At 38.8% G+C, this 135,005-nt stretch overlaps 8 protein-coding genes and 1 long non-coding RNA gene across 11 annotated transcripts in view; 3 read left to right on the top strand and 6 right to left on the bottom strand.

Moving 5' to 3' along the window:
• Positions 1 to 5,784: 5,784 nt before the first annotated feature.
• On the top strand, positions 5,785 to 34,064 carry LOC134797502 (homogentisate 1,2-dioxygenase). The gene is made up of 10 exons (XM_063769745.1): positions 5,785 to 5,866; positions 6,277 to 6,449; positions 6,968 to 7,064; positions 17,206 to 17,383; positions 25,960 to 26,080; positions 27,928 to 28,058; positions 28,474 to 28,628; positions 31,917 to 32,043; positions 32,584 to 32,765; positions 32,991 to 34,064. Exons 1-10 carry the CDS (start codon positions 5,852 to 5,854, stop codon positions 33,123 to 33,125), a joined length of 1,314 nt encoding a protein of 437 aa, XP_063625815.1. The 5' UTR covers positions 5,785 to 5,851; the 3' UTR covers positions 33,126 to 34,064.
• LOC134797245 (uncharacterized) lies at positions 19,043 to 21,792 on the bottom strand. Its single transcript, XR_010145058.1, has 3 exons — positions 21,647 to 21,792; positions 20,698 to 20,916; positions 19,043 to 19,294 (listed from the first exon to the last, which is right to left on the bottom strand). It is a non-coding gene; the product is annotated as an uncharacterized LOC134797245 (long non-coding RNA).
• A 5,211-nt stretch (positions 34,065 to 39,275) lies between the features above and the next one.
• On the bottom strand, positions 39,276 to 49,090 carry LOC134797501 (chromatin assembly factor 1 p55 subunit). Of its 2 annotated transcripts, none has more exons than XM_063769742.1 (10): positions 48,919 to 49,090; positions 48,621 to 48,798; positions 48,343 to 48,458; positions 47,319 to 47,523; positions 46,501 to 46,575; positions 45,953 to 46,141; positions 44,874 to 44,991; positions 44,076 to 44,206; positions 40,731 to 40,908; positions 39,276 to 40,310 (listed from the first exon to the last, which is right to left on the bottom strand). In XM_063769742.1, the coding sequence occupies exons 1-10, from the start codon at positions 48,938 to 48,940 to the stop codon at positions 40,218 to 40,220; spliced, it is 1,305 nt and encodes a 434-aa protein (XP_063625812.1). In that variant the 5' UTR covers positions 48,941 to 49,090; the 3' UTR covers positions 39,276 to 40,217. The 2 variants fall into 2 exon arrangements, with proteins under 2 accessions (XP_063625812.1, XP_063625813.1); XM_063769743.1 differs by having other exon boundaries at positions 39,915 to 40,310; positions 45,959 to 46,141; positions 48,919 to 49,089.
• Positions 49,091 to 49,465: 375 nt separating this feature from the next.
• On the top strand, positions 49,466 to 51,560 carry LOC134797500 (uncharacterized). The gene is made up of 2 exons (XM_063769741.1): positions 49,466 to 49,610; positions 49,693 to 51,560. The coding sequence occupies exons 1-2, from the start codon at positions 49,499 to 49,501 to the stop codon at positions 50,283 to 50,285; spliced, it is 705 nt and encodes a 234-aa protein (XP_063625811.1). The 5' UTR covers positions 49,466 to 49,498; the 3' UTR covers positions 50,286 to 51,560.
• Positions 50,554 to 55,765, bottom strand: LOC134797498 (transcription factor A, mitochondrial). 2 transcript variants are annotated; one of them, XR_010145089.1, is made up of 6 exons: positions 55,609 to 55,765; positions 55,275 to 55,485; positions 54,747 to 54,905; positions 54,189 to 54,382; positions 53,399 to 53,748; positions 50,554 to 51,653 (listed from the first exon to the last, which is right to left on the bottom strand). XR_010145089.1 is itself a non-coding variant. In XM_063769739.1 (5 exons), exons 1-5 carry the CDS (start codon positions 55,680 to 55,682, stop codon positions 53,637 to 53,639), a joined length of 750 nt encoding a protein of 249 aa, XP_063625809.1. In that variant the 5' UTR covers positions 55,683 to 55,765; the 3' UTR covers positions 53,167 to 53,636. The 2 variants fall into 2 exon arrangements, 1 of the variants encoding a protein (XP_063625809.1); XM_063769739.1 differs by lacking the exon at positions 50,554 to 51,653 and having other exon boundaries at positions 53,167 to 53,748.
• Positions 55,766 to 58,753: 2,988 nt separating this feature from the next.
• LOC134797535 (frizzled-4) lies at positions 58,754 to 107,713 on the bottom strand. The gene is made up of 3 exons (XM_063769809.1): positions 106,632 to 107,713; positions 62,557 to 62,723; positions 58,754 to 59,626 (listed from the first exon to the last, which is right to left on the bottom strand). The coding sequence occupies exons 1-3, from the start codon at positions 107,537 to 107,539 to the stop codon at positions 58,989 to 58,991; spliced, it is 1,713 nt and encodes a 570-aa protein (XP_063625879.1). The 5' UTR covers positions 107,540 to 107,713; the 3' UTR covers positions 58,754 to 58,988.
• A 6,200-nt stretch (positions 107,714 to 113,913) lies between these two features.
• LOC134797497 (ralBP1-associated Eps domain-containing protein 1) lies at positions 113,914 to 121,910 on the bottom strand. Its single transcript, XM_063769738.1, has 5 exons — positions 121,560 to 121,910; positions 121,064 to 121,474; positions 119,321 to 119,477; positions 117,242 to 117,413; positions 113,914 to 116,114 (listed from the first exon to the last, which is right to left on the bottom strand). Exons 1-5 carry the CDS (start codon positions 121,707 to 121,709, stop codon positions 114,866 to 114,868), a joined length of 2,139 nt encoding a protein of 712 aa, XP_063625808.1. The 5' UTR covers positions 121,710 to 121,910; the 3' UTR covers positions 113,914 to 114,865.
• A 2,827-nt stretch (positions 121,911 to 124,737) lies between these two features.
• LOC134797496 (glyceraldehyde-3-phosphate dehydrogenase 2-like) lies at positions 124,738 to 129,635 on the bottom strand. The gene is made up of 2 exons (XM_063769737.1): positions 129,480 to 129,635; positions 124,738 to 125,954 (listed from the first exon to the last, which is right to left on the bottom strand). Exon 2 carries the CDS (start codon positions 125,950 to 125,952, stop codon positions 124,954 to 124,956), a length of 999 nt encoding a protein of 332 aa, XP_063625807.1. The 5' UTR covers positions 125,953 to 125,954; positions 129,480 to 129,635; the 3' UTR covers positions 124,738 to 124,953.
• A 1,506-nt stretch (positions 129,636 to 131,141) lies between these two features.
• LOC134797329 (uncharacterized) overlaps positions 131,142 to 135,005 on the top strand; it is a 7,928-nt gene continuing 4,064 nt past the window's right edge. The window contains exons 1-4 of the mRNA XM_063769551.1: positions 131,142 to 131,294; positions 131,826 to 131,949; positions 133,855 to 133,970; positions 134,819 to 134,921. Coding sequence (XP_063625621.1) covers positions 131,211 to 131,294; positions 131,826 to 131,949; positions 133,855 to 133,970; positions 134,819 to 134,921 — 427 coding nt within the window. The 5' untranslated portion in view covers positions 131,142 to 131,210. The remainder of the gene's footprint in view (positions 131,295 to 131,825; positions 131,950 to 133,854; positions 133,971 to 134,818; positions 134,922 to 135,005) is intronic.

Genomic DNA, 135,005 nt, shown 5'->3' with positions numbered 1-135,005 from the left:
AAAACTCCATAATAAGGCGCTCATTGTACCGATTTGTCTTATTTGACTATAATTAGATTCTAAATTGCTTGTCAGACAAAAAAGTGTCCTAACTTCAGACAAAAAAGTGTGCTAACTCAATTTACGAGTTTTGATGAGAAATATCATCTTAAAACTTCGTTGATATTGACATGAGACCTTAGAGCATTTAGTAACTGGAGATGGCATCGCTGTCATTTTCTTTACGAAACAGTATGCCGATTTTTGCGGGGGAGGGGACGTCGAACGTATTGCTATTTCTACATGATTTGTACGTAACGTACAAATAGCCATGTCAGTCCATAGAAACCTTTGCACAATTGTGCAAGTTTTTCGGCATAGGGATAAGCTCTTAAAGGCGACTCCAGTTATTAAATGCTCTAAGCATGAGACATGAAACAGTAACAGTGTAGTAAAGTTATGTGTTATATATTATTAACTCTATGTCTCTCTATAATTGGATATAATATATGTACTTAGATACTCATATTAAAATATTTAAAATCCTAACCTACACATGACGAACAGACCTATTACAAACTTGTAATATTATTAGACTGAGAAATTATTATTATCATTGAGTATCAGCTTGTATTCTATAAAATTAAATTAAAATTCTCTGCTAACGAATATGTCATACTATAAGAGATTCCAGTACCTATCGAATAATATTAAAACTAAAACTGGCTGAGATATCTTAGGTTGATATTCCACCTGTCCAATATCTTGGTCCAATGTGCATTGCGTCTCACTCTCTCACTAAGCAAAATGTGAGACGCAAATACACATTGGACATAGAAATTGGACATGTGAATACCACCCTTAGGCAAAAACATGACATTAAATTTATTCAGTTTGTAGTTTCAAATGTATACGTCTGTCAAACAGAACCACTCCAGCGGCGGTAGCACGGTCGCATTTTTTTTTATCGCTTGTCACCATGCCTGTCACGTTCTAACAAGTATGTGAGTGCGAAAGTGACGGGCATAGCGATAGGCAATAAAAATGGAACCGTGCTGCGCCCGCAGTTAGCACAATGGCAATATTCAACACATTTATGCTTCCTCGCTAATAGTCTGGCTAATTAATGAAAGTTGAACCATACAATTCAATAAATGCGACAAAATCATTGATCAAATTGTTCTATGCGTAGTGTTGTCCAGTAAAATAGGCGTAAATTTTCCTTAGCCAGACTATTTTTATTATAGTCGTCCAGTGTAGTAAATACTCAAGTGTGTAATATAATATAACTTCATAAAGAAGCATACGTAGTCGTATGCAAAATGTAGTTGGTTATCCGTAACTGTTCGTAGCTATTAAGACACCATAGATACACAATATTCTTAGAGCATTTCGTCAGGTGACAAGCAAAACTCACTAATTGATACCACAAGTTCATAGCCATAGTGAACCATATTAGTACTAAAAGAAGGTCGATTTTTGTTTAAATTTTTTTTAGTAATTAGTGCCTTTTGCTTGTCACCTGACGACTTAGTAACTGGAGACGTCTTGTCTGTCATTTTCTGTACAAAAAAGTTTGTCTATTTTTGCACAATTGTGCAAGGTTTTCGGCAGAGGGGTAAGCTCATAAAGGCGACTCCAGTTATTAAATGCTCTAAGACAATATTATATACAAATTATAATCGATTAGTCCAATCCTTATACCTAATATGTATAATATAACAAGCATTTCTTTAGAAAAGGAATAGTGTTTTTGGTATTCTCAGACGAGAAAGGATATGTAGTTTTTCGTGGTCGGTTTACGCGGCTTATTATATCGAATATATAACTGCATATCTACAAGATATATCCCAAGTGAAAACGTTTATTTTTCAAATGTATTAAGGTAATAATGTAATGTTTACATTTGATTATTTTTGTATGTCGGAAGTATTTGTAGATGGCTTAGGCAGAGTTTTGTGAACGCGGTATTCTGAGACTTGTGTTTTGATGAGTCGTTCAGATGAGATCTTACCCCCTAAAACTGCAACATACTTCAGCTATATTATATATGATGTCTTACAAAGTGATTCATTATTTATATGTAAATATTTTTACAGTCTATCGTACTCTGAACTTTTTTGCCAGATTTATTAGTTGAATTCAAATTAAATTACCTACTCAGAAACATAGGATTTAATTTTCTTAACCCATGTGAATTAAACTAAGTATTTTATATTCACGGTAGAACATCTTAAGATTATTTTAGTATTTCGTCACCACTTTGAAAAAATCTCATATCTCACACTACTACTCAAAGTTGAAAGCCAGTAACTATGTATGTATCCCATACATAGACACCACATTTTTCTTATGATTGACAGAACAAGATACAAGTTTGTTTTCAAAGTAGTGCCGATTTGACATTGTGTAATTTGGAATATGTCTGATCGCCTACAAATAGTTCTTTATGAACTATTTGTAGAGTAGGTAAGGAGGGGGTAGGAGGGGAAAGACACAAGTTTACAGAATAAGGCAGCTTGGCGTGACGCTGTTGGCTAAAGTAGATTTTATACCTGAACAGTTTTATATCACGATCCTTTTGTAGCTTTATCATTTTAAAGCTAATTTTAATGGTTTCGTTTTATTTATAATTCTCTTTCGAAAATATTTTTGGCTAGGATTGATAACGATGGATATTCGTATATTACCTACTCCTATTGTTAGATATTTGAGGCAAAGCAAATGCCTTCTTACGGTTAAGGTTAATTTTTTCGTGCCTTATTTTGTAAATACAATTTTAACCTCAAATTACATCCCAAAAGTAAACATCTTAGCAAGTTGCAACTAAATCTTTTAGCAATGTTACTAAACAAATTTGACATTCTGGCATTAGATTATTTTTCAAAGTTATAATTTGAGGTTAGAATCTTGTTTACCAAAATGGCACAAGTAAAAATCAACAGTCTAGATCTAGAACATTATCCCAAGTGGTTGTCTTTGCTATTTCCAATGTTACCAAATATCAATGTATGATATCAGTACGTGTATGTATAAGGCCACTGTAAGGCCGTGTGATATTAATGTACGTAGGGTAGGTTCTAATAGTGAATCAAAAGATATTATTATAATATTATCCAATACATTTATTTGAAGAATCAATTTTCTTATGAATTAAGTTATATTTTTGTAGTCATTGTTTAGTTCATTACAGGAACAAAATATTAATTGTATGTTTTTTATTATTGGTCTAGTTTTAATTTTTGTATGTTTTAATGATATAAAAATACTTTTATAAATATAATAATTGAAGTGAAGCGCTTATTGTGTTTGTATGTATGCGCTTTCCACTTACGTAACTGTGATTTGTGTTGTTCACTATTAAGTTTCATTGTTAATGCATAATATTTTAATATTAAGATCGATGTTTTAGCCTCATTATTATGGTAATGTATTGTTCATTCGATGAATGTTATTTATTGCTATATTAGCACGCGATGTTTTTGTCCAAATATTTTTGCTTGATTTGTAGAAATGAATTAAAATTAAGTATATTTATGACAATATCTTCCTTTGGTGTGATTGTATGAACACACTTGAAACTTTAACTTAAAGGTCTGTCCTAATTGGTACAAGATATATTCTAAAACCATTACTTACCCTACTTGAACAACTTGACAATTTTCATCTGACACTGTAAATTTTTGGGTTGATGAAAGACAGTTGTTTGGCCTTGAAAGTGTCATGATTGGCCTACTTTTCTATTTTAATGGGAAAGTAACCACTGCTGTAAGATAAGATTAAAACGGCCAATCATTGAAAGCCTGCCACATTTTAGCATTTCTACGTGTGTTTTCCGACTTGTCATTGTCAGAAAAAAATTGTCAAGTTAGTAAAAAAAAGGCAAACGCGACATTTTGGTCAGACCTCTACGTTGTCAGTCTCGCAAATTGGTAGCTATAAAGTATTAATACGAACAATAATAATATTAAAGTCATGCTATAAGTAAAGTAGTTACAATTTTGAAATTTACTATTGAAATTGTAAAATCATTTCTGTATCAAATCCTGTAATCGCTAATGAATCTTCAACTACTTAAGGCCCTACCTGACTTGCCAATAAGGAATCGTTGCGTCATCAATACTGCTACCTGATTGGCTAAGATGCGGGGGTGCGCCTCGCCGCGCTTTCATCCAATTAGGAAGCGTTGCTGCTGACTGTAATGTCATTTAGGAAAAGCGCCTAACTCTTGCCTGTGTAAACTTCTTGCTTGTTTATGTATTTGTTTGTATATAGTAGTTGGAGAATCATTCTTCACCATTGTAGTATAGCTCATTAAACTGTCATGAATTGTACTCGAATACAAGAACATTCGGATCGCTTAACATTTGTTCATATAAACGAAATAAATATCTTTGCGAAAGTATTTTGTCTGTTATTTCTCGCTCATATCAAAGCATTTTTCACGTTCGATCATGATTTGAGACCCTTATATAAAGCATGAAGGAAGTATCACAACTCAGTGGTACAGGTCCAATAATCAAGCATCAAGAAACCTTGTGAACATTGTGACATGGGGGATTCTCATTGAAAACAACATAGAAGTATGAAATACTAAATCTGACCCGACTACGGTAAAAAGAACGGTTACGAGTTAGGCAGTATACAAGTATGTTAGTGACATGTGCCCGGATCGGCAACAGCTTTAACTTTTTATCTTAGGGTAGTATGCCATCTATCCAATATCTTGGTCCTATGTCAATAACATCTTACTCTCTCATTAAGCAAAATGTGAGACAAAATACATAATGGATAAAGGAATTGGACAGGTGGAATACAACCCTTACTTCTAAAAAACACCGTATAGTGTTTAAAACGTTTAACTTTATTTGGTCAATCAAATAATATAACGGCTGCCATACCCCGAGATATGTTGACCGACGTAAGAATCACGCCTCCCTCATTTAAATATGAATGTCGTAAGGAACTTAAACCTGTTCTTATTGATGATAGCAACTTGCTTGGGAGATATAAATAAATGCCCACTGCATTCTAAGGATATCTATAACTACAATTCAAATTGTTGTTATCAACATTTGAGATTTTCTGAAATATGGTATTTTCTCAACAATATTTGTTGGATACCCGATAAATCAATTTTTACACTGTCAAATAATTTTGTTACACCATATTACACAACAAATTGCAACTCCCGTTCTCATCTATCCAGTTTTACCATAAGTATTTATTATACTATCAATATCATCGGACCGTTATTTTTAGAACTTTAAAGTAGGTAATGAGTACAGGTACATATGTATATTTAGCCATCATTAAAATTATCTGGACATGACAATTGTTACCAGACCATTGTTAGTCTGTCAATACGGCCATCTGTAGATGACCGGATCGTATACCTAGATCAAGGGGCTATTTTTAAGCTTATATTGGTACTTGTAACGAAAATTATCGGGTTTCTAAGGGAATCCCTAGATTTGCAGGCCTCCATTGGTAACGGTAACCGCTTACCATCAGACGTAAATAATTGTTAGTCACCAGCTTCTTTATAAGCTTCTTTAGAAAGACAGGCCTTAAGGCACTACAATGTGAAATTGGGAATATAATGATAAGAAACATGTTTATGTAAACACGCTTACGAAGTAGGTATGTATCATTTTGTCAATTTAACTCAAAGAGGTGTGTTTATATAAATTTCGCTGTTACAATCTTCTGTTTACCAGCCCAACGTTGTTTTCGAGATTGCTCTAAGTTATCTCAATAAACCGGGCGTATTAGCATACTCGTAGAAATTATATAGCCCGGCTGGTAAACAACTTGGATACTTAGTGTCGTGCGTTGGATCGTGTAGCGCGGGATTTGTTTTTGAAGAAAAATGTCTGAGTTGAAGGTAAGCTTGCTTTTTCATTTAATTAAATACTGTGCGTGTGTAGTATTTAAGCAACGGCGGCCGTTTATCGTTTTTTTTTTATTACCTACCTGATGATGCTCATACCTATACTGGTTATGACGGAAATAGGTTTATTCTAAAATAATACCCTAAAAGAATAAATATATTGTGAAAGTATGTTTTTTAAATGTAAAAATCAAGAATTATGTAAAAAATAAAGTCTAAGAAAAATCGGGCCCTATAGTTTTATATGGCTTGTGATCGCTGGTTTGTCGAACGTCAACCTTTGTCAACCAAACTCACCGCATAATGGGACCGTGTAAAGCTATCTATGTCAGCTGTCACGCATTTTTCTTAGACTACTTTTATTTATTTAATAAAATCAATAATTTTTGTTATTGTTTTGTCAGTATCTGTCAGGCTTCGCCTCTGAGTTCTCATCGGAGGACCCTCGGCGGCCGGGCGCCCTGCCGGCGGGGCGGAACTCCCCGCAGCGCTGCGCTTACGGCCTCTACGCGGAGCAGCTCTCGGGCTCCGCCTTCACCGCGCCGAGGAACGAGAACAGACGCACCTGGTTTTACAGGTAGGCTAACTCGTAGGCTAAAGTTAACAATGTTAAAATAAATAATTATACGATGGATGGCGCTATTCCGTTAAAGCTGAAATCCTAAATCGCACTATCATAGTTTTTCATTTGATTTCACAACGAAGTTAAGTAGTGAAGAAATTGCACTTTTGATGGCGTTATTGAATTGAAACTAAATATTTTGGAATTATTATTGATATTGGAAATTATAAGCTGAGGTTTATACGTTTGTTTTAGGTTTTCCTCGCCTTCCCATCCCATTTACTAACGGAGATTGTATATACAGTTTTAAGTATTGCACATTTGTACCTTCTTATTATTATTATTCAGAGCCCACTGTGTCCCACTGCTGGGCAAAGGCCTCCCCCCTCTTCCACTCCTCTCCGTTTGGTGCTATATCTGGCCAGTCTCTCAAGAAGAAGTCCAAGTTATCTCGCCATCGCCGACCATTCCTATCTCTATTTTCGATTGTACCAATACCCACTTTTAACTTTACTATACGATTTATATTTCAGGATCCGACCATCTGTAGTGCACAAACCCTTCAAGCGTCTAGATGTCGCAAAACATCTCACCCACAACTGGGACGGACAGGAGCCTGACCCTAATCAGGTACCTTTTTCTAAGCCGTTGTAATGATAACATTGCCAGTACCAGTATACATAATCCTACTAGTCAAATTAGTTACTTTTTTAGAACTGTCAAAACGATTTGCTAATATCATAGAAGGTAGCATCCTATAGAAGTGGTATACGCGTGCCTCCGTGAGGGACAAAACATACGCAATGCGACAATACGTTTTATCATGACGTATCACGTTTGATTTCATGCATGGTGTAATAGTACATTGTGCAACATGGGGCGTAAGTAGAATATTGCAAACGAGAGTAAGTTAAATCGCGACGGCTTGCCGGAGCGATTTATAGACTCGAGTTTGCAATATTATTACGCCCCGAGTTACACACAATGTTTTTCATCACACTTGCGATACAAAAATTGAGTATAAAGACAAAAAACTGTTAATTTTGGCACTAGAAACTTCATAACTCCCTAGGGAGAACGCTTTTTCTATAACTCCCGCTAAACCTGCGTGCAATTCCACATTTACTGAGCGAGTGTGATGTAAAATAATTTATTTTATATACAGTTTAATACCTACCCTATTACATAAATGTCATAATAATTATTGATATACCTAACAGTTTTCACGAGTAACATGACTATTACTGTGCAAGCAAGAGGAAGGCGTTAGAGCAGCGAGTGATTTTAAGAAATCATATTGTGGCGTTTTCAACCAAAAGGTACCACATTGTCGGTTGATTTCAAATTGAAGCTATATGCAAATAGCGCCTTATTGACAACCGACAATAAGTATGTAACTACTGTTTTCGTTGAGAATGGCACAATTATAGACTTTTTTATGATGAAATCCAACGGCTCAAGAGCGTTTGTTTTTTAATTTTTTGCCATTTTTATATATATTGACCTTTTTTGCCACTACACAAATGTGGCTTTCAGTGAATTTCTACTCAGAATCACGAGCTCTTTCGATCCTGATGGGATAAAAAAATGTCCCAGAGTTTTTTCCTATTGTGTTACCATTTCCCCATATACTTTGTATGGCGGTAACAAAACGGAAAGTTTGAAAAATGTATGGAAATTTTAGGACACTTTTTTTTTCTCCCATAAGGATGAAAAGGGCTCGCGATCCTGACTAGAAACAGAAAGTATATAGGGTAATAGAGGACGAAAGTCAAAGTAACTTTTGTAGCTGTCAATTTAATTTGCTCCGAGTTCACTAGATAACCCTAGTAGTTCTTTTTTGTGGAGTTACGTCCTTTTGGGTTTGCGTTTTGCGTTTAGAATTCACATGCGTTCACCACGTTACCACAGAATAAATAATAGTACTATCGTACAGAAAGGAAACTTCCTACAAAACCGAAGTTTGACAGCGGTTCAGGGTCGAATCTTGCTATCCCTTTCTAATATATGGCACTATCCCTTTCGGCTATTTAGGGTTGTCAAAATTCAAGTGATTATCTTATCTGTGGTCGTGCACGCAAAAGGAAGTCAAGTGGTGCCAACCCTAATAATTGCTCGGAGCAATGCTGAGCCGAGCGGAGCCGAGTTTGGCCGATCTCAGGAGTTTCGCACCCCTGACGTTACGGTAGCTTTTTACCCAGCCAATTATTGACAATGACTTTTGTCAGATGGCGCTAAGTTTAAGATGTGACCAATTTCATAGATAGTAAAATAAATGATTTGTTAAATTTGACGTTAGGTACCAAGACATTAAGTGTCATTGTCACATTTTGCGAAAATCTCATCGAAATGTGCGTACCTATATAAATTGCAAAAATAACCAAATTATACAGTCTGAAGTTGTAAGAACGCACTGCTACCGGCGGCCCCGAAAGCACGGTTTGCTGTGCTAACTTTATTTAACACCAATTCTAGCAATTAGGTAACTACCGCATACTTGAAGCTCTGTAATCACTCCTATGCATACATATGCTATTGTGCTTGTAAAGCATAGAAAAATACAGGAAACATTCGATACGAGTATTAACAGTGACCCATATCGTCAGTCTGTCCGTCTGTCTGTCTAATGTCTTTCTATAGTTCGTTTTTACCAAGCTTTTATTAGGTCGACCTGTATGTAATTATGTAATGGAATCTAAGGTAACTAATTTAACCAACTTCCAAGGATCGTAGCGTCATGAAAATTGGCAGCTGTATGTAGTTCTGATGACAATACAATAATATGGTACCGTCGAACTGATCTGATGATGGAGACAGGAGGTGGCCATAGGAACTCTGTGATGAAACAACGATGAGTATTAGTTGTCTGTCGTAAGAAAAGTACATTCAGCGATAAAAGCTTGTACCAAAACTGCAATTTTTGCCAAAAAACTTATTTTAGCATTAGAAAGAAGGTCTTGCGGAAGGAAAAGCGATCTTGAAAAAAATGTGCTATATGTGTTTGTGTGTTTCAATGTCTGCCCCAACTAGCAAATCTATGTGCTATAAAAGTTGAGAGCACGTTTTTATTTTCGCTTTTTGGTGCTATAAAAGGTGTAAAAACAGTCGAATAAAAGTCCTGTAAGCGTTTACTCAACGCGAAAAGGCGCACTTATACAGACTAAAAGTGTTATAAAAATCGAGTAAGCGCTGTATACGAAGCAAATCGATGCTGCAAGAGTTGAGTAAAAGTGGATAAAAGCGCTTCTAGTGTTTTAATAGCAACGATAGTGCTTTTATTCGACTATTTGTTCTATAATCATTAGCAATTTACTATTACTCAGTGAAAGTGTTCTATAAAAGCAGCCGCACTGCTTTTTCTCAGCAAAAATGTTTCGTAAAAGTAGCCGAATTGCTTTTACTCGGCATTTTAAATGTGTAAGAGTGCAGTAAATGCTTTTATTCAACTAATATGTGCTAAAAACGATCTCAGGTAAGCGATTATATTACAATTATTTTATTATGTTTGAGGCCTAATCGTCTTCACGTGTCTAATAAAACAAAAAGGTACTTAAGTATTTTTTTACTGCTGTCATCCATGACATTTATTTTTACCGTGATTGTGTACATAAGTTTTTACTGTCTGTAAGTACACGTAATACAGTAAAACCTAGCGCGAAAAATACTTTATTGATAAAACCAAAGGCACTGGTTCATATATATTCATGGGCCGTCTATTTTCTTAAATTTCAATAAAAAAATATTAATTAAAATAAGTAAAAATTTGCTTACACGATCTAGTTTCTCTTATATCTCATTAATTCGACTATAAGTCGAGTAACTGCGTTTACTGATACACTTATAGCACATGATGTCGCCATGTTTATGGATTTATAGTCCGGTGGCCGACTGCATGAAACCCTACCTGATAAAAAAATAGAAAAATCCTACTCTGTAGGGGTAGCTGACTTTTAACAGCTTCAACTGCTCTTGGACGGCCGTGGCTTAACTTGGCAAATTTTGCGCAAGTGGCAAAAAAGTGGTACAAATATTCATCAAAAAACAAAAGTGGTCAGCTACATCCTGTGTTGGCTGGTTCCTGTGTCCGACCGAATTTGTGGTACCAAGTGAGCTACAATTTACCTCATCGAAAAATAGAATGTCACTTGTATGGTAGGATAGCTGCCATTGACTTTTTTTTTAATGCGGACGGACTGCAAAAGCTGCCAGGCTAAGGTGAGACCGACCAAGACATACGTCAACAAATTTAATGTAGGTATTACAATCAGTTTTTTTCATTCTATTTTTCGATGAGGTAAATTGTAGCTGTCACGTTGTACCACAAATTCGGTAGGACACAGGAACCTGCCAACACAGGATGTAGCTGACCACTTTTGTTTTGTTGTCCTCAATTCTATTATACGATGGGGTTTTTTTTGATGAATTTTTGTGCCACTATTATGCCATTTGCGCAAAATTTGCCAAATTAAGCCGCGGCCGACCAAGAGCAGTTGATGCTACTAAAAGTCAGCTACCCCTACAGAGTAGGATTTTTCTATTTTTTTATCAGGTAGGGTTTCATGCAGTTGGCCACCGGACTATATTGAAACGACAACATGGCTGACTTGTGCTGTTAATGTAGTTCAAAACTCTTTAAAAGTACTCTAAGCTGAATACATTTTGAATAAAACCTGTAAATACACTTCAGCTCCTATAACAGCGGTTTGAACCCCATTACCCGAATTATGATATAAGCGCGCTGTTACAGCAGCATTGTTGCCAAATGGTTATTGGATTGCTTTTAATAAGCTTTTATAGCAACAGAGAAGAGAATTGAGTAACAGTTGTATTAAAGCGCCTTATTCAGACAATTAGCAATTCTATAGCTGTTATATGATTTTAATAGAACAATTATGCTGAATAAGAGTGATTTAGTAGCGCTAACTCAGCATTTATTAAAAGGTGGAATAAAAGTGCTAAAAGATAGTGCTATAAACGTTTATACGACATGATTATAGCACTAATTAGCGAAAATTGCTAAATAGTCGAGTTAACCGCTATTATACGATATATTGGTGTTTCAACAACCGTAACTCGGCTGTTATACGATTACAGGCTGAGTAAATCAATTCTTATACGACTATTTTGCTAGTTGGGGCATTAGTATGCTATTACGCTTGAAGAACATAGAAAAATACAGGAAACATTTGATATTAACAGTGCCCCCACCGTCCGTCTGTCCGTCTATCTGTCACTTATCTATCCATACTAATTATAAAGGCGAAAGTGTGTCTGTCTGTCCGTCTGTTACCTCTTTACGCTTAAGCCGCTGAACCGATTGAGTTGAAATTTGGTATAGAGATAGTCCAGGGAAGGACGTAGGATAGTTTTAATGTCGAAAATCATCCCTGAAGAGAGTGCAAAGGGGGGTCGAATTGAAAGAGTTAATGAATTGCCTAATAGTTGAAGTAAGCAATGCGCGAATTGAATGATTGCTATTAGCATTATCCAAGCCAAGCGCTATACTTACTTTAGCCGCTGTCACTAATTCCACGCAGACGAAGTCGCGGGCAAAAGCTAGTTATATATATATATATATATATGTTTGATGTGTGTATGCATTGAGATAGGTACTAATGTACTTTACTTGCAGGAAGCTTGGTAGCTTGCTTTGTAGAAAAATACAGAAAGCATTCCATATTAACAGCGACTCGTACCGGCCGTCTGTCTGTCTATATATCTATATGTGTTTGTCTGTATGTATGCATTGCGATGCTAATGTACTTACAGATGTAGAAAAATACAGGAAGAATTCGATAATAACAGCGACCCATCCCGTCCGTCTGTCTATCTATATGAATGTTTGTATGTATGCATCGAGATACTAATGTAGGTACTTGCGGATGGAGAAAAACACAGGAATCATTCGATATTAAGTAATAGTGACCCATCCCGTCCGTCTGACAGGCCCTACTATACTTACATTACCTAGTCGTAGATGATTTTAATGACTGGAATTGTTTTGTGAAGGTCCTAACATTTTAAAGAAATGCATGGTAGTTTGGTTGCATTTTTTATACAACGTCGGTGGCAAACAAGCATACGGCCCGCCTGATGGATGTATTTTGTCTCGAAAACCACCTATTTTGATGAAGTGGGTCTGATGATGAAGACATAATATATGATATACGTACCCAATATATGAATCTTGCCTTATACATATCATATATCACCTTTAAACGAGCAATTCTTGTATATATATTTATTTATTAAAGTGTCATTTTTATTCTAGAGTCAGTCCATGAAAAGTCTGCAGCGGATTTGATAGCCCACGCAGTGCACGTGTTATTTTAAAACTCAAACTTCTATGAAATGATTACGTATAAATGACACTTGCACTGCGTGGGCTATCAAATCCGCTGCAGACTATTCTTGGTCCGACTCTATCGCCCCAAATTTTTTGGGCTGTTTTTAGCATGTCGCGTTGCAGAAGAAGTTGTTTAACATCATTTAATTTTACATTTAAGAACATAACGGATCCAATACTTAACTCATTAATTAAGGCTGATATTTGCTTGTAATTTCATACACAATGGAGATCGTCGATTTTGGGCCCGGAGTAAACCATCACGAATATGGTATAGACTATTACAGTAATTATATATGCATTTTATTAATGAAATAAATATAATATTGGGTAAAAATAAAACGGGAATTAGAAATACCTACATAATTAAAAGATATTATATTATTCATTTTCGTAAATCAATGTAAAAGCCTTGCTGTCGTCAACATCTTTATTAGCATTGACATAAAGCTCAACTTACACAAACCGTGAGGTTTTTTCACTAAGGAGTTATAAAATCTCATTGCATTAAACTATGTATACGGTGTATTTATTAACCTTAAATACGGTAGGGCCAGTGGCGGATTTGCAGTCTTTGCCGCCCTAGGCCCCAGGCCTTGTAGCCGCCCCTTTCTCAGCATCAGCATCCATCATATTGACTACATTTAGGTCAGGCAACGAAAAGGTATACCTAGAGGGAAATGCTTGGGACACATTTTTAACTTAGTAACTTTATTTGGACTCGTTAGGAGGTGAACATATCAAAAGTCCCCTTGAGCGGGGGTAGGGGGGTTTGGTTTGAAGGTCACATTTTTCGGTTTTTCGCTTATTATATCTCAGAAACTATACGTCCTGTGACATGATCATAGGAACATAGGTTTTACGAAAAAAATAAGCAAATACTTATTCATTTTAATTAAGTGACAGTTTTACCAATAACATTGACTTTTTATGTACCTACAAAAACATTCAAAATGGTCATTGTTTTGCCTATTTTCTTGAATAACTGCTAAACTATTTATCCTAAAATTAAAAAAAAAATGGAGATTCTTACAATTGATTTGATATGTAACACGATATAGTTTGAAAATGTTTATTTTTTAATGTTCTCATTTACCCCCCAAAAATGGCCTCCATATTTCAAATTCATTTATTTACGTTACACGTCCATCTTTGGGTCACAATCTTACATACATATGTGTGCCAAATTTCAACTTAATTGATCCAATAGTTAAATAGGCTGTGACAGACGGACAGCCAGACGCACGAGTGATCCTATAAGGGATCCGTTTTTTCCTTTTGAGGTACGGAACCCTAAAAACAGGGAACAAGGCGCGAAGGCGTCAACAATCTGCGAAATCGACGCCACACTCGCGTTCGCGGCTTCGCGCTGCGATTCGCGCACAAGTGTGGTGGGCCCTCAAGATATCGAAAAACTTGTAGCTTGTAGCAAATTTAACCAGCTCTCATTTTGTCTAATGATCATGTCGTTAGAATGCATAGTTAAGCGAAAAACCGAAAAATGTGACCTTCAAACCCCTCTCTTCCCCCGGCTCAAGCGCTATACGGCTGGGGACTTTTGATATGTTCACCTCCTAGATAGTCCAAATAAAGTTAGGTAGGTACGAAGTCAAAAATTATGTTTCAAGCATTTCCCTCTATAGGTACCTTTTTTTTGAGAATTCGTTGCCTGGCCTAATTTTGAGTTATTTTTTTGTTATCATCAGCGAATTTTTTGTCACAATTTGCCGCCCCTAATATCTCGCCGCCCTAGGCCCGGGCCTACTGTGCCTTATGGGAAATCCGCCACTGGGTAGGGCTTCTGTCAAATTCAAATAGAATCAGTCAAAATACATAAAGATGCATAAAGATATGTACGTTAGTAAAATTCAACTTTAATTCTAGTAGTTAGAGTTCATAATGTTTTGTCATTATTCTTTATGTGTATCTGGAATATTAAAGAACATTGGCTACTTAGATTGTAATGTGAATAGCAAATATTCATCGTGGCAGTTGTAACTTAGCAACTGTTGTTTCTACGTACTGTCACGCAAAAGTAAATGTCGTAAACAGAGATACTTTATTATCTATTCATTTTAAAGTGTAACCGAATAAAAATAGAGCAAGCATTAAACACGAGGATTATTCAAATAGGGAAATTAGTATCCCAATATTATAACACTGGTGGCTTAAAATTTTAGTAGTGTAGTGCTCGAGGCAATTTTAATTTTGTTCACGACAACCATGTCCGATGACATTATGCAAAGAATCTTGCGATTTGTTTTCGCTAAAGATGTATGGGAGGAACGAGAGCGCATCTATGGAAAATGGATGGACCCGTATAATGACATCATTACTCATGTGTTAAATTTAAAGAATATCTGGAGCAAACTGTGTACGGAGTCAAAGCTACAGAGCGTCGACTTTTTCATCGCAGTGCGCGCAGTGAATTTTCTGCGATATATTACAGCGCGATTCTAAAATTGTGTCGCAAAAATTAAAATCGTGGTGCGCGCTTGGCCTAAGGCAATCCAACGTACATCCTTATCGAATCGCAACAAAATCATGGTATGCTTCAAAATTTGGCACGGCACCGACTTCAAACATATCAGTTGGTAACGCATAGACTTAAAAAACCGGGCAAGTGCGAGTCGGAATCGCGCACGAAGGGTTCCGTACCATAATGCAAAAAACGGCAAAAAAAAAAAAGAAGGTCACCCATCCAAGTACTGACCCTGCCCGACGTTGCTTAACTTCTGTTGTATGGGAGCCCCACTTAAATCTTTATTTTATTCTGTTTTTAGTATTTGTTGTTATAGCGGCAACAGAAATACATCATCTGTGAAAATTTCAACTGTCTAGCTATCACGATTCGTGAGATACAGCCTGGTGACAGACGGACGGACGGACGGACAGCGGAGTCTTAGTAATAGGGTCCCGTTTTACCCTTTGGGTACGGAACCCTAAAAAGGATAAAATTTTATTTCACCATTTTTGAAGTCGGTTTTCTTTTTTTTGTAAAAAGTTTTAATTAAGAGGTTGTTTTGTGAAATAAATGGTATGTTAGATCCCTTTTAATTTTAACACAAATTGTAAAATGACTCTCTGACAAAAACTATTGCAAGTAGGTTATTTATTTTATTTTAAATAAACTATTCTAAAATAAAATAAAACTAAACTAAACTACATCTAAAAAAGGCAAGAGGCTCTGGCCGCGTTACCCCGCTGAACTGCCAGACTGAAGCGTTAAGCGAGGTAACTGCCAGGTCATGTTATTTTTATTTATTGTTTTTTTACTTGTTTTTTGTACCATATATATGATTGAATGGAGTTGAAGTAAAGCTTTTAAATAAATTGTTAACGCAATAGAGTATTCTTCGGTGTATAATGTTTTATTTAACCTGTTCGCCTTACCTACATTTTGTGCCCCATATTCCACGACATGATACTACATATATGGGTTATTTACGTGCATTTTGTTGCTTGGCGTTGATTACAATTTTCAAGGTAACATGAATAAGGGCATTAGTAACCGTCTACCTAGTCCTAAAAACAAGTATTATAGAAATATGTATGTAGAGAAGATAAGGTAATAATAATATACTCGGTCAAACAAATCTTATCAGTAGAAAAAGGCGCGAAATTCAAATTTTCTATGGGACGATAACTCTTCGCGCCTACAATTTTTAAATTTGCTGCCTTTTTCTACTAACAAGATTTGCTTGACCGATTATAATACGAAGTTCGAACTTTCAATAGGAGAAGCAGAGACAGCGCTATTATCATTTGTCCTTAGTCTCAGGTTTCATACTCTCAACACTCAGATACAGCTTGGCAAAAAAGATTAGAAATTAAAAAGTGGCAACACTGGAGTGTCGTCCCTTTCAAACCAATTTATGTAAGAAAACGGGACGACACTACAGTGTTGCCACTTTTGAATTTCTAATACTCTTTTTTGCCAAGCTGTAGTTCGGTTACCATTAACTCGCTACTATTAAGCTAAAAACCTTTTTTCCTGTTTTCATAGTTTTAAAACGAAACGATATAAAAATAGGTTATATATTCATTTACACGACTAATTGAATTAATTGCCATCTATCGACGCTTCAATCATTACGATGACATTTTCAAATTTACTGCCATCTTTCGATACAGACCTAAAACATTAAGAATGCCTTGTGACTAAATTGAACCCATGTTCTTTCACTGAAATGTGTTAAGTATCACCTAGGTCGCCATCTAGTCGAGAATAGGCTAAAGGTACTAGCGCCATCTGAGCGAGTGTCAATTTTACTTGTAGTTTACGAGGCACGTTTGTTTCTTAAACTTTCCACATCTTATACGGAGTTATATATATCTTTGCTAGAAATAACACAAAAGTGTCACAATAATAAAATTGGCAAAAAATAAAAGAAACACTCTCAAAATGTCAATCTATTGTTTCAGTCCCGCTGGTTGCCCTTCGACTTGCCAACCACCCCAGTGGACTTCGTATCGGGCCTGCATACAGTGTGCGGCGCGGGCGACCCGCGGGCACGCAACGGACTCGCCATACACGTCTACCTGTGCAACAAGTCTATGGAGCGCAGCGCCTTCTATAGCAGCGATGGAGACCTCCTCATAGGTATGTCCTAATATACAACACTAGCTGGTCACAAGATGACAATCGTACCTAGATATATACCTCATACACCATACAAAGAGAAAAAATGTATTGGGGTGACTGATGCTACGAAAAATCACGTCAAGTCACATCAAGTTTCGATTAGCGTATTCTATCAACATTGTCATCTTGACTAGGTCCCCAGTGGACTTCGTGTCAGACCTGGGGGGCTACCGCGAAAACCGAAATTCGTACATTGCGGGGATCTTTCTCTTTTACTCCAATGAAGGCTTAATTAATTAGAGTGACGGAGAAAGATGCCCGCAATTTGCGAACTTCGATTTTCACGGTTACAGCCCAGGACACATTGCAGCGCGGGAGACCGCGTACTTACTTGTCCTAACATACTCTTATCTACAGAAGACAAATAAATCGTAATAAATCTGTCTAACCTAACGTACATAACGTACCTATACACAGGTGCATAAAACGGTTTGAATAGAATGACAACATTAAATATTTAAATAGAAAAATATCGGGAGTCGACGGTAACTAAGGTTAAGTCCCTACGAAAAACATGTACATACATGTGTAATGTAACTAATGTACCAACTATATTGTATTTTCGTATTCGTATTTAGTTAGAATCGCACATGAGTATGTTCAGGTAGTGGTTTATGGAAAATAAAACACATTTTAAGTATAGTAAAACTTATAATTATTTTCGAAATTCAGAATTGTCTTTTTGTTGTTAAGTGCAAACGATTATTACAAACTAAACATAGCTTATAGGTATTGAATGTCGCTTTCACAAACGAAAGTAGGAGTCATACATGACTATCTCATAAATGTGTATCTAAAACTGACCCTAATATCTAAATTAAACTAGGTACAAACAAAGAATTAACGAGACAAATTATAAAAAAAATCTAAGTGAAAAAAGAAGTTTATAATTTTAAAAATACAAACCGCCTAAACATAGAAAGAAAACAAAACAATTTCCTTATTTCTATTTTTTGAACAATATCAAAAACTTATGTATAAAACTATAGATATTAATACCAATGTCTATGGCAAATAGCAAAATCAAGTACAAAAAGATAAAAGGTGTAATCGGGTAAACTCCAAATCACTTCCGAATGGTGGGTAAGTAATTGCAAAATCGTCCATAATTTTACAAGAAGGAGTCCATTTTCGGAATTACCCGACATCCGGAAGTTATTCGGTAGTACCCGAATACACTGCACTTAAGTGTTAACTTAGGACATATGTGTCGTTCTCAATCAAAAGGTACCACTTTGTCACTTACCGTAAAGACGAATTTTGCTTGTAGGTACCATAAAAATAGATATAAAGATAGATAGGTATAAAGATACCTTACCTATATCTTTATACGAATAACCTATCAGAGCGTTCTTATGGTAAGCGACAAAGTGGTACCTTTTGATTAAGAACGTCACATATTGTTTCGCACAGTCATCATTAGATATATCAAAGCAGATAGAGTCAGACCGAGAAAAGTCTGCAGCGATTTTGATGGCCCACGCAGTGCAAAGTGTAATTTTAAACGTCAAACTTCTATGAAATTATGATGTGTAAATAACACTTGTACTGCGTGGGCCATCAAAATCGCTGCAGACTTTTCTTGGTGTAACTATATATCATTTTGACTAGATATCTGATGGTGACTAGGTATACGGATCCCACCGACACTTTACGTCAACGTCAGCAACAAAAGAAGTGGCACGAACAGTACAACGGCCCGCGGTCCTTGTCTTGTAGCCCAGTTGCACAAATCGCCCGCGCAGGCGTCGCAGGTTTCTATGTTTCCCCCTGTTGTACTTGCAGGGTCGGAACCCATGCAAGAAGTCTCAGTGAGGTTGGGAAACCCTGACGCGCATGTCCGCATCACCCACTTTGCTTTTCCTAAAACTGTCGACCAAAAAACTTAAGAATCGACTTAACAAACCATTGAGCCAGCATTTCTAGTCTTCATCAGCAGGTCCACTGCGCAAAATATTGGTTTCCGAGAGCAAATGCCATAAGCTTCTAAAAATGATTATAGGCATGCCATCCAAGTGTTGCCTTGATTTCTCCAGGATCGCGTCGTTTACGTCGTTAGATCCTGACTTTTTTTTTAATAAGTATGTTTGAATATGTGACTGCTACATAATGATACTCGCTTTCAGCTCGTTTCATAAACCCACATTCGTACTTCAATACCTAATACGTTCTTAAAAACAAATCAGAAGCTCTGTTTCCTAAGTAGGTTACCCTGTATTTTAGGATAAACAGTGCCCCTCCCCTTGAACAGTATTACAAGTTGTAAATTCATGGAAAACAGAAATAAAGTTATAGTAAAGTAAAAACGAAATTAAATTTAAATCAGAGATAAAAAATAAAATTGGAACAGTACGTAATTATACTATACAGTTAGTACATATACACTGCTTTATCTAAATACACACATATTTGACCGGAGCGTAGCGAAGGTCTACGTTTCGACTGGAGCATTTTGCTTTTGTATGTCCGGATGTTCTCCTCTACAGGTCGCAATTCTTAACCGAATCTCGTGAAATTTTGTGACTGGATTCTATGTCTAAATAAAAAATTGTTGTCCGTCCGGTTTTTAGAATTTTTTGAAAATGGCGGAGTCGTGATAGCTCGCGCCTAAACAAATAGTGGTATCGGTACCATACGAGTGTTTTCTTTTTGAGATATGTTTATAGATTAAATGGCCAAAAATTCAGAAAATTTATTTCGCTGGTTTCGGAGGTATTGAGATATTTAATTTTAACTAATTTTAATTTGAGAAGGAGTAGCTAAATTTCGTCAACCCATCTAAGAACTATTTGGCTCAGTTTGTAAACGTTCGCTTTTTCCGTTTGCACAGAGGGTCTGGGTTCGATCCCCAGTAATTGTATGGGATATTATAACTTTTTGTATTTTTTTACACATAAATATCGTATTGTTTTTTTTTTAATTACTATATTTAAAGCTCTTAGCAACATGTTATTTAAAGCTCTGCTCGCGAGGTCTACAGCTCACAGAGCCACTAGTTTAAGTTCAGAGGTTACTTGGGCCATGCAGAAGACAACGTATCAATACCACAGAATAAATAATAGTACTAGGTACAGAAGACTCTCTAACAAAACGTGTCTGTTACGATGGACAGATATGGCCGCTAGGTGGCGACAGCGCCACGCGCGGCTTATGGCCAGCCACCAAAATTGGTGAAAAGCGACGAAATCGCGGAGTGAGCCACGCCTGTCAATACTATCAATACATGTAGATATTATGGATCCGTCTCCATTGACATTATGATAAATACTTACCTTTTCCAGTCAGTTTTAGGCAGAAAAGTTCCAATCCAGGGCCCAGTTCATTTGCGTGTTTAGTTCCATTAGGCAGTATTTGTATTAGAAAGGGTGGACCATTGCAATCCCTCGTGAATACCCTATAGTCATATCTTACGTCAGCGGATCCGAGAAAAGGGTCGGTGCATCCGTCGCCAACAGCATTGGAGTTACACATCCAACATCTTAACGATTCCCCTGGAAATATAGAGAAGATTTCGTTACTTAGGGTTAGGTTGTATTTAACTAGGCAAGTATTAGAGAAGCCCCGAAGAATAGGCAACTATTCTGTATTCGACCAATACAAACAAATCTAGCGTAGCGTAGCCTATGATAAAAATAATTTGCTACCAATGTTTGCAAACAATAAATGGTCATAAAAGTTCTTCACTATTACAATTTTCTAATGATGTATAACTATATAATGTATTATATAGTGTACCTTTAATGTAATGGAATGTGCGTCCCTTAACTTCAAACTCGGGTAAATCCATCTGTCAGATTATGCGATTTTGGTAGGTATTATGAAAAGGTAATAGGGTAGATATTTGCTGAGAGGGTCGAATGGATTTACCAGAGTTTGAAGTTAAGCGACAGATGTGTGATACATACTAATATTATTTATTTTTGTAAATACCTAACTGGTGTTATTGGTCTTTATAAGAAGGTATAATAGGTATTCGATATTCAAATAACTATTACACCTACCGAATACTTTTAAAAAAGGCCGAATAAGCCGAATATTCGTGGTATCTCCAGAAATTTAATATAGTCTGTTCGGAAAGGGAAGAGTATTGGAATGTATTGGGCCCCATACAGACTCTTTCCGCACAGACTCTAACCCTTGACCTGCAAAGACTACGTCCAGTCATTCTACTAAAATAAATGAGTTGATCTAAAGCTGTAGTGTTAGTAAATAGTCACTTACCATTCTGCACTATTAGTACAGCAATTATTAAAACTAGCAAGACGCGCAAAGAATCCATAACTGTATATAATAACAAAATAAGTACAGGCAAATATAAATCGCTTAGATACGCGACGCGTCCTTTCGAATAGGTACCTATTCTACTAATAAAGATATGTTCTCACTCAAGTTTTCAAGTGGCTATCCCAAACCAAAGTGCGTGTTTCTTGCTGCGTAAGTAAGTTGAAGCGAGGATAACTCCGTCTCTTTCTTTCTTTATTATATAAGTAAACAATAGAACCCATACATTCCGCATACAGGCGATAAAGATTGTTGTGTATAAGTATATATGAATAGGTGTGAGGTACGACTACCACATTTGTTATTTTTAATTCTTAAAGGACCTTTTGTTCCTTAAAGAATCTTGAAATATAGTCACGTTTTGAAAGCCGAATCGACCCAAATTTCACGTGAGGGCAGGCAGGTCTCGACAAATATCGCGTATTTATTTTTTTCTGTTAGTACTTATGTGAGCCCAGTTTCGATGTTGCCAGATTTCATGTACTTCCCCGAGTACCTATGATGTTATTACACGGCCCGCATTCTGAGTAATGAATGACATTCGACGCTGACGGAAATGCGATAGGTAATTCGGAGTCAGGTTAATAGGTAGGTATGTAAGGTACGTTTAATCTCCTTGACTGCATACATGTAGGAAGCATTAGGCAATGATATATTATAATTATAGATAAGTTATACGCGCTCCAGAATTGATCCCTTGTGATGATTGTACAGTTTGCTCTTAATCGTACAAGTGACAAAATACTTACAAACATATATTAGTCGTCTCCTTTTTACCATAGGAATTATTTTAATTATATCGTCTCTTACGCCTTTTGCGTATATAAGTGTACTACTATGTAAACAATAAAGATGTGAGTGTAAGATTGCTGCCGTGGCAGTAGAGGATTCTTTTTACGCTTGTTATGGTTAGGGTTAGGTACTTATACCATATCTCTAGTTATAATACCATTGGTATTAGTAGGTATTAGGTATTCTCCAGTTAACCAGCAACGGTTTCGGGCAAGAATTATGCTTAGATTGTTTATCTATTTATACAAAAGGTTTTACGTTATTTAATTTTAATTAAACTAATATAATTTTACTTTGAATAATAAAACAAATATTATTTTAATTATAGTTTTATGGACATATCTATTATCATTCTAATAATTTGGTATTCATTGAACATAATATTTTTAAACGAATAAGACAGGTTTTAATCATACAATTAACACAAAAAATAACCAAATGCCTAAGTACTTACACAATGGCTTATCAACTATCAATAAAAAACACAGGACCTAAACGAATCAATTTCTTAAATAAAACTTTTATGAGTAGGGCCAAGCCAACTCTGCAGACTTTTCTAAACTGTTATAGTGGCACTCCACACTTTGTCACTTTAGTCTGTGCAGATTTACCTCAGACGGACTCTTCACAAAAATAAAACACATTAATAGAACATTCATGAGGTTAAACATATATATGGCACATAAATCAAACGAAATTAGACATTATCACTTTACCAAAAGAGCGTGTTTACAATGAGGCAACTGCCCCATTCGCCAGTCAACATCGCCACGCATTTATTACCTAACTGCGCGACGCAAAGGAGAGTAATGCGTTGGAATACATTGCAGGTGAAACGAATTCAATCTATCGATAAACTCGCACGCGTTTTGATGTGAGTGGAGTCCTTTACTAACTATTCTTACCTACAGGAGTTATTTCCTGTTGCAGGACACTTTCTGCTATCTTGCTGCTAAGAGCTACAGGGACAAGGAAACAACAAACCTATACCACTCTCTGTCCTTCTCAGCAGAAAGTGACCTGAAACTTATTACTAACTATTCTTACCTACAGGAGTTATTTCCTGTCGCAGGACACTTTCTGCTATAATCTTGCTGCTAAGAGCTACAGGGACGAGGAAACAACATACCTATACCACTCTCTGTCCTTCTCAGCAGAAAGTGTCCTGAAACTTATTACTAACTATTCTTACCTACAGGAGTTATTTCCTGTTGCAGGACACTTTCTGCTATAATCTTGCTGCTAAGAGCTACAGGGACAAGGAAACAACATACCTATACCACTCTCTGTCCTTATCAGCAGAAACTGTCCTGAAAGATAGATATGTTACCTAACAAACCCTCCTGTGACTATACTTAACCTAATAGTACTTAAGTACGTAAATTAAGTATTAAACAAAGCAAACAAAGATGTTAATATAATATCTAAGAAGATATTTTTTTTTACTTCAACAATAACAGAAGTGGCACCAGCAGTACAGCGGTTGTGCCCAATACGACGGCCCCGTTGCATAAGTCGCCTGCACATGTATCACATGTTTCAATCGTTCCTCCAAGCCTTTCTTGAACCCGGGAGCCAATAAGATTCGGAACACAAGAGCTCCTTGTGATGTTCGGGAAACCCTTCGCGAACTGACGAACTACATATTTTTCCCCCAGAACTGCAAAGAAACATATCAACTTTATTTTTTTAATCTTTGAATATTCCATTCCAAAAAGCTTTAGCTTTTAGAATAGAAAAAATATACTATACTATATGTACTATAATGTATCCTAAAACTTACGTTTTCCAGTTATTTTGACACAGAAAATTTCTAATCCATTATCAACAGTTTGTGTTGTAAATATAGTCTCATTAGGAAGAATCTGTATGTGAACTTGATTTGATTCCGATGTTAAGTCCTTGACGAAAGGATTGTCTTCTTTTACATCAGGAGATCCTAGGAATGGATCAGAGCATCCTCCCAAATGCATGCTGCTGGTGTCACACACCCAGCACTTAAGACTTTCTCCTGAAAATAAATATAAGTATATTAATGTGAGTAGTCACTGGCTGATAATATTTTATAACTCAGCTTTACGAGTATATTCATAGATTACACTTTCTCTAGCCTAGCCAAAAGTGAACCGACTAAAGTTGTGGGTCAAAGATCCCTAAATGAAATTTTCGTAAACATTAATAATCTAGATACTTACTGTAATAAAAACTAAATATTACTTTTTCTTACCTTTGTGCACAAAAAGTACAGCCATGGCTAAAATCAGCAGGAAACGCATAGAGCCCATTATGATGGTTGATCGCTAACACACGAGCACTCGAAATAATTAAAATCTTGAGTTAAATCTTGAGCGCCCGCTTCTTTCGATACCAAGACGCGTAATATTTTTTATATTTTCCAAGAAGTGAATCTGAATACCGAAAAACAACTTTGACCTCGAAAAACATAGGTACAACTTGTGGCCCGATTCGAACAATGCTTCTAAGAAGTCACAGCGATACGATACCGATCTGTCAGTGTCATAAGTGTCGTTTTTGGTTCAAGAAATAAGAAATAAATGTAACTTTTAGATTGGTATTGTATCGCTGTGACTTATAATAAGCATTGTTCGAATCGGGCCGTTCAAGTTCAAACCGTTGACAGTTGAAGTAAAACGAGTGTTACCAAAGAGAATTAATTATTGTCTTTGGTGTTACCATGAGTAGAGTGACAGGTGGCGCTGTTACGGAATGCGATACAGAAGAAATAGTAGATTGTACAACAAGGGCATAAAGTGACCCATATTTACCCGAGGCAATTTTTTGGTCTGAGCGAAGCGAAGACCAAAATAGTAGACGAGGGTAAAAATTGACATTTATGCCCTTGTTGTACACTCTGCTTTTCACTTCGATTGCGAGGAAAATATACAAAAAATCAAATATTTTAGGTTATTTTAACGTATTTATTCAAGACTAAAGAAAATTGTAATAGATGATTTTACTTTATGCTCTAGAGCATAAAATGCGATTTTATGTCGTCTACGCACGACATAAAGGTGCACGTTTTGAGCATGAGAAGTGAAAATTTAATAATAGTACTACCGTACAGAAAGGACACTTCCTACAAACCCGAAGTTTGACAGCGGTTCAGGGTCGAATCATGCTATCCCTTTCTAATATGTGGCACTATCCCTTTCGGCAATTTAGGGTTGTCAAAATTCAAGTGATTATCTTATCTGTGGTCGTGCACGCAAAAGGAAGTCAAGTGGTGCCAACCCTAATAATTGCTCGGAGCAATGCTGAGCCGAACGGAGCCGAGTTCGACCGAAGTCAGGAGTGTCTCCCCACTGCATGCGGTAGTGGCACCGAAAACAAAAAAGTTTTTCCGTGGTCAGTAAAGAAACCTAGCAGTAGCAGTAGAAAAGTCGAGCCTCTGTGCCTACATTTTTACAACAATTTTATTTAAAAAATCTTATTTGTTCCAGTGCCCCAACAAGGCACGCTGCGGATTACGACGGAGTTCGGCATTATGGAGGTGGCTCCCAACGAGATCGCTGTAGTTCAGCTGGGCATGAGGTTTGCTGTCGCCGTGGATGGGCCATCAAGGTAATAATTACTCATTTAAAAACATTCTTAACGTCAAACTTCTATGAAATTATGACGTACCTATAAATAACACTTGCACTGCGTAGATACCTATCAAAAGCTATAAAAATCGCTAAGTACAGACTTTTCTTGGTCTAATTCCTTCGAGCAACACGGAAGGGAGGCGGCATTCGCACTATTTCCCCTCTGCCGAGGTACAAGATTAGCGCGTCAATCTAATCTAGCGCGGGTAATAAAACTAGTTGCACTTGGATTTTTCACTAGACCGAGTCCAGACGCGCGCGTGAACACTGCTGCACAAAAATGCCTGTTTGCTCGGTTTTTTGTTATAAAAAGAGGTCGGGGACATCAAATTTACAAAAAGAAAGTGTTACATTTCACTTGTAATATTTTTTTTTACATATCATACGTTTAATTACATTCAAACACAATTATTATATTTTAGTCTCATGTAATTGTTGGATTTATCGATTTTGCTCGCTCAGTACAAATTGCGGATCGGTCGAGCGACAAATCCGACTTCTCATCTCTCAGAATACAATAACATACTTCAACAAAAATGTGTTAGTGTGCGTGTTGTGACACTTGTCACTCGTCCGTACACAAAAAGAGATCGAGGTTTGCAAGATTTGTCTTTGACGTGTGTCATTTTCTATGTATTTGTGTCGTCATTACAGATTGGATTTTGTATGTAAGTGTGTGAGAAGTGCGACTGTGTGCACCTTTCCCCCCGCGAAAAATGGCAGAAAGATTTGTACGGTGAGATATCGCTTGGGCCCCTCCCTTCCGATGTGTCGGAAGCCGGTGTTGCTCGAAGTCTAATTCTATTAGTTATTGTTTAATTTATTAAAGTACATCCACATCAATCTGTGTTCACTTCTAAATCTTGTAATAAAATAAACATTGGGTATAGTAGAGATAAACTGAGGTGACTTTCCGAGTTTAGGTACCCTAATATGTGGCTTCCTGTCACAGGTTCCTTGTGCATATGCACTTATTGGTTCATAAGGATTATTCCCACTAGTTACCACCAAGTTTCTACCAGTGGTAACTACTGGGAATAAAAATTCCCAGGAGTTACCACCAACTCGGGTTAGTGGTAACTACTGGGAATTTTTATTCCCAATAGTTACCACCAAAACTTTGTTAGTGTTAAATACTAATAAAAACAGTAGGTATGAATAGTATAAATAGAGTTATTTTGAATTACCTAATAAAATCACTTGAAAAATCATCTAAATGGATTATTAAATTTATCCTTAAGTACATATATCATAGTTTTTGTACTAGTACCGGTTAAACTGTTTCAATATTATTGGTCACTTTTAAGGGAGTTCACTAAAACACTAATCGACTTATAATTATTTATTAAATTACTCTATATATTTATACTACACTATTTATAGTGTTTTTATTAGTATTTAACTCTACCAAAATTTTGGTGGTAACTACTGGGAATAAAAATTCCCAGTAGTTACCACTAAACCGAGTTGGTGGTAACTAGTGGGAATAACCCGTTCATAAGGACACCCTTTTGGCATGGAACGCCCCATAATGTTAAAGGTGGAATCATAGTCCTGAGTTTCTTAACAGCTGTTGCTTACCTGCTTAGTTTTTCTCCGAAATAGCTATTATTGTATGGTTTTTGGTCCACTTAAAAGCAAAGTTTCTTTCTTTTCTTTCATTTAGTAGGTACAGGTGACAGTATTTCGGTAGTAGGTATATAACCACTCGCATTGCCCTACAAATTAATATACTGAGCCGAAAAACTCACCCGACTTTATCTCTACTATTGTTCTAAGCTACTTTAGTAGTTTGTACCCACATTTTAATTGTTTTTCGACCAGGGGCTATATCCTAGAGGTGTTCGACGGGCACTTCAAGCTGCCAGATCTGGGTCCAATCGGAGCCAACGGCCTGGCCAACCCGCGGGACTTCCTCACACCCGTCGCTAAATATCACGACGAGGACAATATCGGTAAGCATTGACATAGATATCTAGGGACTGGCTTTACGGGCAATAATAATGAGGCACGACAGGGGCCAGTACAGCGGTGTGGAACCGCTACAACGCGATTGGTTGATGAGTTCGCATCACGCGCGCGATTGGTTGACGAGTTCGCATTACGCGCGCTCTTGGTCGCAACTAGTTGCGTTAGACTGCACGATTGGCTGGAATTCGTGAGTAACACCGCTGAACTAGTACCATTTTTAGTGTCCCATTAGCCTGTCCTTAGATATTATACGTCAATGGGTAAGCGTAGGATGTGTGGGCATGGCCAAAAATGTAATTTCTGACCATAAATTAATTTCTTTTATTGATGATTTCTCACTAATACGTTAGAATCGGCTTATCAAATAGAAAATTTACATGACAAATTTTATATTCTCAGATTTCACAATAATCAGCAAATATCAAGGTGCGTTGTTCGCGGCACAGCAGCGCCACTCGCCGTTCGACGTAGTGGCGTGGCACGGCAACTACGTGCCCTACAAGTACAACCTCGCCAACTTCATGGTAATCAACTCCGTGTCCTTCGACCACTGCGTAAGTCACTTCACTTTGTAGCTACCACAGTTATGTATGAATACGAAGGCGCATTGTTCGCTGCACAGCAGCGCCACTCGCCGTTCGAAGTGGTGGCGTGGCACGGCAACTACGTGCCCTACAAGTACAACCTCGCCAACTTCATGGTTATCAACTCCGTGTCCTTCGACCACTGCGTAAGTCAATTCACTTTGTAGCTACCACAGTTATGTATGAATACCGAGGCGCATTGCAGGGACCGGACAACCCTTTCCGCGATAAAAGCCTTTCAATGGGCGTCCCTTAAACAAGGCTAACACATTGTAAAGGCTTTCCCATTTGAACTGCAAGCCCATTAAGAGCCAACGGGAGTGGTCATTTCTCCATACAAACGTACTCCTCGTTTTCCTCCGTGGTTTTTGAAGCTAGAGCAATGATTTTTTCAACACAGATTAATATTATCAATATCTGTGTCGGACCGTTTTGCTTTTTTGATATTTTTGTTTTTTAAGGCGCTAGAGCCCTTCAAAAATGGCCAAAATGGCCTAATTGACTATGCCGCAAAGAGAGGCGTGGCATTCAAAACTGATATCAATTAGCCAAAAAAGCAAAACGGTCCGACACAGATAATTTCATAATCATTTAGATTTCCAAATTTGGTTACGATTGGTTAAGTTTTGGAGGAGGAAACAGAGGAGTACGAAACCTCGATTTTTGAGATTTTTACGCAGGATTTTTCGCCTTGTCCTTATCGCACTACTTTTAGGTGCCGCTTCCGTTAGCGAGACGGGTATATTTACCTAAAATATTTAAAACTCAGCTCCTGTTTCGTCTTAATTCGGCTAGCCCTTACCGAAAAGCTTAGCCAGACATAAGGCTAGCCCTTTGCAATTGCTTACTGCTAGCCTATACGCCTTGCAATCCCTTATTAAGGGTTACCCTTATCATTAAGCGCTTTTTATAAAGCTTTCCCTTTAGTATTGTCGTAGTTCAGCCTTGCGTGAAAGAGACAGTATTAGTAAATTCCATCATTTGGAAGTTGGAAGCGCGCAAACATGAAACGAACGCCGCCGCCGACGATCGCTCGGATTCGAAGTAATGTGTGCTTTATGAAGAAGACAGACGATTTAAATTAGCACATTTATATGCTAAAAGGGAAGCCCTTATATAAGGGTATAAGGGTGACCCTTATAAGCCATATGGCTTATGCGCAGCGGATGATAAGGGTTTTGTAAGGGTAATATTGGGCTACCAATTACTCAAATGGGCTAGCGCTATATAAGGGCTTTAAAAGCAAAATGAAAGGGTTTCGTCTGGCAAAGGGTATGGTGAGTTAAGCCTTATGCAAAACCCTCTATAAGGGATAGCGGGCCGGTTCCTGGCGCATTGTTCGCTGCACAGCAGCGCCACTCGTCGTCCGACGTGGTGGCGTGGCACGGCAACTACGTGCCCTACAAGTACAACCTCGCCAACTTCATGGTCATTAACTCCGTGTCCTTCGACCACTGCGTAAGTCACTTCACTTTGTAGCTACCACAGTTATGTATGAATACCGAGGCGCATTGTTCGCTGCACAGCAGCGCCACTCGCCGTTCGACGTGGTGGCGTGGCACGGCAACTACGTGCCCTACAAGTACAACCTCGCCAACTTCATGGTCATTAACTCCGTGTCCTTCGACCACTGCGTAAGTCACTTCACTTTGTAGCTACCACAGTTATTATGTATGAATACCGAGGCGCATTGTTCGCTGCACAGCAGCGCCACTCGCCGTTCGACGTGGTGGCGTGGCACGGCAACTACGTGCCCTACAAGTACAACCTCGCCAACTTCATGGTCATTAACTCCGTGTCCTTCGACCACTGCGTAAAGTCACTTCACTTTGTAGCTACCACAGTTATGTATGAATACCGAGGCGCATTGTTCGCTGCACAGCAGCGCCACTCGCCGTTCGACGTGGTGGCGTGGCACGGCAACTACGTGCCCTACAAGTACAACCTCGCCAACTTCATGGTCATTAACTCCGTGTCCTTCGACCACTGCGTAAAGTCACTTCACTTTGTAGCTACCACAGTTATGTATGAATACCGAGGCGCATTGTTCGCTGCACAGCAGCGCCACTCGCCGTTCGACGTGGTGGCGTGGCACGGCAACTACGTGCCCTACAAGTACAACCTCGCCAACTTCATGGTCATTAACTCCGTGTCCTTCGACCACTGCGTAAGTCACTTCACTTTGTAGCTACCACAGTTATGACGTGGTGGCGTGGCACGGCAACTACGTGCCCTACACGGTCATCAACTCCATGTCGTTCGACTACTGGGTAAGTCACTTCGTTCCTACCAGAGTTATTGATTTTTTGAAGAGAAAACTTCTTTAGCGGCGCTGTGCACTTTTTGTGATGGGGTAAAAATGTTAAACTCGCGACAGGTCACGTGACCGTAAGATTCGTAAGACGTAAGACGGACACGTGACCTGATCGAAAAACTGTTACAATGTCATTGAGTTTTCACTTCTGCCGGCACTCCCGGAATGCAACCTGTTTTTTTAGGGTTCCGTACCCAAAGGGTAAAACGGGACCCTATTACTAAGACTTCGCTGTCCGTCCGTCCGTCCGTCCGTCCGTCTGTCTGTCACCAGGCTGTATCTCACGAACCGTGATAGCTAGACAGTTGAAATTTTCACAGATGATGTATTTCTGTTGCCGCTATAACAACAAATACTAAAAACAGAATAAAATAAAGATTTAAATGGGGCTCCCATACAACAAACGTGATTTTTGACCAAAGTTAAGCAACGTCGGGAGTGGTCAGTACTTGGATGGGTGACCGTTTTGTTTTTGCTTTTTTTTTTCTTTTTTTTTTGCATTATGATACGGAACCCTTCGTGCGCGAGTCCGACTCGCACTTGCCCGGTTTTTTTTATTGTATAAGATATGTAAAGTGTAAGAAAAAACCGTACCCCCGAATTAGACAGCTAAAGAAGAGGGCGCATTGTGAAATGGCGACATTTGACAACGAAACGGTCACCGCATAAAATATACGGAGCCGTACAGCGCCATCTGTATTAGCTATAAATTTAGAGGCACAGGCGGGGCAGCTGCCTCATAATTTCGGCTTTGCCTCTACGTAAAGATTGTATAACCTAATGGGCCTGCTTAGTTGGTCAAGCAGATCTTGTCAGTAGAAAAAGGCAGCAAATTTGAAAAATGTAGGCGTGAAGGGATATCGTCTCATAGAAAATTTGAATTTCGCGCCTTTTCCTAGTGACAAGATTCGCTTGATCATCTATATTGATCACATTGTCTCCAGGACCCTTCAATATTCACGGTGTTGACGTGTCCGTCGACGAAGCCCGGGGTTGCCATTGCCGACTTCGTCATCTTCCCGCCGCGCTGGTCCGTGCAGGAGGATACTTTCCGGCCACCATATTATCATAGTAAGTTTACTAATATACCTACTACTTTACAGTACACTCAGAAACAGTGGCTAATTCAGAATAAGGTGCCCAAAATAAATATGTAGCTGTTTTAAAAAGTCTTCACAACGGCCACAAGACCTATTCGAACTATACTGCAAAACGTAATTCAAGACCAAAAAAAGTAAGACAATGTTGCCACTTTTTACTAGCGCGTCTTGTATTTATGTAGAAATAAGTAAATAAACACGACTTGTGCTGAATACCGCTCCTCGTGTTCTACTTGCATTTGACGGTTCCCTTACGCTCATGACCATAGGGTTACTGTGTTGGCTTGTGATTCGCTTCATTCTTATACTCTTGCCTATTAATTAGCCCAATGTTGGCATTGCTGCATTTAGTGTTGCCCGTAGTGTTTTAATTTATAAAGGAATCGACTCTATTTTTTTTTTATTGGCCTATAGGAGTGTCCCACTGCTGGGCAAAGGCCTCCCCTCTTTCCCGCCATTTGCTGGTCCTATCCGAATTGACTCTATCAATGTGAACAATTTATTATCCCAGGGAACTGCATGAGCGAGTTCATGGGGCTGATCCTAGGCGCTTACGAAGCCAAGGAGGGAGGGTTCCTGCCGGGCGGCGCCTCGCTTCACTCCATGATGACGCCGCACGGGCCGGACGCTCAGTGTTTCAATGCTGCCTCGCGAGCGGAGCTCACACCGCAGAAGATAGCTGTAGGGACTCAGGTACGAGGCTAAGGAGGATTTCTGCTTAAGTCATGGAAGCCATACTCAATTATCAAAGTACACGCACCATTTCTGCGGAGAATATGTGCTGAGTTGCTGACTCCCATGCGACTCCTCACAGCTCAGACATCTAAAAATTGCTTTGATTTGATACCATTTTCTGCCGCTGAATCATTCTCAGATATGTACATAACTTGATTTCAATGTTATTTTTAATTCCAACAGGCCTTCATGTTCGAGTCGTCACTAAGCATGGCCATAACCAAGTGGGGAGCAGAGACGTGTCAGAAACTAGACGCCAAGTATCACGAGTGCTGGCAGGCGCTTCCTAAACTCTTCTCGGATAAGATCAACATTTAGAATAAAGTTTCGCATAATAGTTGATAATGAAATGAGGTAGATGATTGAGCTGATGAAATGCATCCATCTTTATCTTAAGCACTGATGGGACGGTTATCGCGTGATAATGGCATGATAGACGAAACAACTTTTTCACAACCGCGATAGAAATAGACACGTTAAAAGATCCTGTCATTATCATTGTCACGCGTCCGTAATGAAAATATGATATTATTTATTATGTCATGATCATGATGTTATTATTGTTTTTATGTGTTACGTGTACAAACAGCAACACTCTTAACTGTCCATCGGTGCACCTTATGCCTTTTTAATAAGGTTTACAAACTGTCAGTTAACAGTGTGGGCGATGGTACGAGTACTACAATAATAATAATAAATTGGATCAAGGGTCAGATGCAGAAGGCGGTGATCTTGGACACGGCGCGGATAGTACGTCGGTTCCTCTCGCTGCAGCCCTGACCACCGGTAGCTTGGGCTTTGCCCCGCTGCTGGCGGTTAAGTTTTTTATAATGTGTTTATATGTATTTTTATTGTTTTGTAAGTGTTTTTATATTTTACTTTTATATTCATATTATAAAAACCCTAGCCTAAGAAGGATAAATAATATAAATCATATATAGTACTACAATGTAATAAAATATTATTAGCTATTTTATTTTTGAAACTTATATGACTTTGTAAAAAATATAATAAGAATAATATTGTTGTGTTTTCAATTAGTATTTATAGGTTAAATAATTAAGAAAAACTGTAGGAATTTTTTTCTTGGTACTGGCCCGCTTCTCATGAGAATATGACATTATTTATTATGTCATGGACGTCATGATGTTATTAGTTATTACTTATTACGTGTACTACAATGTAATAAGTACACATCGGTAACTCGTGGCATTTAGGTAGCACTTAAAAGATTAGTGATGAGCACACATCGGTAACTCGTGGCATTTAGGTAGCAGGCACAGACTAGTGATGTGACAATGTTCTTCCTATACGAGTCGAGAAAAAGAAACCACTAAAAAACGGAAATTAATTAAACTAATCTTTTAAGTGCTACCTAAATGCCACGAGTTACCGATGTATAGTAATAAGATGTTGTTAGCAATTTTTTTATGAAACTTACATAACTTTGTAAAAAAATATAAGGGGAATAATTTTGTTCTATTTTCAATTAGTATTTATAAGTTAAATAATTAAGAAAAACTGTAGGCATTTTTTTCTTGGTACTGTGCTTCTTGATCTTACTTGTGTACATTTTAATTGAGAGAGAAACACTGAGAAATGTCAATATCAAATCAAATTGAGATCACATTTAGTTCGAATGCCTCTCCTGCACTTAATGTTTGTCATAGGAATATAAAGGTGTTGTAAATTATGTAAAATAAAATCCAGTTACATATTACTTACTTTTATTCGTAATAATAGCGGAACTTAAAATTATCATCCATTACTGCATTCTGCATTAACATTATAAAATACCCTCATTCACTTGCGTCACCCAAGAAATGTACAGAAAACACAAATCTGAAGGAATCCTCCTCGTACGGATTAGTTAATAAATAAAATGAGATTTCGTGACGCGGTATCTTGGCGACGGTTTCATTTGTGTCTCCCAGGACTATATATGTATATATTCCCTGATAGTATATTACAAAAAAAAACAGGAAGAAAACGAATGCGTGACTACATGACTAGTGTTATACATGGTTGGCCGCTAAAACATGGCTTAGTAACATCAGTCCTGCCAGGAATATAGTGCCGTTTTAATAGCGGGGAGATAAAACAATTATGGCAATTATTTCTTCTCAGGCATTTGTGGTAATGTACTATTATTAATTTTCTTTAGTTACAAGATTTAATGAACCACATTAAAACTTTTTTAGACCTTAGAGATTCCTTAGAATTCTGCGGAATTGGCGCCTTCCTCTGATTCATCTTTTTTTTTCAGAATTGCCAGATTATTCAATGATAAGTAAGTTTCTATTAAAACTAACGCTAACATGGATATTGCAGGTTAACTATGTGTACGTATTGTAAATGTACTGTTTGATGTTTACGACGAATTAACACAACACACTGGTTTACGTCCATTTAAGGAGTAATAGCCTGTTCAGATACAACAAAAATTGAAATGAGTCGAAATGAGCAACAGCTCAACAGCCAGTGTTGGCCGAAAGTTAATGCGAATTGAAAATGTTGGCCATTAACCATTATAAATTAAACCTTAAAACGTAACGGACGATTACAGATTATGGTTCAATTTATAATGGTTAATGGCCAGTTTTCAATTTGGATTAACTTTCGGCCAACACTGTCAACAGCATGCATGAAGAACAAGTACAAGAAAAATCTTTACACCTGACAAAATTCTAAAAACGTAACATGAAAAAATATGGTTGTCTGTAAAGTCGGTTTACGGACGATAATTGTGCGTGATAACGTCATAATAAAACATTGATGAAAAATTGCATACTTTGGCCGTAATGTTACCATGGAGATCTGTCCACAACGTTACCATGGAAATTTGTCAACAACGTGACTCTTTTTCGTGCATGCTACCGGTGTTCATCGACTTATAAGACGTTATCACGTCAAAAATTAAATACGCTTAATATTTTAAACATGTACCAATTACACTGCTAACATTTAACCATGCGCTACATTTTGCAAAAAAACAACGTGAGATATACATGTCAATCGATAGTGGTATAACAACTTCTGTTACATTTTGAACTTTCTAGCTAAGACATTTAAATTTATTTTCAATTCTTCTTTTTACCATTCAAAATTAAATTTATTTGATTTCTTGACTAACCGATACCAACACAACCAACTTGCAAGCCGTTGCTAATATTAACTAGCTAACTAAACGAACTCTATTAGTTTCTAGTTCTTCGAACTCATTAATTTGGAACAGATTGTATGTGACTAAACCAAAAGGAATCGAGAGACGTTTACGTCATTCGGATTAAATGTAGGGACAATGTTAATCCTTTTAATTCCGCTCGTCATATAAATATATAATAATGTGCGTCCTTTTGAATTCATTAAGAAAAATGGTTAGGCCCTTAATTTTCATAAAAATGCATGTTTATTTGGATGATTGCTTGGTCCTGTGAGCACTGGCCACACGTGACGGCTAGTCAACCTAAGCATTAAAACTTATAAAGTTTCCTTTTGTTTCAGCCACAAAAAATTAACTTATAGCCTGAATCCCGACGCACAAACGGATATAAATAAATAATTACATCGTTACACACAACAAATATGTTTTTTTCTCATTTTTTAAATACCCTAACATCTCATTTTAAAGATAACTAACATCTGACATTACGCGTTTCGCAAATTCATGTACATTCTTTTGATCAAACATTCAATTTTTTTGTCAATTTTTGACCTCAAGTTGTAGTGCAGTTTTGCATATATATTTTGCCCTCAACACACTTCGCCATATTTGGGGAAATATAAGGCTTTTCTCGCATTTGTAATCACAGTGGCTACATTTAAATGGCTTCACCCCAGTATGTATCCTCAAGTGTCCTTGTAAGTGTGACTTTTGGCTGCATTTGTAATCACAGTGGCTACACTGAAATGGCTTCGCCCCAGTATGTATCCTCAGGTGTCTTTGTAAGTCTGACTTCTGACTGAATTTGTAATCACAGTGGCTACACTGAAATGGCTTCGCCCGAGTACAGTAGCGATCAAAAGTATTTTGACAAACGAACTTCTTTCAATATGTTTATGAATAGGGTATATATTTAATCATTACGTCACGATTATATTTTATTCACCCTTCATTTGTTACATTTCCACTTAGATTACTAAATCTAAACAACAGACTTAGAATTAAAACTGATAATTTGCACTACAGGTAGATCAAAAGTATTCTGACACTTTAATGAAATGCTTTTGCTGAACTGGCAAGACGGTTAAAAAAAAACATTTCATTAATATTTAATGGCATATCCTCTGGCTTTCCTCACAGCAGTAAATCGAGACGGCATAGAGTCCCCTAACTTCTGTATATGATCATATAGTATGTGCGCCCATTCTGACTGAAGACCTTGGAAAAAAACCCCATTGTTTGAATTATTTCTGCACCTCACACTGGACGATCCAACGCTTTCTATAAAAGCTCTATAGCATTAAGATCAGTACCTTGACTAGGCCACTCAAAAACCTAGATTTTTTTGCATTAAAGAAGCCTTTACATGACCGGATTTGTGTTTGAGGTCGTTATCATGCTGAAAAACCCAGCGAAGTGGCATATTGTTTTGTATATTTTTAGTTAATTTTTAATTGTTACTGTACGCTTCCATGGGTGTTCTACTGAAATCTTTTTTATTACACGATCAGTTGTAGAAGTCGTTTTTCGAGGACAACCGCTTCTATGCTTATTTGTGATGCAGTTTCGAGCCTTGAACTGCTTATTTCAGACAGAAATCAGATGTAGTGATACACCAAAAGTCCGCGAAACCTCGGCTTGCTACTTATTTTTCTAAAGTGCAGCCGCACCAGCTTGCTTGAAATCGTTCGAATATGCTTTATGTTTGGCATATTAAGAGAAGTATTCAGATGTAATTACTTCCAAAATATTTAAATTCTGAGGCTCTGTTCTCAAAAAAATTGTAAAAAAGAACCGTGTCAAAATACTTTTGAACCCGTAAATTGTCATTTTTTGTTGCCAAGTTTATAGTTTCATTCGATGAAACTAAGCTTTTTACGTGTTTCAAGAAGCTTTTAAGCCATTGATTAAATTATCAAAAATTCACTTGAAAAAAACTAATATGTTTCATACAATACCAAAGTTATTATGATTGTCAAAATACTTTTGGTCGCTACTGTATGTATCGTCAGGTGTATTTGTAACTGTGCACAGACAAGACATCCTCCAGACTGAGCATAGTAGGTCTACCCCCTCTGCCACAAATACGGTAGTTTTACTCCATTTTCGAGTCGAAAGTGACTTTGTGTGACGTCCGTGTCTTTGAACGGACCATTCACGGCACGGGACCTCGCTCACCTCGTCCCCCGCACCCCCGTATTTTAGGCAGCATCGGTTTCATGAAATAATTGCTCTAAACTCCGTCTATAGGATTCCTAGTCTATGTAACTGTGACTTCTGACTGCATTTGTAATCACAGTGGCTACCCCGAAATGGCTACGCCCCAGTATGCATCATCAGGTGTCGCTGTAAGTGTGACTTCTGACTGAATTTGTAATCACAGTGGCTACACTGAAATGGCTTCGCCCCAGTATGTATCCTCAGGTGTCTTTGTAAGTCTGACTTCTGACTAAATTTGTAATCACAGTGGCTACACTGAAATGGCTTCGCCCCAGTATGTATCGTCAGGTGTATTTGTGACTTCTGACTGCATTTGTAATCACAGTGGCTACCCCGAAATGGCTACGCCCCAGTATGCATCATCAGGTGTCGCTGTAAGTGTGACTTCTGACTGAATTTGTAATCGCAGTGGCTAAACTGAAATGGCTACGCCCCAGTATGCATCATCAGGTGTCGCTGTAAGTGTGACTTCTGACTAAATTTGTAATCACAGTGGCTACACTGAAATGGCTTCGCCCCAGTATGTATCGTCAGGTGTATTTGTGACTTCTGACTGCATTTGTAATCACAGTGGCTACCCCGAAATGGCTACGCCCCAGTATGCATCATCAGGTGTCGCTGTAAGTGTGACTTCTGACTGAATTTGTAATCGCAGTGGCTACACTGAAATGGCTACGCCCCAGTATGCATCATCAGGTGTCGCTGTAAGTGTGACTTCTGACTGAATTTGTAATCACAGTGGCTACACTGAAATGGCTTCGCCCCAGTATGTATCCTCAGGTGTCTTTGTAAGTCTGACTTCTGACTAAATTTGTAATCACAGTGGCTACCCCGAAATGGCTACGCCCCAGTATGCATCATCAGGTGTCGCTGTAAGTGTGACTTCTGACTGAATTTGTAATCGCAGTGGCTACACTGAAATGGCTTCGCCCTAGTATGTATCCTCAGGTGTCTTTGTAAGTCTGACTTCTGACTAAATTTGTAATCACAGTGGCTACACTGAAATGGCTTCGCCCTAGTATGTATCCTCAGGTGTCTTTGTAAGTCTGACTTCTGACTAAATTTGTAATCACAGTGGCTACACTGAAATGGCTTCACCCCAGTATGTATCGTCAGGTGTATTTGTGACTTCTGACTGCATTTGTAATCACAGTGGCTACACCGAATTGGCTTCGCCCCAGTATGTATCATCGGGTGTCATTGTAAGTGTGACTTCTGACTGAATTTGTAATCACAGTAGCTACACTGAAAAGGCTTTTCGCCAGTATGTGTCCTTTCATGTCTTCGTAACATAGAACTAGCACTGCACTTATAGTTTCTTTTCTTTTGTTAATACCGCAAACGAAATGAGACATTAGCGTACAATAGCGAAGTATGTTGCGGGCTTTTAAGTTTGCTAGCACGACGTTGTGAACTATTTGCTTGTCCCTTCTCGACAGCAAATTATTTTATTGAAACAAGAAAATTAAACTTTCAGTATCAACAGAACAACTTGGCATAAAAAGTGACAATGGAGATGCCACTGGTCAAATATTTAACCAACTATCTTATCCAAAATTATACTTCCATCAGTCTCACACACTATCTCTCCTTACTTATCATCATCCTCTGACCATTTGTTTTCAAACATGTAGAACTAAATGTACAGTGGCGTAGGTACTAGGTGCACTGGCGTTCAAAAGTGCATGGAGATGTTTCAATCGTAATATTAAGGCATTACGGTCGACATGTATCCATGTACTTTTGAACGCCACTGTACATCCAAAATCTGTTGTATAACGATTTCCAACTTATAATACTAGAATTTTCCTTGTATTATGAATTGTTAATGTTTATGTAACAGGCCGCTGGGCATTTTCTACTACGCATGACGGCAGTCAGTGCAACACGCAATTTTCTATTGACAAATGACAGTTTGAGTGGTCCAGTAGGTTCACAAAGTCGCGCCGCAGAAGACACATTGAAACCAAAAATGTACCTTATCTGGTTGCGATAAGGTACACATCGCGACTAGTGGGACGTGTAGATTATCCGTGGTTGACGTTGACGCCGGACTCGAGCTCGGAGGCGGGCGTCTCCGGCTCCTCGTCGTTGTAGATGTTCTCCGCCATCTGCCATACCTGTACAATATACCAACATTTAAACTTTTGCTCGCCATTGTCATATAGATGTATCGCCGCACACGCTGATGCAATTGGCGTTACATTAACTATAGTAACCTTTGGTCACGACAGGCCGTTAGGCGTATTTAGTGTTAAAAAAAGATACATAAGATACATTTAAAAAATGTTGCCATTTTTCTGCAAGATTGTGGCACTTGGGGAAATGGGGAGAAAGTGTTATCAGCCAAACTTTTTACAATAATTTGACTTATTACATTTACACAAAACACTATTCAAAACCAAAATTAAAGTTTTGAACAATAAAAAGTAGATCTAAAGATATGGAACCCCTAAAAAGAAGTGTTGAAAATACCACTGAACTCGTTTGTATTTCCGAAGGCTTGTTTCCTTAACACAAACAGAACCCGCTGGGCTCACCTGCATGATGTTGTCCTCGGACACGGAGCAGATGACCCAGGGCTCGTTGGGGTTCCAGGAGAAGTCGGAGATCTTGGCGGTGTGGCCGCCGTGGATGAACAGCAGCTCGGGCGGCCCGTCCTCCGCGTCGTCTGCCGTCTGCTCCTCGCCGATCTTCGACAGGTCCCATACGTGCAGCCTGTAAAATGTTTTTATTTAACTTTTTGAACGCCACAGACGGCAATTGACGTCAACGCAATATCGTGACAACGACGCCAAAGACGGCATTTGACGTTGATAGTTTTTGGATGAATATCTACTGAAAAACACCCCACTATTTATTAATCTCTTTATTTATTTTTCGTCTTAAGTTAGGTTTGTTATAATATGAATATAAAAGTAAAATATAAAAAAACACTTACAAAACAATAAAAAATACATATAAACACATTATAAAAAACCTAACCTAGGGTGCCGCCGGCAGCGGAGCTTGGCCCAAGCTGCCGGTGGTCAGGGCCGCAGAGTGAGGAACCGACGTACTATACGCGCCGTGTCCAATATTACCGCCTTCTGCATCTGACCCTTGATCCAACCACCCAGCGAGAGTCTCTCTAGGTGTTGGTCGAGACTCTTCGCTATGAGACCGTTCGCTGACACAACTATCGGAACAATGATCGTCGAGTCAACATCCCACATGGCGGTAATCTCGTGAGCTAAGTCTAGGTACTTGCTGGACTTGTCCTTCTCGGCCTTCACGAGATTCTCATCATGGGGGATGGTGACGTCGGCGAGCACGGCCCGGCGCTGCGATCGGTCTATCAGCACGATGTCAGGCTTATTGGCGACAATAGTCCTGTCAGTGATGATAGATCGATCCCAATAGAGCGTGGCACGACCATTCTCGAGAACAGGCGCAGGTAAGTACTTGTAGTACGGTACTTCGCGGTCCACAAGGCCGTATAGAAGAGCAAGTTGCTGGTGAATAATCCTGGCTACGAGATTATGTCTGTGCAAGTACTCACCGTTAGCAAGATGAGAACAACCGGAAATGATATGCCTGAGTGACTCTCCGGGACGGCGGCATGCCCGACAAATGTCGACCGTACCGTCCTTCAGGATATATTTCCGATAGTTGTTCGTCATCATCACTTCGTCCGCAATTGCACAGGCAAAACCCTCGGTTTCTCCGAAGAGGTCCCCGAATCGTAACCAGTTCACCGACGCGAGCAGGTCCACATCGGGTCCCGTGAGGGCCTTGTAGAACCGCCCGTGTAGCGCCTTACTCTCCCATGCCGCCTTGCGATCCGCAGTACTTAGTACCACAGGTTTGCGCCAGTTCTCGTTTGCCAAGGAGAGCGGCGTGAGGTTCCTGTCTACTGCCACCACATCACGATGCATCCCACACTCGTTGTTAAGGAAATAATTCCTGAGATTGTACACCTCGCGGTTGTGGAGATCCTTGGCGTTTAGGAAGCCTCGGCCTCCACACTTCCGTGGGATGTACAATCTCATAACTGACGAGCGTGGGTGTAGCATGCGATGTGTGGTGAGCAGTGATCGGACCCTCCGATCCAGGGCGTCCAGCTCGGTCTGAGTCCACCTTAGTATGCCAAAGGAGTATGTGAGAAGAGGCATTACCCAGGCGTTGAAGGCGCGCACTTTGTTGCCTCCTGACAAAAGACTGTTAAGGACTTTTGTGAGCCGACTGAAAAAGCGCTCCTTCACCGACCGTCTAATACCCTCGTCCTCAATACCCAACGACTGTGACATACCAAGGTATTTATAGGTCTCTGATTCAGAGATAGACCTGAAAGACATTGTCTCAGAAAGTTGTAAATTTGTTGAATTTACAACCTTCCCCCGCTGTACATGCATAACCGCACATTTATCGACACCAAACTCCATGTTGATGGCACTACTGAAGACTTCGGTGGTTTTCAGTAGCTCCAACAAGCCTTGGGTATTTGGTGCAAATAATTTGAGGTCATCCATGTACAGAAGGTGAGAAATAACTTCACCCTCTCTCCGAAGCCGGCAACCTAGTCCCAAATCCTTCAGCAAGGTGCTGAGGGGATTCAGAGCTAGGCAGAACCATAGCGGACTCAGACTGTCGCCCTGAAATATTCCTCGCTCAATCCTTATAAAATCCTGTGGGCCAGGTCGGTCATCCCCGCCTCCTGGTTGACGAAGGACTGTGGTCCACTGCCCCATACACGCGCTTAGGAAGGCTCTCAAAGCTGCATCAACTTTGTACAGCTCTAAGACCCTCCCCAGCCATGAATGAGGCACCGAATCATAGGCCTTCTTGTAGTCAATCCAAGCGGCTGAGAGGGCCCCCTTGGTCCGCCGGATTTGTTGGCAGATGGTCATGTCTATGAGGAGGAGCTCTTTAGTACCACGGGACCCAACCCTACATCCATTTTGAGCAGAGGCCAAAATATTGTTTGCGACAATGTGCGCGTTGATTTTTGCTCTCAAAATGGATGTAAGGAGCTTGTAGAGTGTAGGCAAGCATGTGATGGGTCTGTAGTTCTTCGCTTCCGTGGTACTACCGGACTTATAGAGCAGGAAGGTGACACCAGTTGTTAAGGAAGGTGGGAGAGAACCAAGTTCGAGGGCTTGTTATAGATTATTATTACAGGTGGTTGGCATTATTTATTCACAAAACTAAATTGTAATGCGCAAGCGACGCGCGTCATTAGGCGGATCCACTCAGAGCGAGCCGCTCGCAACTCTCGCGAGGAATTGCCGCACGAAGCACGGGCTAGCTAAATTTCACTGACAGCTAAAGCTCTTCAATCACAAAGACTCATTTGAACTAATCTCACAGACCATGCCCGTCATTTTACATGTACAGCGAGTTCCAACATAGCCTGGACACATTATGAACTACCTTCAAAAAGTGGCCATGCAACTTTGCAGCTGGATGTACCTTTGAAATATTGACGAATGGATTAACTACAAAAAAGTAAAACACACAACACTAAAGTACACTATGTGTTTACTAATGTTCAGCAGTGTTGCACTGGAGCACTGGAGGCACAGCACTGGAGGCGACGATGGTCTCGTTGTGCGGCGACCACTGCACCTGGAAGATCTCGTCCTTGTGTGACGCGAACGAGGGCAGCTCCACCTAATCTCTACACCTTATCGCAACGAGATAAGGTCTACTAATGGTCAGCAGTGTTGCCGTTCGTACCTGCGATCGGTGCCGCTGGAGGCGAGGATGGTCTCGTTGTGCGGCGACCACTGCACCTGGAAGATCTCATCCTTGTGCGACGGGAACGAAGGTAGCTCCACCTAATTTTTACACCTTATTTCAACGCGATAAGGTCTACTAATGGTCAGCAGTGTTACTGTTCGTACCTGCGATCGGTGCCGCTGGAGGCGAGGATGGTCTCGTTGTGCGGCGACCACTGCACCTGGAAGATCTCGTCCTTGTGCGACTCAAACGAGTGCAGCTTGAGTTTCAGGTTACGGAGGTCCCACAACGCCACCTGCGGATGAACGACGATTACAATACGGTTCAAATTTGTGATATAAGGACAATGTGGAGTGGACTGGCATATAAAATGTATCCGAAGAACGTCATGGGTGGAGAACTCTCGTAATTGTATACGTACGTCGCTCAGACAGTCAGAAAGGAAGAGCTTCACTCCTGCTCCACCGACCTTCTGTAGTGGAGTATGTGTACAAATGTAGAAGTTAAAAGCGACGAAAAATCTTCTAGACAGTCTTCCTTTATAGATAGATTTCTCTTCATTGACCTTATTCACTGTACGCTATTACATAATATTGAAAAAAGATAGGAAAAACTTTTGAGTGTCCTATGCACAACATGAAAAACATGTTGTGCGTGTTAGAATTCTATTAATTAAAAATTCTCACTAAGATTACAGTAAAATAACACGCAAATACCAAGACATAGAGAACATTAATTAATAAGCTTCACACGCGGTGTGCGTGTTTAACTCTCGACGCTCGTGAAGCAATTGTGTAAGTGGCTGTGAATCCAATAGCTAGAGATGATTTAAAAGTATGGAGCTTAAAGAGACACCCCACACCAGCGTCTTCTGAGCGACAGCGTCTAATCAGCACTAGTTGACTAGACGCTGACGCTCGGGAAAGCTAGTCTGGTGGGTCTGCAATGGCGATAGAAATTACCGTTTTGTCAGCGCTGCCGGTGGCCAGGATGAACTCTGAGTAGGGGTTGAAGCTGAGACAGTTCACCTCGGCCGTGTGCGCGTCCACCGTGTGCGAGGGCTTCGACGTGTTGTTCGATCTGTGAGACACGAGCTTGATTAGCACGTCTTACGATGGGTTGTGAAGTGGCTAGCAGATCCGTGCTGTGACTCATTGTCATGCAGATATCACATTATTAGGTACATTGGCGTTCAAAAGTGCATGGATAGATGTCGACCGTTATGCCTTAAAATTACGGTTGAAACATCTCCATGCACTTTTGAACGCCAGTGTACATTGGCGCCGTTACTGATTTACCCCTTCATAAACGCGCTATAAACCTCAATTAGCTAATAACCGTTTGCCCTTATCTGTCATTTAGACTTATGTAATTGTAAGAAAGGGATAAAACATAATTTAATTATCAGGTCCGTAAAGTTTTACGAATAAGAGGGTTAGTCTGTAACATTTTATACTCCTGAATGTTAATTAATCATTTCTATCAGTCTAAGTATGCTTTAAAGCTAATAATGTGGCAGATAAGTAAGACACAAACAACTGGTCATGCTAACCTTGTTAATGGTGTTAAATGACAAAATGACAAGGATGAAAGTGGATTTATTTGTTATATGAGAACGAAATGATAATATGGTAAGTTAGACACTTAAATTGTTAAAAAAATATCTAAAACATCATGCATTGAAATTGCTTACATGTACACACCAAAGTTAATATAGACATATTATAACGGATTTGTGCAATTTTAGCATGTAAAAAGCTAGTTTTCATGACATTTTTTTATCAACTTGGATGCATATTTTCAGCAATATAAAAAATTGTACAACACACAAAACAAATGAAATGTTGATGTAGTAAACTTGGTAAGCGAAAGTGTTAACAAATCCAGTCGTGTTCCAACATATTAGATATTTACAGGAGACTGCGACCGCGCCAAACCAAATGAACACGCGGTTAAAATTTGAAATATAAAGCTATGCTATGCGGACGCACAGCGTCAAATTTTCTCCACCAACTCAATGTAGTGATACAACATTCATTACAATAACCTGGTGTCCCAAATCATGAGCTTCTGGTCGTCGGCGACGGAGCCGAACAGTGACTCGTGCAGCAGGTGCCACGCCACGTCCTCCACCACGGCCGTGTGCCCGGTGAACACGGACTTGGCCTCGATCACGCGCCCCTCCTTCGGGGTGGCGTTGATGTCCCACAGGCAGATTGTGTGGTCGTCACTGCAAACATTTATGTATTGTTTATGCTTATAAACACAATCTTGTACATAAAACAGCAACATGTCAACCTGAAGCAGACAATTATCAAAATAGGCCTAACTTTCTCATAACATTAGGGTAGCGTTTGCACGACGGGTATGGGAAGATCCGCGGATCCGGATCCAGATCCGGATAATTTCATACATTTCGGATCCGGATTGCAAACCCTAATATAGGGTATCTGTGAGTGACACTGCGTAAGCAAAAAGATGATGATACAAGTACCAAGGAAAAGCCTACCTTCTATAATGGATAATTATTATTCTGCAGTTAATAATTTTATAGTAGTAATAGTTTTTGATAAATTTAATTGTTTGTACCTAGCAGAGAGGAGATATCCATTAAGTATAGGGTTCCATGACAATCCATAGCCTTCTTTTTGGTGCCCGCGCAATCTGAAAGCACAAATATACATTAGCCTCAGAACTCTTAGTTCCACATTTTTCATAACCAGAGCTCAGACAGATCATTGAAAGATAGTTAAAACTTGGAAATATCCCAAGGTAAATTAAAATCTCATCTTGTTATACCATAGATATTTATTTTTCCGATAACTTGTTTAAGCTCTATTCATTACAATCTCAAAAACAGGAAAATGTTAAAGATGAGGAACTTTACAACCTTATAAATTAAGTTAAAATAAAAACAAATAATGTGCAACTTGTGCAAGATAGCAGCAACCACAGATTAATAATTACATAATATCGTCGGGTGACAAGCAAAAGTCACTAACTAACACCATTGAAATTATTGGAGAATAAACCGTGTTACAAGTGTAATAAAGTGCATTGTTACTTTAATTTTTTGATAGTAATTAGTGACTTTTTCTTGTCACCCGACGATATGGTAAATATTATCATCCTATATTTTAGATAAAAAATGTTATAGACATTGTAAACATAGATCAGCTGGAGTTACTGGATAGGTTATCAGTGGCGGAGCGTCCATAAAACTCGATTCCCATCGGCTTGTCTGATAGTCTGCTTGTCAGGCTCTTGGGCCATTTTCTTTAAACTTATGAAGAAAAGGAAGGGCATCTCAGCTACGGCTTGCCTACGAACAATCTAGACGCGCCGCTACTGTAGGTTATACACATACAAGACCGAGTAAGAACAAAAATCAAGTGAGTAATAATCACCTAAGGTCTGGATGGCATTCTCCTGAAGGTTCAGGCTTGGAGGGGTGCTTGGTGTAGTCAAACACCAGCACGTCAGAGGACGGGGTCTTGGTGGCTATCACGCAGGGGTTCTGGGGCATGTAGCGCGCCCTGTTCACCTCACCCTCGTGGTTGATCTTGATTTCTATGTCTATTTTACCTGATACTGAACCAAAGCCTCCAAATTCTGGAAAAGAGAAAGAAGTTAACTCCCTTTATGAAAACTTCTTTCTTAGTATGTAATTCAGTTATATAGGGTAATTCGCCAGTAACTGGCCACCCTAAACTAAAAATTAATTCTATTCAGCTATAAACATAATTAATTTTAGTATAAGGTGGCTAGTTATTGAAGGCTGGGCAGTTATTGAAACCTTATACTAAAATGAATTCTGTTTATAGGTGAATAGATTATTGGCCGGTGGCTAGTTAGGTAGAGGCAGAGAGTCTTATCATGTGCATGACATGTCATGGACGTCATGGTGCATATTATGTGTTTTGGGTACAAGTAATTAAAAGACCCAATTAGTCATATTATTAGCCTCAACTTAACTGACAACCATAATACACACAGTACTTAACCCCTTACTGGATGTCATAAAAAATGTTTGTTCAAATTATAATTTGAATAGCTGTGAATAGAGTTGAATATTAGAACTGCCATATAAGGCTGCATATGCGATAAAGGGTTAAGTGTACAGCTGCTTGTGAGATAATTCATCGGATAATGAATTCAAAATTTTGAACAAAACAGCTGCTTCATGGCTGTAAAGCAGCGGTCGGCAACAGGCGGCAGCGAACCTCTCAATTGCGGCCCGCGAGCCCCCTGGCTATTCTGTATGTAAATTGACAAACGACAATGTCTGATAAAGTCACACACACACAAAGTGCGGCCCGCATCAACTTTGTTAACGACTATGTGGCCCTTCGCTGCTAAAAGGTTGCCGAACGCTGCTGTAAAGTATAGTGAGTATGTGAGGTTGATGAACATCTTGTTAAGGGCACTTACCTCCTTTATCATTATCATAGTGACTGGCGTCAAACTGAGCATCTTCGTTGGGGAGCTGAACACTTGCTATGAGGAGATGGTTCTGTTCATCTGATGTGTGTGTACCAAGGATTAATCTGAAAAATATGGTTATTTATATCTTGTCACTATTAATTATTATTGTATAGTATCAAGGAAGGCCTCCGTTTTCAACGCGTCAACATTTTAGGGGGGAAAGTGAACAAAGGAACGTCAATAACCTTTAGCGTGATATGAGGACGTAAGTCAAGTAAAGATACCTGTGCACCGAGTAGTCTTTGCCCTCCGGCCGGGTCACGTCCGGCAGCCACTGAGCGGTCAGCGACGGCCACTCCAGAGCGTGTGTCATCACCAGGTCGTACAGGAACGGTGTGTTCTTCTTCCAAATCTTGTACTCCTCGTTGATGACGCGCTCCTCCACCGCATCGTCGAACGTTTCTATGAACGAACACCGATTACACTCACATAAAGCACTTTCGATAACCAACAAATTGAAAGAAAGCTGTCAGACACAACGGCCACAAGAACATCTCGGGATAGTGAGTGCATAACAATTACCTCCGTCGCCTTTATCTCCCATTTTACGATTTTGGTCTTCAATTTTTCACTTTTAAGTTGCAGCAACGATTTTAACGCAATTTTTCAGAAAATACCGGCCTCGCAAAGGCGCCAAACAACAATCCTTGGCGTTGTTCTGTTCGGAAGACAGCACACAAACTTCCGGAGTCAGGTAGCACAAAAAAATATTTTTTATTTAATATTTAAAAATTACAACATTTTATCACTAGTTAGTAAAAGTAAATAGTTTTAATTTTGTTTAAGTTTATATTTTATTAATAATTATTATTTGTATGAGGTAAATAAACAATAAAAAATTGCATGACCGGAAGCGCATTGTATAATTTGTTGCCATCATCAAAAGCTTACCTAAAACCTTAAATTTATATAAATTACCAACACATATGTAATTATGAATTTCATTTTTAATATAAATTATACTTATAATCACGCAAAATTTTCGAAATTATTATATATAAACGCTAATGTGATATATTAATATCGTATACTTGTAATGACAGTTACATTCATGTTACATTACACAGCATGGCAACAATTTTTGAACTGTCAAATTGTGAACATGGCTGATGCAGCAGCAGCCCGTAGGGAAGCCCGGAGAAGGAAAATATTAGAAAATTCTCATAACAGGCTTCAACGTATATCTGGAAAATGCGAAGAACCGATTCCAAAAGGTACTAGTTTCTAGTATAACATTATTAGTTTTAGTGCGTAATTAAAAATGACAATGTAATGCCTATTATTGTTTTGTTGCAGAATCATCTTTTCAGACCATACTTCCAGACGTAAATTACGAAGTTTCAGCAATATCTAGCAGTGCCACAACTACTAGGAGCAACAGTTCTCTCAATAATGGTGTCGTGGTTCAGGCACCACCAGTGGCGGTGTCGTCACTGAGTCCTATTCATGAAGCGGACGCGGCAGGCGACAGTTTAACCGACGTAGCCAATGACTTGGCAGCTTTAATGTCGCCAGGATCACAACCAGCAAACACTCAACAAGTGTCTCTTTTGGAAAAACTAGTACTGTATAAGTATGATGTAGTGCTAGTGTCTTTGCTTGTCCAACTTCTGTACGGTTTATCATTGTTGACATTTGATGAGACATATTTTTTCTTGCCCTTGGTGGTTTACGTCGTTACTAAGATGATATGGTTTCCAGCACCAAGCAGTTCCAACTTTGCTAACGCTTTACTTCTCTTAAATGGAATATCAGTGCAAAGAGTGGAACGAATTATGTCCGTAATGCGCTGGGTGAGCATGTTTTCTCAGGATGTCTGTGTGTACCTTTTTACCATGATTTGTATGCAGGCCCTAAGTCACACTATCACAGATTCTTTAATCACATAGTAGATATTGACATTTATAATTTTCCTGTTAAATTTTGGGCATATTATTGACTGAACAGTTCTAACATTAGCTATATAGCATTTAATAAATAGAAATGTTCCAGAATTTTGATTGCTTGTGCCTTTATACATAAGTGAGAATTTGTGACATGTGTGCGTTTTAGTCACATATTGCCATTTTAGTTTAATTAGGACAATATTGTACATAGTAAATGACAAACATTCTTGTTACCTTATTTGTAAATTTCATTTTGCTCAATTATTTTCGCTTTTTGTGTCTACACTACACTAATGCATTTAAAATATTGTATTTTTTATACTTATTATAATTACGATTATATTCTGATATATTTATTATAAACATACCTATGAATTACTAATGTGTGGAGGCCAAATTAGCAACTTGTACTGCAAATCACATCTAGGCTAGTATACCCTCTCATGTCATTTCATAACATTCAAATTTCATCTTTGTCATGTCAATGAGCTTGGTTATACTAGCTTTCCAATATCATAAACTATTTTCATATCTTGAATGCAGAGGTGAAAAAATTTGTAAATAATTAAGTTCGGCCTGAATTGATTGATGGCCTTAAATGTTATCAATTGTAATTGCTAGTTTTTTTCCAATTTTGATGTATGTAACACTAGACTATTTGGAAATAGCAATAATAATTAATTTGGAAATATTTAATATGATGGCAGTTTGTGACTTGTTAAAATGTTAAATTGTAGTGGGAATGGGACATAAAACATGCAACTATAGCAACAGAAAGTTCATTATAACTTACTGGTTACTTTCTGTCTGTGCAATGTCAATGTAGTTTTGTTGGTGTTTCTAATAACCGCTTATTAATACTACTACATTTACTATCTAACTTCAGGATCAAAAATTACTATTTGATACCTAATTTACTAGTATAGAAGGTTTAACAACAAAGAATTAAGCTGAACTTTTAATGTACAAATTAAAAAGTAAAGGAAGTTACAGAAACCCTGTAATTTATACAATTATAATTAATTTTACAATGCCTTTTTATTACTTGACACTTCAAAAAACCAATATTAGCATTTAGCAGTATATTTTGATAGCCTGTAATTGGTATGTAATACTATTACTGCATTTCTTATATTAATATTATACATTACATTAAGAAAAACTTAATATTCCACCGGTCAGCTTAATTCAAGTTGTACTAAAAAGGTCAAACAATAGAAAAGTATTTATTTTAATATTTTGTAATGCATCTTTTAAAATAAAATATTTGTAATATTTCGATTGCATTTTTACTTGAAAGGGCAGGGTATTCCAATCCATATTCACCAATTTTCAATCATTTCCAGGCTCTTATGGTCACCCAGAGTGCAGCTGAAAGAGACAAGTGTTATTGTAGCAATAGGGCAAATCGCTAATAACAGACCAGCATAACTAAGATAACTGAATTAGGTATAGTAACTGTTTCCAACAGTTTCCAATCAATTGCAAATATATTAGGATATTAAGAGCGCTCTTACAAGAAAAGTCGAAATAATGCAAAATTGATGATACTAGTCGACGAAATTCAGGACTTTGTGCTCATTATTAGAAACAATGAGTACTTGTTCCAGTAAAAGCGTCTTCTTATCTTTATAAATATCGTTGTAAATATTAGAAAAAGGACTTATTAAATTAGAAATGATTTTTTTTCTGATGGTCGTTTCCGAAAAACCCCGTGAAGCACTGAATGGCGAGCTCTTATTTGGAAATGTTGAGAATTTTACTCTGCTAAACCTGGCTATTTTGTATTACTAATACCCTGTACTTTAGGCATATCAAACTATATTTTTCCTACATACCTTTGAGAAAGAGAAAATCAAAGTAAAACGAACTCGATTTTCTCTCCGAAACAAGTGTCAATTCCTACGAAAATCTACTTAATATCGAAGTCATTTTCATACTCAAGCAATCTGCAACGTTTGCTTATACTGTTCGTACTTACCAAATAACAGTTTTAGAACTTTAAAAGTTAAGTACAGTTAGTGTTGTTATGGTTGATTTCAATATGCTTCGCGAAGGATCAAGAATGTTTAATCCATCATTGTAGTGCGAGTGTGGTAGAAGGGATCGGCATACTGAGCTCGCACGGCCTGCCGCAGCGCGTAAAATACCTAAACTCGCTCAACGCCGAAATGTAATAGCGCTCTTAATCCGTCGAACGCCCACCATACAACAAATTGATGCAAAGCAAATTGATCTGTAGTAAGTGTAGTAATACACGTCTGATAATGAGTCGCTACGATTAGTATCACGTGTGATATTAGGGCGCTTCACGGGTTAGGGGTCATCCATTAATTACGTCACACGAATTTCTAGGTTTTTTGACCCCTCCCCCCTCCTTGTCACATTTGGCAAACCCCTCCCCCCCTAGTGTGACGTCACATTTTTTCAACGCAATCGGCTAATCGAATTAAGTACCTATTATTAATATTTTATCAAAATATTTTTGAAAAAAGATATATTAGTAATTTTATAACCCAAAACTGAGTGGAAAAAAATATTAAACGAATAAAAACGATTATCATTCCTAAAACTTGCTATTTAACTGTACAGCGATAATATAAATAAATTTTCGGTTGCTGATGACGTTAAAGTGACATCACAAAGTTTGTGACTCCCCCCTCCCCCTTGTCACAACATGTCACATTATCTTACCCTCTCCCTCCCCCTAAACGTGTGATGTAATTAATGGATGACCCCTTAATGCTATTATTCTTTCTTATGGCTGTTTCTTTTACCTATATTTATATTCTTGTTATAGCTACGTGTATTATTGTTAAGGTTTAAATACTATTTTTTATCTGCTTAAAATGTAACAAAGTGTAATGAAAAAAAAATACGAAAGAAACTATATACACATATATTTATGAAAACAACATACAGATGATGAAGGTAATCTACAATGAGAAAACAATATGAATGCTAACTTAATCAACACTACTGGTCTAAGATCCGGTATATATGTTACCATATATACCGGATCTCCTACTATACATTAGGAAAAAATCATAAAACATGATTAGGACTAGGCAACTAAAATTTAAAGAAGTTCTTAATGCTACCCATGATAGTCTTACTTGGCTCCTTGTCCTTGCTATCAGGCTTATTTTGATTAGAATGTATGTGGCTGTCACCCGTGCTCCGTAACTCTTCTGACTCTGGCTTGTTAATACTTTTCTGTTCCATTTTCGATACTGGAGTTGACTCTATTATAAGTGGTTTTTTATGTTGTGTATCTGATTTACTTTCTTCACTTATGACATCTATTTTTTCTGTGAAATTCAAGTCAGTCAAGTTATCGGAGCACCCGAGTTCCTATTGTGATTTCTTGGCATTTGCTGGCTTCTTTTCTCGTACAGGCTTGGTACGCACAAGGTCTGAGCGTCCTTGGGAAATCATCTTCAACTCCCATGCTTCCAAGTCTTTTCTGAAAATTAAGTTAGCAATTTTCAAGCTATTAAAAAAAATATGTCAGTATATTTGTCATTATTCCTATTGAATCTTCTTTGTACTACTACTTATTTGTACCCAAAAAAGAATGAGTGAAAGAAGTCTAACAAAGAGAGTGTATAAGGGAGGAGTAGAAGTGGGAGTTGGAAGGGGTAGACCTCGGCGGACTTTCTCTGATCAGAGTGGGGAAATCCTGAAGAAAGGCCAGGTCATGAGCACCCTAAACCGGCGGGCGTGTATGAGGAATGTTATGAAAGTGAAGGAAGCAAAAGAGGTATGTCAGCAAGTGGAAATCCATGGTCTCTGCCTACCCCTCCGGGAAATAGGCGTGATTATATGTATGTATGTATGTTATTTCTACCCAAAATTTAGGGATACTAGCACTCATCGTTTAGAATATAATTAAAGAAAAATCACCTGTATTTATTCATAAGTTCCGCTGCTTGCTTTTCAAACTTAGCCTTTTCACTTTCTTGCAATTTCTGCCAGTCAACTTTTGCTTTCTCTTGATATTCCTTCATTTGTTTGCCCTTGAATGAATCTTTTCTAGACTGGATGTATAGAAAATAGGAAGACATTGGTTTCTTTGGCTTTCCTAGTTCTTTGTATTCCTGAAAAATATCCACATAAACACCAAATAAAGCTGGATACAAAGACACAAGTAGCATACTTGTAGAAGTTGTAGAGCGAGTTCCAAAACACCTCCTTAATTAAAACAAAACAGATGGTATTTTTAATTTCTTTAAATAAGTGTTCATTCTATTTCAACTTCCACTGTTCTTGCTCCACTACACACTACTGCCAACTTATGTGTATGTAACTTTGGTGTAAGGGCGGTATATACCTATACCTGTCCAATGTGTATTTGCGTCTCACATTTGCTTAGTGAGAGAGTGAGACGCAAATCACATTAGACCAAGAAGCTGGACAGGTGGAATACCAACCTAACATAGATTGAACGAGTTATTAACTTACAGCTTTCAATTTCCTCTTTTCCTTGGCAGCTGCCATTTCCTCCTTGACCCGCTGGATGTCAGCTTTCTGCTCGTCAGTCAATGAAGACTCGTACATAGCTTTTATCTTCTTATAATCTTCCAAGTCTTTCTCATATTCTTTTGTCATTTGAGCCTTAGTCTGTAAATTAAGGAAATTTATAGTTTTAAATACACATCATTGTACAATGCTGCTGGTCAGTTGACAATAACCATTCAGACTTTCTTGGTTATACTACATATACTGTGGTAGTTTGTTCGGAAAGAGAAGAGTCCTGGAATGTATTGGGCCACATACATGCCACAACTCTTATATTTCCGCACAGACTACTGGTAACCAAAGATTTCTTTATTTTTGAACACAAATTACAACAGTTTTAACCAATATCTTAGATATAAGAGCGCCAAAGAAAGTCGCCAGTAGCCCTATCTAGCATACGAGACAACCTCCCAAGGTTAAATAAGAGATTTTGCACTTGAAGATTAGTTGCAATCTTAAAGTACTAGTTACCTCTAAATCTAACTGTTGCCAGTGCTTGGAGCTCCATGCGATTGCTTCCTTGGAAGTAATACCGGGGTTCTTGGCTAGCAGCGCCGGTCTCATTTGTGTCATAAACTTGAAAAATGGAGTTAGAGGCCGTTTTGGTCTCTCTATGCCTAGTTTTTGTTCTGCTGACTTCTTCGTGTAGTTGCATATTTGCACTTTATTAACCCAACTAGTTCTGAAATAATAGAAGGGCAATGTAACATTGGCACGTAATTTACAGATTTAACTCACAAATTGAACAGAAAAACTAAATAAATAAAGACGAGTCTTGGAAGCGTCATAACCTCTCCTCACTTACCTTCCTTGCAGAACACATTTGTAACTGCTTATTGTTAAATTACTCAAACGACATAGTTGAGTTATTGAAGACATCTTATAATTAATAAGAGAAGCTTTTTATTCTTAATTATCATAAAACAATGTAGTTTAGAAACGCGCCAGGCCCTTTTGCGATTCAAAATGTCAAACAAAACAAACCATAGACATTTTCTGTTTCATTCGTTGATAAAGCTTTTGGGGCAAAGGAGGAGGCACAGGCAGCCAATTTGACCATAGACAACCCAAATTTGTTACATTTCTCTCTGTTTGCCTCTCTTTCTAACTATATTGCTTTGAAAGGGAAAGAGACATTTAATACAGGCCTTTCATAAAATGTATCCACCGCTTTTTGTTCTATGCAATTTTTGTTTAGTTTACGAATCGCTCGCAAGATGGCACTGATTTGTAAATTTATATTATTTTTAATTTTAAATTTATACTTGGTCAAGCAGATCTGTCAGTAGAAAAAGGCGCCAAATTTGAAAAATGTAGGTGGGAAGGGATATCGTCCCATAGAAAATTTGAATTTCGCGCCTTTTTTTACTGACAAGATTTGCTTGACCGGCTATATAATGTAATTTTTGACGATCATGATGAGAAGATAAACATAATTTTGACGAATGTAGCAAATTTATAGCGTAATTTTCATCTTGAAATAAAGAAATCTAATCTAATCTATAAATCGCACTATCAAGATTTTTCTTAGAATAATAAGCCTAGTCCAGCCCCTAGTCTATTCTAGATAGAGTTAGAACAAGAAAAGTCTGCAGCGATTTTGATAGCCCACGCAGTGCAAGAGTTATTTAATACGTCATAATTTCATAGACGTTGACCACAGACCTAGTCTGTGCGTTTGACGTAAAATAACACTTGCACTGCGTGGGCTATCAAAATCGCTGCAGACTTTTCTTGGTCCAACTCTATGACATTTGCTTAAAATCATACTTTCCCCGTAGCGCATTTTGCCATTGAATTTTTCCTATTCGTGTGTAAGGTAATAATTGATTACCGTTTTTTTTAAATACATTACTTATAATGAACTCCATGTTAGTCCATCGCGGAGGCCAAATTGTACCAGAATCGGTTCAGTAATTAACCCGTGATATTGAAAGATCTGCCGGCGTATTATGGACGGCTTTATCCATCTTTATGCACGTGATAAAATAACTGTCACTACTGAACACCGCGGGATAGAAAGTGACGGACACCGTTTTATCACGCTGTCACGTAGACAAGAACGACCATCATATCCGTACAGAGCTTAAAATTTACCGAAAAATAGATTCGACAGAGAAGTTTTATTTATTTTGATTGATTGAATAAATCGTCAGGTGACAAGCAAGTCACTAAGTACTGAGTAAGTACCACCACAAGTTCATAGCCCTAGTGAACCATATTAGTACTTAAAGAAGGTCGATTTTTGTTTAATTTTTTTTTAGTAATTAGTGACTTGCTTGTCACCTGACGAAATACAGGCAGCAAAGATTGAACTATAATCGAAATGAAAACTTCCTAGGTTCACTAGGATCCTAAGCGTTCCATAGATCTTAATACACTATATATAGTCTGACAAACCAAATTTGACAGTAAATAACAACAAAAAACTATAATCATCCTTTTCTTTTGGGTGCTAGTACTAGTGTAAGACAAAGATAGTATGATTCTCTCTGTCTATGTTTGAAATGAGACAGTCCGTATTTACATACAAACCATATTTCGGTTGGTTGCGGTCAAATTAATGTTATAAGTTTATTTGTTGTTGTATAAATATTTTTTGAATTTTAATATTATTATGTAATATACCACATAAGTGCTTTGGTGTCATACTGTTAATTTATGTGTAAAGTTTAATAAATAAATAAATAAAATTGAAGATTTTATGAATTAAAAAAAATGTTTCATTCATATAATTTTATTAAGTCGTTTGTCTTTAGATACAATTAAGTACTTAAGATTAGGTATTTGAAGTATTTACAATATCGATAGGTATTTATTTAATCTTATACATATACTTTTAGTCTTAAAATTTTATGTAGGTAGGTAATTTAATACCTTAGTGTGGAAAAATGAATTGTGCTATCTCAACGATGCACATTATTTCCTTGAGGGTCCAATAAATTCTTCCTCTTCCACCCTGTATATTTTTGTATAAGGCCCGCTTAACATTTGCCATGACAAAGTGTGGCGATGTTATCATTAATGTTAAGCTTCTATGAATTACGTTTATAATGACACTGCCTCACTTGGTCCTGTTTAATGGCAGCGCACGCACACGTACACGTCACGCACACGCAGCCGGTGTGCACAGGCTTTAAGTCGGCGCAAAGTTAGGTAACTTAGACGGACTCTACCTAGCTTTCAAACTCCGACCCGGGGGACCCATTTGACTCGTCGGAATATCAGGCCGTAACGTGGCCAATGGCCGTATTAATTACTAGTGTAAATACATTTCAGTTGTAACGTTAACTAACTTCACGCACTAATTTTCAAAGTACTGATGTAAACTGTCACGATTTACACACATTATGAATAATTTTCAAAGTGACAAGTTTAATTAGGTAGGTATTCTGAGTTTGTTAGTAATACAAATACCTATTCGGTGGGCATATTATATTTTATTCATGGCAAATGGAATTGAAAATGACATGATTCAGAAAGTAAGGATAAGTTCAGGAAATATATCAGTTACCTAGCTTAATTAGTGTCTTATTTTATTTACATGTTTTACAGCCTTCTAAGTATAACCAGAGACGAGTAAAATAAGCGATATTCAAAGCGCTATTATAGGTATATTCATAATTTTTATTGGCCACTGATGCTTCGCAAATTTGTAGTCTTTGAGTTTGCTCGTCTCTGGCAAAACTTTAGCGCATTCTTAATCTAAACCACTGTACAATTTGAATAAGTTTATATTTACATCTACTTACATATTTAATTATAATTGCTTACATATGTATGTACATATCATATAATAATGTATGTATAAAACAGATATTACAGCTTTGTAATTAAAAAAAAAAAACAATTAGTAATATAATGCGAGATGCGAGGCACTTATTTCCTTCGAAACTTTATTTAAAAATAAATTAAATTTGTCATTAACAATTTTAATCGGAATCAAGAAGTTAGTACTGATGTTTGTTGACCTTATTTATATTATTTTTTAATTATAAATATTATGCATTAAGATTAAGCTTCAATGGCACTTATGAATTTTACAGACCTATCGCTTACCTAGGTACATATTAACCTATAGGTACTTTATTCCTCGTATCTATCTATCTACACTTATAACAGTAAATGCATACGAAAGGCACCCTTAATAACAAGTAACGTCCAAAATCGTTCACATTTCCGCGGTCAAAGAATCGTTTCACCCGCCGAGTAGTGGTAGTGCCGCGGTTTCCTGTAGGAGTGCTGCTGCGGCGGGCGATACGTGGCATACTTGTGCGTGTGCCGCGGCAGCGTGTGTGCGTGCGCCGCGTAGCAGTGCAGCGTCATCGGCGTCGGCGGCGGCCCCGGCGGGCACTTGCTCGCCGCCGGCTTCTGCGGCCCGCTAAGCCGCCGCCACAGCGCCTTCAGCCGCGGGGTCGCTATCCACACCGCAACCATCACCCCTAGTATCTGCGTCGCGAAAATACGGAACAGAAACACCCAGAACGCCGGCCGCGCGTGCGTCGACGGCTCCGAAGACGGCATCGGCGTGGAGAGCCACTCGTCCCTCCATGCGTACTCGTACACCCATGTAGCGAGTATACAAGCCGATGGCACTGCGTATAGCGCTGCGAACGCTCCAAGTCTTAACACACTCTGGTCCGTATGCGGCTGAGGAGGCGCATTCAGCAGAGCAGATGGAGCGGGCACCGGCGCCGGTCGTCGCAGCACCGCACGAAGTCCCGACGACAGAAAAACGCATCCCAGAAGCAGGCAGATCGCCTCCGGGATGATCACCAGCGCCAATAGCGATTTACTCGACTGGTTCCCAACGAAACAAGTACCTGAAAAAGAAGAAAAAAATGCGTTACGCCAAACAATGATGTGACTCTTTATTTTGCGCCTTAGCGGATACGGAGTCTCCCGTCTGAATGCTCTTTATCGCACTGAATAACATTCCAATTTCCAGAAACAGCTCTCAAAACGAACACCTACATAAATATACGGCGAGAAAAAGGCTTGCATTAATAAGGCAGCGGTTAAAAAGAGCCGATTTAAATTGAAATACGAGCGTGCGAGGAGGAAAGGTGTCGTATTTAACGGCTCGAATAATGGTCGCGTATTTCTTTCGTTCGCCATAATGGAAGTGGGTAAAATAAAAAATAAAACACAACACTCGTGGCATGATTGAAACTGCAATATGCCTGTGAATCGACTCGGCACTCTGCTCGCACTTCTGTGTGATGATAAAATAAAATGTAAAGAGCGTTTACAAGCGGAGGCAATAAGACAAACGAAACATGCCGACATGGCTCCGTGAACGTTTGTTTAAGGACGAAATAACAATTTCACCAGAATCTGTTTATAATTAGAGCTTTTAAAATTTTAATTCCGGTAACGCCCCGGTTCTCGTTAACAAAAACGTATATATCGGGACAGTAACGAGCCGATACGGGCTCTTGTGGAGATCATTATCGGAAACCGGACTGTAGGATCGTGCGCGCTCCAACCTTAGGAAAAAAGTACCACGCGACGATGCAATTTAAAGAGAGACTTATTTAAATAAAACTTCGATGCATTTCCATTCACGAACAGCGACAACGTGTTATTTGCATGATGCAGTAAATCCAGCAGTTTTTTGTCGATGCTGAAATTTATAGCTGCTGGTACAAAGACGGATGAGGTTCCAATATCCTGACTTATGGATTTCAGTTTGTAAAGTGGCAGCTGGCAGTAAAATATTATTATGGACGCATCGACACACAGCATATCTCAGCGCGATAACCCAAGTTGTTCTTGTGTATTTTGCAAAAGGTTCAATTCGGTAATGCTGTACTGAAGTACCTATAAGTTTTTTTTTTATGTGATTGTCAGCAGACGAGCCGCCTGATGTTAAGCGGTTACCGGCACTCATGGACATCAGTGGAGCCATTTAAGAGCGTTGTACTCAATATTAATGTACATTATATATTTCGAAAGCTTCAAACTGCTCCGTCTTTGGATATAATATTGTATGTACCTACGCTCAAGTAGCTTCTAACCTACAGCTATACTACAGCTATATACCAATAACCTAGTACCTATTATTATTATTTTAGAGGCGGCATATAATTATTTACAAAGTCCGCCGGTAGCACACTTATCAACACTTACACTTGTGGGTGTTTTGTCAGGGTAAACCCAACAAGGACCTAGCCTTTAGTTTCCAAGCCGCTCGTCTTAGTAATCTGGACACTAATTCCTTGTTATTAATTAGACTATTTAAGCACATTATCAGCGCGGTCTTCTTGAAACTGACGCCGTTATGTTTAATCTACCTTAGCTTATTTGATAAGGAGCTTTGTACGATAAATATATACGTCGACACAGCATGCCGCTTTGTTATTTATAGAATTACTTAAATTAACATTAGGTAAGTACATTCCTCTTTTTTTTAAAAACGATAACTTTTCAAAACAAAACATATCATGGTTGCAGTACTTGTTGTTTCGGATTTACGATCGTCATTTGCCAACGTCTTTCCAATAATCCCTTATATTTCCCTAGCCTCACATATGTCTTAATGAGTTCGTTGCGACTACAATGAGGCGGTATACTTCATACAAACACTGAATGCCATTATAGTATGAATGCGTGCTCCTGCGCTCTCGTACCAGATTTAATCGCTTTGTGCGCACCGCCGATCAAACATAATAAGAAAGGACTCTGAGAATTGCCATTCTCGCATTGTGGTGTTTCGATACGGATATGTATTAGAACATATTGATTCGGAAACCGAAAACAATAGGTCAATTCAATTGGAAATCCCAGGTCTCTTTGTTTCTTCAAGTGCCTACGCACGTTTAGTTCGTCCTGCCTATTAATTATCCTTATAAAGGTGCCTAATGGGTTGTCTTATCCAGGCACGTATATCGACTTATAGCAAAAAAGACCGATGGAATTTTAATAAAAAGCTGTTACATAAATAGTTCTTTATTAAAATACCACATTTCATATGTATTCATGGGCCAACATCAGTAGCGTCTACTGTAAATGGCAGCTCCTTATAATGTTATGAACCTCTTCCCGATAAAGATGATCAAGGTACATACATATATGACAAGTTCTTGTGATGAATTGCCTCTTTGAGGCAAGTTAATGACCAGCCGGAGAAATGGGAATGAGGATTGAGGACTCGGTTGTAAAAACGAAAATACCTCGATAGATTGCCTGCCGATGTAGGAGCGGTCGCCGCGCCGTGTTTGTAATGTTAACTATGGGCCGTTTCTTGTGTAAGAAAGTCATGTTATAGACAGTATCGAAGGGCTAGGCTATGCTCGTAAGCTTTATTAAAAGGTTTCTTGCTAGATAGCGCCAATGGCGAACTAAAGAAAAATGCGTAGGTCTTGTCCGGTCCTAATAAATATATTCCTCTATCCTTGTAGGTAAGTGGTAGTTACTTAGCTATCTTGTAAGTGGTTATAAACTTTATCTTTAGACTAATAGGTACAGTCAGCCAATAAAGTGGTCTACCACTTTTCGACTCTATCATCTGATTGATTAGAGTCGAAAAGTGATAGACCACTTTCTTGGCTGACTGTACAAAAGTGGTACAACTTAAAAGGATATCTGAGGATGGGAGCAACTTTACTCATTTTCATAAACATTCCCGTATTATTTTAATATGTAATAGGTTTCGCCAGTCCCTTGGCGTTAGTTTAAATTCCCCGATGCTTAATGTTTTCCTAAAACAGCTCTGTTTTAGTGTTACTTCTATAATGGAAAGTATCCTTACCAGTGAGTTCATCAGCGTCGACGTCCCTGGTGACGAGCACGGCGGCGGCCAGGGCCGCGGGCACGCCCCACGCCGCCAGTTGCAGCAGCGACGAGTGGTCGCCGCGGCCCGTGCCGGTCGGCGGGCGCAGCACGCTTGCGCGCCACGCGCCGGCTACCACTACCCACCTGGAAGAAAAATAAACGAAAGTTAGTAAGATAAATCGTGGGTAGATGGCACTATTGGCACTGAAACAATCAAGAATTCTGCAACGCGCTCTCATTGTTTTTAGATGTAGTATCTTTAATAACTATATTTACTTAAACAGATTATCTCTGAGCGTTTAATTCCTCAATCCACAAGTTGCATATACTTATATATCTTTGGCTTCAGAGTCAGACCTCGGCGTCTCAGATCTATACAAATGTAAAACTTTTATTGTGACTGAATATCGTTTATATTTTTTTTATACCACATCGGTGGCAAACAAGCATACGGCCCGCCTGATGGTAAGCAGTCACCGTAGCCTATGGACGCCTGCAACTCCAGAGGTGTTACATGCGCGTTGCCGACCTTTTAAAAACCTGTACACTCCTTTTTTGAAGAACCCCATACTGTAGACCCTCGGGAAAATCTCGGAAGGAAGCTCATTCCACAGCCGAAGCGTCCGCGGGAGGAAATTCCTCTTAAATCGCACAGTACTCGACTATTCACTAGCTATGAACATATGAAACAGATTCTTATTGTATGTTCACACTTGGACACGTTTTCCCAGCACGTTAAAGTAGATAAAGTGGCATTTGCACACAGCCAACTAACACACATATACGGCAGGGCAAGGTATAGTGAAGATATAGGTAATAACATTGAATTGGGTATTTTCTTGTCTTATCCATATTGTAGTCTATCACAAATTGGCTTGGCTACACCTAACCATTTAATAAGCTCTCGAGTTTTGACTGAAAAACTAATAATCAACATCTGCAGAAAGTGAACAATCATTCCATCAGTAATTCTTGTTGTAAGGAATACTTATTAGCAATAGCAACCCATGCCTAATCAATACGATATTTTGAAATCGATATATGTAACTGCCATTTGCGTATAGTCATAATTCTTCAACTATCACGCTAAGGTCAATTTGCCAGCGACACCAACTTTAATTTCAACTCGTCACGAACCATAAAGAATAAAATACGACTACCCATGGGCTGATGGCTTCTTGTTAACGCAATTAAACACTGAATAAATGAGTACCTTGCAAACAATCAGCTGTAAAGGCAGGTGTACTTACGAAATTGCTAGCTTTACCCTACCCAGGTATCAAGACTTAATTGGGGGGCATAGTCTACGTTTATCCACACGGCAAATGGCAAGAGAATCATTCACAAATTGTTATTGTAGATACTAGATATGGTCTATTTGCGTAAATAAAAACGTCTATGAGACAGTAGCGCATGATAACGATCGTCCGGTCTTTTATGTTCCGCAATAAATTACACTGATCGCCGGTGTTAACTACTTAGTTTGATTGCCTCGGCCAGGTTCTTGCACCAGCGTCGGCTTTAAATTGATCCCCGTAAAACCTTGTTCAACTTGGCTGCGTAAATTATAGCCCATGTCACCCCTTACTTAGCTTGTTAAAAGTTAAAACCTCTGACAGGTAAATCCAGCCCACGAATAAGAAAGGTGTCGGCCTAGACAAGACCAGCATAAGACAAGCCCGCCGCGATCAGAATCGCTAAGTCCAATGTATACTATCGGTTGGTTTCAAAGGATGCGCAGGGACCTTAGAAAGCCGGTACCAAGCTCCGCAGTGGCGTGAAGGTACACTTGAACAAACAAGGGGCCCTATTTGAACAGAACCGAAAGTGGCGATAGTCCAAACACGACTGTTTGCTCGGCCGCTCGCATGTTTGATCCGGCCTCCGCCACTAACACATGTTGGCCAACATTTTACTAATGTTTGTACGATTTGCATTGTGATAATTAGGTGCTGGTTCTTCGAAGGAGACGCAATTATGTGTGGAGAGGAGAGGTGAGAGCGTGTGATTCGTAACCATAATTTGAAAGGCAAATGACTTTCATAGATTTTAGGAAACGGTACTTTAGGGTCGAGTTTCTGGAAACATGTGACTTGAGAATGACGAAATAAACGCCTTCTTACAGTAGTTACTGCAGGAAATAGCCATGAACACTACTATGCTATTAGGAAACCAAATTAGTTTAATCATAAGACCGGTAAATGCAAATGTTATTGCGGTCGAGGCGTGAACAGACAGACGCTTTTAAAACGCTTTTATTTTCCTTTTAAAGTGGCAACATGTCGAGGATCAAGTGGCCATTAAACGATAACGCTATCTTGTGGAGAATAATGATCGGTTTCGCATTCTACATCAACACTCTGGGAAACCAAAACATATCTATTTATAGCTCATTTCAGATCAATGAAATATTCCATTTAATCTCACTGAGTGGCTATTATATTTCAAGTGATTTACTTAACCCACATTTGGATATACAAACATATCATTATCATTTGCATTTAATTACAAACAAAGTCCTCACTGAATAGACAAGACATTGCCTTGGGCTCAATGCACTGGTACGAGTATCTAGTTACCGCGCCCATTACACAATCTATCTATGGTATCATGATTGAAAGGAGTTCTTAGGGCCATGTCCATGTAGGTAAAGACGTATTCATAATTCGCGAACATAGAGACAGGCCGGAAGACAAACAGGGATTTCGTCGACTCGAATTCAAAACATGTGCCCGAAAAACATTCTTGACTCATGCTAACCCCAAAGACACCTAAATAAAAAAAATCAACAAGATGTGTCTAAACTTTTTCACGCTAAAAGTGGCTGGTTGATGGGCCCACACACACAGCCATTACAATCGTCTTCTTATTTCAAATGCGGCTCGTAAACGTCAACATGCAGCCCCAAGCTCGCACCTCCGACCTTTTGCGCTGTCAGCTGCGAAGATAATCCACGGAAGATTAACTCCAACTATGCCCGTAATGTTCGGCCGGTATAATTATATTTACAATCGTTTTACTGCTTCTTGCAAATTACTTTTCGCTAAGTTTGTGCCTGCATTTATGGCGTTCAACTGTCATTTGTTAACTTAACGCGGTTAGGTCGCTTGGATACTCGTATTTGGGGGTTGTTCAGGAAACGCAAAATTACCAGGTACTTAAAAGGATTGAAAATGGCCACTGTTAGCAAAATTAGGGAGTGTAGCTCGTTGCCTCCAATCGAAACAATAAAACCTAACTCCCCTGAACTATTTAGGTGAATGCACCCATTTATTGCCTTACACGGACGCTATTCTGGTCCCGCCTTAAATGTCTGCGCGCCAGAATATATTTTATGTCCTGGAGTAAATTCGAATGCGTAAAATACGTTCGTGTTGTAGGAAGTGTATTCCAGATTATTCAGCATATGATACATGGTTGCTGGATCGCTTCCGCTACGTAGTGATCGGTGCAGTTTTTCATTATAATGCATCCTGTTATAAATACCACGATACAAGCTATAATAATCGTAAAATATTTTGATGTTATCCGGTATAAATCTATGTTACCGTAAAACGGGGTGAGTAGGTTTCGCGGGGAGAGGTGGATTATGAATGGGGAGAGAAGGTTTGAGAGGGGGGTGAGAAGGGATTTTAAGGCTACTCCTACAAAAATAATGTATTCCAATTTAAAATGGAGCTATATAGTAATACGCATAATAAAAAAAATCGATCCAACAATCTTCCAAAATCACCTTTGTATGAAAACCCCTCTCACCCCAAATACGAGGCACTACGGGGTGAGGTGGGTTTTCCTCTTTATCGTCAAAGTTATGAAAAACTACCCAAAATAAAATAAAAACTAAAATACAAACGTCCGGAACACTTATTATACCTATACACCATTCAGTTTTCATATGTAAAAATAAAATGTTATCGAGGTTTGAATTTCAGTTTTGACCCTACTCACCCCATTTTACGGTACTTCTTACTTATAAATAAGTTATTATAATTATAAGTAAAAAAATATATGTATAGAAAACATGTTGTCATTACACTATGGCTAAATGGACGAGGATTCCAGGAGAAAAATTTAATTTTGGATAAAAGGCTGTCAGAGTTGTCAGTCAGTATCAAGTCTTTGCTTGCCCGGTCCTTTAATCCTATTGTACAACTCGTACAAGCATTCGACTAAAGCGAACTAATGTACCTAAGTGAGATTTCTGAAGCATAGTTATTCTTCATCACAATTAAACTGGCACCTACTATGCCTGAAGCGTACCCCTACGCTTGCTTAGCGATTAGAATACGATTCATGCGTTGGCAGTGTTATCATTTTGCGGACGCGGACAATTTAGTTCTCGGGATAACCAGTTTAACATGACCTGGTGATCCCTAAACTGTAAATGATCGTAGAGTGCATTATATATTAGTTATTCTGAGATTTCAACTCTTGGTCTCTCGTACACGGTAAGCAGTATTCACTGCTAAGTCCATGCGTGTGCGCGCGCCGATGATGCATGCTGCCGAAGGGACGGCTATTTCGGGAGCTCGTAAAATCGATTATCCATCCGAATCGTGTACGACGCTTGACGACATACAGGCTGGTTTCCACCGTCACGAATTTTTGTTTAAAAAACTCTATTTACTTAATAATTAACAAAGATGAGAGAGCCAGACTACACGCTTTTGTGGATAAGCAAATTGATGTATATTCTCTAAACATAAAAAAGGTTTTATGACACGATAGATTCACTAAGTACACCTTAGTAACAAAACTTTACAAAACTGAGTACCTAGGCAGCAAAGTTTTTGCAGGATTTTTTTAGTCTTGCGAATTGCTATATCTTCCTATGGAATGGCATTAAGTAGATCCACCATTACTATACATACATACGCAAGTATAGTAAGTAGATATACCTACCTACTCGTAATCCCATGCCAGTCTCACCCTATATTAGGAGTAAGTACTTGCGCGCACGCATCGGACGAAACAGGATGCACTATTTCTGTTATGCGCCGCTCTGACAGAGATCTGTGTTTGTTATTAATGTGCCGATTCTAATATTATATTAGACATAGACACACGTATGACTAGGCGTAAATACAGCGCAATATTTGACCGAAGCGAAGCGAAGGTCTACGTTTTGACTCGGGCATTTTGCTTTCGTATGTCCGGATGTTCTCCTCTACAGGTCGCAATTCTTAACCGATTCTCGTGAAATTTTGTGACCGAATTTTATGACTAAATAAAATTTTTTTGTCAATCCGGTTTTTGGAAATTTTTAAAAATGGCGGAGTCGTGATACCTGGCGCCTAAACAAATAGTCGTATCGATATCATAAGACTTTTTTCTTTTTGAAACATGTTTACAGAGTTAATAGCAAAAAATGCAGAAAAAAATTATCGCTGGTTTAGGCGGTATTTAGATATTTAATTTTAACTAATTTTAATTTGAGAAGGAGTAGCTAAATTTCGTCAACCCATCTAAGAACTATTTGGCTCAGTTTGTAAACGTTCGCTTTTTCTGTTTGCACAGAGGGTCTGGGTTCGATCCCCAGTAATTGTATGCTGGGATATTATAACTTTTTGTATTTTTTTACACATAAATTTCGTATTGTTTTTCTTTAATTTACTATACACCGTGTTTTTATTGAATTCCGTTAACTTCGGGGTATAGTTAAGTACGTTTATAAGAACTAAATGGCATAGTTAATTTTCAAAAAAAAAATTTTTTTTAAAAAAGTAATTAAATGTAGCATATAGCGTTGTTGTAACACGGGCATTACATTTAACTCAACCAAACAATTGAAATCTGTGACATATCAATGTCATTTCGTACATCAATCGACCGAGATTGTACTTAAGTTTAGTAGCAAATGTATGAACTCATTCTAAACACTAATCAATATGTAAGCCGGCCCTAAGGCAAGTGTACACGCTTGTAGAGGCCTTATAGTAAAAAAATAAATTATGGATTATCTCCGAAATGGACTTAATTAGAACATCGGTGTCTTTGAGAAAGTTACTTGATTTAAGCTCAGGAATGCACCCTTGAAATTAACGGAAATCAAAAAAAACACGGTGTATTTAAAGCTCTTAGCACCATGATATTTCAAGCTCTGCTCGCGAGGTCTACAGCTCACAGAGCCACTAGTTTACATGGTGACTGAAATTAAAATGTAAAGCCCGTCCACGCAAATTTCGATAATAAAATGATCATGATGTTATGTGACATGGACATGAGGACATCGTAAGTATTTTGTCTTATAGGGCTTTAGTTATGACAAGTTTAATTAGGTAATAACTGCAGCATCGTTAAATACTCGCGCGTCTCTTTAAACATCGCTTTTGGGCTAAGTACGTCTACTTACATAAATTGCGAGAAATATCGCAACCAACTGTCTTTACCAATTTGGAAAATACAAAGTAGGAACGCTTCTGCAGTTGCGTCACATATTTCTGATTTTACATTTTGGGCTGTTTTAATTATCGATTTATCATCGGGACATCGTTCGGGGACTTAAAGAGTAGTTCTCAGATGAACTAAGAAACGTGCAATCAGAGGTCAAACATATCTGGTTCCCTTGAAGTGATTGTTACCAGAGTTATGAGAATAACAGGGTGAACAGGCTCAGTAGAAGAAAAGATTGATGTGGTGCCGAAGCTCAAGATTGGACGTGTTACATGTTGTATCGTCGGTCAGTTCGGTCAGCTCACGTAACGGATGATGCGAAGGGAATGAATGATTGGAAGCCGACGTTTAAATAAAACTTGTTTAACGAACTGCATTAATAAACGTACGGTTTTGAAATATTCCTTAATATTGAGGTGCCTATTTTAGGAGCTAACGAGCCGAGGCATAAGGCATAAATAATAAATGCTTGTGTATTTTAAAAATAGATTACCTACCTACAAGTATAAATTATACGCCCTTCTATTTACAGTTGAGTTCCAGTTAAAAATAGCAAAGCATTCGTTCTGTATCGTTAAGTCATCAGTAAGTTAACCGAATTAATTGTCCGCCTCATTGTGTTTCCTTTGAACTGATAAATATTGATCGATCGATACTGGGAAGCGGCTAGTGCATGGAACCAGTTGCAGAACGCGTTCCAGTAGCTGTTCGAGCAGTTGCACCATAACGACCAGTTTTTATGTGACCAGAAGATACATCCATCCACCATGACTATATCTACATAGAGTGTTGGAGTTGGTTTATTGTGGTTTTCGCAAATTATTAGATTAGTTTTAAGGACGGTTTCCATGCAATTTCTCAGCTTCAGCTGAGGATGCAACCGGGACAAATAAATGCTAAGATGAGATTTTTTTTGGGCTTGGAAAGAAGCAATTCTTTGGTACATCTCCCAGTCTATTGGAGGATTTGTAGGTATTCGTAGGATTTATATAGCTACCACATCTCGACTACAAATTCTACAACGCGCTGCCCTAACTACTATTTTTTTATTGCGTTGTCCGAGGCAAACGGTCGCTTGTGGTCGTTATCGAACGCTATAAGTGCTATAACACCGGCTCGTTATAGCAACTTACAGCGTCTTTTATGGATAGCTGCGGTGGGAGTGGAATGGGTCGGGCTGGTTTATTTTGTGCTGGCAAATTGCGAACACTCTGGGGTGCAATCATCTTGCGTTACAAACGACTTGAGCATGCTCAGTGGTATGGTATGGTGGACGTTTTTCAATCGCCTTCAAATAGGATGGAGATTTTAAAAATTGGTGCCTAGGAATGCGCTTGTTGGTAGTAAATACCTACTGAAGCTTAAAAAAAAACCTAAAGCAATCTGTAACGTAATGTAACTTGTAACAATCTTATAATTATATCAAAATGATTATTATACAGTGTATACGATACACCGTGTTTTGAACAAATCTGTACGGATATAATGGTCGTTCTTGTCTACGTGACAGCGTGATAAAACGGTGTCCGTCACTTTCTATCCCACGGTGTTAATCAGTGACAGTTATTTTATCACGTGGATAAAGATGGATAAAGCTATCCATAATACGCCGGCTGGTAACTTTAAGAAAATTATTTGGAACATAGGAATCTTGACTAGTAATCTTTTCCCTTTTTCCTTTCTCCACGGTAGGGACTGAAGTATTCTAAGCAGGCAAGACATATTTTTAATATAAAATAAAGCATTATTGCCAAATTCTCACATATACACGGTGTAACATGAGGAAACCGAATAATTTTAACAGCGTATTCCTGATCATATTTAGAGACAAAAATGTCCTATAAACTTTTTTGAAATTCGCCTAGTTTCAGAGATATTATTAACTAAAAAATCGGGCAAGTGCGAGTCGGACTCGCGCACGAAGGGTTCCGTACCATATAAAAAAAAAACAAAAAAAAAAGCAAAAAAAAAAAACGGTCACCCATCCAAGTACTGACCACTCCCGACGTTGCTTAACTTTGGTCAAAACTCACGTTTGTTGTATGGGAGCCCCATTTAAATCTTTATTTTATTCTGTTTTTAGTATTTGTTGTTATAGCGGCAACAGAAATACATCATCTGTGAAAATTTCAACTGTCTAGCTATCACGGTTCGTGAGATACAGCCTGGTGACAGACGGACGGACGGACGGACGGACGGACAGCGAAGTCTTAGTAATAGGGTCCCGTTTTACCCTTTGGGTACGGAACCCTAAAAAAAAACTAGTTTTTATTGTTACATAGTGTAAAAGGCCTTTTTGATGGTGAAGTTGCTGCTATGGGACGTAGTCTAAATATCCTTATATTGATAGATGTCAAAAAGTGACAAGTTTGCAAAAAGTAGGTTTTACGAAAAAAAATATGTAAAAATCAATTTTAAGTGACAAGTTTACCAATAACATTTGTTATTTATGTACAAATACATTCAAAAAACTGAAAAACCAAAACAAAAAAAACATTTTTTTTGCGAAATTGACTTTATTACATTTTTTACTTCTTTTGACCTCAGAAATGCGTGGTTAAAATTATTCGGTTTCCTCATGTTACACCGTGTATGTATTTCATACTAAATTATCCCAAAACTTTAGGTACCTGGTGATATGTAGTGTAGGTACTTATATAGGTAATCAAAAAGACGGGCAGAAAAATGTTCAACGGCAAGCGATTTTTTAATTATTTTAATGTTAGTCGGTATTAACTTTATAACAATTAGGTACTTTTAATTAAATTAGTAAACTCTATCTCCATAAGCCCGCAACTATAATTTCCCCACGACCTAACAACGCTTGTATCTAGATAGCGATTATACGTTATCTGCGAAACCGATACAGCGCTTGTTACAACTTTTTGCTCCCATTTGTAAGGCATGTAGCATGTAGCCACGATTTACATAATACAAGTCGCCTAACGAAGCGAGCTTCGTGCATACAGAGTGTACCAAACTATGCCATTTATCTCGCGGCATTGTTGTTTGGTTTGGTTATTCTAGTTCACAGTAAACGAGATGCTAACAGGTACCTACTGGTTTTCTGCATTTACATATACATACTTACTTATGTTTTAAACTGACAGAAGTCAATTTCATGTCACTTATTTTTATTTATGTGAGTTTTCCTTAAACGTTTTTTAGAATGCATAATATATTTTGTTTAGGTAGAGTTACACCAAGAAAAGTCTGCAACGATTTAGATGGCACATGCTGTGCAAGTGTTATTTATACGTCATAATTTCATAGAAGTTTGACGTGTAAAATAACACTTGCACTGCGTGTGCTATCATCGGAAAATTGTTGCAGACTTTTCTTGGTGTAACTCTAGAAGTCTAGATGTACATAGGTACAATACAATGTACCAACTTTAGTTGGTATGTCTTCAGCTAGACTGATCTGGATGAAGGTTGCAGCATAGAAACAAAAGATGATGATGATGATGAGAGCGAGACCAAGATATGCACTGTATTAGGGAGAAACAGAGCGAGTATGGGTACCTATATGTCGATAGCTAAAGTTATTTTTAGGTATCATTTTCTAGCAGGGTCGTCTTTTGGTTGATTTGATACTATGATTTTGAATAAACAAAAATTGTCTCTAATTTAACTTTTAACCCCATAGTTACTTCGTCTTCGTTTCCTCATCATCTTCACATTCGAGGGATGGGCGGTCAAACCCGATAAGTCTAGATATTTTGTCACTTGAATAAGAACTACGCATCACGTCACATAATTATACCTAGTTCTATAATTTCAAAATACCATTTGTACGACTTATCGGGCCCCCTCACATTATTCAAAGAAAATAGCTAATTTACCTAGGTAATACGTGCCTTATATGTATGTAATCATTTTACATTTCACCAATTAGCCATATTCGCGGATGTTGTAAGTCCTATTAAATCCGCTTGCCAGTTAGCGATCAAGCTAATGGCAGCTCCCGCTTGTAATTTAAATCTCATTCCAAACACGAACGCGAAAACATTGTCAAACCAGTACAAGTTGCCTCTTCATTGCGCAAAGTTGTTAGATTATCCGAGGTCTCGTTAAAATGGCTGAATGATAGTAAACTCACATGCGTCGGCGCAGCTTGGTTTACACGGCCAGCAACGAGCGAGATTGATGGTCTTCCTTCCAGGGTAAGCTATAATGCTAATGAGCGGATCTACCTTAGGATTCAGTCTTTATAATCGGGTATTCCATTAAAAAGCTAGGGTTAGCCTCCGGTTTTGCGCATGGCAAGCCAGTACCTAACTACCTATGTGCATTTGTCTTGGGAATTTTATATAGGCTACAAATATAATGACCACCAAAAAATACTTTGGTACCCTAAATAAAAAAATCATGCTTACCAAAAAAAATTACTGAACACCAAAAAAATAAGGCCTAAAAATACAAAAGTACCACCACTTTAATTACGACTGCACTTCAAATTGTATTCAAATACCAAATATATTGAATGATCACCAAAAATCATTAATGATCACCAAATCTTGAAGACCAAATTAATGCGATATTTTCACCTAAATAAACCACTATGATTACCAAAAAATTTATACATATTACCAAATAAAGTAAACTGATGCCAAAATTACTAGCCCCTCCCGCTCAACCCCCCGTAGCCCGCACCGCATACCTACCTAACCTAATCTACTTTTCTAGTAGCATTTCGTTATGCTACTAGAAAAGTAAGTTAAACTGCTATCAGTTAAGTGGGTTAGCTTAGGTTAGCACTGCGACCCTTACAGAAACGAAATGGTACTAGAAAAGTAGGTTAGGTTAAGTTTCAACTGCTACCCATACAGATACGAAACGCTACTAGAAAAGTGGGTTAGGTTAGGTTTGAACTGCGACCCTTACAGAAAAGAAATACTACTAGAAAAGTGGGTTAGGTTAGGTTTGAACTGCGACCCATACAGAAACGAAATGCTACTAGAAAAGTGGGTTAGGTTAGGTTTGAACTGCGACCCTTACAGAAACAAAATGCTACTAGAAAAGTGGGTTAGGTTAGGTTAGAACTGCGACTGTTACAGAAATAAAATGCTACTAGAAAAAGATGACGAAGTGGATTAATTAATTTAATAGGATAACGATATATTAAATGTTTGCACATTTTTAATTAAAATGTGGTTACAATTTTTGTGATCATTTACTATTTTTGCGTTTACAATGATTATTTTGGAGTCATTTGCGTTAATAGGATAGCAAGATTTAAAAATTTGGTTATCATTTTACATTAAAATGGAGTTCTAATTTTGGTGGTCATTTACTATTTTTGGGTTTACAATGATTATTTTGGTGTCATTTTCTTTAATAGGATAGCAAGATGTAAAAATTTGGTTATCATTTCACATTAAAATGGGGTTTGAAATTTGGTAATCATTGACTATTTTTGGGTTAATAATGATTAGTTTGGTGTCATTTCCTTTAAAAGGATAGTAAAATGTAATAAAATTGGTAATCATTTCACATTAAAATGGTGTTATAATTTTGGTGATCATTCATGATTTTAGGGTGGTAAAATAGATTTTTTTGGTATTAAATTTTACTAAATCTGGTGATCAGTTAAATAGCAGCCTTTTATATAAGTAGACCTTAGAGGATATAACCAACGGAGACGCCATGTCTAAAATTTTCGGTACAAAATAGTCTGCCGTTTTTTGCGGGGGAGGGGCACATCAAATGTATAGGTACGTCATGTCAGATAAACGTCAGTCCATACATATGGTTGACAAGTTGTTGACCATTGGCCGCCTATTTTCGACAGAGGGGAACGCCTGTTAATGGCGGCTCCATTGTTAATTACTCCGAGTAAGTAGACTCATTAAAACGGTTTGATGGTCTTAATTTGAATATTACTCAATTTAGTTTAATAATATGAAGTTAAAAACCTAGTTATTGATTTATTCCACAGTAATCCATAGCATGTTTAAAAATTCAAATTGGGTTCATATTAAACAACACAAAGTACGTAATGATTGTATAGAGAGATTAAAATTGGTATAAGAATAGCGAACTCTTATAATAATCACCTAAAAAAAATTAATGAAAAAGCCAAGACAATAACAAAGTAGTATTTCCAAAACAAACAGCAGGTTGTCCCGGTTGTCCGTTACAAAATCCAATCAAAACGACGGCAAAACAAACTGCCTCGTTAAACACTTTGAACGACGTGTTTTAAAATGCTTTCACAACGCATTATGAAAAGTCGTAATAACTAGATTCACGCTTCAAACGGTCCGACTGAATGACAGCCGATCCGATCAAATTGAAGCTATTGTGGGCTGAGTTATTTTAAAAAGGTTTTCGTAAGCCACGAAGCAGACTGCTTCACATAAGACTCCGCATTGGGAAGAATACCAAGAGTGCGGTAGGGTCGTTCTCTCATTTCGTGCAAATCGGTGATGTTCTCTCGATTTGTAAATTTTCTTTTAAATGGTAAATTTTTGGGTTTTCATGCATTGTGGATTCATTTATTGACACTTTTATGCTAAAGGCACCTTCGTAACCTTATTCCTTTTCATTTAATAAGACTGGTGGTAATGAACTACGCGCTGGTAATGAAATGGGCATAGATGGTAATTTTATCAGTGGAGGGTAATGAAACAAACTTATGAAATCGCAATAAAAAAACTTTAGTTAACGAAAATTAACACCATTAATATAATGAACAACATTAAAATCACGTGTCTTAAGCGCTGTGCAGACGATCAAGCCGACTTAACAAATACTCCGGCTTGACAATCGCGACTTATGATTTACCACCTAGCTTGTAGCGATTGTCAAGCACAATTTACGTGATTGAAGACGTATTTCGTATTGTTTATTTATTTAATGATTACACAGCACTACATCAGTCTTGTCACCAACACACTGAGAAACTACATACATGTATTTGGATGTTAATTTAAAATTAACATCCAAATACACTCGACTGCCAATCCATTCACCGTAGCTCCATAAACTCGCAAAATCTCAAGCATTCATGAGTCAACAGGAGATGCACCAGGAGAAGCCTAAGGGTTATATTTCTAATGTCCGGTACAAAAAGTCTTACAAGCCTCTCTACTAGTTCAAGGCAGCCAGAGTCTCCACGAAAAGCCCAACAAGCTAAAAGTAGTAGGCTTAATTTGTGCCTCACCTCCAAAGAAATGAAGCCCAGGGTTCCTAAAATAAATTTTGGTAATAAATCCTAAGGAAATTCTTTTGGACCTTTTCCAATAGTAGAATGTACGTTGACTCGTAAGGGATCCAGGCTAATGCTGACGCCTCCAACTTGCTTCTGACCAGAACATTGTAAAAAACTTTTATGGGGCAAGGGTCATGGAATTCTCTGACGTAGCGAGTGACAAAGCCTAATCTACTGAAGCTACAGTACCAAGTGCTTTGATATGGTCGTGAAATGTTAGCCGCGTATCGAATATGACCGCAAGATTCTTTACTGAGACGACTCTTGTTATTACAAGAGTCTATTGATCTAAGAGTCTATTGGCTCAGGTCCAAGAAAAAATTGAGCATGTGTAGGAAATAGGGTTTGATTAAAACTACACACTTGACACTTAGCCGCATTGAAAGTCAGTTTGTTATCCCGACTCCATTGGAACAGAGATGAAACATCCTCCAGCAACTTACAATCCTCCTCCTTCTCAACTCAATATACCAATTTAAGATCGTCGGCGTAGAGTAGACAACGAGCGTTATGGATAACCGAGGGCAGGTCATTGACCATTATTCCAAATAGGAAAGGCCCCAAGATTGAATCTTGGCTGTCACCAGAACGAATATGGTACGGATCTGGTACGAAGTGGCCATGCTGGTCGTTGCGTACTGCGGTTGATCACGCAGATAACTGGCAAAAATGTTAAGCAAATGTGGATTGAACCCAATAGCGTCTAGTTTGTGTAGGAATACATCGTTACCCACACGATTGAAGGCTTTTCGGAAATCATAATATGTATGTTACAGGACGTCTATCAGGATACCCATATCCAGATGCTCTGATATGGTGTCAACCAAGGTCAGGTTAGATTTCACAGGCCGTTTCGCTCTGAAACCATCCTGAGTGTTGCATAGGAATAATGGTTTCACTTGTTTCGACAACGTGCCATGGAGTATGGACTCAAACAGCTTTGCTAAAGCTGAAAGAAAAGAATACCTTGACTTTGGGATCGGTTTACCCGTAAAATGTTCCAATGGTGAGGATATGTACTTGTGGAGAGTAGGTACCAGATTAAGCATTGAGTGTATTGGACCATTCAAATGCTCTAAACACCCCTTTCTTAATATATGCAGGTACCTAAGTAGTCTGGACCAACAGCATAGAAGCCCGAAAAACTTACTTTGGTGTTAAGACCCCTTATGCAGGTACCTAAATAGTCTAGACCAACAGCATAGAAGCCCGAAAAACTTACTTTGGTGTTAAGACCCCTTACATTTTGGTAAATTAGATCCAGTGAAGGTTTCAAATCAGGATTCCGAACTAAGTATTACTGGTTGGTTTTTGTCTGACTCCCATTGACGTTGGATTTACGAAATGACCACGATTATCGGGCTACATAGTTGGAAATAAACGGGATTCATACATTGTCGAGGGTACTCCTATTTTGAAAGTCTTGGAGTCCCCTTTGAGCTTAAGTTCATCGACAGTGCACCATAAATAACAGCAGATATGCCCGTATGTCCTCCGATCCTCAAGCTATATTCCACAGATGGATGAACTTGCGATGGTCCACCGCCCTGAGAGGGATTTTACACCGCTTTTTACTGCTGGTATCAGTTTTCTGAGATTTATCACGCACGGATTGGGAATTGTCGCTTTTGACGGCGGAGGCACTATCATTGCTCATCGGCCTGTGTTTATGTTTCTGTAGTTTCTGCCCTTTATTCCAAACATTTGCCCCGTTCTCTACCTTATCGTCGACAGGTATCAGATGATTCCAACTCACTTAGTCTCTTAGTAACGTGTCAAATTTCTCAGCACAGTCCTTGAGTGCGGTCTGGTATTATATGTAGAGCGGCAGATTATGTTAATCTACTGCGCTCTAGTTAAATCCAAAAAATCACCAGTTGGGCTCCCCTATATATTATTACATACAGTTTTAAATGCTTATACCAACATTCTATTTATAATAACTTAACCCTCTTTCCATTAAATGCATTGCCTCAAATACATTATCATTACCTTCTAAATTCGTTCATTACCTTCCCTGGCAAAATTGGAAGGAAAAGAAATGAATGAAACAGATATGAATGAAGTTTTGGAAGTTTCCGTCGCCTAGGTCGGTTGATATCAGACCTTGATTTCGCAGAATAAGCCACACGAAAGGCAACCCTAAAACACATCAATTAGGTATAATTTTAATAATGTACAATTGGTACTTACTGTATAAATCACTAGATGGCGATGAAGATTTATCTGAACCACACTCCTTCCCGACACGAGAGAACGTAGGTATTTTCGTCAAAAGCAACATACGGACGACCGCTGTGGTAGCACGCGGCCAACTGACTGACGAACAATGTGTTGTATCCGCGGGAAGTGCTATATACCCTTGCTATATAGCAAAATATAGCTAATCCATTTCTCGCGTCGGTAATGAAGAAATTGCTTGGACCTAGACGTGCGCGCCGCCGCGGCGCGCCGCCGCCATAAGGAGTAAGCGCGCCGCCGCCGCCGCCGGTAGTTTAAAATTCGCGCCGAGACAAAACCCGCAAGAGAGTACAAATTTAAAGTCAATGGACATAAAGCGCGTGCGACGTGCCTAGCTTTAACGTTCCGACTGTCCCGTTTTTTTTAATCCATTGCTTGATTTATTTTAACCCTTAAATCGATAACATCCACTATACTGGACATCCCAAGAAAAAAATTCTGCACCAAATATTTAAGCATAGCGTTATTTTCCCCTGGTAGCGTACTTACACTACCAGATAACTACTACTACTACTACTAATACTACTTGAATGATGTTATTTATAAATAAATAACAAAATATTGGGAACCAGTCTGAACATAATATTTTTGTCAAAGTCCTACAGACCGCAGAACTTGCAAGGAAGCATCCGACAGACTGACATTTTACCCATATTTCATTTTTTTTATATGACAGTATTAAGCAGCGTTAAAATAAAACGTGCAAAAAGTTACTAACTGGTCTGTTTATTACGTGGCAATATGATTTACATAAAAATGTTTTGTGTTTATGGGTAAAACAAGTGTAAAAAGTGTAATGTCCAGTATTTTGCCCGTTGTCGATTACACGGCACTTTTGCTAAGTCCAATATGTTAGACGTTGCCAAGTATGCGAAGAGTAAAATTATTAAATTTTCTGGTAGTTTTTGTGGTAAATAAATTAAATAGAGGGATGTTAGGTGTTTCAAAACATTTTAAAAAGTCATTACTTGCCGTATTACAACGTAATGAACCAAATAGATATAAAAATATTTTTATGGATTTTATTCCTGTGGATGTGGTGTGTGTATGTGTTTGTTTCCTGTTTGTGTGTGGATTTGTTTTCATCAAGAGATAGACCAGATTTCATTTTTTAGAGAAATTTGTTAGGAAAATTTTGATAAAAGTGCATGCATTATTGTAAAAACCATTGCTTAAATGTTACTGCTTCCTAGAATACCCCGCTAAGTTTGATTTAATTTTAAATAAAAGACGTCAATGACTGGTAAAATTTTACCACCTACGAGCTATAAAGTTATTCCACAAATATAAAAATAATAGGTTTTACTTTAACTCATTACATAAGTTGACATTATCAGTAAGTTCAAGTATAGTATCAGTAAGTGTATATCTAATTAAAAAATGCAATTATTCTATATTTATTTTAAAAAACATGAATTGGACTAAAAAACCTTATGCACATAAAGTAGGTAGTCTATACTCGGCAACGTCTTTTCATTACTCGGTTATTTACACCGATCCTGGCAACGTCCAACATACTGACATATGTTTTTTTTTCAAAATTATTATTAGATTTTTCATGATTTTTCTACAATAAACGAAAAAACGATGTAACACAGCTTTTTTGAGATTTTTTCCCTTGTTGATTTAAGAGTTAATCTTGGTTTCTCATTATACGTATATTGAAAAGTTGGAAATCCCACGCCGCCGGCGTTACGCCGCCGCCGTGGATTTTTTCGTGGCGCGCCGCCGCCCGATTTTTTTCGACCGGCGCGCACGTCTACTTGGACCATCACTTATAAGGCTGTATAGTTTTATTGTTAAGTTCTTAGCGTATAATATTATAGGATATAAAACATAACTAAATTACTTGTTTACTGAACCAACAACAAGTTTTCTATTTTTAGTATCTTAAGGTTCAAATGGAGGTCAAAGTTTAACTTCACGCGTTACATGCAGAGAGGAATGAAAATAGTGGGGGTTAATTGTAAATATAAAGAAAATAACCACCTTTTTAGAATTGTTCATGGCGGGCCAATATACTTTAGGTCCTATGTTACAACCTTGCATTAACAGATATTCGAAAACACCATCACATTTTTGGTAAATTGCAAATAATACCGATTTGCACGAAATGCGAGAATGACCCGGTAACGACACTAACGACACAGGCGATCTCATTCATACAGTCAAATACTATACAATTAGCACAACACCTACCTTTCATTTACACCTGAAACTAAAATGTTGACGTTTACAGAACTTACAGACGCTTTTATACAACAAATTATCAAGAGCACCTCTCGTGCATGACATTATCTACAAATAATAATTATTACATGTATTCCTGAAACGGAATTTATTTATGTTAATATTTTGAATCACGCGCTGATAATATTCCAGCATTCCCGATTCGAACTTTAAGATTCGTCAATTAATAGATCTAGAAACGGTATGGATAAGATGTGTCAGTGTCAAAAGCGATGTTTTTGTTTGAGGAAACGTCACATTTGACACTGACATATCTAATCCATATCGTTTCTAGATGTATTTAATAAACGTACCTATATTAAAGTTCGAATCGGACCGAGTGTATATTTGTACTTACAAGTGATCTGTGCCACGGGAAGAGTCAGCATGAAACGTTTAGAGCAACAAGAGCCCTATTTTAGTGAAGGACAGGACTCGAACAAGTCGAACATGGCACGGCATCTCTGAACACAGTTTGATACGACTCGAGACTTGTTAACGTCGAGGGTCCTAGATTCAAGATTGTTTGATGTACTTGAAGGCTCTACTAGAGACAGGTAAATAATAGACTGGTAAGCACTTAAGCAGTGTCCAGGATCCAAACATAGTCTTCATCATTCTTGCAGATGGCTACATGTATAGCGAACTCAACTTCCATATTGACAGTCGACAATCATGATGTACCTATAAGTGTATTTATTGTATTACATTACACCAGGGCTCTCCAAACCCCGGCCCGGGTAATAAAACCAGGCTCTTTTACATGCCAGACATATAATAGTTCGATTCGCCAATTTACTACTGCTCTGCCCAATCCAACTATCATTTAATTTTTAGTACGAAACCAGAAATATTAGGTTAGCGGATATTCGGATTAGTAGTCGATCTGCGATGTTTGAATTAAATTTGAACAATCTAAGCGCTTCCGGACTGCGCCCACCACCCGCTCTCAACGTTGCCGTTACTATGGTAAAATTCTGTGTAAAAACCATACACACAGTCGGAGATTGTCAGTCTTTATTATATTTGTCTCTATGTTCACGTTGTTTGTAATTGAAGTGGCCGGCGCGTCGTGTTGTCGATCGGTGCGAGGGTGATTAACTTTGACAGGCGCCGGCAATGCCGCCTGTTATCGCTATAGGCATGTAAATCATTGCTGTCACAACAATTTATTATAAGAGTCACACGTACCTAGCCGCCACCATACAAACGAAGTTACGCTATCATTTTAAAATAACATTATGAAAAACATGAAATTGTAATATGGCAATTAGCCACTTTCAGTGTTTAACAGTAACACTCTGGTTTACTGTGACATAAACGCATATTGCTTGTGTCAGCGTAACCTAACATGTACCTATATATAGGCAGGCATTTAGAGAATATACGTTCTTAATACTATCACACGTAAGGTGTTTAACTACTACTCCCATCACCTGCTCGAAACGTATATAACAAGTCCCCTCTTGTTATTTGATCATGGCGACCCTGCCAGGATCCACTTGACGTGAACATTTAATAGGAAAGGGGACGACCGCTGAAAATGAAAAATCTCTTCCCTATTAAAATATGAGAGAAGTTTTTGACTTTTTCCAGGTGGATTAGGTATTTCTCAATATTTGCGATGGCTATCAATGTGGGAAAAACCGTATATAAGGGGAAAGACCATCTACTAGAGTTAGACCAAGAAAAGTCGGCAGCGATTTTGATACTTAACCCACGCAGTGCAAGTGTTATTTATGCGTCATAATTTCGTAGAAGTTTGACGTTTAAAATAACACGTGCACTGCGTGGGCTATCAAAATTGCTGCAGACTTTTCTTGGTCTAACTCTAGTTCTTTCGTCGCTTTTAACTCTTGCGTTTTTTCACATACTCCACTTGCAGAAGCTCGGTACGGTAGAGCAGATAAAGTAAAGCTTTTCCTTTCTGACCGTGTCTGAGCGACGTACGTATGCAATACGAGATTTCTTGTCCTATCCTATGACAGTCTTTACAGAAATAAATTTTACATTGACCTTAGTTAAAACAGCCGTAAGGGGCCCACAGATTACCAGTTCGCTGGACGATATCAGGATGTCAGTTGTTCGGAACCACCTTTTGCGATTAAATGACAGGCTGATATCGTCCGGCGAACTGGTAATCTGTGCTGGGCTCCCTTACTGATTCACACCACGGCACTGCACAGACAAGTTGCGTTTAAATACATCCAATTGCCTATCGAAACACGACGATCACCGGTATTAAAGTTATCGATTCAGGGACATTCGATCGAACGATCCCGAGCCTCGGAATACTGCTTTTTTCCTCCCGCTTGTTATTTTTGCAGCGCGGCGCGGGAGCATTGCCTCCAAACGAGTACTGGTTACCAACACTGCGGGGTGGATTTTGGGAATTTGATTTGAGTTTTTTTACAGTACGTAGTAAATCGGTTTCGAATGCAGTCCCTGGAACTTTGCCTTCAAACAACTGGCTACCAACGGCGGGGTGGATTTTGGGAATTTGATTTGTGACCGTAAATATTATTTAACATGTCTGTAGATCGGTCCAGGATGCGGTCAATGGAGTGTGGACACAGTTATCTTAATTAATCTTACGATAATATTACCATTACAAAAGAAGGTATAAAATTTGTCAAGGCGTAATGTAGGGGTTGATCGGTTAATAATCATTTTTGATATCAATCGCAATTAACAGACATGGCAGACTACTGGCACATAATAAAATATGAAATTTAACTTTTCTACTTTTGTAAAATTGAGATACTTAGTTAAATGTAGATTGTATAGGTTCAAAATATGTATTTTTCAGTATTTCAGAAAAGTCCGAACTGCAACGCATATACACCTATAGTCATACAATACATATGAATTTAATGGAATTAGAAGCAGCAATATGTGCTACAGAGACCGCATAGGGCAGTACGCTTGTTTTCCACCAGATACAAAAAAAAGAAAAACTGTAGCAGCAATCAGCATTTCTAAAGTAAAAGCTTAACGTCAGATTATCCCGCGTGTAGAATGGTGTCAGTAGTGCGGGAGCGGGATAGCACATTGTTGCTACTGCTGCGAGAGTGGGACAGAGGATGCCGAGGCGCGCGCGCAGGTGTGAACGGGACACGCGCGGAACATACCACACTAACCTGGAGCGGTGCTCAAACTTTACACAAGGCTCTGAAGGCTAGTAGGGTGGGTGGGTACTCGTAGATCTAGAATTCTAGAATTGCCTAACTGATTATAGAAAATCTAACAAAATACATTAATAACTGTGCAAGCGGGACAACAAGACAGGATTTACTTAAGAGTCTTATGATTTTTCCATATTTGATTCTGATACATTATGAATTTGTAAGATTGATCAATCGTCGCCACATGGCAAATCGTAGTAAAGAGTCGTAAATGACCGTTTATTAAGTACTTTTGTATTACATAGTATTCTCATTAAATTTGTGCACTTAAAACAATAATTTTAAATTAATAGTAAACTAGTAATTATACCTATAAGGAGTTGATGTTTCATAATAAATGTGAATTTTACGGATCATACCAACCACATGAACATACATTGTCAATTGAATTATTATTTAAGCATACAGTGTTCAAAACCTAATAACATTTAACACATCTGTTATTCTTTATATTGAGCACACGGTTTTCAAACTGTTGGAGATAAAAAAAACTACAAAAGTTTGAGAACCACATCAGAGCGTGAGCTTTTCCTTCGCTTCTCGTTAAGAGCTTTTAACGAGCCGACCTTGCCCTAACGACTGAAGCGAGACGGCAGCATTTCCCCACGCGCCAGACAAGAACAAAACATCTCACCGCCAACAATAAGCTTACTAACAAGACCCGCCTACCAACCGCAAACAGGCTTAAACGCCCCGTTTATACATTGAATTATGTAACCTATTTTTGTTTGGATAAGACGTAATTTTGTGTAAATAAATATTGAACGTTACTTGACACTCGTTTAAAGATAACGCGGCTAACAAGAATGACTCAGGCGCAAGTACCTGTCTGTAGCGTGATGTAGGCCTTTCTGTCGGCGCGAACGACGTTCGACGTGTTGCCTCCCTGTCACACTTAGGAACGAATTTACAAGTGCGACAGAGATGCACAACGTGGTTCGCGGTAGGCCCTGAGAGTTTATATTCGATTAAAGATGGTGGTAAGTTACGAGGTTTTCTCATAAACGTTTTGAAATTTATTTAAATTGGTTTTTCATTGTGGCGGGCTATAAAAGTTTTCGAATGTTACGAGCCCGTTTTTATGGGGCAATATTTTTAGTGCAACAGTTATTATGATTATAAAATGTACCTTATGTATTTAGAAATGTATATAAGTACCTATTGCAGTGATTTCATGAAATAAATAAAAAAAAGTTTTTCTTACCAGCCAGCTTGAAAAAGACATCAACGCGTCACTATCAAGACATCACTATCGACTCAAATTACATATTGTTATTAAAATAATATCGATATAAATAATCGACTCCTTAACAACCGGCTGATATAAGACCGTAAATAAATAATGAATGCAATCGAATCGATTCCAATTACCGAGAACAAGTTAACGATTCCCAGAAGCGATGAAATGCAGGAGCCATGAAAACGGAATCCAGTTTTTGTGCACTAAAGTGTAATTATAAAAGATAGGGGAACGATCTGTATCACCTGCTGTATCCCTTGACGAATGTACTTAGCTGCACTTATCTAAGAAACTACAATTTCTCTACACATGAGCCATGAAAAAAAATAAGGGAAATGTTTTTTTACAAACCCGTTTTCATAATTCTGCAATGTACTTATATAATGTGACATTATATACATTGCAGAATTATGAAAATAAAATTAATGTCATAATTTGTATTAAGTACATATCATAAAAATAGTATCATATAAATATGTAAACAAACCTGACATATGATAATGAAACTTTCCGGAAAGAAGCGAGCACGTTTTCATTTCCATGTTTTTGTAATTCTAAAAAATTTCCAGATACAATTAATAATTCAACCTTTGCTACCATTCCTCATCTATTAGGGCCGGTACAGACGGACTGCAACTTGTATGGGAACTGCATGCCGACGTTGCAGTTGGGTTGCAGTCTGTATCGGCCCTTAACAGTACTCGGTTAAGTACCGAATAAGTACTTAAATATATGTCGACTGATATGTTGTTTGGTTTCATGCTAGAATTAAACTTGATATAAACAAACAACTAAAACAATAGATAATTATCTCCACCCACCTGCCGGTTTGAGTACCTAAACATATATTAAGGCAAATCCCGCTGCGTTTGTTTTATGAGGGCCATGACTAACAGAATCCCTTTATCGGCCTTATTTATCACGTGATTAACGGCGGCCATCTTGGATTTAACTCGCGCGCAGACGTCACTCAAGCTCAACATTTGAAAAGAGAACAAAATTAACAAGCTTTTCAACTAACGCAGCAACTTTCTATCACGATCATTCTAATTTCAACTTTACTTCGAACGTTGCATGGTTCAGTTTGCAGTAAACGAGGTGGTAAAGATAGGAGCTTGCGACAGTGATTGACTGTGGTCAAGGGTCTTCGACTTTGAAGGCTCGGGTTTGAGAGCCGACAAAATAATGGTCATAATTGATTGGTAACCACTTACTAAGTTTCATCTCGAGTTTTGAGGGCTCTTGCATGTGAAAATCTTAAAACTTAAAAGTGAATGACCCTCGATGACTTTATTTGAAGCTTTCAAAGATTCCTGGTCCCTGTCTCTATTACATACTTACATGCTTATCACCCCTGAGAGCAGGTAAATCACCCGGAAGCTACTAGCTAATCGAAATTAAAGTCATTTCAAGTTAGTAGTAGTTAGTTTCCTAAAGTTTCCTCTGTGGCTTGTCAAAAATGTGCTAGAGTAAGACCAAGGTAAATTGGCAGCGATTTAGATAGCCCATCAGACGGTGATGCAAGTGTGTTTCAAACGTCATACTTCTATGAGATTATGACGTTTAAATAACACTTATAGCGTCTGGGCTACCAAAATCGCTGCCAATCTTAGCTTGGTCTATACTCTATTTAAATAGTGATCCTAAACTTTAAATGTATTAAATTATTGAATTTTAGAAACGACAGATGCGCGATTCGGTCCTCGCCACAGAGGAGAGGAATTACCTACGTATTATGTTAACAGGTACCTACTAAACAAATAGAGTCAAATAAAATTGAAATGTCTTGATGCATCTTGTATGCCAGTTTTAAGTGTTTTACGGCTAGATAAATAATAAACATAATAGAGCATTTATTTTGATTTTAATAATGCAGAGAAAAAATATGATTGATAGGTTTTTTTGTCTATTTTGAACAGTTGACATTTGTAACAAGCGTGTTGTCGGCGAGACGGCGATGTCTGTCGCGTCACCTTCCACGCCTCGTTACACAATCGATATAAAATATCAAGCCGATAGATGACTAAAATGCCGCCTGCGGTATCAAGTGTCATGAGTCGAAAGGATGTCTACACTAGAGATGCACCGGATATTCGGTTACTATCCGGTATCCGGCCTATCCGGCCATTATTTTAATATCCGGCTGGATACCGGATAGTGACCTACTATCCGGCCGGATACCGGATTGTAACATTGCTTGATTTCGAACTTTTCGAAGTAAACAAATTGGATTTAAGAAACAGTCACGGTCATAATCGTTCTTGTTTATTATTTTAAAACAATTTAAACATTTCACTGACTTGCACGCGCACTCATTTCTAACCTCGAAATGTGTCCGCGCGAACGTTCACTAGGAAACAGATCTGACCTGCGAAATGCACACCTGAAAAACCGAAATGTAGGTAGATATAGTTCCGCTGGCCGAATATTCGGAGGCCGGATACCGGATATTCGGCTGATGGTCAGGCCGAATATCCGGTATCCGGCAAACAACTATCCGTTGCATCTCTAGTCAACACTGTACTTACAGAAACTTTTGAATTAATTAAATGGGGAATGAGTTTAAATTAGCCTATGTCTTTTGGCGCAGTTAGGTAGACCGAGATGCGAGAACCGTAAAACCACCCAACTATATGTACAATTACTCTACAACTATGGTCCGCAAGTTCAAGACATAATGAAGTCTAATTATGTAATTACCAATGTTCGATTTGTTTTTATTTGTGTTTTTCCTTCCATTTATACAAATAGGTATTAACATTTAGCAATTGAACTACTTTGTCACTTTTAATTGCACACTTCTTTGAGACAGAACACAGACACAGTCTGTGCGGAAAGAGAAGAGTTGTGAAATGTATGGGATCCAATACATTCTACGACTCTTCTCTGTCCGCACAGACTCTAGTGGAGTTACCCCGTTTGGGTGCCTCCTAGGCCGACCGACACATAGGAGTCATGCAGCACCTTAGTGCCCGGGGAAATTTCGATCGAGTGCGTACATGAGGTATTGGCCGCCTTTGATCTCACCGGCGCCCGCCGCGTGCAAATCACGTCTCAAAGTCACCGCCTCGTTAATACTTGGAGGGTATAACTCGCGATAGTAATTATGATATATATGATATGATGTATATCATAATATCACCCTGCCAACAGCGCCTAATAACTGAGGTTATGTCAGTGAGATATATTGCATAGATAGCGTGGAGAAATGTTATGTTGTGGACATTACGGTCAAATATCTAGTCTCACTTTTCGAATATAGGTACCTACCAAGTAAGTAGCAGAACGGATGCATACAAGCGTTATGCTAACTTTCACCCAAGCTTTAGCTTTAAGGGCCTTAAAGCGTAAGCGTATAAAAGTTCATCTTTGTCCAGTGTTTAACGCTACTATGGGTTTATAATAAAGCTATTATATTTTAGTAACGCTTATGTACAAGTGAAGCTCTTGAATAAAGTGAATTGAATGCTTTTAGAGAGTGAAGTCAGACCCCTGGCAGACTTAGAATAAAAACTGTGTAGGTGAGGTATGCTGATAGTATTAAAATCTTGGAACTGTCACTTGGTGATAAGATAACATAAAGTTGGCTCATCCCACCTTAAGCTCAGTAAATCACGTCAACCGTGGCTTAAGAGTTAAGAAGATTTTCTCAGATGAAACCAGGACACCAGGGAGGCGGAAGCGATGTATCAACCGCAAACATCGCGTGTGAGGTCTACGGTGAGTGCCTGACTGATTGAGCCCTGAACGGTGTTTTCAGATTCTGATGGTGATGGCCTACCGCGGACATCGAGAAATCGAAAATCGTTAGGTATCTGCTTCTCTATCGCTCGATTATGTAAAGCAAATATTTAAGAATAATAGGATAAGAGATGGATGGGTATTGAATTAATTGTGAAATTTGAGGGAATATTACAGTTTTACAATAAATACAGAGGTATATAGGATTACGAAAAAAAGAAGTTAAACAAAACATCCCCAAAACATTACGATAAAATTTTAGCACCGGCATAACAATTGAGCACAGTATAAAAATCGAAATATTCCATGTACAAATTGTACAATCTCGTTATCGGTGTATCCATATACAATCTCGTTATCGGTGTAATTTGCATATAGTTATTGTTTATGGGTGTAATTAATATGTGGTCGTAAAACGGTTAGGATAGGTGGTTGTGGCCGGTTCATTCGACGCGCATCGGGCTAACACGAGTTCTCCTTGCACGATTTATATTTTACACTCAATTGTCTCAATTGTTACTGGCATACGTAGATGTAAACTATTTTACGTGGACGTCTTATTAAAAAATCTGTTAAAACTAATAACTGAGTATATAAAAGTAAGTAAAGTAAAAGGAGTAGATGAAAAGGAACACCCTTTTCAATCTCTGCCAATAATTGATTATTTTTGGCACTTTCTATAGTACCATCACGCTCCGCGGTTATTGCGCCCTTTTGGGGTCCTTGCTAAATTGGTTGTTCAATACTTACGCTAAGAATTTCCAATTTAGCAAGAACACTAAATGGCATAACAATCCCGTGTGGTGACTGTACCTGAGAGAGAGATCATTAAGGCTGTAATATCAGCATAGGACTTTAGTGGAAACTCTACTCCCATATGTTAAGATACAGGGGAAAACATGAGCTCAGTTCATATCATTTATTGCATACATGTGTTTACAGTAGGTCTTATATATCTTAGGTTACAACATGCACCCGTAAGGGCATAGCAACATTGGTACTTAAATAATACTTATTCTAAATTATATATCTTAACAGGTATACATTATTCACCGCCTTAAATTTTATTAAATTATAAGTTTTAATATAATAATCCAAATAAAATATAACATTTTTACATTATTATTATTAAATTCAATTTATTCCGAAATATCATTTAAAAATTCATTTAAGGTATAATAGCATTTCTGTAATAAAAATTCCTTGATTGCCTTATAAAATAATTCATATTTATTGTGCGATTTGATGTTGTTTGGCAGTTTATTTTATTATATACCCGAATTGCTGTATATTGTGGGCTATTGGATAGGGTTTTTGTTTTGGAAGGGGGGATAACAAGCTGATATTTTCTCTAGCACTATTTGTTTCCTTAAATAAATATTTATATTTCCATGCATATATGGCTAATGATAGGATATACTGGCATGGCAATGGCAGTATCCCGTGTTTCTCAAAATAGGGTCTGCTGCTTTCGGGGCATTGAATGCCAACCATTATTCGGACGCATTTTTTTTGCATAATAAATAAATCCTCGGCATCTGTGCTGTTGCCCCACAGCATGATTCCATAACTTAACCGCGAGTGCGCTAATGCATGATAGGCCGACAGAGCAGTTCAAGAATACCTATTTATGTATTGTTAGAGATTATTTTTAATGAGGAAGTACTGAAGAAAGTTTTAAATGACAGCACAAAACCGCAAAGCTGACGTGCAATGATGTCACCAACTCACGATAGATGAAACTATACACGACTTCTTGGTTCGCTCACATTACTTACCTCCTAAGTGTAGGTAAGTAGTAGGTAAGGTCGAAAGTATTAATTTATGACCCATTTCGTACCTTGTCACAGTGACAAGCAATATGAAAGTCGCTAGAGACCTCATGCTATTTTCACTGTGACAAGGTATAAAATGGGTCATAAATTAAAACTTTCGACTGTACTAGGCAACACTATGAGCATTAAACATGCATATTTAAAGTTGACAAATGCTAAATATATGGACCTATTACTTAACAGGTCCCAATTACCGATGCCTTACGAAATTGACTGGTAAAAATGTGGACACATTTTCTTAATCGGAGAAAGGTCTGAACATAATCACCTTAGTATGATAATAACAATAATAAATAATTAGGTGTCATCAAGATATAAGAGGTGTTGAGTTTTAAGTAATGTTACACCTAAATCAGGCGGAAAGGTCGCCATATTCACGGGCAAGTTAATTAATTCAAAATGGCCGGAGAATTTGTAAATTCGTGGATACGGCGCTTTATCGGCGAGATAAAATGCCAATTGAGTAAATTGGTCGGGTGAATTAATTGGCGTAATAAAATAAACAAATGGACGGGACACTTCGCCGGACATTTAGGTACGTAAAGACCTAAAAACAATATCAGGGCTGTGCTAGTGCCACAGAATAAATAATAGTACCGTATACAGAAAGGAAACTTCCTACAAAACCGAAATTTGACAGCGGTTCAGGGTCGAATCATGCTATCCCTTTCTAATATATGGCAATAGTGCCATAGTGGCTAATCTAATGCTATGGCATTCTTATAAACATTATTACTAAATTATTACTTATTAGGTATATCATAGTTCCCCATATTAAGAATATGGGCTACGTAGGTACGTCTAAATATTGAAGGTCTATTTTCACGAAAATTTGACACATAGAAACTATAGAAAATCCAGGAATCAGACGTGCCTGCGGTAGTCTGTCTATAGGACACCTGCAACTACGGACCACCACGGTATAGTACTGTATATACAATGTACCTACATGATCTTCATATCTATAACTTTATAACTTTGTTATTCTAGGTTCGACTATCGCAATAGGAACACGCGTCCCGGTTGAGCAGGTAATGCTAATTAATCTCCAGACATGGCTAGACAGACTCATGCAATCGCGGTTATAATTCCGTGAAATATCGCACCATTCTTGGGCTAATCTAATTGAGATAACTAGTAAGTCGATATAATGATGATTATGTAATGAGCTCAAATTAGATAGGGATTAGATGCTATGATATGTGACGTTTCAAGAAAAGAAGGGCTTGGTCAGTTGCTAATAAAATAAGAATGTGTTTTATGTCGTAGCGCTATATGATATGATAGGTACCTAAATAAGTATACCTACCCGACGAATCGGCATTTTGCTTGAGAATGACAATTCTACAGATGTGCAAGTTGCGGAAAGTTTCAGAAAAGTTGGAAAAGTTCATGAGAATTTCGATTCCCATAAAAAAAAATGAGAAGTTTCGGAATTTTTCCATGTGGAAATTTCGCAATTATAGAATTTTCCGACGTCACATCAGTAGTCAATTCTACCTTCATAATGCAGACTTACCTAGTTGTACACATTATCTGAATGAAATTATTTTGATTCTTTGTGGGATATTTTGAAATAACGTGTTTTTACACGTATAAATACAAATCCAAGTCAAGTAGATTAAAAAAAAAATACAAAAAGGTAAAGAGAAACCTCATATCCTTCATGAAATGATAATGTGGAGCGGCGCGGGCGCAGCTTCGGCAATAAACGATCTCGTTATGAAACTTTATGGATCACTTTTTCCTCATATCTTTCAAAAAACATTCCTCCAAAATAAACCTTAACATTGAAAGAACAAAGTTGAAATTCAAAGCTAGCGTGATACGAGTTTGTAAAAGTTCGTTCTCGTTATGTCGCGTATTTTACATACAATCGAAAGATTTCTTATACGATGTAAATAAACAGGTTCCGAATCCTTTGTTATAAAACATTGGACGTTTGATGGACGGGCGGCGGTTGCCTAAGATAAGTGTCTCAGGCATACCCTTTTATAGAATGCTCATTGTTTTATATTTATATAAACTTGATCTAGGTATTCCGTAGATAGTAGGTATGTATGTGTATGAACAAACTCCATAGGTACTTATGTATTTTGGTGTAATAAAATCCATACTATTATTAGAATATAAATGAGTATCTAAGACCTAAGTAACACATACATACGTTGTATGGTTGTATAAACCTGCTCATATGGGATGGGAGGGTGAAATCCTCGTGAAATCTAACCGTGAAACGAAAAAACCAGTCGTAAAATCATCTGTACGGTTACCATCAGTTTGTCACTAACATAAACGCCGTCGAGAACGTAATTTACTTTCTATACATCTCGCTCGCACTCGCATATTAGTGCAAACGGGATGTATAGAAAGTAAATTACGTTCTCGACGGCGTTTATGTCAGTGACAAACTGATGGTAACCGTACTGTTTACAGCTAGTTCACCTGTCTTACTCGTTGTAATGATGTACACGTATAGAGTGAAAGGGACAGAGGTTATAATGAACGAACTAGATTGTGGGAGGACTGTTCACACGTGCATCTGCTTAGGGAAGTCGAAGAAAAAAGTTAGGAGTAGACATTCGATTCTTATTATGAAATATTGTATTAATCTTAAACTCACAAGTCACAAATGGGGAAGCAGAGCTATTTCTAAGACTTAGGAAGTGTAGGAGACCGTCAATAGCGACGGAAAATAGAAGAGAAACATCAATATTTTACAAAAAAGGACTGCGAAATTAATGACCAAGTGAGCAAGGGGACGCCCTATGATACTACGATCACAATAATTATACTTCATGAGACAGTTAAGAAATAAGACACCTAGCAGTCATAAGTAGGTTTACCAGATGACAGGAACTTTCCTGACATGTCAGGAATTTTGGCCTTTTGTCAGGAATGGGGACGGAACACGAAAATGTCAGGATTTTTTTTAATTGATAGACTTTTTTATAAAGTACCTTTTCATTTACTGAAATTAATACATAACCCTAGTCATAAGGGTCACAGGAATGCGTATCAGCTGCACAAACTTACTATAAAGGTTTTGTGGAACCTTAAGTAAGGAGCCTCTTATATTTGAGACAAGTCAGGTATTATATGTAATGTAACATGCTTTTGTCGTTTTGTTTTGAAGCGACTAATTATCTGGTGTAGGTGACCAAAAATTGGTGTATTAAAGAAGGAGTAATAGAAAGAAACTACTTAAATAAGATTTAAGTAGTTTCTTTCTATTACTCCTAATAATTTTCCTTTAAAAACAAAAATGCTAAAATTATCTCCCCTTCTATTCTCTACCGATCGATATATCCAAAAATGTTTACCAAAACTCATAATAAATCCAAAACTTTTATCCAATGCACGCGTAATCTAAACGAGAATGTCCAAACATGTAGTCAACATTTCAAAAGCGGAAGGGCTTAAGAGCGTATGAAATTGATGCCCCATATCCCTTTTTCGTGTGTTATACAAGGAGTTAGAATACCAAAGGAATAACGGACTTAGAAGGTACCGGGTTTAATGCAGAGAAAGGTGTTTTTCGCTTGTGTCGTGATGTCCGGCGCAGGGGCATCGGCGTCGGATGCGTGTTTAAATTAAGCCTGTCGGGATTTCTCCCTACGATCAATAAATCAATAGTCGCAGTCGCGCCCGCGCCCGCGCCGCGCCGGCCAGTCGGCATTAATGGGAATCCTTGTTTGTTTAGGATCCTTGCGAGCCTAGTTGTTATTAAACGGAAGCGATATTTGAAGGTTTTGAGCAAGTTTTGTATTTAGTGATTCCTGTTGTGTTGTAGGATGGTGTTACGTGTGAGGAAAGACGGATTTTAAGGTCCTTTTAGCTTAGCTGGATTTGTATTGTAAATCTTTATTTGATCGATAATTTCCAGAAAGTTTAACTGTTTCGTTCCATAGGGTTAAGAGGTTTAAAAATTTAAGGTCAAGCTATAGTTTTGTTGGTTCGATATTCAACACACGCGAGTTTATGTTTTGTGGCTATCCAGCAATAAACTTGCTTTCTTTCAGCAGACAAGTATATATACACTTGTCTATTGAAAGCAGAAATACATGTATTTTGAATGACCAATGACCCCGACATATGACGTTAAAATAAATCAGCACGTTAAGCACTAACTTCATGAGTTACGTGCGCCAAACTACTGTTCAAAATTTGAAAACAGCCGCCCACTATAAATTACGCTTGAGGCGGTGCATTTTTTTTGCCGGCTGTGGTGTTTGAGCAAAAAAGCCTACCTGCTCTCTCAGCACAATGCCTCCCCAGTTTATTTGGGTGGACGTCGAAACATTTCATGAAACAAAAACCGGGCAAGTGCGAGTCGGACTCGCGCACGAAGGGTTCCGTACCATAATGCAAAAAAAAAAAAACAAAAAAAAAGCAAAAAAAAAAAACGGTCACCCATCCAAATACTGACCACTCCCGACGTTGCTTAACTTTGGTCAAAAATCACGTTTGTTGTATGGGAGCCCCATTTAAATCTTTATTTTATTCTGTTTTTAGTATTTGTTGTTATAGCGGCAACAGAAATACATCATCTGTGAAAATTTCAACTGTCTAGCTATCACGGTTCGTGAGATACAGCCTGGTGACAGACGGACGGACGGACGGACGGACGGACGGACGGACGGACAGCGAAGTCTTAGTAATAGGGTCCCGTTTTACCCTTTGGGTACGGAACCCTAAAAACGAACAAACTTACCGAAGTATCCCGCATTATCTGGAGAACAAAAGTGACCTTGTGATCGGAACAAAATTTATGACACACACTAAACGGGGAACTGGGTCTTGTATTTGTATTTATACATGTGTATAAATGTCTCCGTGTGTATTTCTGGCCGCTGTAAAGCAGACATGGTGCAGCTGGAGTGATGTAAACTTTGTATTTCAGACGGGGATAAAATTTAAATGTTACATATGAGATCTCGTTTGAGGTTGGTAAGTCAAGACACGAATGGAAATAAAAATATTCAGAAAAGGGACCACAGTAGGTACTTTAAACCCAGGCGTTTCAGGTTTCTCGTATATAAATTAAGCATCCACTACCTCACAAACTTTCGCGTAGTAGGTATAGAATTTTAGTAGGCTAGTATAGTATAGCTTTAACCATAAACAGATCAATTGGTATAATAATAATAAATATTCTTTGTTGTGCACCATACAGTTAAAAATACACAGAAAATTAAATGTACATTAAAAGCTAGGTAACAACAGGCGGTCTTATCGCTAAAAAGCGATCTCTTCCAGACAACCTTTCGGTACCACACACCACACCACACCACACACACCACACACACCACACTACCACACCCACCACACCACACCACACCACACACCACCACACCACATACCACACCACACCACACCACATTAGAGCAGTTCGAATCCTGCCCACGGTGTCAAAATAAACCGTGAAAGCTTTTAAACGTTAAAGAACCGCCTCGTTGGTAAGAAGAGGCGCTAAACGATACTCTCGTACGGCTGTTTTATAAATCACGCTATAGGTACAGTCAACAACAGAGCAATGAATACAGGCAAAGTGCCAAAAATATGTATACACGACCTTAATGTACAGGCAATAAAGTAGTGTATAGTGATGTATACATATTTTTGACACTTTGCCTGTATTCATAGCTCTGTTGTTGACTGTACAATGAAATTTACACTAGGGGTATTGATTGCGATATGGCGCAACGAATAAAATGAACGTCGATAGGTTTTGTAGAGATTAAGTAACACTAGAAGTAAGTAACAAATGGAGAAAAACACTAGGAAAACAAGTAGGTAATATAGAACAAAATGGATCAGTAGGAAATGTGTTCTGAACTTTCAGTTAATTCAAATGGATGTAGAAATCCAATGAGTTTTCTGGTTGATATGATATGGGAAAGATTACATCTTATTAAGATTATTAAACGAGTTTTTCAATTTATGTAAACCAGAGAATGTTCACACCGAGCATCGTACCGGCATTCCCGTCTCGGCAAACACCTTGTATTCCTATTCCACGCAGTGCACCTGTGCCAGTGTCAGTCTGACCACTGGATCTGTTATACCTAAGCGTAAATGGAGATCAAACTTGACTGGAGTCTACGGCGAAGCACTCCATAAGCGATGGGTCGCACATACTCATAACAGCTTCGTTGTTCTTCGAATAATATTGTTTGCATCTGCATTTGTACTACACGGTCATTTGATAACAGATATGTATTAATAAAGGTACGACCAAAAAGTATGTATTTAAAAACCGAAGTGCAATTAGGTGCCAGATCGCCCATATCACATCTTAATTAGACGCAAATTTAGTCTAAAATTAATTTCTACATCGTTTTCGTACTCTAAAGAGATGGGCATTTGAATTTGAATATGCTTTGCAATTGAATAAGCTAAATATATTTGGCTAATCCCATTGTAGGTATGGGTAAGTAATTGCGAAGTAATCATCTATATTTATTAAATGGTACCAAGGCATGCGGGTCTCATATCAAATAAGCAAAATAATGATCAGTTATTAAAACTGTACTTGCCGGGGGTGAAATTGCGTCGATCGATAATAAGCGGCTTATTACCATAGCCAACTACGGCAACTACCTAGAAATTAACGTCCATTTTGAAATACCCGCCAAGAGGGCAGTTTCATCGTCTAGAGATAATCGGGCGTAATTACACGGCTATCCATCATCGAAAACCAACAAACAAGGTTTCGGAAACGAGCCCACCCACCGACGGCGAAACTGAGGTCACTCGGACCTTAGGGCGGGCTGTTTTTCAATTTATTTTTCAAAAGCACATACACATTCTTAGATGCACCTGCAGAGGTATAGTTGTAAGGATATTTTTAATATTCTTTCATATCTAAATATCATTTGGCAACCACCTAGTTCTGATGGACATAATATTATAGGAATATCGAGTACTTACTTACATATATCAACGCACCTAACTCAAAAATTTAGAATATTTTACCATAGCTCAACGCCGGAGAACAAAACCACCCGATACCAAGATCATGCGCAAAATCGATATTTATGAGCTATATTCTCGTTTCTTCTATTTAGAATCTTCAATAGCTGGCCCCTGAGCAAAACCCGGTTATTAACTCCGGGAAAACCAAACCGTCCGATCAAGCCGCCGATTCTGTCAAGCTGTAAACAATAAGGGCCGATACACAATGCATCAGATAGGCGGCCTCGTGCAGCCACGCCAGCCGTATTGTATCGCGGCGTGCATCGGCAACGGCCAACGAGCCATACCAACGTGGCGAAGCCAATTATCACTTTGAGTCCTGGAGAAATTCCTTACGCTCGCTTTAGGGAGAGTTCTATAAGATTTCCTTTACGGTGCTGAAATAGTTTGCCTTTGCCGAAACGAGCGTCTTTTCTAATTTAGAAGAGGCTTATTTTTGACCTTCTTAAGAATAATTCCTTTAGTCTTGCTTCGTTACTAAGGAATTTAAGACAAGTGTGACTGGGTTGCTGTAACATCACTGAAATATGCAGTAACTGCTCGAATGTGGCCGCCTGTTATCTACCTCTATGGTTAATCAATTGTTTTTCCTTAATTTGTATCTTTTACTAAGGTGTGCCAATAAAGAGTATTCTATCTATGGCCTTTAATTTAGCATAACGATTAGAAAGTATTTCCTTTAGCATCAAATTACCATTATGCGAAGTCAACATTATCTCTATTATTGTAGGTTGATTTACTTCTTAGAAATACTTGTTTGCTGTAATATCATCTTGCAGTACCTAAGGCCAGCTTAGTAGGTCCGCCCCGGCATGTAGGTAGTGTACTCGATATTATTTGCTATTGCTGCATTTTTAAATCTCGGATTACAATATCCTATCACCGCGCCGTGCAACGTTGTTTTTCTTTTTACATTTCTCACAAATCCGATTCTTCTATTTGTATCCAACAAAGCATGTTCCAATAATGAGGATGGACCGATACGATCAGCGAGCGCGCGATGCTCGCTCGAGATACATCCCGGCTCCTTTGTAGTCCGGGTAAACAAGGCATTGTTGCTGCCCGCACGACTCTTAGACCTTACACCATCTAAAGCACAGGTAAGCAAATAAACTAAAAAAATTCGCAAACTTTACGGCCACTTTATATTAACCTAAACAGCCCCGCCATTAAGCCCTAAAGAGGCAATATCCTTACTAAAGGATCCGAACCTAATTAATTTTATAACAGGAAACATTGTTACCAAAAGATGGCGTCGAACTGCAAATTGTTATTTTCCAAGTTTCGAATCCGGCTGGGTGGGTCCGTTGTTAAGACGAAAAATTATTCTGGCAGCGCAAACCACGGTGATTACATATCGGTGCGAGAGTGCCCGCGGGTCGTGTCTCCTGCGCTTATTGCCAGATGATTGAAGACACGCCGCCTCCACGGACGAGTTGGCCCGCGAGCGAGATACAAGATCCCTCCCCTGCGTGGGCGAAAGGGAACGAAACAGCTCAGCATCTGATTAGCATCCCAATTACGTCGCGGGCGCAGTGGGATCGAATCTTCGGCTTTGTAGTGATGTACGTTTAAGGTACCTAAGGATGACCAAAACGTTATCGATGTAACGATTTATAAAAACATGGAAGTTTGCAGATGAAAGGCGAATGACTTTTGAGGTCTGCAAGTCAAAAGGCTTATCGACATTAATACCTTTCCAATTAAAGCAAAACTAATAAGTTTTATCACCGCGCCGCACCTCGCCTTGGCGTTAATTTGCTATAGGTAACATGCTTAACGAATTACTCGAGTAAACTACTACTTTGCGTAAATCTATGGAACTTACCTAACTGTGATTTAATCAGTATGCATGTGCTAAAGCCAAGTAAGGAAGACTATGTATATTAATTAGGGTAGAGTAATTTTAATTAACGACACTGATACCAAAGTCTATTAAAGTTTATAGATTGTTTGAATAAATTAAGGTAAGTAGCTTAAATTTAACCAAATTGCTTTGCCTAGGTGTACATTTTACTAGCTTAAACCAAAACGGAATGCTAATATGCACTAAATTAGAGCAGCCATTCTCACTACAAAACTTCCGGCCGGGGCCCCGATATAAGGTTTAAATTGAGGTTTGGACAAGTTATCAAGCTCGTTAAAACCATTTTATTGCCTTTATGTCGGTCCTTAATACTTTAAATTACTCAGTTGTAGTTTGTTTAATCTAAGATTTAATTAGAGGTTATAGTAATCGATATCGAGGCGTGTTTCACGTAGCGACAACCCTAATAACAAGAATGCCGGGCTGCAGGGCGGGGCGCTCGTGGCCAGATTGCATCGGCAGCGCAAGGAAATTTAAAATAAACAACAAATTATGAAACGACCATAAGATTATACTCCACCACGTTTGTACCGCCAGCTCTCCGGTACTCGTTAATTTATAATAACACCAGCGAAATAATTACACACACAATAACGTACATCCTCACGTAGACTGTAGAAACAATCAATTTCAAACGACAAATTGCTTTCCGTAATAACAAGGCGTAATAATACCTATTTTTATTGCAACATCCGAAATAATACGGTACAGAGCGAGAGACGTACCAATAATACTTTATTGCTTTTGCGGCGCAATAGTCTGAATGAAAATTGTTGAAATCTCGTGATATACGAAAGCTTTGAGTAACAAAGAACATCATAATTTTTAGATGATGTAGATAGGTATTCTGTTCCTTGGATTTTTCCGTCTCATAGCAGCATGTGTCTTTACAAGGGGATAACGTTATAAATAACAACAATTATGATAAATAACGTCATTTATAACAGGAGATGGTCTGATAAAGTTCTCATGATGTGTTTGGTCGGTACAAGTCGCTTGTAGCGTGCTGCGCGAGCGCATGAATACAAAACCAATTTGACGTTTCTCATTACTCAGTGACCACAATATGCGCTCGACTAACTAGTTCCGTGCACAGCGATCTGTTATTATGTTAATGGAGCTAGTTTAGAGGTTTCCTTCGACTACGCTCAGAGCTTCGCCCTGCACGTTTGTAAACAAGAGCCGGCGTCTTTCATGTATCAATAAAACGCGATAACTGCCTGTAATTGAAGCTATAACTGGACGGACTAGTTACGAGCATTGTTTCTGGACCGGCGATCGAACATCAATCGCACGTATCGATTCGTGTTGATATTCGCAATCAACCTACGTTCCGCTTCATTAATTTCTTTTCTTAGAATAGGATATAAATCTTCATCCCGCGGGAGTATTTATCGGACACTAGCTACCCGCTCCGGCTTCGCACGGGTTACACAAAACTTAAACAAATTATACACCTAAACCTTCCTCAAGAATCATTCTATTGATAGGTGAAAATCGCATGAAAATCCGTTCGAGTTTATCACAGACACACGCGGCGGGGGACTTTGTTTTATAAGGTGTAGTGATTAAGTGTTAAAATACAAATTTCGTACGTCCCACACATTCAAAATACAAACATCTAAACGGGACATAATCGCTATCAATAGCAAGAGGTCCCTATGAAAGAACGCCGCTATCACATAAATCTACGTAAAATTATCATAACGAGTCTCTTTTGAAGCTAAATTGTGGCTTTCTAAGAAATTAAGACTGTCAGCCATAAAGTTGGTTTACAGCTCTCCGCGGCGTGTATTTTCTCGGAGCATCCTATATTAATTGGGTGCTACAATGCCCCGTTGATGAATTTAATATGACTTGGACGAACTCGCCGAATACAAGTTTAATAGCCTTAATAAAACATGGCGCTGATCGGTGCAAAATTAAATAAGGCTACTTATAGTTGAGCTGAGAGCCAGCGTTGTTACTTAATCAGTCTTTTAATTACAGCGCTACCGAAAATCGTTGATAGGATCTGTAATTAAGATCTAATCTTCGGCATAATTTATGTATAATATATTCTAGTTTAAAGTTAAAACTGATTGAATTTTAAGAGCGTTCTGGCTTTGAGTATACATCAGTGGAGACTGGGTTATAGTATAGTATTTCCAATCGCCAAGGCGTCTTTCAAGAGAAAAGCACTAATGACATATTTAGTACCAGTACAGACGACTGAACATGTTCAATTAGGTACTTCCCCAACTATCAATACCACCCCTATAATCCATACAAATATGATTGTGATTAGATATAAGCTGATTTCAAATGATTTCTTTAAAAACGTAGCTACCTAGAAACATATTAATTCAGAAGACCTTGGCGCGAGAATGTCAAATCGTTCGTAGACCAACAAACGAAAGGGTTTGTTTGTAATGTACGTCAATCAATTGTGTGGAGTAATTAAATGAAGCAATTTGTCGGAAATGTCGCACGATTGTCCCCAACTGAATACATCCAGGAAGGGTGGAAAGTCCGACAATAGCTTAACGACTCTCTGCTTTGCATAATAGGTCATTTAGAGCCGTTGACATATGAGCTCACTTGACATTTGATTAGTACTTTTTATAGTACCGACTGAAGTTTATAATAGACCCTACGAGTTAAAAATAATTATAAAGACAATAATGGTCTACTTTCTTGTAAAATTTAGTTAAAAAAATATATTTCGTAGAGGCATTTAACAGTAAAAAACCGGCCAAGTGCGAGTCGGACTCGTGCAAGAAGGGTTCCGTACCGTTACCAAAAAAAGGCACTTAAATATTTATTTTATTGTTTTTAGTATTTGTTGTTATAGCGGCAACAGAAATACATCATCTGTGAAAGTTTCAACTGTCTAGCTATCACGGTCCATGAGATAGGTACCTACAGCCTGGTGACATAGACAGACGGACAGCGGAGTCTTAGTAATAGGGTCCCGTTTTTTACCCTTTGGGTACGGAACTCTAAAAAACGCGTGTAAATGCTTTCAATTAGTAAGCAATTTGCACAGGTAATGAATTTCAAGACATTTTATAATACACAAAACGTCTCATTTAGCGAATGCCCTGCGCGCGCGACTGACACGAATTTCTGGAATGGCTGCGGTATGATCCTCAGAGAAAGATACCTTTTTTACACGGACTAAATTCTTAAAACGTTTAAGATTAACTTGGATCAGATTTCATAATTAAAATTGGGTTAGTTTTAATTCCTACATATGAAGTACCTGTGCATGTATGATCATCTGAGCATGTATTTTAATGTAGAAGAACATAGCTACGACCTTCACAAAAGCGTTTACCGATTGAAAAACATTGTGTATAAATGAAACAAGAGACGCAACAAAGTCTTGTTAAAACGAATCTTAAACCAATACCAATTTATGTAGAAAATGTTGAACAGTAAGTTTTTACGATAAACCACTTGGGTATCGAATTTACAAGGCACTCGGGGCTTTCGCCATTGGATATTGAATTGTACACCTTTACGATTTAAGTGCAATGTTAATTTGAAACCATTCATGGTGGAGAGGATCAAGCTTTTTCTGAATCCTCCATAACAACCTTTTATTTTAAGTAGATAGTAGTATGCATCTATGTAGGTATAGATGCCTATACAAGAGTACTTTTTATGGGAGTGGATTTCTAACAGTGCTAATAAAATGTAGTTTTATAGCTTTATTCAACATTCTTCGAAGTTTAGACGTGTGAAATATGTCTCAATGGACCTAAAATTCTGAAAGCAATCTAAACTACGACCGTAGAAAATATTACTAATTCCTCAGACTCCTGATTCTTATGATTAAAACTTGTAACTTGTGTGGACACTCCTATAAGTATAAACTAGGTCCAACTACCTATACTGGTATCAATGACCCTATAGTTAGATATGTGAGCTCTGCACCTACGTTACATAAACAGCCTCAGAAGGTAAGGTGGTAAAAGGAAGAATCATCCCACACCGTGCGCCCGCGTCGCCTAGCGCGTGATTTATTGAACCTCGTTTATTTTATTTCCCAATTCGTTTTACTTTACGGCCCGATCTTGTTTTTGGGAAACAGAAAAAGTGCTTTTCGACGAACAAGTTTGATTTATTCAAACTAACATTAACATTCCAAAGACAAACCGAGCTGAAAGCGTGCGTTATGAGTCAGAGAACTTTGAGAGCTTTTAATGTCCAACATTATACGATAGTTAATCAACGGAGTGTGAAACGGTACCTATATAAATAATGTTCGTTTAAAACAAGTTCTATAGGATCCCGAGACAAATACCAATGCATTTGTTCATAACCGTTTGAAAGCATGACTTATTACCGAGCAAACAATACCAGGCTCGACTTGAGAGCCGCTGCAATTTACAAAACATTTGGTTTCCACAGGAGCTCCTCTCCAGTATAAATTTAACTCCAGATTTCTACCAACGATGCTAAGCAAAGGTCTTAGCTAAACTGGATATCTTGAGGTGAAGCGCTTAGTAAACTTACTCAAAAGCAGTTCAGTAGCCGGTCATATCGCTCTGCACTAAACGAGCTAAACTATGCTACCTATTCACTTTTAAATAGGTATAACATTGTTAGCTTCTACCGGTTTCGAACAATAAGGAGTAGGTATCCTCCGTATGGTTCCATTATGTATGTACTTATGCAGACTAAGCTCAGTTCGGATTATAATAACAATATAATAAATGCTTAGGCATTGTGCGACTGAGAGCTTTTAGGAGTTTGTTCAACAGTTAACGCATGTTTTTCAAGTTAGTTAACTTATTTGAAATTAAACAACCATTTAAACTAACACTTGAATTAAATTCTGTATGTCACCTTACTTCATGTGATAAGTCACTGGCCCAATATTACAGGGTTCTATGTTTCACTTTTATCGAACTGAAATTTGAACATTGTCATAGTGACATTAAGTCGAATTTCAACTACATTGTACATTTCAAACACTTGTCGGCGCACGTTTCACTCATCCTTCTTCGAAACTGCTTTGCAATGCCTCGTGTGACATATATCTTGAGAACTGCACCGATTTGGAGGTTTGATCAGGATGTACAGGTGTTTGATCGTGTACTACAGGGCTTAGAGGGTGTTTTGAATGTCAGCTTCGATGAACCACAGTGGCGCCAGGCATCACTTCCTGTTCGGTATGGGGGTCTGGGGGTACGTTGCATGCGTGACGTCGGGTTGGTGGCTTTCCTAGCATCACCTCATGCGGCATCAGGTCTTGCCACTAGAATTCTCTCCTTAAATGGTGGCAATATCTGTATTACATTTCTCACGGAGGCTCTTTCCGAGTGGTCGTGCCGCTTTGCAGGAGTTGAACGACCAGAAAACCCCTCTTCACAAAGACTTTGGGATGATATTCTGTGCCGTGAGTGGCATAAGGGCCTATTGGAGAGTGCTGTAGGGAAGGACGTTGCCAGGCAAAAGGCTGTTAGGGAACCTGAGTCTGGGGCATGGTTGCATGCCTTGCCGTCACCACACTTGGGAACCTTACTTGATAATGACACGTTACGGATGGCGGTAGCACTGAGAATTGGGGGCAAGGTGTGCGAGCCACATCAGTGTAAGTGCGGGGCAATGGTGGAGGCGGATGGTCACCACGGGCTAAGCTGCTTGCGGTGTGTGGGTAGGATACCTAGGCACTGTGCCATTAATGAATTAATAAGGCGAGCTTTGGTGTCGGCGAACGTCCCATGTATCATGGAGCCCCAGGGCCTAAGTCGTTTGGACGGCAAGAGACCGGATGGTCTTACACTTGTTCCTTGGGCGAAGGGCCGCAGCTTGCTTTGGGATGCCACGTGTGTGAGTACTTTTGCACCCACTCATCTCACGCGCACGGTAAACAAGGCAGGTGCAGCAGCTGAAACTGCTGCTAGGTTGAAGCACAGCAAGTACGCGAACCTTGAACAGGTGTACGATTTTGTCCCGGTTGCCGTCGAGACGGCGGAGCCTTGGTGTGCCGAGGCCAAAGCCTTTATTAAGGATATAGGGCGACGCTTAAGGGATAGGGGCTACGACCCTCGCTCTGGTTCTTTCCTTATCCAACAAATATCACTGGCCATTCAGCGGCGTAATGCCGCCAGTATTTTTGGCACATTGGATCCGGGAGACAATCAGAGTGGGGGGCAATATTTTATTTGTTAAGTTAGTTTTACTCATTCTTAGGTTTATTTTAGTTTATAATTTGTATGTTTAATCTATTGTAATCTAAATGTTTTTAATAAAATTATGTATACTACATATCTTGAAAATGTAACATAGAACGTGAATATTCTAGAATAATCTAGAACCATATAATATTGGGCCAGCGAAGTGTGTTTTTCTGCGAGTGTTTAGATCCTATATCGTGAAGATTTTTGGTTAGGATTGTTAGAAAACTAAATACCTTTCTTATGATCTTTAATAAGCCTTGTTGCAAAGCTTTAACTAGTTCCCTACCTGGAATTGAACCGGTATAGAAAGTTTTCATTTGTCTCCAACAAAAGATCTGTCGCTCAAAGCGCGCACGAGTCATTGTTAGCTCGGCTTTAGACGACAAGTGACGAAACATAATTGATTGGTGATAAAAGTCGGGACTTCGGCCAAATAATACAATGGCCAGGTACCGAAGTGCGATCTCATTGTTGGAGTGTTGGGACTTGCAGTTTGTGATCGGACTGCAATTTTTTTTAGGATTTGCAATGTTGTCCTTCGGAAATTGAGTTTTAGAAAAAAATTGCAGATGGCGTCTTTTAAGGATTTGTTTTTTTTTATAGATTATTTACACGCAGGTCAGAGTAAACAAAAATATTGTTTGAGTAATCGTCAGAACTTTGAATGTACATATATGTATTGGGTTATGAATATTATGATGCCGAATAACAAAAATCATAGATACGTAGGTAGTAGGTAGGTATTAGGAAATTAGGTATTGGGTAAGTTTAGGAATACCTAATAGGTACCTACATAAAAATCATAAAATGCTTCTTCAAGCAAGTGGCAGGGAAGCGAGCGTTTTACTGTTTCGGGAGCGTATGTAGATTGCACCAATTCAGAATTTATCCAGGTACCTACCTACCAACTTAAATAGGTATGCACTAAGGGTGGTGATTTAAAAATAGGACTCACCAAACAGATGCAGCAAGACCGAAGTAGTAGAGCAGGAGGAAGACGACTGCGCAGTTGGGGTTGGCGAGCCCGTCGTGCGCCAGCAGCAGGCGCGCTGGCGACGTCGAGTCCTTGGCGCAGCCCGCGGCCGCGCGCCCGGCAGCCGCCCGCACGCCCCAGCCCGCCGCGGCCGCGCACCGGCACAGCGCCACCAGCACCAGCGCCCGCTCGCCGGCGCCGCCGCGCTCGCCGCACGCCAGCTGGGCGCCCACGGCCGCCAGCGTGCAAGCGAAGCTCAGCGCCGCCCAAGTCGCCAGCCACACCTCGGCCGCCCGTCGCTCGCCGTTCTCCCACAACACTTCGGCGTCGCAGAACTGAGCACAGCGCCCGGACCCGCGCACCCACACCCAGCTGTTCGGCTTGATCAGCCGGCGGCACGCGCCGCGCCCGGTCGGACTGCCCAACCCGGAGTCGGGGATGACACCGACGGGCGGCGCGCGCTCCCCGGGACCCTCCATGCACATGTGCTCGTGATTATTCTCGGCGGGGAACAGGCTGCAGTCCAGCTCGGCCGGCCAAGGGAAGCCGAACCCTCTCAGCACGGGGTAGCAGCGGGAGTAGACGCTCTCGCAGAGCCCTCGGCACGGGCCGATGGGAAGCGCGACTTTGTCCGTACACATCGGCACGTATACCGCACACAGGAACAGGTGAAGCTGCGAGGAACAGCCGTACTGCACGAGCGGACTGAAGGTCTGGAGTGTCACATCGGCGTCCGCCTGCAACGTGTGTCGCGCTAAGTTCGGCATGCCGGTCTGATTGTACCCTATATTCTTGCACATCGCCACTTTGATAGGTTCACATGTCCGCACGGACGCCTCGGAGGCGGCGCCGGTCACCACAGTCACTAAGAGAATCGCGAAGCACTTCATGTTGGAAGACGAGTTAGAATGTTTTCATTGTATTCGAGAATGTTTACGCGCGCGGCGCGGCTCGGCGCGAACGTACTCCTAGGTCGACGGCTCGGGCCGGAGTGACGCGAGGGGCGGGAGCGGGAGGGCCGGCACGGGCACGGAGCCCCGCTGAGAAGGGCCGCAGCCGCAGGTATGCGGTATCGTAAAGCGAAGGAAAGATTTTGGGAATACGAACTCTCGGACAGGACAAGGAACGAGTGTGTCGCGTGCGTTGTGCGTTATCACTGTTATCAGTTATCACCGCGGCCGCGGTGCGACTGTTCTATTTCAAAGACTCGTATCGATTTTCTGATAAACTTGATAGTGAAGCATTTTAGGGGATATATTAGGTCATTACCTATGAAATTGGCGTTTTGTTCGGAGAATTTCAACGAAACACGAATTTCCATACAATTAATTTTGCGAATATTTTTTTGATGGCTAATTCAAACCAAACAAAATTTTTCCAGTAATTTTTGACACCTTTAAGGTATGTTTTCAATATCTCCATTTCTTGAAAATTGGTACCATTAGAAAAATATAAGTAATTTTAATACTCGAACCGACAGCACATGAAAAGACCTATTTTCAAGGCTTAATTCTGAACACTTAACAATAAAAAATAACAATTAATTGTATGTAAAATCGTTGTTTATTGGGTGCACTGTAGTTTTATTGTAATTGTGTATGTACTTTTGTAAAAAAAAAAAAACTAGGATCAGACTTATATCTATGAACAAAAACGCCAATTTCATAGGTAAGGACCTAATATTAGGAGAAATACAAATTAAATTTTGAAATAAATTTATTGTACATATTTTCTACAATAATATTTAAGCATTACTGTATAAACTTTAAGAAACATATAAATAGGTGAAAAGTACTTCAAAATTGGACCGAAATGTATTTCAGTGGGGTTATCAAGCTTCAGATATTGAGGATAGTAAAACGCGGAACGAGAAATTATATTTACAAGCGAGCGAGTCGCTCGGGACATTCCGTATGACTAAAATAAATGATAAATACTTTTACAGTAATCTTATGATACAAATCGTTTTCACACAAATTCAATAAAATTGTACACTACGCTACTTATATAATTGTAATATATCTTGTTTACAACAACTTTCGGGTGACCAAGGCGCTTACATTTCTATCTTCTCTAACCATTTAACGCCGAACTTTAGCGATCTCTTGATAGTTCATTTTTTACAATCCCTATACTAATGCATATTATACAACATTCACATTTTACACAACTCCGCCGGTTGATATTTATTTAATATATTTATACAATAGCTATAAGCGATACAGTAAGATATACAAAGGAATGCAATACATACAAGCGACACTACAACACTTAATCGATGACTTCAATGCAGCTGGTACAGTATACGAAAACTAATATACTGGTACGGACATAGACATACTTATAATTAACAACATACATTTGGCTGGCTGAATGTTAGGATGCAGGTTACTATGTTTGCATTTTAAATCCAACCTAAAAGAATTCCTAGACATGACGATAGTTAATTTTAAAATATTCTTTACATCCAAAGTATATTTATATCATTTATAGTAGGTAATAAAAATATAATAACTTTAGGAAAAACCTTATAATGATTTTATTTTAATTTAATTATTGCATTGACATCAGATAAGCCCTTGTGTCAATAGTTTAGATTAAGGAATACTAAGACGTGTAAAAATATTATTAATATTGTAGCCATAATAGATGGCGCTGTAAGACCCCGTACATAATGTGATAACTTGGGTGTCAAGCACTAAACGTATGTCGCCATTAATCACAGTCTACTTTAACTGTCATTCCTTATTTTATATAAAAAAAACTTTTCAAAAAGACTGTTGGCTTAAATGAAACCTAGAACCTAGTCATCCATCCAGCGCCTACACCAAAACAACATAAATGCTAACACTTCATTTACATCAAAGTCTTACTAATTATAAAAGAGTTCTAAAGTCTGAGAATGATTCACTTCAAATCTGACAGCTGGTGCAGATGGCTCTGTACGGGTACGTACATTATGGTCAATATGCGGTAACTGAGGTTGTCAAAACTGATGTTTGACAGTTCCCACGATACATTACGTGCCGTAGAGCGCTATCTACTTCAAGTATCAAACGGGCCCACGGATTACCAGTTCCATTCGCCGGACCAGACGATATCGGGTGATATCGTGTCAGTTAAACGCAAAAGGTGACAGTTCCGAACAACTGACAGGCTGATATCGTCCGGCGAACTGATAATCTGTGGGCCCCTTTACGATTTTTTCTAAGACTTTGCAACTAATTTTAGAATGAGTAACTCTTTAAGTTAGATTTAGCAAGCGTTAGTTACTGGCACTACTTAGTTAGACAATAAAGCTATGCTGGGAAGGATCGGATAACATATAGTGCACAACCTTAAACACAATTACATACTCGTACGACGGCGATATGTGATTTCAATTTGGCCATAGAGAAATATACGTAAAGAATGAGTGGTATAACTCCATACATCAGTTTTCTTACCAAAACGCGAGTTATTTCGTAGTCGACATCTAGCGTCAAGTAGCGGAATTTATCAGTACGGCTAGTTGACAATAGATGTCGCGACAGTCGCGACGAACACTCTAATGCTCAACTATTTTTAGCTAATATTATAACCGGAACTCTATTTTCAACTGTTTCTGCTTCTAATGTTAGCTGTATATTGTTTTAGTAGTACATTTTTCGTCAGTAGCGACACTTGTGGCATCGGGCCCTATTTCACCAAGCCGACATTTGTCAGTGACATATGTCGAGTGACAATTGTCAAGTGACAGGTGACAAGTGACAATTTCGTAAACTGTTTTTGTATAGAAGTGCTTATAAACTTGACAGGCATTTAGTTACAATTGTCAATCTTTCATTTACTTAATGACAATGATTTGGTGAAACAAGAGTAGTTTTTATAAATCGACATGTTTGTCAATTTGTCGGTAATTCTTGACATGAAATCAGAGCTGTGTCAGGCTTAGGTGACAATTGTAGTGTTTTCGTTGTTAGCAAACCCCGTTATTGGCAAACGTTGGCAAAACTTTGTACCCTAAATTCGCCTTTAGGGTACAAATAAAAATCGCTTTAAATCGCTTTTAAATTCTTCTTAACAAGCATGAAATCATAATAACACTATAAATAGTAATTGTTGCCTAGCGTTTAGTACTTCAACATTTAGGATTTGGATTTGGAATAAGTCTCAGTATAGTTTTGATTACGTTGGGGACCGGTAGCGAAATTAGGTATGTTTAGGTAGGTATTGTTTTTTTTAAATAATTTACTTGGGCGAAGTTGGGCACTAACGGTAAAGTTAGGGTTTTGGTTAGAAAATGAATCTCCGCGAAAGCAACAGAGGTGATATATAAAGTAGGTACGAATAGATTTCTACTTTGACGTCACTGCACTTTGCATTTGCAGAAAAAAATAACTTAATAGTAACAAACAAAATAATGCTTTCACGCCTTGTCAACAAATAATGTAGGTATACGCTGTATTAGATCGGGTTGGGATCTCAATCAATATCATGTTAGTGATGACAACACGGCACATTGAAAGCAACTAACGATCTCTTGTCAAGAATTGACAAATATATTGACTAGTAAAAATTACCCTTGTTTCACAAAATAATTGTCATTAAATTTAAGACGGACAATTGTACCAAAATACCTGTCATGTTTATATGAAATTCTATACAAAACAATTTACGAAATTGTCACCTATCACTTGTCAATTGTCACTCGACATGTGTCACTGACAAATGTCGGTGTGGTGAAACAGGTCTGTCATTTTTTGACAATTGTCGTACCTATCGTACTTGGTGAAATAGGGGCAGGTGTCAAAGTAGCGGTACTGACAATTCCACTACTTCACGTTAGATGTCGACTACGAAATAACGCGTTTTGCTAAGAAAACTGTTGTATGGAGTTACCACTCTTTCTTTACTTATATTTCTCTATAGTTTGGCGATCATTCCATTGAGATTAGTAAATTAAAAGACTGCTAATCAATACTAAGTTGTTTTTCCACCAAAACAAAGAGCTTATGTGGCGCTGGGACATTTAGAATTGCTTGAATTAACTCTATGCCAGAGGAAGGCAACTTCGTATGAATATAGCAATCTTTATTAATCTTTTACTCGTATCTGGTATGGATATGATTTTATTACTTATCTTAAACAACAATAAAATCTAACCCTTTAACCGCCAGAGTCTGATATATAAGACATTACATATCCAGCTCATTTGGCCACAGTCTGATAAATAAGACAAAGATCTGATTTGGTTTTTACAGCACATTTATAACTCCCGTAACTATGCCAACCTTACTCTGCGTGGTACATTTACTGTCGGTGGCGCCACGAGCACGCTCGATCAATAATTTCTGGCGGTTAAAAGGTTAAAGTACATACTTAATTTCGTATAAAAACCAAATTTGAATAGTCTGTGTTATTTAACATAGTATTTTTGTGTAAAATTTGCAAATAAATTTGCATTTACATAGTTTTCTTGTCGTTAATATTCAAGATTCCTATCGGAACTCCGCAAACGGTTTAAGATTTAATAATAAGTGTAAACAAGTAATAATTAAGTCGCTTAAAACTACAGAACAACATTTTGCTTGACCACTAAACCTCATTGCACTGCGGGCTCAGCACGGTTCCATTTTTATCGACTATCACTATGCGCGTCCCTTTCGCGCTTACATACTTGTTAGAACGTGACAGGTATGGTGACAAGGGATAAAAACGCGACCGTGCTAAGCCGCCTGGAAGTCCGAAATAACTGAACATTTTACCGACATATCATTTTAACCCAGCAAGGTGGGGTAGTTGTATATTTGTATAATATTATATTATTAGTTTTAGATAAGGTCAATGTGGGCTATTCCGTCCTCGAGCGTATTTTTCTTTGATTTTCAATCATAGGAAAAAAACCATTTACTTTTGATTGCTGAAATTAAAAGCAATCGCTGCTTTGTCGACGAAATTATCAATGTTGTTCGTTGTTCGAGAAAAACGCTAGTCCCTATGACACATTGGCCTTACATGTGACATGTGACGGAGTAGTAAAAGGCCCAGTTACTTCCGTCGCCGTGGTTTGCCTTACGTATTAAATACAGATAGGAAAACCGTGTACATTCCATATAACTTTTCATACATGTTTTTCACTGCTGCTGTATTAAGCCCATTACAATAAAATGACCATAATAGGCCTTATATATTTGTAATAAGCTCTAGAGAATTGTTAGTCAACTGTAACATGGATAGGATCTTACACAGAATAAATAAGAAGAATCTTACTTTGTTAAGACAAAATATCTAAGCTATGGTAATTTGACAAATGGTAAACTAAAAATCATTCTTAAATCGCATGTATACCATAAGTGCGGATATTCTAATAGAATGTTCGTATTAAACAGTGGCGGTATTAAACAGTTCGAGCACGAAAACCGAGGATTCGTTGCCTGAAAAGCGCTCAGGAGCTTCATTTTACTTTCTCGGGCCTCGTGTGCGAACTGTATGGTATACATATACATAAACTGGACATGCAATGAAATGTATTAAGTCTAAATGCAATTACAAGTGAACACTAAGCGATGTATAAAATAAAACATCTGTGACGTCCCACGGGTAGAGGTACCTTATGGGCATGGCGGTTGGCGCTTAGGCTATTATTAACGCCGCTCTAATAATATTGCGGTGTTATGCGACGTAAGCGCCAGCTGCCATAAGGTACCTTTTCCCGTGGGTGTCACATATACTGACGTTAAGTTTGTGACTAATAATGATGACACGTACCATACATACTTAATAATTACTAGGTAAGGGTTTCCCCAGATATATCGACGCGCATTCGGCAAAAGCCGATAGGAAAAAGCATTATGTCCGCGCAATAAGAGCGAAAAAGCCGTCGACGGCAGGCGCCAGCCGATGCGAGCCGAGCCGAACGACGACTATTTCGCTCTTATTGCGCAGACATAAAGCTTTTTCCTATCTTATTTTGCCGATTCCGCGTCGACATATGTGGGGGAACCCTTAGTAAAGGATAATTTTTACTTTTGAGGTTATTATAAGCCGCCAGAGTACAAAATATCCATAAATATTTATTAACATAATTTATACTATAGGGGACTTATTTAAAAATGGAGAATAATGTGTGATTCAAGTATACAGCCTCTTAAAGCTCCTTACATGCCGAAACAAATGAGTATCGGGTAAAATTCGCCGATATATTGTTCAAAAAGTAATCGAATATTGATCGATTATCGCCGCTATACAATTTTTTAATAATTAGGAATGGAATCAATTTTGATTTGTCTCGTTCAGATAACGAAAAACTATTCTAAATTATCGATATTTTACACTATATCGATAAACGTGACTGGGATACAATAAGTAAAATATGTAAAAATATTCCCATTGTTCATTGAGATTACATACGTCAAATAATACAAAATGATTGAATTAATAAATCATGGTAAATACATAATAACTCTTCTTCGCACCAGGGTTTTCGATCGCTCGCCGGGCCACCTATCTTGTTATAAAATGTCCTTTAAATATTATTATAAAAGTATTCAAGCGTTCAGATTCAAAGTAGCAATATAAATACGTATCGATCAAACGCAGGTATCGTAAAAAAATATGTAGAAATTGGCCCTTTATAATACATGAAATATTTATTAAAACTAGGCAATTTTAAAACGTGTATTATTATTGGAGTGTTGCGGGCCTTTGAGTGCCACGTGGACGAAGCAGTGATCTATTGTGATGGCCCTTTAAAGTTCACTTTGAAACGTGTATAATCTTAAAACAGGATAGGTAGCTAGCCAGGACTATTGACCTTTTTCAGCCAATCATGTTTTAAAAACGATCCATAAGCAGTAGGCGATGTAAGCGTAATCTTTATGGCTTCGGGACTTCTTACGCTGAACTTATGTATATCTATACCAAAGATAACATTCAAAACAGACCGCATGCATACTGGATGCGTGTGTGACTGTGCGTAGTCGTGCACGGATCATTATAAGAGACGGCACACCACTTGTAGTCGGTGTGCACCGACCTTAAGCATATAATTTTTAGCGATAATCACCAATCGGCGCCCAATTAGTGACTTAAGGATGTACAGTCCAAATTTACCCCACAGACTACGTGTACTTCGAATTAGGAATATATTATTAACGGTAAATTAGCAACGTACGTCGGTCTCGCGGCTCTGCAATCGCCCAGGTCAGGGGTGTCGCCGCCGGGGTGGCGCGAGGCTACACGGCGTCGCGCGGCTGCAGGCGCGCCCGCAGCTGCTCGCGCTCGCGAGCCACGTCGGCCAGCTCGGCGCACAGCGCGCGGCACACGCGGTGCAGCACCGCGTTCTGCTCCTGCAGCGCTCGCACGCTCGGCTCCTCCGCGCCCGCCGAGCCCTCGCGACTGGGTTTCCGGTACACCTCGAACGCGCCGTGCATCTTCGGCGCGTCCTCCCTATTGTACCCGAAGCCCTCGCCGTCGTAGTCCCCCCTCGGGGCGAAGGCGTCGGGCGGGAAGGCGGGCTCGCCCTCGCTGCGCTGGTTGACGAGGCGGCGCGGCGGCGGCGGGGAGGCGGCGGAGGGCGACATGCGCGGCGGCGGCGGGGGGGCGGGCTGGGGCGCGGCCTTGAAGCGGTTGAGGTCGAGCGAGCTGGAGCGGGCGTGGTTGCGCAGCGGCCGCGGCGGCGGCGGCGGCGGCGGCTCCTTCTTCGGCGCGTACTGTAAAGAAGCGGGCCCGTCGTCCGCGTGCACTGAGGACTCCCGCGCTGGCGGTGGAGGTAGAGCTCCGGCGCTTTTTAAAGGCTTCTTCGGCTGCGGGCGTTGGATCGATTTGATTTCTTGCGGCGCCCCGTTGGGCGCGGGTTCGGCCGGCGGATTTAGCCGCTTCGGGCTGGCCAGCTCGAAGGCGTGGGCGAAGTCGTCTCGCCTCGGTGAAGTGCTCGACCGGAGCTCCTCCCCGTGAGGTACCGTCACATCCGGAGTCACTCTCAACGCTACCGGGTGATAAATCTTCGGGTCCCGCTCTAGGGCGGACTTGTGAAAGTCGAAGTTTACCGGCTTAGGCCCGGGGCTTGAGACACTCGAAGTCGGCGAGTCGACGAACTTCGTCCACTCTTTATTGTTGACTTGCGGATCGGGCTTCGGCGGGGTGAGGGAGGGCCCGCGGTCGTCGGGTTTCGATTTCGCTTCGTACGGATCGGGCGCTTCAGTTTTAGGCGCGAAGTTGAAATCGGCGGAGGTCCCTGACCCGAACATGTCGGCCCCTAGGTCTACTAGGTCTGTAGTGGGTTGGGAATACCTGGGGTCCCCTTTGGGGGCCAGGGCGGGGGGCAGGGTGGAGGGGACGGGCGCTCCGGCGCGCCGCAGGACTATAAGGTGCATGGCGATGCTGAACTCTTCTAAGGAGAGCATGCCGTCCTTGTTGATGTCGGACAGCTGCCATATCTTGCGTAGGTCCGGCACCGATAGTCGGGATTTTTCGAAGAACAATCTGGGGAAAAGAAAACAAAAAAGTTTGCAAATAGCAACCATTACATAAGGACTGGAAGCATCACGCATCTCTATTGCCCACCACTAAACACCAAAATCGAATCACATTTTAACATCGTTCACCTATGTTATGTGAAAGCGCTTTGAGGCTAAATACTGCGCCTTTTCATTGCTGATGCTTCACGTGTCACTCGTCCTCTCTCCTTTCATTCCCTGTCAGACGAGTGTTGTCTCTCTCACCTGGCACACCGCGGCTGCGCGAACTGCGCAGCCTAATGCTGCGCCTGCTCGTTATTGATGCTGTCCCTCTCGCACGGGTGACGTCTCTTTCACCTAGCAGTGGGGCCACACAGCAGCCCGCGCTCGTCGCTTATGCTGTCCCTCTCGCACGAGTGTCGTCTCCCTCACCTGGCAGTGTGTCCGGACAGCAGCCCGCGCTCGGGCCGCAGCTGCGCGAACTGTGCCGCATAATGCTGGGCTTGTTCGTTGCTGATGCTCCACGCGTCGCTCGTCCCCCCTCCGTCCCTCTCGCACGAGTGTCGTCTCTCTCACCTGGCAGTGTGTCCGGACAGCAGCCCGCGCTCGGGCCGCAGCTGCGCGAACTGTGCCGCATAATGCTGGGCTTGTTCGTTGCTGATGCTCCACGCGTCGCTCGTCCCCCCTCCGTCCCTCTCGCACGAGTGTCGTCTCTCTCACCTGGCAGTGTGTCCGGACAGCAGCCCGCGCTCGGGCCGCAGCTGCGCGAACTGTGCCGCATAATGCTGGGCTTGTTCGTTGCTGATGCTCCACGCGTCGCTCGTCGCCCCTCCGTCCCTCTCGCACGAGTGTCGTCTCTCTCACCTGGCAGTGTGTCCGGACAGCAGCCCGCGCTCGGGCCGCAGCTGCGCGAACTGTGCCGCATAATGCTGGGCTTGTTCGTTGCTGATGCTCCACGCGTCGCTCGTCCCCCCTCCGTCCCTCTCGCACGAGTGTCGTCTCTCTCACCTGGCAGTGTGTCCGGACAGCAGCCCGCGCTCGGGCCGCAGCTGCGCGAACTGTGCCGCATAATGCTGGGCTTGTTCGTTGCTGATGCTCCACGCGTCGCTCGTCCCCCCTCCGTCCCTCTCGCACGAGTGTCGTCTCTCTCACCTGGCAGTGTGTCCGGACAGCAGCCCGCGCTCGGGCCGCAGCTGCGCGAACTGTGCCGCATAATGCTGGGCTTGTTCGTTGCTGATGCTCCACGCGTCGCTCGTCGCCTCTTCTCCTTCTGGCTCGCCCTCTTCTTCGGATGAATGTCGGTCGGATGATTCCTCCTCCGTGCCTGCAAGCAAGTAGGGCAAGATTAAAATACGAATAGAAAACGTTTCACGTCATGATATAACCTAAATATATATGTGAGCGGAGATAAGTTAACGTAAAAGTGTAGGTAGAATTTCGGGCCGTTGGAAAAGTAATTGTGTCAATTTGTTCACATTATTAAATTATAAAACGGGACATCGCGTATACCTATTTTTTAAATTTACGTCGGAGGTAAATTTAAAAACTCAAATATACGCAATTAAGACCTGTTTTATAATTCAACAATGTGTTTAAAATCCTGGAAGTTTAAATCAGTGTTTACCTATTTGTTCACCAAATGCGAGGTCTATTTATCATTCTTAATCCAGTTCTGTGGAACAAATTAATAATTTATCTTTAAATTGGATACGTTTGAATTTGAAAACCCAAAGAGTTGAAGAGAGAACCTAGGTTTTCTGGTTAAATAAGGTTCAATGGGTTTGGAAGATATGTAGATACCTAAGCGTCTTAATAATTGTTATTTAATTAGCAATAGGATTAGGTACCAATCCAAATATCATTCAACGGCGAACAACATTACTTAACATTTATAGCCTCAATACTTGTTGAATGTTGACATAGAGAATCCCAATAAGTGGAGTTTACAATAACGCTGCAAACAAATTATAATCCTGTTACATTTTTTATGCAAACAAAACATTGCCTGTTTTCAACTACTGCTTTTTCCACGTTATCTGCCAATTAGGTACTAATTTGATTAGATGAATCAGAGGCAGCGAGATAACGAGAAACGAACATAACAATAATTAACTGTACCGGAACCAGAGGGCCTACCGCGAACACCGAAGTTCGCAAATTGCGGGCATCTTTCTCTTTTAAGGTTCCGTCAGCGTTTTATATGTAAAAGCGGCGCGCCCCGCTCACGCGCCGCCCGCAAAACGCGCCTATGTGACGGAGCCTTTACTCCGAGTAAGGCGTAATTACGCCACGTGAGAGACACGTAATTGTGAACTTCGGTGTTCGCGGTAACCCCTTGGGTCTATTTTAACAAAGGTTGATTCACATAACAAAAATTAAGTACGTATATAACGTCTCTCAAACGGTAAAGGGTATATAAAGTTGTCTAAACAAAGTTATACATTATTATCTAATGGGAAAATTTTCATAATTATTAAGATAATTTGGTGTAGGATTTCATGCAGCCGTCGTAGAATAGCGAGCGAAATGTCTTTTGAAAACGACTCTATTGTTAAGATAATAAGGCATATAGAATGTTAAGCACATGTGTTATGGTGTAGCTAATTCCGATGCAGACTGTATTGTCAATGCGTCATAGCATAACAAGTAATCCTAATCTAGCATCCAGACTGTTTTGTGACCTTCCTAATCTCCGTGTAACCGATCAACATCGGTTTAGTCTGTGGTTTTCCTTGTATTTTGTAAATTTAAGCGGTTAAGCAATAAAAATGATAAGAATTAAGAAACCGCATTGACGTCCTAATGTGAGACTACAGATAGAATTCTAAAATAAAGTGGTCCTTGATATATTACTTGACAATTTTGTATCTTGCAGTCAATATTTTTTGAAGGACTTCCATGATGCTTTGATATTTGTCAACTAGATTACTAACTAGACGTTTTATCAATGATGTAGGTGAGGCGTGTATACAATTAGATAGCGTTATCACTTATCAGTAATTATATGCACACATGCCATTTTCTCTTTTAGCTAAAACATTGAAATGTAAAATCTTAAGCTTAAGAAATCAATTTCAATAAAAATATTATATATTTTTTTCATCATCATCATCAACAAACAATATGCAAGCGATATGGTAGTCGTAACTCATATTGACAAAAAACCATTTTATTTTGCATTTGGTTGCTATTCTCAGACACGAGTACCTAAACAACTAGAGAGAGACATACCCAGTAGCCTAGTGTGTTCCTCGCCGGTGTTGGCGGGCCACACACCACGGCCCGTGGCACTATGTTCCCACACTGGGTGCACCCGCTCTGCTACACTATTGGTTGGTGTTGGACTTTCACTGGCTGTGCTCCATGGTGATCCGTTTTTACCTCGCCGCTAGAAAAATAAGTGAAATTACCATTACTTGATTACTAAATATAATTAGCAGCACCATGCAAATAATTATCAACTTAATGTAATGGGATCCATAGGCTCCAGGATTTCAAAAATCATGGCTTTGTTTTCGGTATCTGCTATTCAGTAGCACAAAAAAGCTATAAGCATATTGCAGATGTGTCAGAAATATTTTTTAAATAATGAATGCACATCATTTAAAATGACTAGTCATGGTTATAAGGATTTATGCATGATCAGCATTGTAGCCCATGATAGTAATTGATGTAGGTAGTACTTTAATTAAATACTATCTATGTGATTGAATAAACATGTTTTAATAAACTGATGTTTACTAAATACTTATAAGACTCAGAGTGATTGATTAACACAAGTATTCAATGATTTTTTAACATGGGATTCCCCTGCTCATATGCATACCAATGTGGGTCAAATTAGGGACTTATTACACACACACATGTTAAATTATATTACATTCATGGGTTTATAATATAAACATCTACAGAAATAACTGAGCAAATATCTACCCTATTACTTTTTCTTGAAACCAAAATCGCATAATCAGACAGATGGATTTACCCAAGTTTGAAGTTAAGCGTCTCAACTATTGTACAGTAACATTTAAATACAAGCAAGGAAGAGGTTTAAACTGTTATAAGTGTAGTGAATAGATTCAGATGTTATTTTGCGGAAATCCATATTAATTAAAACCAAAATATTACTTTGCTAATCCGCTAAAAGATAACATGCTAGTCAATCAGTGCTATGTGTCTAGTCTATGTTTTTCTGCCCTCACAATTGATATGAAAATGCTCCATTTATTTAACAAGGACAAAGCATCAATACAATTCATCATGCATCATTGGTTAATCAATAAACAGTTTGCAAGGTCAGGCAGATAAATCATCAAATGACATGCTTGCTGAATAGGTGATTCATTCTTGTTTATACGGTAATTAATAATTGCACATGTTGTTCTGCATGGAACTAAACAAATAAAAATGATGATCATTATTTACTTTTTTTTATGCATATAAACAACAGATTTCCAGTTAAGTCAATAATAATTTTAAAGCTGGTCATCATAAATGATTGTTATTGGGAAACAAATCAAATTATTTTGTAATTATTTTTTATTCGACTTATTACCAGGAAAGCCATTAATAGAAAGGAATGGAAACAGCTGGGAGATGCCTATGTGTCACAAGACACACCAACCACTAATCCGGACAATCCAATGGGTTAGTTTTTAGTAAACTTGTTTATAAATATAATGAAATACTGTTTTAGTTTTGGCAATAAAGGCTATTATGATTATGATTATTTCAAGTAGCAATATTTCAATTATAAACTGAGTGGTATATGCATCTGCCGTAAATGCAGAGGCTGCTGGTTTGTTTCCAGCCCTGTGCACTGGAGGCCTTGGTCACTTTTTCTTTCATATAATGACATCTATTTCAGTTTATAAGTAAATAATTTTATAACAGTGGACTCAAACCCGCAGACAAGTAAAAAACTGAAATAAGTTAGTAGTAAGTAAGAAAATAGTTGTGAAATAATCAACTTACCCCATGTGTGTCTGACCTCTGTGACATTGTTTCAGACTCCATTTCCGAGTCAGTGCTTAGAGCTTCCGTGTTATCATGAGACAGCGTTTGTGGCACATCACTATCAGATAAATTTGACTGTAATCTTATGGGTTCATATGCTCCAATGTTGCTAGTAAAATTCCTTTCTCTTTTAGGGATATGTTGTTCCTTAGGTGAATTAGATAATTGTATTAAATCTGCGCTAGCCTCGGAATTAAGTGCCCATGTAAACCTTGGCAGGGGCAGATCCAGAGGAGTGGACAGAAGTTCAGGCTTCAATGCTACATTTGTTTGATGAGCTGCTATTAATTTTAAAGTAGAATAAAACTGTTTCCTGTTCATATGATTCAGCGATGCTGAGTTACTAGGTGCCACGCTTATATCCATGATCTGTAACATATAATTAAGTGTCCATAGTAGCTTCACACAATTATTCTATTATTATTCTAAACGTGTAAAGTATTGAATATATTACCTGTTTTAGGATATCGTTAGGTACATTAGATGATCTAAATAGTTCCGTTGCTTTTAAAATTGGTATTTTCCCATTGGATTCCTCGTCACAACATAAAAACAAATCACCGAAATATCTCATTTCGGTTTCTGTCAAATTGAGATCCTCCATTATATCAAAAACAACACCGTTTAGATAGCTTATACACAATTTATTAAGTTAAGAGTAAAATAGGCAATCAAACGATCCATTATCTGTTAATGTAGACCATATTTATGCAATAAATAAAAAAATCTAAACTCGTTCATCACACAAATTTACACGAAGCAGACGAATTTGTCAGTGACAGCTGCCGACGGACGACGTGCGGCCATCATAATTAGTGATGTCAGTTTGATGCGTTGCATTACCGATTACCGGTTTTTATTTCATTACCTGATACTGGATAAAAAAGTATAGGAATCAAAACAATCAACATTTCAGTGAATAAGTCTAGCCTGAAAAAAATTAAATCGATTTTAGTACCAGTTAGGCCAAGCGCGCACCACGACTTTTTGTCGCGCGATAATTTAGTCGCAGAAATGTAACGTATGTGTTTATATGGCAGTGCGCGCATATGCGACAAAAAAATCGCAGCGATTTAAAAATTGTGATTTGTCACATTTTTCCGAGACTGCTCGCGACGCGATTGTCGCAAAGTGAATTGCAGCATACGGAGTTGTATGGCCCTGCGCGCACTGCGATAATAAAATCGCACCCCGGACCTCAGTCGGCACTTCGCTCTCCAAGCCTCAATATGTCGGAACCTGCTTCTCCGATGGAGTCTCAAGATGAGACGCTAGATGTTGACCATTTAATTATGGAAATAGAAGGAGATCACCTTTGTGGTATAAATACTTAAAGTTATACGGCGATCGCATATTAAAGACACGTTTCATGACAAACGACTGGTACAAAATCCATGTTTATTTATTTAATCGTATGGCAAACATATTTTAAAAATAGAAACAAATATGTACAATCAGTGGCCTATTTTATAAAGCTACAAGTTACAATTTACAAGCGGAAGTCTCTTTCTAACCCTATGTGTTAGAACGAGACTTCCGCTTCTAAATTGTAACTTGTAGCTTTATAAAATAGGCCACAGATGTCTACACTAAGACCATTCAGCCACTTTATGGGTGGTGCTAAAGAGTAATCTACTTTGGCTGCTGCACTGCACTATTCTATACGAGAGCCTCGCAGCTAGTAAAATAGAAGCGAATAATACATAAAATCCATGTTGAGAATGAACAAATCGTCGACTTTTTCATCGCAGTGCGCGCAGTGAATTTTCTGCGATATATTACAGCGCGATTCTAAAATCGTGTCGCAAAAATTAAAATCGTGGTTCGCGCTTGGCCTTATGTGTACATCTTAGAGGATATAACTCTGATGCCCCCTCCAGACTATGCGCGTGAATCGCGGGCGAAGCCGCGAACGCGAGTGTGTAGTCGATTTTCGCAGACAGCGAAATCGACTCCACACTCGCGTTTGCGGCTTCGCCCGCGATTCATGCGGATAGTCTGGAGGGGGCTTGAGGTGTACATAGAAAATTGATTTCCAAAATAAGTCTTTACAGACGGACGTACCGGACCGCGAACTTGGTCCGGTCAGAGTCCTGTTTGATCGTGTGTAAAGTGATGCGCCGTACGTTCGTTAAGGACGCAGCTGTAGGTGAGAGCGAGAAAGAGACAATTTGACCGACCAATAAGGTAACGGCCTTTAGTACCGTACTTACAAAAAATACTGTATGCTTCTTTTTGAACTACCCTTTACTTCGAGCAATAATGTAGTAAATAAAGGTAGTGGACCCCGCAGTAATTCCTCAGCCAGAAAAAACTTTACAGTATGATAAAGTATCAATAAATAAAAAGTATTGTATAAATTTCCAAAGAATAATAATAATAGAATTAAAGTAAATACCTAAAGTTTTAAATCGTTAATATCTTTTTACGGAAAAATGCTCCGTTCAAACTTTCTTCACCAGACATATTCATGTAACGTATTGCAACAATATATGAAATATCAAAAAAATATCCCAGCAGAAATACCAGTATTAATAAAATAAAATTTTTTGGCGTGTCTTGGACCGGAAAATTGCTCAGTCTAATTTTTTCACTGGAATGCCATTTTATTGCCGTTTTATACCTACAAAATGAAAATCTAAAAATTTTCCACTCTCAGTTTTTAATAGTTCTATAATGCATACATTTCGATACGCATTTTTTTTGGATTTTTTTACCCACTGCGCCAAATTATATTCTAAGATCATATAAGAAGAAAAAAATGACAGAGCAATTTTCCGATGAAAATGAGCGTCAAAAAAATGAAGTATCATAAAAAAATATTCTCATGTTTGACGAAACTTTTAGATTTTTTTCTAGTATCACATACTGATACAAATAACTTATTTTGTAAAATAATTTTGGACTGAGGAATTACTCGGTTCAATATATAATCAGATTTGTGTTTTTACCTAACTTAGGAGTGTTTTTTTTTGGATATTTATAATGTTAGTCTCGGCTCATACTATACAATAACCAAGCTAAATTTCATCGACTGAGAAATTAATGCATGGGTCTCCATACAACAACTTGCTTCATTTACTACACTACAACACCGGCTTTCGACAAGTCTCTATCCTACAAAATCAATCCCATCACCCCGGTTGAGAGTCCACTTTGAATACGAAAGTAGGCCCGCTGGAGCTGAAGGGATCACGCGTAGCTGGCCAGTAAATCCCGTAATACCTACTAATGGAAATCATGGTATCATTATCTGCTTCGCGTGTCATACACTGCATATACAATCAGGAGTACCGTACCAGTCCTACGAGTTAGTTACAGTATTCATCAAAAGCTCAACCCAACCTACACTGTACTAAGCATCCAATTATGATGCTATCACCCACACTATTTGTTCAAACGTTCACCTCTCATAAGATTAAAGAGACACAAAGCCGCTCCTATGCAATCGGAGTTTAATTTTACAACGACATGCTTAAAATTGGCATGATTTACGTAACATAATTATTAGGGAGAGTAGAAATTTTACATAATGAAACTTCTACTCACTATTTTCTTTTTGGCGGCGGGTTCATGTGACTCTTAACCAACATGTATGGCGGGATGTGGAAGCGAAAATAAACTGCGATACATATCTATATCAACATTTTAATTTCAAAGTGTGTTTTGATATTACATACATAAAATATTTCGTGTTTTATGCAAAACCACAAGAGATTACACATTCAGAGCTACTGTCAAAGTAGCATAATATAATAATTTAGATTATATCACTGCATTCATTTAAAACTTAAATTAAAAGCGCCGATAATCTCGACATGTAACATATATCTCTAAAAGCTACAAATTTAATCCTTGGTCTGGATGTACTTGATGAGATCAATGACTCGGCTGGAGTAGCCATACTCATTGTCGTACCAGCTGATCAGCTTGACGAAGTTGTCATTGAGGGATATACCGGCGGCGGCATCGAAGATGGAAGAGTGTGTATCGCCGATAAAGTCGGAGGACACAACCTGGTCCTCGGTATAGCCGAGAATGCCCTTCAGGGGACCTTCAGCGGCCTCCTTGACCTTCTGCTTAATAGCGTCGTAGCTGGCGGGCTTGCCCAGGCGGACGGTCAAGTCAACAACAGACACGTTGGCGACGGGGACACGGAAAGCCATACCGGTCAGCTTTCCATTAAGAGTGGGAATGACTTTGCCGACGGCCTTAGCGGCGCCGGTGGAGGCGGGAATGATGTTCTGCTGCGCGCCACGGCCATCACGCCACAGCTTGCCGGAGGGACCGTCGACGGTCTTCTGGGTAGCGGTGGTGGCGTGCACGGTGGTCATCAGACCCTCAACAATCTCGAAGTTGTCATGGATGACCTTGGCGAGGGGAGCGAGGCAGTTGGTGGTGCAGGAAGCGTTGGAGATGACCTTGGCAGAGGGGTCATAGGCGTCAAGGTTGACTCCGACGACGAACATGGGTGCGTCAGCGCTGGGGGCGGAGATGATGACCTTCTTGGCGCCACCCTCCAAGTGAGCGGAAGCGGCAGCGGTGGTGGTGAAGACGCCGGTGGATTCTACGACGTATTCAGCGCCAGCCTTACCCCAGGGAATGGCCTTGGGGTCGCGTTCAGAGAACACGGCGATTTTGTTTCCGTTGACGATAAGGTTGCCATCCTGAGCCTCAATGGTGCCCTTGAAACGACCGTGGGTGGAGTCGTATTTGAAGAGGTAGACCATGTAGTCCAGGCCAATGAAGGGGTCGTTGATGGCGACCACGGACGCGCCCTTCTCGATCGAGGCGCGGAGCACCAGGCGACCGATGCGGCCAAATCCGTTGATACCGATTTTCGACATGGCTGCAAAAAAAAAAAACAAAGAAATTATAGCTTTTTCAACCATTCTACAATAAGAAATGTTAATAATGAATTCCCAAAAGGCTCTAGTTCGGCTTCCCTATTTTGAATCATATTTCTTAACTGTGTAAATTCAGCATAAGCATTTTTGTACAGTACGAATTTTATGAAATGATTTAACTACAGGCTAAATGGCTTAATGAATACAAGCCTGTAATTTTCAGTATTTATATAGACTATAGCTTTGGTCTAATAATAAATCATAAAATTGCAAGTGCTTTTAGAGTTATTATTAGTAAATAGAAATTGTAATAAAAACTATAAACGTCTGACATTTAAAAACTACTGAAAACTACTTGCATTAATAATGTTGATTAATTGATTCAATTGGATCTATCATCAATTCATCACTGATACGGGAGGACTTTAAACACGTCACAGACGAAGCGATAATATATCGGCAGATACGGTAAGATACGGCAACTTACGATATCTTATCGCAAGGCATCTTAAGATACCTTACGATGTTTTAGCTCGGTATATTACGATATATTTTGGTATATTTCGTCTCTCACAATGTAGGTGCTAGACAGAGAGTGATATATATTTTGGTATCGTTGGTGTGTGTGGTCTTAGTCTTCACTCTAAGATATCTGACGGTATCTGCCTAAGTGCCTATATATTGTCGCACAGTCTGTGACGGGCTTAAAAATTGATAGAAAGGATTAAACTTTATCTAAAACAAAGGCTACCCGAAAGCTGTTTCAACTTACTTTGTTAATTTGAATAAATGTTATAAAATATCAGCAGAGTTTGTATTCTTCACTAGCTTTTGCCCGCGGCTTCGCACGCGCAGGAGAGTTTTTTGTTTTAGGTATTTTGAATGTAAACAAACCGTTTAAGATGATAATTATTTTAAAAACGATGTTTGTGTACTGTTCAATTATTAGAAGGTATTTGTAATCTTATAATTTTGTAGCTCAAAAAATTTACTTTATGGGATTGAATTCTCAAAAGTCTGGATCACGTGTGGCTGTAAATCAGCGTGTATATTACAAGCGTCTATGCTATCTCTTAGGGGTTCAAAAACCTGAAACACGTGTTTACTCATTTATCTTTAGGAATACTCCTGTGAAATTTGGAATAAAATAGTCTAACTTATCTTGTTTCCCCATACAAACTTTGGACCCCCATTTCACTCCTTTAGGGGATGAATATTGAAAAATCCTTTCTTAGTGCACACCTAGACCTTATAAGGAATCTATTTGCCAAATTTGGACTTTCTAGGCCCAGCGGTTTGGACTGTGCGTTGATTTAAGTCAGTCAGTCAGTCAGTCAGTCAGTCAGTCAGGTCTTTCACGTTTATATATTTAGATTATATATTTAAGAGAAGGTATTTGTAATCTTATAATTTTGAAGCTCAAAAAATTTACTTTAAGGGATTGCATTCTCAAAAGTCTGGATCACGTGTGGCTGTAAATCAGCGTGTATGTTACAACCTGGTTACAACCGTCTACGCTATCTTCGTAATTAGCATTCCCCACCAGGGGCCATAGTTCACGTCGGCTACGTTATATTTTAATTTTGATCCCATTTTTGTAATTAGCGTCCCACAAAACCATGGAAATGATACCCATATTGATATTTTGAAATTTCAACCCCATTGCACCCCCACCAGGGGATGATTGTTCACTTCGGCTACGTTAATTTTAATTTTGATGCCATTTTTGTTATTAGCGTCTCAAAATACTATGAAAACGATACCCATATTGATATTTTGAGATATCAACCCTATTGGGGACTTTTCCCCCTCTTAGGGGTTCAATTTTCAAAAAACCTGAAACACGTGTTTACTTATTTATCTTTAGGAATACTCCTGTGAAATTTGGAATAAAATACTCTAACTAATCTTGTTTCCCCATACAATCTTTGGACCCCCATTTCACTCCTTTAGGGGATGAATTTTGAAAAATCCTTTCTTAGTGCACCCCTAGACCTTATAAGGAATCTAGTTGCCAAATTTGGACTTTCTAGTCCCAGCGGTTTGGGCTGTGCGTTGATTTAAGTCAGTCAGTCAGTCAGTCAGTCAGTCAGTCAGGTCTTTCACGTTTATATATTTAGATTAATTGGAATCTAATAAGAATATGTGCAGTTTTATCCAGCTTCTAAAAGAGAGTGGTTGTTCAGTTATGTATTGTGTGCATATTACACAATAGGTTCTTATATTCATAAATACTAAGAAAAAGTTATTTGTTTCTAGGAGAGCCCTTTTGAAATTTAGTCGTAGTAGTGCTAAGATGTTGATCCAGGAAATTCAACTCTTGTTCATAAATAGAGGTCAGCGAGGGTGAGCTATTTGCCTTATAATATGACATAAGACATGTCAAATTATGAGGTAAATAGCTCACCCTACCCAACCTCTGTTCATAAAGTAACAAGGAAAATGTTTAAAAATTTAATAATCCTTTATATTCCTATAAGAAGAAGAGGAAGACCGAGAATAAATTATTTCAACCAAATAAAAGAAAAGGTTCTGGTCATGTCATACCGGAAGGTTAAGGAGTTGGCAGAGGACCAGACGAGTTGGAGATTGCTCCACCGACAAGAGCAAAGCTCTTAAATATAAAGAAGAAGATTCCTATACACTCTTTAACACATTTTATAAATCTGCAGATCCGAATAAAGTACTGTTTACTATAAATATATAATATAGGTACTACAGCCTTTTTATACAAGGTCATTCAGTAACTATAAGGTCACACAAAGTAAAAAAAAAAAAATAGCTTAGGGTGGTATTCCACCTGTCCTATTTCTTTGTCCAATGTATATTTGGTCTCAGATTTTGCTTTATAAGAGAGTGAGACGCAATGACATTGGACCAAGATATTGGACAGATGGAATACCACCCATATTCTTAGAGAATAAATACAAAAGTGATAAACATTGTTTAATGGAAATGATTATATTAAAGAAGTGTTTATTAAAATAAATTCGTATGTTTTAAAATGTTACAATGTATTAGATATTGAGTTTCAATCCGGTTTCATCACCTCTTATCAAAATTACAAACTGATAATAGAGGTTAATATAGACAACAAAACAATAAGATATTATATTCTAAGCATGACCGCCCATGACCTTGGTCCTTGGACGCTGTCATTTTGAATTGTTTCACTTAAAATGGGTAGAAAATAAACATACGACTTTAAACCGCTGCGAATGACTACCGGCACAAGAAGGTCGCATAGAGGTCAAACTCGCTGGCGGCGAATTAACCAACAAAACATACTAAATATGAACCAAAGATGTTCTAGATTGACTAAAAATAACGTCTTAAGTTTTTGCTAAGCTGCACACATTGTAAAGGATCATAATTATTCATTAAATAGAATGGTTGTAATTGATGATGTAAACGTGACATTAATCACGAAAACTAGCAATATAACAAATTAAATGTTGGAGTCTTGTATAATGAGATTGTAATGGCGAATTCAGAAGCAAGTTACATTGTATTAAGCACTAACTTACCGGAATAAAGTTTAGATAATTTGGCTGTGACACTGAACACGTATGCCGCTCACAAGATGGAGTTTAGAAATGTCAGGCGAAGGACGTCCTCGTAGAACGTAGGCGGAGCGATGTAGAAGATCAATGAGTCATAGAATAGACACGTCATTACAGACGGTGCGGGAAGTAAAAGAATTATAGTCTGATAAAAAAGAGTAGAAATTAAAAAGTGGCAATACTGTAGTGACGTCCCGTTCTCTTATACAAATTGATTTGAAAGGGACGGCACTACAGTATTGCTACTTTTTAATTTCTACTCTTTTTTGTCAGACTCTACGCGGCCTACTGGCAACAACAAAAACTGAATAGCCTGTTTTTATCTCTGTCTTTTCAAAAGTGCAATGTCGATAAATAATTGGAGATAAACGATGTTCGAATTTAGATGTTCGCGGCAGTTAATTATTTCTTAGATATTAAGCGATATACAACAACAACAACAACAACAACAACAACAACAACAACAACAACAACAACACAACAACAACAGTCATTTATAAACGCCATGACATAATGAATTTACAAATATAGATGGTCAAGCAGTTCTTGTCAGTAGAAAAAGGCGGCAAATTTGAAAAATGTAGGCGCGAAGGGATACGGTCTCATAGAAAATTTGAATTTCGCGCCTTTTTCTACTGACAAGATTTGCTTGACCATCTATGTTCATACAAAAGTAGTGATTTACATCTGAAACATTAATACTTACCTATTTGTATCTTATTGTAACTAACCGACAGATCGGTCTTTGTCGGTTGACAGAGTACAATGATAAATCGCGGTGAAATTGAAAGATGAACTCTGTAAATCGGTAACAAAAGCTCTGTTAACAAATCATTTTATTAAATACATACCTATTGCTTATTTCGTTTTTACTGCGGGGCGTACCACATTCCAATTTATGAATTAGATAGGGATACAGACGTGACTAATGTCCATTATAATAAAAAATATGTGTGTCCAATAAACTATAATATTAATATTAATATTAATATATAGATGGTCAAGCAAATCTTGTCAGCAGAAAAAGGCACGAAATTCATATTTTCTATGAGACGATATCCTTTCGCGCATACATTTTTCAAATTTGCCGCCTTTTTCTACTGACAAGATCTGCTTGACCAACTTTAACATGAATTTGCTAGGGTTCTAACTCGCACACATGCCATCTGCTTGTACATAATCTTTGTAGATTATTTTTAAATTTGGGTTGCTATGTCAAAAAAATATTTGCAAATAAATAAGAACGCCATTATGACTAAAGAGCTTGTTACACCTTTCTGAATTTTGTCACTGACGAGAGGGACGCCGCAATACGTGAGACACGATAGGAGAAATATCCCATCGTGTCTAACGTATTGCGGTTTGCCTCTCGTCCATGAATCTAGTTTATAACGGGATCTGGCATGAGGGGTGGAGGGAAATGACCGAACGGGATAGTCTTATGTATCTTTCAGTAGGAGTAGCAGCGAAAGCGCTATTATTGTTTGTCCTTGTCTTGTCTTACTTTTTTTTATTCCCCACCGTAAAACATTGTCAGTGTTACCATTAAGAAATTTTAAAACATCTTTTCCATCCCTATCATGAGCACAAACGCGGTACTTTTAAAATTGACGTCTCTCTTCTCTAAAGTCTTGAATGTAAAAATTCAAAGTTTATTTTGATGAATTTTCAATTTTCGATTCTTATCTATTCGATATGCTAATAAAAGTGGGAATCAACAGCTTCGGCCGAATCGGCAGAGTTATATTTAGAACTTGTACTGAACACTCAGATATAGAAGTAAGTAAGTAGACGATATTGATTCATTGTTGATATTCATTCGTATGAATTATATTTCATTTCCTTATTTCGAGCTTACTAAATCCCTGTGTTGTGTTGCTATGTGTATATTCTAGATCTAGAGATCGAATGTGGCAAAGAATACCATTACTTAATATAGAATAGGAGTTTTTATTTAGGAGGTTTCAAGGAGTGCCAAGTAGGCACATAAACTCAGGAAATAATATTTTGTCTCCGAGAAATAGTTATACGGGGTTGTGCAGTACTATTGATTACTTATCAATATAATTGTACCTATCTACTTATACTTAAAATCGCATTAAGTTGTTGATTTTGATTCATGTAAGTAAGTAATGTAAGTTTCCTTAATTCCGTCCCAGGCGATGTAATGTATATTACACCATAAATCGTCTGCAATAGACGCAAAGTAAGTAAACACTTTATTGTACGAAAATAAAGGAATAATGGTTACATGTATTGTACTATAATACAATATATTAATTGTAGTGTGTAATATACCTATCTTTGTAGGTTTCAGCAATCAACGACCCAGCCATCGACCTAGAGTACATGTGCTATTTAATAAAATTTGATTCAACGCACGGGAAATTCTCCGGGACCGTTTCACACGTAGGCGATGAAATAAAAGTCAATGGTTTGTTATTGAATCTTTATTGTTTCAATTATTTACTATAGCTCACCGTCATGGGAAAATCGCAAACGCAAACAAGAACTTAATTTCGCTACAGAAAGCTGCGTGGAACTGAGGGCCTACCGCGAACACAGTTAATTTCGCAAATTGCGGGCATCTTTCTCTGTCACTCTAATGACGCCTTCATAGGAGTACAAGAGAAAGATGCACGCAATTTGCGAACTTCTGTGTTCGCGGTAGGCCCTCTGAACCTGCTTGCTATGTGCTGAAAAATAAAGGTAGATACCTGCTTAATTATAATGAGGACAAAGACCTAAAACTGTAATATTTTTACACTTGACTGTACCTAACTTACTGTATCGACTTTCACTCGCAGCCCCAACTAATGAACAAGAATTAAAGTAAACTGTTTCGTCAGGTCTATAATTATCTAAATGTAAAAAACATTACATGTAAAAAGGTGCAAGTCTCGCAACGCTTCTACTACAAAAAAGTTTTGAGATGCACTGATTTAAACTTTCACGATTATTAAACATTATCAAACTACTGGAGTTTTGAGATGTGTTGTAAAACCAAGTCGGTTATTTTAATCAGTGCCAGGTAATAAATAGTATGAATCCTTCTTCGACCGTTTTGATTATCTTTTTTATTTATAACATTAATAAGATTCCGACTATTGACAAATGTCATCATTGCCGCACATTTTCAAACAAATTGTCTTAAAGCACTGCCAATGATTAATACAGTATAATACAGTATGTTTCTTTTTGTTGTCAATTATTGGAAATAACTTTTGTTTGAAAATTTATTTTTTTATCTTTTGTTCTAATTAAAAAAATATTACCGTTAGAGCATTTCTAAGAAGTAGCCCTACGTGGGATTTCAGGGTTTGTCCAATGGCTAAGGTCACCCTGTATACGAATACGGTACGAGTAAAGCATTATGTGCGATTGCCAAGTCATTATATGTATTACAAATTAAAGATATCTTATTGATACGATTTTAACACCTCCTGGCACTGATTAAAATAACCGACTTGGTTTTACAATACATCTCAAAACTTTTTTGTAGTAGAAGCGTTGCGAGTCTTGCACCTTTTTACATGTAATGTTTTTGATGGGATCTCATCTCTTTTTGTAGACAGTCCTTCTTTTCGGGTACTCATATCCATACTATGTATACACAATATCATAACTAAACACATCTTCATTCTTACTCACATCGTACATCGTATAGTTGAATCATCGAGAGCGTGGAATTGCATATGTAGTAGTATTGTTTGTTTACAGGCATTCTATATTTGAATTTTCTATTTTCTTGTACTATCAGCATACAACCACTACAAATGCAATTCCATCTTCTCGATAATTCAACTTTACCTTTACTTTACCTACTATTTGTAGGAACTGCAACAGTAAGTAACTTTGTAATAGCATATATTTATATGAGATTACAAACTTACTTATGCAGTTCTTAGATCTTTAAAACGTGACTGACATTGCAATATTTTTAGGTTTTCTATGGCTTGATAAGCTGAAAACTACTTATGTTTAAAATTTGAAGCTTGTGGGTATGCTAGAAGTACCTTAGAATTATGAAGATCGTGAGTGTGTCAGCGTCGAAAATAAGGAACTTTGACGTAGAATAATTCTTAAACTACAAGTTCAAATTGAATGTTTCTGAGAATGTATCTTAAGCATGTTAAGCCCTATATATTACTGAAAATTCAGGGTTGTAGCTTCAGCCAGTACAAAATTACAGGACGACGAAAATGGCCTGAATCGCTTCGAGAAAAGGATGGTACGGCCGTGCCTCTTTGTTTTGCTCGACTTGGCGGGGGCACTGCCGTGCCCCCAGATAAAATATAATGCATGTTAGGCTCCCACTGTAGATGGATATTATTTTCAGACCACGCTGTAAAGGTCTTCCACCACAAGGCGCCGGCAGACATACCGTGGCACGAAGCCGGTGTGCAATATGTTTTAGAGGCGTCTGGTATGTTCACCACCGTGGAAAAGGCGTCGGTAAGAACTCGTGCCCATTAAAGCTAATACTCGTAGAATTTATAAATGTCAAAGCATTAAATAGGGACACGGATATAGGGTATAGTCGCGGACGGTCTAGAACGCAAAGTGACGACTTTTTTATATCACTAGGGTAGGTTAGGTTCGTTAGTTATCTTCAAATGGCCGAAAGCCAAACAGCACAGAATAGGAGCCCCGCGACAGCGGGGCTCCGTTGACATCGCTAACGTAAAGATAAAACGAGTAGGCATTTTGCGTTCTGGACCGTTCGCGATTTAGACTAAAAGTGATATAGGCAAAATATTACACTAGTCATTTTGCGTTCTAGACGATCCGCGAATAACCCGGATATAGTGCCAAAAATATGTACCTACCCTAAAAATACACGACCTTATCGGTCATATATTAGTTGGTGTGTATTTCAGTATTTCTACATCGTATTTCCTGCACTTTGTATGTGTCGATATTATATAAATACCTTGGTTGTTCACGCTGGACGTAAACGCGATTATATGCTTTCTAGTTGGGTCGATCATATCACCAGACGCCATATTATCACAAAGTAAAACGGTGTGTCTTTGAAATTCAGGGGTGACTATGAAATTTATAAATAATATATATTTTTATGCGGGATTTTATACAGTAGGTGAACATCAATTTATAGTAATCTAACTATTTACACGAACAGTTTCAGTAAAAATTAATAATAGTAATAATGTGGCCGTTATAGAGCTATCAAAGTTGCCCCTTATTTTCCTACGGACACCCCATTTTACCGGTATCTTGTGAATCATTGTCCCCGCCTGACATGAAGCATCAAACATACTGAAACACACTGTTGTTTCTAGGGTCACTTGACCAGCGAAGGAGTCAGGAGAGTGGTAGTGACGGCCCCCAGCGCGGACGCGCCGATGCTCATACTGGGCGTCAACGAGAAGAGCATACAACTGGGTACACACGTCATTTTTATTTTACCGAAACAGGCACCTCAAATAAACAGCCTACCTATAACTGCTGCCACCGACATGGCAGGCT

This window comes from Cydia splendana, chromosome 15, assembly GCF_910591565.1.
Source record: "Cydia splendana chromosome 15, ilCydSple1.2, whole genome shotgun sequence".
Taxonomy (NCBI): Eukaryota; Metazoa; Arthropoda; class Insecta; order Lepidoptera; family Tortricidae; genus Cydia; species Cydia splendana.
Note: the sequence above shows the minus strand (reverse complement) of the source record. Positions and strands in the feature narration are given on the sequence as shown.

Bases quoted from the DNA above. Each gene is read 5' to 3' on its own strand.
- LOC134797502 (XM_063769745.1), top strand. The intron at 6,450-6,967 runs GTAGGCTAACTC...TTTATATTTCAG, and splicing joins AGACGCACCTGGTTTTACAG to GATCCGACCATCTGTAGTGC. The intron at 28,629-31,916 runs GTAAGTCACTTC...CATTGTCTCCAG, and splicing joins CCGTGTCCTTCGACCACTGC to GACCCTTCAATATTCACGGT.
- LOC134797501 (XM_063769742.1), bottom strand. From the start codon at position 48,940: ATGGGAGATAAAGGCGACGGAG. The intron at 48,459-48,620 runs GTATCTTTACTT...CATATTTTTCAG, and splicing joins AAAGACTACTCGGTGCACAG to ATTAATCCTTGGTACACACA. The intron at 44,992-45,952 runs GTAATGAATGTT...CGTGTCTCACAG, and splicing joins ATTTGGGACACCAGGTTATT to ATCGAACAACACGTCGAAGC.
- LOC134797500 (XM_063769741.1), top strand. From the start codon at position 49,499: ATGGCTGATGCAGCAGCAGCCCGTAGGGAAGCCCGGAGAAGGAAAATA. The intron at 49,611-49,692 runs GTACTAGTTTCT...GTTTTGTTGCAG, and splicing joins CGAAGAACCGATTCCAAAAG to AATCATCTTTTCAGACCATA.
- LOC134797498 (XM_063769739.1), bottom strand. From the start codon at position 55,682: ATGTCTTCAATAACTCAACTATGTCGTTTGAGTAATTTAACAATAAGC. The intron at 55,486-55,608 runs GTAAGTGAGGAG...CTATTATTTCAG, and splicing joins AAATGTGTTCTGCAAGGAAG to AACTAGTTGGGTTAATAAAG. The intron at 54,383-54,746 runs GTAAGTTAATAA...GATATTTTTCAG, and splicing joins AAAAGAGGAAATTGAAAGCT to GAATACAAAGAACTAGGAAA.
- LOC134797535 (XM_063769809.1), bottom strand. From the start codon at position 107,539: ATGAAGTGCTTCGCGATTCTCTTAGTGACTGTGGTGACCGGCGCCGCC. The intron at 62,724-106,631 runs GTGAGTCCTATT...TTTTTCTTCCAG, and splicing joins GGTCTTGCTGCATCTGTTTG to GTGGGTAGTGGTAGCCGGCG. The intron at 59,627-62,556 runs GTAAGGATACTT...CTTCTTTTTCAG, and splicing joins CGACGCTGATGAACTCACTG to GTACTTGTTTCGTTGGGAAC.
- LOC134797497 (XM_063769738.1), bottom strand. From the start codon at position 121,709: ATGGAGGATCTCAATTTGACAGAAACCGAAATGAGATATTTCGGTGAT. The intron at 119,478-121,063 runs GTAAGTTGATTA...TTATTTTTCTAG, and splicing joins AGAGGTCAGACACACATGGG to CGGCGAGGTAAAAACGGATC. The intron at 116,115-117,241 runs GTGAGAGAGACG...TCTTTTCCCCAG, and splicing joins CTGTCCGGACACACTGCCAG to ATTGTTCTTCGAAAAATCCC.
- LOC134797496 (XM_063769737.1), bottom strand. From the start codon at position 125,952: ATGTCGAAAATCGGTATCAACGGATTTGGCCGCATCGGTCGCCTGGTG.